This window comes from Lepus europaeus, chromosome 22 (genome assembly GCF_033115175.1).
Source record: "Lepus europaeus isolate LE1 chromosome 22, mLepTim1.pri, whole genome shotgun sequence".
Classification (NCBI taxonomy): domain Eukaryota; kingdom Metazoa; phylum Chordata; class Mammalia; order Lagomorpha; family Leporidae; genus Lepus; species Lepus europaeus.
Window position 1 is genome coordinate 822,292 of NC_084848.1, and position 132,061 is coordinate 954,352.

Below are 132,061 nucleotides of genomic sequence, written 5' to 3' on the forward strand. Positions count from 1 at the left end.
TGAGGCAGAGCTGCCTACGCCACAGGCCTCTGCCGCTGGCCCGAGGGGACACTTGCCCAAGGTGCCCGTGCCCAGCATCAGGATGCCCAAGGTGGGGCTCAAGGGCCCCAAGGTGGACGTCAGGGCTCCCAAAGTGGACGTGAAGGGATCCATGGGAGAAGTGGGAGCCCCAGATCTGGGAGTGTCGCTGCCCAGTGTGGACGTGGACATGCAGGCTCCTGACGTCACGATGGAGGCTGATCTGGACCTTGGAGAGAAGGCTGTGGCTGCCAGAGACAGCAAGTTCAGACTGCCCAGGGTAAAGATGCCCTCCTTTGGGGTGCCCACCTCCGGCAAGATCAAAGAGGCCTCAGTGGACATGACCACAGCAAAGGTCGAGGCAGACGTGGCCCTCACCCCTTTCCAGGGAGACCTGAAGACCGCTGACCTCAGCCTCCAGCTTCCCTCTGACCTGGGAGTCCAGCCTGCCCAGGGGGACGTGAGGCTCCCGGAGGCTCAGCTGCCGGACATGGAGCTGAGTGTACCACAGGCCTCTGCAGCTGGCCTGAGGGGACACCTGCCCAAGGTGCCCAGCATCAGGATGCCCAAGGTGGAGCTCCAGGGCCCCCAGGTGGACATCGAGGCTCCCAAGGTGGGAGTGAAGGGATCCATGGGAGAAGTGGGAGCCCCAGATCTGGGAGTGTCGCTGCCCAGTGTGGACGTGGACATGCAGGCTCCTGGTGCCCCGCTAGAGATGGACCTCTCCTTGGGAGACAAGGACGTGACCATCAAAGACGGAAAATTCAAGTTGCCCAAGCTCAAGATGCCCTCCTTTAGGACACCCACACCCGGGAAGACTGTGGAGGCCTCGGTGGATGTGGCTGCACCAAAGGTGGAGGGAGACGTGACCCTCGCCTCTTTCCATGGGGAACTGGAGACCACTGACCTCAGCATTGGGGTCCCCTCTTCTGACCTGGGAGTCCAGCCTGCCCAGGGGGACGCGAGGCTCCCGGAGGCTCAGCTGCCGGACATGGAGCTGAGTGTACCACAGGCCTCTGCCGCTGGCCCGAGGGGACACCTGCCCAAGGTGCCCAGCATCAGGATGCCCAAGGTGGAGCTCCAGGGCCCCCAGGTGGACATCAAGGCTCCCAAGGTGGGAGTGAAGGGATCCATGGGAGAAGTGGGAGCCCCAGATCTGGGAGTGTCGCTGCCCAGTGTGGACGTGGACATGCAGGCTCCTGGTGCCCAGCTGGAGATGGACCGTTCCCTGGGACACAAGGACGTGACCATCAAGGACAGCAAGTTCAAAATGCCTAAGTTCAAAATGCCCTCGTTTGGGACATCCACTCCTGGGAAGACTGTAGAAGCATCGTTGGACAAGACCGTGCTAATGGTGGAGGCCGACCTTAATCTCCTCTCTTTCCAGGGGGACCTGAGGACCACTGACCTCAGCATCCAGCTCCCTTCCTCTGACCCGGAGGTCCAGCCTGGCCAAATGAGTGTGATGCTCCCAGAGGGCCCACAGCCCGAGACAGAGCTGCCCCCACCACAGGCCTCGGAGGCTGGCCTGAAGGAACACCTGCCCAAGGTGCCCAGCATCAAGGCGCCCAAGGTGGAGCTCACGGGTTCCCAGGTGGACATCAGGAGCCCCAGTGAGGTGGCTGAGTGTGCCAAGGGTGAGGTGAGTGCTCCCGCAATGGAAGTATCGCTGCCATGCACAGACCTGGGCATCCGGGCTCCTGGTGTCAAGGGTACATCGTTGGGAGACAAGGAAGTGACAGTGAAAGACTCGAAGTTCAGGATGCCCAAGTTCAGGATGCCCTCCTTTGGGGCATCCACGCCTAGGGAGACTGTGGAGGCCTCGGTGGACGTGCCCACAACCACGGTGGAGGCAGCCGTGGCCCTGCCCCCTCACTGCGGGGACCTCAGGTCCACTGAGCTCAGCAGACGCCTGCCTTCTGCTGTCCAGCCTGGCCAGCTGTGTGTGGAGCCCCCAGAGGGGCAGCTCCCTGGGGCAGAGAGGTCTGAACAACCACAAGCCTCTGGTCTGAGGGGACCCCTGCCTGGGGCACAGATGCCCAGCATCAAGGTGCCCAGAGTGGACCTCAAGGGCCCCCAGGTGGCCATCATGGGCCTGGAAGTGGACATGAAAGGTGCCAAGGAGGAGGTGAGCACCCCTGATCTGGAGGCGTCCCTGCCCACTGCGGACGTGGGCATCCAGGCTCCTGGGGTCAAGGTGGAGACAGACCTGGCCCTGGGCCGCCTGTCCCCTCCTCCGCCGTCCTCCAGCCGTGGACCTGTCTCCTCGTCCTCTCTGGAAGGAAGCCTGGAATACATAGATGAGGCGCCCTCCGCCGCGGGGAGCCCTGGGGCCGGCGCCGGGGATTTCCAGGGCTCTGCCGCCCTCCCCGAGGCCCGCGTTTCGGTGCAGGCTGAGACCCAGGCGCTGGGGAGCGCTGCCCAGGACAGCGCCTCCGCTCCCGGGGGGAGCTCCGAGCGCCTCCCGGGCCCTGGCCACGGTCCCTTCCCTCCTGTCCCACCGAGTGCCTTGGCCACCTCCTCCGTTGTCCACACTGCCCAGGCTCCTGGGCAGGTACCCCAGCTGGCACTGCCCAGTGCTCCTTTAGCCAGTGTCGATGTCACTGGTGGCCACGTCTCCACTTCCCGTGAGCACGTCAGACTCACAGAATACCAGGTGACACTCCCCCCAGCCACCCTGGCCCCCCCACCTCCTCAAGATGTCGCTTTCGGGTCACAGGTCAGTGCCCCCTTTCCCAGCCTGGGAAGTTCTGCTGCCCCCCAGTGCCCAGGATGCGTCCCCACATCCCAAACTGCTGGCCTGCTGCCTGCAGCGCACGGTCGGGTGACTTTTCCTAAATTCCATAAACCGAAGTTTGGGTTTTCAACCCCCAAAGCCACAGTCCCCGAGGTGGAACTGCGTGCAGAGGTACATGCCCCAGCCTTGCCTGCTGGGGACCCCACGGGGGCCATGGGCGACGTGGCTGAGAAGGGTGGGCCGTCTTCTCTGCCGGGCTCTGAGCTGCGGTCCTCGGGTGTCTCTGCCTCCCTGGAGACAGCCACAAAGGCCCCCAAGGGAGCCCCATCCGAGGCCTCTGACCAGGAAGGCAAAGGGAGCCCCTTCAGAGCTCCCGGGTGGACGCTTCCGTCGCAGAGCCGGGCTCTGGGGCAAGATCGGGGGCCCACAGGGGACCCTGAGGGCAGCTGGGAGGACTCGGACGCAGAACACACGGACGCTCAGCCCAAGGGTCCGGGTTCCCACGTGGACACGCACGAGCATCGGCCCCCAGAGGTGCAAGGCGAGAAGAGCAGGCGTGGGCTTTCCACAGCCAAGGCTTCTGCGGGGCAGGCCGGCGTGGCCCTTCTGAGCCCTGCAGCCAAGGGTGGCGTTGGCGCCGCAGAAAGGGCCAGCAGCTCCGGCGCGAAGTCCGGCCCCTCGGGGGAAGGAGCTGTGAGCCGCCGTCTGCCCCAGGCCCGCTTTCCCAGTTTGGGCTTTGTCAGACTGGACCGCAGGTCCTCCAAGGCCACGGCGGAGGTGAGCCAGGCTGAAGCCAGGCTGCGTCTGCCCGCACACACTGCCACTGCTGGAAGTGGCATTGGAGGGCCCACTGAGGATGGGACAGCCCCCCCAGGGGAGGACCTGCCCCAGCCACCCTGTGGGAAACCAGATGCAGGCCTCCCTGGGGAGGACGCCCCCGCGGGAGCCACGCCAGTCAGTGCACAGGAAAGCTGGTTCAAAATGCCCAAGCTCCACGTGCCGGGCTCCAGGCACACCCGGTCCAAGGACAGAGGCGAGGCCGGAGAGCAGGAGGCACCTGGTGAGGAGGGGAGCCCCCTCTCCAGGCCTGAAGTGCAGGCAGGCGCAGCCCTGCAGCCCCCGGACACCAGGGCCGAGGCAGCCAAAGCATCCGAGGGCGTGTCCTCCGTGGGTGTCTGGCAGTGCCCACCTCATAGCACAGGTGTGACGCTGTCCGAGATCAGCACCCAGCCTGCCGAAGGCTCCCTGCCCCTCCAGGGGCTGGGCACGAGACCGTCGGGGAGACAGGCAGAGGCCCTGGTGGAGAGCTGGCCGTCCCCGCCCCAGGGCCCCGTTAGACTGACGGCATCGAGGACGGACGTGCCGGCCCAGGTCTCCATGGTGAGCACCGATCAGCTCTGGGAAGATTCCGTGCTGACCGTCCAGTTCCCTAAATTGAAGGGCCCGAGGTTCTCATTCCCTGCCCCTGGCTCGGAGGCCGACGTGTTCATCCCCGCGGTGCGGCAGGTGCGGGGCTCCGTGGCTGGGGCGGGCGAGGCTCTCTCTGAGGGGCGCCCAGGGCTCTGGGCGGCCAGCATCCTGCCCGCAGCCACTGAGGTTTTCGGGGAGCAGCCTGTGTGCCTTGACCCCTCCTCGGGACCGCCCCCAATTTCTCAGGTCAGGGTGCACTTCCAGAGGGTTCCAGCTGAGAGCCAGGACATCGTCCTCCGCCGTGGGGCATCCCCAGCGCCTGCTGACCCGGTGGAAACCGAGGCCATTTCCACTCAGATTGTGCGTGAATCAGAGATCCCCACGTCCCGGGTTCAGACACCTTCCTACGGGTTCTCCTTGTTAAAGGTGAAAATCCCAGAGCCCCGCTCGCGGGCCGCGTGCACGGTGCCCGGAGGCTCCGAGGAGCCCCCCGCGGGAGACTCCGGGGCCGCCCCGCCCGACTCCGCAGAACCCTCTGAGGTGGTGCCGCCCGGCGGCCACCCGCTGGGGCCGGCCGAGGATGAGGAGCCCGGCGGCCACCCGCTGGAGCCGGCCGAGGATGAGGAGCCCGGCGGCCACCCGCTGGAGCCGGCCGAGGATGAGGAGCCCGCCCAAGTTCTCGAGTTTCCCGCCGAGGAGGGCCGAGCGGCGGCCGGCACCGGTGCTGCACCGCAGAGGCCTGGAGGTCAGAAATCGGGCCTGTGGTTTTGGCTTCCACACATCGGCTTTTCCTCTTCTGCCGGCGAGGCGAGCGCCGCCTCCAAAGACCTCAGCCCGAGACCGGCTCCCGTTCAGACGCAGCCTGAGGCCGGGCCAGCCGCGCACCTGCTGGGGAGGCAGGAGAAGGCCAGCTGGTTCCGGTTTCCCAAACTGGGGTTCTCCGCCCCACCGGCCAAGAGCGGCCCCGGCGTGGAAGGCGGGGCGGGCCCCTCCGAGCCCACGAGCCAAGACGAAACCGTCGCCTTTTTTGACGCCAGAGAAAGTCTCTCCCCGGAAGAGAAGGAAGGAGCTGATGCAGCCGAGGCTGCCGGCGCTGGCCAGAAGGAGCTCACCAAGAATGCTGGCCGGGAACCCGCGCCCCCTACCCAGCGAGGGCCGGAGAAGGGAGAGGCCTGAGAGAGCCCTGCCCCCTCCCCGTCCCCTCCAGGCTGGGCCAGCACGTGCCCAGCTCCTCACAGCCAAGCCCCACAGGACGGGGCTTCAACCACCAAGGCCGCGCTCAAACTGCTGTGCCCCCGAGGGGGGCTGGGCGGCACGGGGAGGGTGGCTCTGGGCCTCGGCTGACCGTCCTGCGGGGAGCTTCAGACACTGCGCGGGGCCCCCTGCCAGCCACAGCGCCGTGGGCGGGATGAGCCAGCAGTGTCCGCCCCCTGTGTCCACCAGTCAGGTGCCCTATGCATGTGTCCATTGCAGACCAGTGTCCGACGGTGCCACTCATGTCCCTAGAGGCTCCAGACGCTGTGGCAGGTCCCTTGGTGTGCAATAAAGCAAGCGCTGTGTCCCCAGGGAAGGCTGCTGGGGGCTTTTGTTCCAGGTCAGAGTTCGTCACTGTCTCCCGAGTTGACCATAAATCAGGCCAGGGTGATCCTCAGCCTGCTCGTCCCGGACCCGCTGTCCCTGTGAGGCCCTGGGTCACAGCTGGAGGGGACAGAGGGGGCCCTTGGCCGTGGCGAGGGGCCTGTCCTCACACATCTCCTAGAGCCCACAGCAAGCAAATCCACGTGGGGCAGTGGAGTGCGGTCAAGGTGTCTCAGAGCCTTCTCAGCTGCCCAGATGCCCCCCGACCCCTCCTGACCCCCTCTGACCTCTCTGACGCCCCCCAACACCCTCTGATGTCCTGTGACCCTGCTGGTCACTCATGGGGACTGTGGGCCGGGGAGAAGGACAGGGCATGCCCTTCCCTGTGGCTGCCACCCATGTTAGGGGACATGGGAGCCTATGGACAGTGCATGCCGGTGGCCATGCCCCAGGGAGCGGGACGCGGGGTTGCACTTGAGGCTGGGTGGGGAGCAGAGCCGTGCGGGCCTGCCTGGCCCCGCAGAACTTGTGTCCCCTCTGCTCCTGGAGTCCCGGCATGGGACCTCAATGCTGGAGGCCCCCAGCCCCCTGCAGTTAGAATCTTTACCTCTGTAGGCGTGGCACAGGAGGTGCAGCTCAGGCAGGGCCCACCACGGCAGTGCCTGCCTGGGCCTCCAAGCCTTGTCCCCCTGGGTCTCTTTGAGGGCTCTGCTTTAGCGCGGGCCTTTGAGGCCACACTGAGGTGTGGGTCTTGGTCCCCGTCACAGCCCAGAGGATGGAACTTTCTGGAAGGCGCTGTCAGGTGTAAACGGCAGGGGAGTGCTGGGTGTAGCCAGAGAACAAAGCCCCACAGGCGAAGCTGGAGGCAGAGCGGGGGTGGCACTGGGCGTGTCCTGGCTGGTGCGGCCCCCACTGGGCTCCAGCTGGACTCGCTGCCCAGAAACTGCCTCCTGTCCCAGGAAAGCGTCTCCACACCCTCCCCAGGGGACCTCCACAGTGGGGAGGGTGCCGAGGAGTTGCTGCTGCTACAGACCATGCCCGGGGCGGGCGTCTGTCCTCCCATAGGACAGTGCCCCCCATGAGCTGCCCCAGCAGCACCTGCCAGGGGCTGTGGGCTGCAGGTCGGTGGACATCCTGGCCATGCGTGTTCTGGCCGTTGGGACACTGGTGGCGTCTGCCACAGGAGCTGTCCCTGCGAGCCAGGCCAGCCCTCTGTCTGAGCCTCTGCAGGAACCCTGGCCCCCTCAGGAGGCCACCTGATGGCCACAGCCTAGAGCTGGGCTGAGGTCCTAGACGACCCTTTCCTGGGAACCAGACCACACACAGGCACTGCCAGAGGCCCTCCCCCAGCCCCACAGGAAGGGCCTGACCCCTGCTCCCCCTTCCCCAAGGAGCTGGGTGCTCAGCTCTGGGTGGGGCATAGGAGTGGCTGACGCTGTCTGGCCCGGTGAGGAACCCATGAGGTAGCATGAGGCTCTTGGACACTGTCCCGGGCTGTGATCAGCCTGCAGGCAGCAGGTCTTGGGGGACTGTGTCCGTGAGGACGAGCCTGGGGAGAGCCAGGCAGGGCCCCAGCGTGGGAGCGGTGGCCCTGCTGGTGGCTGCCACCTCTCCCTGCTGCCCCAGGCTCCACCCTCGTTCCCCAGGCACACTTGCCCCTGAAGCTGAGCCAGGCAGCCGAGGTCTGGGGCTCCAGGACCCCAACAGCAGGGCTGGGAGATCCTCTCAGGGGCTCCCTGGCCGGACTGAAGCCACATCCCCGGGACCTGGGGGCACCTGCTTGGGGTGTACCTGGCTCCAAGTGAGAGGAGGGGCACTCGCCACAGGAGGCAGTGAGTCCTGAAGCTGCGCCCAGCACCTGCAGGTGGACAGGTGCTCTCCGCCCGGGGCAGCTGGAGGGGGCGGCGGAGAGGCAGAGGCAAGGGGCGGGGTCTGCATCCTGGAGGGGCTCAGCACCCTGCCACCTGCAGCGTGGTGAGCATGCCGTGACTCACTGTCCCCAGGTCCCCCTGCTCGGGGACGTGGGCCCGCCAGGGCTCCTGCAGCCAGGCCGTGCTTTCCGCACCCAACAGCTGGGGTCCTCGCCCCCCAGTCTCTCCCTGGCTGGCTCTGTGCTCTGTAGGCTGGCCCAGGGCCCCTGGGAGGCTGCCAGCTGCCCCATCCTCCGGCCCCAGTCCGCCATGGCAGCTTCTGTCTCCCGGGCTGTGGGGTGACGAGGAGCAGCTCAGCCCCTGGAACTGCCTCCCTCAATGCCCAGGCAGCCGGGCGCGCAGGCCCCCTCGGGTGCCCCCAGGCACCTGCCAGAGCCCTCGGAAGCCACTCACCTCGCCCAGGTCACGCCTGTGCTGGGTCGTCCTGCAGACCCCAGGGGGCTGAGCTGGCGTCTCCCCCTGCATCTCTGCGTGGGGGTGCGACTGCCAGCCAGGCCGTGTGTGGAAGTGGGAGCCGCAGGCCGGAACAGGCAGCTGGGACACCCGGCAGGGAAGTGGGGGGAAGGGCCCGCATTGCGGTCCTGGGCGGGGACCCTGACCCTGCATAAGGGACTTTGTACCCAGCTGGGGGCAGAGGGCACTCACTCCACCAGGAGCTGGGAGCCCAGCCCCGCTGGAGGCGCCACCCCCGCCCTGGCTGCCAGAGCCCTAGGCACCCACTGGTGCTGAACTCGGGGTCCAGGCCAGGCCGTGCCCATGCCTGGGGCATTGTGGCCACCAACCCCTGAGAAGGCCTCCCTCAGCCAGCGATGGGCAGGGGGCTCTGCTGTATGGGGTCTGGGGTCCTGTGTGTGAGCGGGTGCTGGGCCACGGGCAGCCAGCTGGCCCTGGCCTCTCGGTCATTCCTGGGCGGTCCTCCCCCGAGCTGAGCCAGGGCCTGTGTGGGACAGTGGCCCGGGGCGGCCAGGTCCCTGGTGGTGCCGGCCCTGGAGACCACAGCGAAAGGCTCAGTGTGGGGGTGCGGCACTCACCCATCGGGGAGCCCACCCCAGAGCTGAGCTGAGCTCAGGCAAGCCGAGAATGGCCGTGCCCCTGAAGCCCCCTGCACCCACGGAGGGACCCCAGGATCCCACCCCCAGCGGGGCAGCAGTGTGAGGTCTGGGCTGGGCCCAGGGAGCTCTTGAAAGGCGATCTCTGCCCCCCGCACCCCGTGGGTGAGGGGCCTCCTGCAACTCAGCAGGGCGGGGCACAGGGTGGCCACGCCCACCCCACCCCACCTCTGCAGCCAAGGACTCCCAGGCCCGGCACCACCTCTTGGCCCCCAGGGTTTGCTGGGGGCTCGGAGCAGGGAGAGACAGGGAGCTTCCATCCATGGGCTCACTCCCCACAGGGCTGCAACCGCCAGGGCTGGGCCAGGCCTAAGCCAGGTCTCCCACGTGGGTGCAGGGGCACGAGCACCTGGGCCATCCTCGGCTGCCTTCCCCGGCCACAGCAGGGAGCAGCCGGGAGTGGAACCCGCGCTCTGACACGGCGCCGGCGCCTGGGACGCTGACATCTACGCATGAGTGCATCACCGCCACACAGGCCCCGGTCCGGCTGAGTTGTAACAACACAGACGCCGACCCTGCCAAACCCGAACGGGAAGCCTGGAAAAGCCCCAGTCGGGGGACTCGAGCAGTGACCCCTGCAAAGCGCCCAGCACCGCTGGAACCTCTGAGCCCCGCCCTCCGTTGTCCCGCTTGGGCTCTCCATCGCCACCTGCTGTCCTGGGTCCGAGAACGGCAGGTTCAGTTTTGGCCCGGTGTTCCTGTGGGTGACGGCGGGGGGCGCACCGGCCCAGCGCCTGCGCCTGCCTCGTGGCTGCCTGCACCTGGCTTCAGGTTGCCCTTGAGCTGCGTGCCGGCCGTCTTCACACTGGGGTTGTGTTGTGGGCAGAATTAAAGTGAACTTTTTCTCCGGCACAATTTGAATTTCAGCCATTTTGGGGGGGAATTTTTTTCTGAAAAACTCCCTGGGAAAGGAGCTGTTCATTTTTGTGTGGGCGTGGTTCTTCCCAAGGGGCAGCCGTCCACGCACACGGCCCCAGCTCTACGCTGATGTCAGCCCCCCGAGCGACTCACCCACAGCCTCGTGCTGCCCTGCCTCTGGGGCACTTGGCCAGAGACCCTGGGGGTCTCCTCTGCCCGCCCCCAGCACCAGGCTGGTCCTGGCTCTGATCTCCCCACTCCTGCCCAGTCCTGGCTCCTCCTCCTCCTTGTCTTCCGCCATAGCAGCCCCTGTGACCTTGGCCTCCGTCACTCTGGTCAATAAGGAGGGGAAAACCCACACCCCTCAGGCGTCCTCCTGTGCCCAGCTCTGCCACACCTCCCCCTGCCACACCTCCCCCTGCCCGAGCAGAGGCCTCCAGCCACCTCCCGGCCTGCAGGCAGGTGTTCACCTCCACAGCCCCCAGGCACTGGGGTGTTTGTTCTGAGTGACTTGCAGGGTCCTGGGGAGCACTTCCTGGCCGAGGCTCTGTGGCCCAGATGGATCCCTCTCCAGCCACACCCACCTCCCTCCATGAAGGTGGCAGGTGAGGATGTCTGGCCCAGGTGCAGCCCAAGGGTGGGGCTCAGACGCCAAGTCCAGAGCTGGGAGGGCCCAGGAGGCGCCCACTGCCCTCCCGCACCCCCTCAGATGCTCCCCTAGGGGCCACTGACATCTTCAGTGTCGCAGCAGGTGGCTGCCATGTGCCCGCCTGCCCGTGGATGTGTCCATCCTCCATGGCACAGGAGTAGCCACCTGCCCGGCAAACAGTATACATCCTTTTTTTTTTTTTTTTCCAAAAGATTCATTTATTTGAAAGCCAGAGTGACAGAGAGAGACAGAAAGAGAGAGAACTCCCATTCCCAAATGGCCACAACAGAGGCTAGGCCAACCTTGAGCCAAGAGTCTGGAACTCCATCTGGGGCTCCCACATGGTGCAGGGGCCCACGCACTGGGGCCGTCGTCCACTGCTTTCCCAGGCCATGGCGGAGCTGGAGCAGAGGCAGAGCAGCCAGGACTGGACCCAGCGCTCCGACATGGACGCTGGCCCCCACGCCCTGCTTTTCCTGCTGTCTAGCCTTGGGCAAGAGGTGTAGGAGTCCCCAGCCCACGGCCTGAGACCACAGGCCCAGCAGCAGCCAGGGCCCTCAGCCGCCCCCAGCCCGCCCGTGGGGCTGCCAGGCCTGTCTCCGGGCTCCTGATTGGCCGGCCAGCCTGGAGCAAGCGCAGGACGGTTGGGATCAGGCCACTGCAGGCCCTGCAGCCTGAGGCCGCTGTCACTCCCTCGGCCTGACTCGCCCACTTGCGCCCAGGGCACTCGATGCAGTCTCCAGGGGAGCAGGTGCCGGGGGAGAAAGAGCAGGGGGTACCCAGGGCCCCCTCTGCCTGCTGTTGCACAGTATGCGGGCACTTTAAGGACTGTGCCTGGGCACCTCTGACGGCGGCCCCGCGGGAGACTGCCCGGCCGAGCGCAACCCCTGGTGGCAACGTTTGAGCTGTTCGGCTTTGGGGGAGGTCAAACTGGGAGGCCCCGGGCGCCCCACCCCCAGCCACAGGAGAGAAGCAAGGCCACGGCGAGGGAGGTGGGCGTGCTGCCGTGAGACAGAGAATGATTTATTAGAACAAACTCCATGACAAATCATATAAAATAACCGTTTTCTGAAGACGATCACAAGACCACCTGAGAACACATGTGTGAGGACAGCTCCCAGAAGCCCGCGGGGCGGCAGCCCAGAGCCGGGGTGGGGGCGGAAACAACCTGGGGGTGCGATTCGTGAACAGTGATTCCTGGGGTGGGACGGAAGTGAACGGCCACGGTGTCGGCGTGGGACATGCAGGATGGGCCGCGGCCAGCGCCTCCTCCGAACGGACAGCAGGCTCCCGGGGGCCTGGGGGCCCGGGCCACCCACCCCTACACACACACACTCACACACGTGAACACAGGCGGCTGGGGCGCAGGCGCACAGGACCCGCACACTGGACTCTATCAGCTCAATGTAAACAGGAGACACGGCGGCCGGGCCTGGACCGGTCCAGCACGCGTGGGGACGCCGTGGGGTGCGGGATCCCCACCCCGCCACAGCCAGCGAGCTCTTTGGCTTAGTGGCCCTGCCCGGCCACGCTCTGTTTACCTGGCCCATCCCCCGCTGAGTCCCGAGACAGCAGAACTGCCCCACCCCCGCCGCGTGCATGGGGGACGTCGCAGACGCACGGAATGCCCAGTGTCCAGGAGCAAGGGCGATGCCTGAGGGCGGGGGCAGGAATCCAGGCAGGAGGGAGCAGCGGTCACTCACCTGGCCACACCCAGGCCTGCAGCCGTGCGCACCTGCGGCTGTGGCCAGGCCCAGACTCAGGGCGCTCTCCTGGCTGGCCCCAATCATGGGATCGGCAGCTGTGTTGGCACCAAGGGTTTGGAGCAGGGGGGGCGTCTGCCCCCAGGTCTCCCTGGCCACTCGCCTGCCCCACTGGGGTGACAAGGGCAAGTGCCCTGCTGTCCCTGACAGCACAGGGACACGGCCCAGCCCTCACCGGCCAGGCTTTGGCACTGAATCACCCTCCAGCTCCGCCCCCCTCCTCGGCACACAGGGCCCCACGGGTGGAGGGCGGCGTCCCAGTCCCTGGGGCCCTGCAATGGCACAGATCCCTGCCCCCCCACAGTGGGGGGCAGGCCTGGGGGCGGGGCCAGGCAGTTGGGGCGGTGGTTGGGGCTCAGGGGGCCTGGGTGTGGGGGGCACCCCTCCTCCCAGAGGACACCTGCAGCCGGGCAGGTGGGCGGGGCAGGGCAGGTGGACAGGCAGGCACAGGACGCACACAGACAAGGAGGCCCCGCCGGGCCGGGGTCTAGATCAGGAACCTCTCGGCGTCCGGGAGGAAGGCGGGGTCTGGGAGGCCGGGCGGCCCGCAGCTGGCCCTCGGCGGGAAGGCCCTGGAGGACAGGCCCGGAAGCACGGTGTCCGCCGAGGACGGCGAAGACGGGCTCTGGGCAGGCGCACGGCCCCTCCCGAGCCCCAGCTGGGCTGAGCCGCCCGAGCCCCTGCTCCCCGTCAGCAGGTCCAGGTTCCCACTGGGGTCCACGATGGCGTTGATGACTGGGGGCGGGAGGCAGGGAGGGTCAGGCGAGCCCCGCTCGGTGCCCACCGCGGCCCTCGCCCGCCCGGCCGGGCCACACCCACCTTCCAGCTGCCTCTGCACCCGGCGCAGCTCCTTGAGGATGCAGCTGATTTCCTGCAAAGGCAGGGAGGTGGGCGGTGGTGCCGGTGCCGGTGCCGGTGCCGGTGCCGGTGCCAGTGCCGGTGCCGGGCCGAGCTTGGCCTGGCTCAGGACAGGGTCCGGGGCCGGCCCCGGGCTGCCCCGCCCTCCCAACCCTCCCAGGCCTGGCCCAGCCCTGCCCTCCGCAACCCTCCCTGGCCCGGCCCTGGCCGCCCCTCCCCAACCCTCCCCAGCCCCGCCTGCCCTTCCCCTGCCCCGCCCGTCCCTCCCCTCCCCTGCCTGATTGCCCACCTTGTTGGAGGTCTTCAGGATGGGCACCTCGTTCTCGGCGTCGATTCTGGCTTCCAGGTCCTCCCACGCCCTGCCCGTGTTCTGAAAGAGGATCCTGGGAGGGGTGGTGGTGACGGGGCCCAGGTGTCACTTGTGCCCACCCGGACGAGCCTCTCCCTGCCACCCCTCCTGGGCCCACGGGGCGAGCCGACGCTCACGGCACGCGAGGGGACTGCGGCCACCCACTCACTTCATCTTTTCAGCAAGGTGCTCCGTGTTCTCGCGGATGGCGTGTGACAGTTGGGACACTGGGTTCAGCATCAGGTTGTCAAAGATCACCTGGAAGGACCGGGTGTCACAGGGCCCCCGTCTCCCCAGGAGAGCCCCCCACTCCCGGCACCGCAGCGGCGGGGGCCGTGCCTCCTCACGGTTCCGAGGCCGCGGCCTGTTGGCCAGGGCGTCCTCCCGGCTGTCATTCATGTTCTGGTCCAGGTCCCGGGAGTTGGCGCAGCCAGGGGGCACCTTCTGGAAGTTCAGGCTGGCCTCCGGGATTCGCTGCACTAGCTGTGAGGGCGGGGGGGGGGGGGGCGCGTGAGGAGCCAGCGCCTCCCAGGCAGGTGTGAGCGCTCCCGGCCCGCTCTGGCTTGGGGCTCACCTCCTCGCGGGCAGAGATGGTGGAGGCCGGGGTGCTGGGCACGTTGCTGAGAGAAGGGCTGCGGGCAGGCGCCGAGGAGCCCAGGGAGTCTCCATCTGCGGCCACATCGTGAATCTCCCGGGCCAGGATGGCCACATCCTTCACCAGCGTCTGGCTCAGCCTGCGGCGGTGGGAGACAGCAGGTCCATGGGAGCCCCAGCACCGAGGCAGTGGGTGCAGCAGGCAGAGGGGCGGGGCCTGGGGTCTGTGACCTCCCCCCCGCAGTCCGGTCCCGGCCACGTCCAAACAGGGGCAACACGGGGACCGGCTGTGGCTCTGCATCAATCCTCCGGTGCCACAGGGGAGGGGCAGGGACTGGTGGGGCCGAGGAAGGTGGGCAGAGACCCAGGCCCCAGGTAGACCACCCCTCCTCCCCCCACCACGGCCAGCGTGGCATGGACGGGACTTAGCAACAGCAGGTGCGGGCAGCCACGGCCAGGGCTGAGCCGCGGTCACAACAGCAAAAACCCAGGGCTCCTGGCTCCAAGGGTCAGAGATGGGCAGACAGTGGGGCAGGTGCACCAGAGAGGCCAGGAGAGCCCAGATCCCCACCAGCTGTGCCATGGAGACCACACCCCCCAGGGGAGGGCCACCGGGCCTTCCCTGCCAGGTGCCTGGGGGCTCCCTTCGCCTCTCCTAGGTGGTGCAGCGACCCCCGCCCCCGCTTCCCCAGCCCGCTCTCTGCACAGGCGGTACCACCTGACCCCCCTCAGGCATCCTGGGGGCTCCCCCCGGCCCCTTCTCTTCACACCCCATGTCTGCCATGTGACCCCAGGCTGCCATGTTTCTGCTGACAACGCCTTTGCCTTGATGCCCCTGGGCTCCGTCTCTGCGTCCTGGGGGCCTCACGGGCTCCAGCTCAGACCCTCAGCAGCAACACCTGCAACGCGCCCAGGCCCTGGGGCTCCTGCGCAGGAGCCTTCCAGGCCCAGACACTGCAGCACCAAACCCCGCACTTCCCTGCGACCCCCACGCACCCCCTGGCCTGGAGACGGCCCCTCTGCACCATCAGGGGGCACCTCACTAATGAAAACCTCCTCAGCCCAAGGTCCTCCAGCTCTGGGGACGCTTCCAGCTGCCCATCAATTCTCAACCACTGACCCCTCCACCCACCCAGCCAGCCAGCCATCCGTCCATCACCCACCCATCCGTCCATCACCCAGCCACCCACCCATCCATCCACCCACCCATCCATCCACCCATCACCCACCCACCCACCAATCCAACCACCCATTCACCCACCCACCCAGCCACCCGTCCATCACCCACCCAGCCAGACAGCCATCCACCCATCACCCACCCACCCACCCACCCAGCCATCCGTCCATCACCCACCCACCCAGCCAGCCAGCCATCCACCCACCCATCCATCCACCCATCACCCACCCATCCACCCATCCAGCCACCCACCCACCCAGCCAGCCATCCGTCCATCCACCCACCCAGCCAGCCAGCCACCCACCCATCCATCCATCCAGCCATCCACCCACCCATCCACCCATCCATCCATCACCCACCCATCCACCCATCTGTCCATCCACCCACCCACCCAGCCAGCCAGCCATCCACCCACCCATCCATCCACCCATCACCCACCCATCCACCCATCCAGCCACCCACCCACCCAGCCAGCCATCCGTCCATCCACCCACCCAGCCATCCACCCACCCATCCATCCATCCACCCATCACCCACCCACCCATCCACCCATCCATCCATCACCCACCTATCCACCCATCCAGCCACCCACCCATCACCCACCCACCCACCCATCTGTCCATCCACCCACCCACCCAGCCAGCCATCCGTCCATCCACCCACCCAGCCATCCACCCACCCATCCAGCCACCCACCCATCCATCCACCCATCACCCACCCACCCACCAATCCAGCCACCCATTCACCCAGCCAGCCAGCCAGCCACCCATCTGTCCGTCTGTATGTCCACCCACCCAGCCAGCCAGCTACCCATCTGTCCGTCCGTCTGTCCACCCAGCCAGCCAGCCAGCCAGCCACCATACAAGCACTCGTGGCATCCGTCGGGGGCCGGGGGAGGAGAGTCCTTGGCGGCCCCTGCCTCCAGGGCGCTCACCTGGCTATCTCGGCGATTTCCGCCGTCTGCACGACAAAGCCGTAGGGGTCCGGCTCCTCGTCCTCATCTGTGTCCCGGGGGCCAGGAGTCTGGGCTCGAGCCCGGCTGGAGCTGACGGCCCGCGGGGTCTGCGTGGCTGTTGAGGCGTGGGAGCGTGTGTGTTTGGGGGAGCTGTGGTGGGAGCCGTACTCCTCCTCGGAGGTGGACGTGTGATCTGAGCCCTGCTGCCGGCGACGCGCGTCTTGCGTGTGTGAGTCGGTTTCAGAAGCAAGAACAGAAGAGAGCAGCGCTCAGCACCAGGCGCAGCCCGCAGGGTCCCTCTGGAGGAGGCCTGTGCCGGGCACGGGCTGTGCTGCCGCCACACCCATGCTGGGAGCCCGCTGTCAGCGGCACTGCACCGCCGAGGCCCAGGGCCAGCGAGCGGCGCGTGCGGGAGCGGCGGCTGGGCCCCCAGGCGGCACCTGCATTCCCGGGTGGGGCCGGACTCGGTGAGGGGAGGCAGGGCCTGCTGGACACGGAGAACGGGCACGGCTCCCCACCGGTCAGCCAAGGCTCAGGCAGGACACACGGGTGGTGGGGACGGGGCCCAGTCCAGCCTCCTGGCCTCCCCTGCTCAGAGCCCCACAGCAGCCTCAAAGCCGTGCTGGGGACCGGGAGAGGCCGTCGGCGGTGGCACAGTGGGTCTGCCGAGCAGGGTCCTCAGCCCACAGCCAGTTCGGCCCTCCCCCATTGTCCCTCCTGCTGGGAGCCCACCCCTTAGCACCCTTGCTCAGGCCTTGCCCCTCTGGGGCAGACCTGGCCTTGGCCCGCCCAGTGCACCCAGTGGGACGATGCTGGAGGCATGGCAGTGGCCAGCAGGGCAGGAGGTGCTCCCACAGCAGGGAGCCAGCAGCAAGCACCATGGCCTCAAACCAGTCCCCTCGGCAGGCGGCGAGGGTGGGCCGGGCCGGGGGCACCGTGTCGCCACCATGGGTAGGGGCGGCCCTGCAGGCCTCTCGTGGTATGCAGGGGCCCCCAAGTGTTAACGAGGCTCCCAGCAGACAGGGACAGGTGTCCCAGGGCGGGGCGGGGGCCCTCAGCCCATGGGCCTCCCCCACGAGCTGCGGGGGTCCCAGGACGAGCCCCATGGGGGACAGTGGCCGCCTGGGCCTGAGACACACGCAGGTGAGTCTGGACACGGCTGCCCAGCCTTGGGAGACGGGGTCTCCCCTCCTCCCCCGGGGCCCTTGCCCACCCCCCGCTGCCACTCTGGCACTCACTGGATGCGAATCTGGCACTGCCCGGGCGGGCCCTGCTGAAAGGCTGGCGGGGACTGGAGGTGGTCACGGCGGCGGCGGCCTTCCTGGCGGCGGCCCGCGCCTCGGCCATGGTGGGCTTGCGGCTGGTGCGGCCCAGCTCCACACTGCGGCCTGAGAAGCCGGAGCGGGCGGGCCCCGCCTCTGAGTCGCTGGGCCCCGTGAAGGAGCCTGCCCGCTTCCGGGGCATGGCCAGGATGTCCAGGCGCGACAGCTTCTTGGTCTGCTCGCCGGCTGGCCGGGCCGCAGGCTCAGGGTTGCCCGGGGCTCCACGTTCGCTGTCCGCGGCCTCCGTGTCCGAGGCCTCCCCGAGCCGGGCCCGCCTCAGCCGGGAGGCCCGCGTGGGCCGGGGCGTGGACAGGCTGTTGGAGCGGGTCAGCGGCTGCTGTGCCCTCTGGGCACTGGTGGAGCCACGGCTCTGCTCCTCCCGCGCCGCTGGTTTCCGGGGGGCGCCCGGCCGACCTGCCCCAGTGGCTTCGGGGGCCTCGTGGCTGGAGGTGCCCAGGTCTGAGCCAGGCGGCGGGGAGAGGCCAGGACCACGCTCCTCGTCTGGCCAGTCCAGGGATCCCCGGGGCCCGGGGCCACGCCGCACGGCCAGATGCCGCGCTGGCTCCCCATGGCCCAGGTCCGCGGGGCCTGGGGGACGAGGCTGCTTCTCCACGGGCCGCCCACGGGCACTGGCCCCCGAGTCCGGTGTGGCCGGCAGGGCCAGCGGCTTCTCCTTCTGCGGCCCCAGGGCTGGGGGGGTGGTGGGGCTGGGCCCGTTCTTGCCACTGAGCAGGCTGAGGGTGCTGGCCGTGTCCACGTCCGAGTCTCCGGACAGGGAATCCTCCGGGGGCCTGGGCGTGCCGCCTGCCTCGCCTCCCGAGGACTTGGAGAGCAGCCGGGCCTCCAGGGCGGCCAGCGCCGTCTCTGTCTCCTTGAGGATCAGCTGTGTGTCGTGGCTGTGGAAGTCCATGCGCGAGGCCCGGGTGGCGGCCAGGTCCTGCAGGAGGGGGTGGCTGGAGATGTGAGGGGGCTGGCCGGGGGCCGGCTCCTTGGTGGCTCTCTCCTGCTGGCCCAGGGTTGGGTTGGGGCCGTCGGGTTCCGGGGAGCGCCCGGTGCGCAGCTGGACCACCATCTTGCCACTGCTGCTGACGTAGAGGCCATCCCTGGCCAGGGCGCCCCCTACCTCCACAGGAGCCACCGGCGGTTTCCTGGGGAAGGTGGCGTCCACGTCCTGGTCCCCGATGAAGAAACTGGTGGGGGCCGGCTCCCTGGGCGCCCGCGGTGACCGTCGTCCGCGGCTCCAGGCCGGCCCCTCCTGGGGGCTTCGGCCTCTCTCCTCCCGCGGCTCCCTGCCCAGCTCGGGGCCCCGGCCACCGTCAGACCCGCTGGCGTCGCTGAGGCTGTCCGGGTCCAGGTCCTCCCGTGCCACGAGGTGACTGGTCTGCTCACCACCCAGCTCGGGCGGCCCAGGCCCGTTCTTCCTGGCGGTCTCGGGACCCACGGGGCTGTCCACCCTGTCGCCGGGCAGCTGAGGGAGCAGCCTCCGCGTGCGCACAGGCGGGGCCCCCTCAGGATCCCCAGCCCTGCGTCCAGGGCTGTCCTCTGCGGAGCACAAGGGCCGACCGTCAGAGGCCCGGGCACACAGGGTGAGGCCAGCTCACGGTCGGTGGCCCCAGGGCCCACCCTGCTCCACCCAGCGGCAGCACTGTCTCCACTTACCGGCCAGGCCTGCGTCCGAGTAGCTGTCAGCCAGGCTGGCCCAGCGGGACACCCACTTCTGAGCCCCAGGGGAGCCTGGCACCAGCAGGCCCTGCAGAGAGAGGGCAAGGATGTGTCCAGCTATGGCCCAGGGAGGGCAGTGGTGCTGCAGGACGGGGGCTGCTGGTGTGACCCGGGCCCCCAACACGGCCACTCTGGGCACCCCGACACCGCCCCCCCAGGTCCCCCCCGACACCGCCCCGACACTGCCCCTCCTGGGTCCCCGCCCCCCGACATCGCCCCTCCTGGCCCCGTGCCTGCTGCGCAGGTAGCCCTGCAGCACCAGCTGGGGGCCTCTAGGCCTGCGTGACTCTGGCTCCACCGCCCAGCGGGGCCAGCCTGCCCAGGCAGTCTCTCAGAGCCCATCCTCAGTATGTCCCGACCTCGGACACGCTCAGCCCCCCGCGGGGCAGCACATGCCATGGCTCAGCTCACCCACAGTACCTGACCCCGAGCCCTCCACGCCAGAGCCTGGCCCTCCCAGCAGTGAGCGTGCACCCGAGGGAAGGCCCAGCCCAGCCACAGCCTCCTCCCGCCCTGGCCACTCTGGGGGGGCCTCTGGATGGTACCTGGTGCTCTGCTGGGGGCGCCAAGCCCTGGGTCCGGGAGGCAAACTCCTGCAGCACGGCCATGCGCTGGGCCACAGCCCCGTCTCCAGGCTCTTCTCGGTCCCCTCTGATAACCGGGCGGAAGGTGGCCGAGGTCACCCTGGAGAGTTCAGGGGACTCAAACACCCCAAAGACCTGTGGCCGAGAGACACAGGGTCACTGGGCCATGGCTGGGACACACAGCCGGGTGTCTGGGCGGGACAGTGGCCAGGGCAGGAAGCGCGGCGTGCGGGAGCCGCCGCGAGCAGGGTCGGCCGCGGCCCGGGGCCACCTGGGCACCTGGTCGATCCTCTCGCGGGCCTCCTGCACCTCCCTGTCCTGCGCCTCGGTCTCGATGGTGTAGGTCCCAGCGTCGCTGAGGCTGTCATCCTCTTCCACCCTGCACGCCCCAGGGGGCGGCTGTGGGGCCGGGGGGGCCACGGGGCTGGGCCCCCGGGGTGTCAGGGCCGCGGGCAGGACCGGGGGGGCCTTGTCAGGGCCGGGCCGGGTGGCCGGGGCGCCGTCTGCCAGACACTGGGCCAGGAAGTCCTGAGCCAGGCGGGAGCGGCGCCCCACGCTGCCGAAGGTGCGGGCAGGGGTCCGGGGGGCAGGCGTGGGGCTCCCCAGCCGCTCCTCCGTCTTCTCCCGCTTGAGCGAGCTGGCCCTCTGCGGTCCTGTGGCGCCCCCTGCCGCCCGGTCCCGATCAGCTGGCCCCGGGCCACGGCGCCTGTCGGCTCTGGGGTCCCCGGGTGGGGTGTGGGTGAAGGACTGGGAGCGCTTCTTGCGGGGCGTGTCCTCGTCGAAGAACTCGATGACGAACGCCTGCTGGTTGCGCAGCAGCTCCTGGGGGTCCCGCCGGATCTGCCGCTGCAGCCGCACCTGCTCCCCGCCGGCCTCTGCCGGGGCCCCAGCTGCCACCGCCGCGGCCGCTTTGGCCAGGGGGTCCTCGGAGTCGCTCTGCGTGCCATCCTCGTGCTTGTGGCCTGGGGAGGGGCAGCCACCAGCCTGTGGCATGTGTGGGGGAGGGAGGGGGAGGGAGGGAGAGGGGCCCACCCCAGCCTGGGCCTGGCCCCTCCGGCCAAGAGCGCAACACGAGGGCGCTGGCCCCTCCCCCTGGCCAGGCAGGTGGTTCTGGGGAAGCTCACCGGGAAGTGAAGACCAAGCTGCCCAGGGCCCCTGGCTGGGGCTGAGCGCTGCCGGCTGCCTCCCTGCGCCGGGGCCTGGGGCCCAGGGCGGCCACTCACCCTGGAGGCTGCGGCTGTGGACGGGCAGGTCACTCTTGGTGCTGTGGCGGTCGTCGCTGGGCCCCGCCCGGCGCAGCAGGCTCGGGTCGTTCTGCACCAGCCAGTCGGCTACCTTGGTCTCCGCGGAGACCACCTCCACGGGCGCGGCCTCCCGGCCCGGCGGCCGGCGCTGGCGCAGGGAGAACTTGGTGACGTGGTCCTTGATCTTCACCTTGCCCGGGCTGCAGTCGTCAAACTCGATGGTGAAGGAGGCATGGCTCTGCACCACGGGGGCCGCGCCCGCGTCCGCCTCCGGGGACCGCGGCAGCGGCGCGGCCTCCTTCGTGGGGATCTCGAAGTAGCTGGGCTCGCGCCGGAACGAGCAGCTCTGGGGCTCGGCGGGCGCACGGAGGCCGGCCAACGTCCCGTCCGGCTCTGCTTCTGGCTGTGCGGGCTCCTTGGGACGCTCTGCGGAGACAGCGACCTCAGAACAGCCTCAGGGCCACCGCCCTCCACCACCCAGCCCTGCCGGGCCATGCCCAGGGCCGCGCCCACCCTGCGGTCCCACGCCCACCTCGGCAGGGCTCCTCCTGGCGCCGGCCCTCGGGCAGCGCACCGCCGTCGTCCTCTCCCCACCACGAGGGCTGCCCGTACAGGGGCGTGCGGTAGGCGGCCGCCTCTGTGGAGGGCAGAGACCCCCGGTCGCCATGGCCCCTGGTGCGGAATGCCGCTAGGCCCTGGCATCCCCTCCCCACTCAGCCCTGCCGCTGCCCAGGGCACTGGGAGCCACAGGTGCCTTGAGTCCTGGGGATACTCACCTGCCCCTCTCCCGCCTGGGCTCCCCTGGGGAGGCCGTGCTGGGGGGTTCTGTCCTGGGGCCCTGCAGCCCTCCCCGCCCGGCCCCCTGCCCTGGAACCTGCCCCACAGAGGCCGGGAGGGAGCAGGAGCCTGCACCAGGGTCCTGCCCCTTCCACGGCTCTGAAAATGCTTCAGGCCACACAAGGGCGACCACAGCTGCTGTGGCCCAAGCGGCCTCTGGATGGTCCGGCTCTTTGCATCGCTGGCAGAAGTTAAAATCACTTTCATGAGAAGCCAGTGTCCGGGCAGGGTGCTGGCTCCGATACCCAAGGCCCCTTCCGGACCCATGCGCCCCACCCCTGCTGGGCCCTGTGGCTCCAGGCCACCTGCCCAGGCGCAGGTTTCTGGGCTCATGGAGACTTCCTGAGGGGCCTCCCCAGGGCCCACGTTCTTGACCCAGTGCCACACCCCAGGGACGCTGGCGGGGGCAGGGTTGCCACTAGGTTGTTCCCCAGCTGCAGGCCTGCAGGCCTACTCCTGCTCCCTCTGCTGGGCCGGAGAGCTGGCCTGCCCAGCTGGCCGCACTGCCACAGGCTCGGAGACAGACAGCAGTGCCCACTGGGCAGGCCCTGTGGCCGGGGTGCCCACAGGGACGCACACCTTCCGGTTCCCAGCTGTCTCCTGCAGGCACCTGCAGGGGGGCAGCCCGTGGCTCCACTCCACGGACACGGGTTCTGAGCGTGGGAGCCAGGCTGTGGGCTGGGGCAGCCCTGGGACCTTCCCTGGCACGCGTGGGAGAGCCCTTCTTCCTGGAGCGTGTCACACCTGTGCCCCACACCCACTGGGCACTGCACCTCTCTTCAGCCCACCCAGACCTGGGCCGCTGCCCTCCGACCTGGCCTCAGCCCACCAGCACCCAGCCCCCAGGCTCCCACGGGCCTCACTGGGCATCTGTCCACAGCCAGGGGATCCTACATCTGTATCCGTCTGTGACCCGCGGGGACCACAGGGGTAGCCACGAGCTGGAGGGCCAGGGGCCTGGGGGCACAGGCATGTGTGCAGGGACCAGGTGTGCATGGATGGGGGTGTGACAGGGACATGGGACACGGGTGTGCATGGGCGGGGTGTGTACAGGGACACGGGACAACGGTGTGCACGGGTGGGGTGTGACAGGGACACGGGACACAGGTGTGCACGGGGGGGTGTGACAGGGACATGGGACAGGGGTGTGCACGGGGGGGTGTGACAGGGACATGGGACACGGGTGTGCACGGGGGGGTGTGACAGGGACATGGGACACGGGTGTGCATGGGCGGGGTGTGTACAGGGACATGGGACACGGGTGTGCACGGGTGGGGTGTGACAGGGACACGGGACACGGGTGTGCACGGGGGGGTGTGACAGGGACATGGGACACGGGTGTGCACGGGGGGGTGTGACAGGGACATGGGACACGGGTGTGCATGGGTGGGGTGTGACAGGGACATGGGACACGGGTGTGCACGGGCGGGGTGTGTACAGGGACATGGGACACGGGTGTGCACGGGGGGGTGTGACAGGGACATGGGACACAGGTGTGCACGGGGGGGTGTGACAGGGACATGGGACACAGGTGTGCACGGGGGGTGTGACAGGGACATGGGACACGGGTGTGCACGGGTGGGGTGTGTACAGGGACATGGGACACAGGTGTGCACGGGGGTGTGTGTACAGGGACATGGGACACAGGTGTGCACGGGGGGTGTGACAGGGACATGGGACACGGGTGTGCACGGGCGGGGTGTGACAGGGACATGGGACACGGGTGTGCACGGGGGTGTGTGACAGGGACATGGGACACAGGTGTGCACGGGGGGGTGTGACAGGGACATGGGACACAGGTGTGCACGGGTGTGTGTGACAGGGACATGGGACACAGGTGTGCACGGGCGGGGTGTGACAGGGACATGGGACACGGGTGTGCACGGGGGGGTGTGTACAGGGACATGGGACACGGGTGTGCACGGATGGGGTGTGTACAGGGACATGGGACAAGGGTGTGCACGGGTGGGGGTGCACACGGGACATGGGTGTGCGTAGGTGGGGTGTGCAGGGGTGTGGGGTGCAGATGGGTGAGGTTAGGTCTGTGGGTTGCTGTGAGCCCAGGAGGTGTGGCAGCCAATGAGGGTCCCACGGAGAGGGCAGGGCCTGGGTTCGTGGGGGCTGGCACAGAGCGGGGGAGGAGGGACACGCGGTGGGCAGGACCCCTGCTTCCCAGTGCCTACCTGCTCCTGGTCTCCGGTCCCCCTTCTCTGGCCTGGGGTTCGAGGACTCGCAGTAGAGCGGGTGCTCGGGCTGTGTCTCGCCCCGCGTGGGCGCCGAGCCCTGGACGCTCACCTGCAGCTGGCTGCTGTACTTCTCGTGCTGCGGGCAGGCAGCTGAGATGAGGGGCTGGCCCTGCAGTGGCTCCGCCCCACCAGGGATGGCTGGACCTCCCCTCCACCCAGAGGGCCTTGTGCGGGCCTCTCACTTGTCCTCGGGTCTCCCACGCGCCCCGGGAGCTGCCCTGCACAGGGTCGCACAGCCCGGGGCCCAGGCCCAGGCCTCCGGGGGCCTGGGAGGAGTCGTTGAGCCCTGTTTTGCAGGCCGGCCGGCCAGGCTGACTAGAGTCCCCCGGCCTGGACAGGGCACCCAGAGCCCGAGCAGTCGGCAGGGAGGGGCTGCGGGGAGGGGCTGCGGTGCGGGCCGGTGGGCACCAACCTTGAGCGCCTCCTCGGGCACGCGGTGCTGCACCCGCTCCAGCACGTACATGTTGGAATGTGGCCGCGTTAAGGAAAGCAGGAGTGGGGGTGGCTGGGGGGACACCGGGCCGAGGCTGGCGCTGGCTGGAGTCCACGCCCCGCGGCAAGCGCGCTGGCCCCAGGGCTGTGCCGGCGGCTGCAGGAGGGGCCCTGGCTTCCTGGAGTGGAGGCCTCCTCCCCCTCCCAGCCCGGGGAACCCCAGGTCCCCTGCAATCCGGGGGTGTGGGCGGAGCCAAGCCCAGGACCACGCCCCACTTCGCTAAGCCCCGCCCCACACAGGCCGGGCGAGGGTATCGTAGCCGAAGCGGACGACATCATTGAGCTTCAGCGTCACGTACTTCTGGTCGGGGATGCGCACGTCGTTCACAAATGTCTGCGGGGGGGAGACGCGGGCGGTGGGCGGCCCAGACACCCACCTCGGGGGCCGGGGGCCCAGGGGCTCAGCCGCGCCCCCGTCCCGGGCACCGTCCCAGGCACCATCCCGGGCAGCTCAGCGTCCACAGGCCTCAAGGACATCGCTGGCTCAGCCCCCGAGGGCTCTCCCTGCAGGCCCGGGCCCTGGCTGGGCTCAGGCTCCCATAGCTCTGTGACGCCACAGGCCCCAGAGGGTCCTGGCCCTGTGGCCCCCGGAACCCGCTCAAGGCCGGGTAGGAGGGGAGGGGGCTACTTCACCTGCCCGGTCACCCCCAGCTCAGACAAGGAGGCCTCACCCCCGACCCAGACAGGGTCCCCAGCCCTGGGCGCACAGGGAGCAGGCCCTGCGCCCAGCCCCAGCCCCGGGCGCACAGGGGAGCAGGCCCTGCGCCCATCCCCAGCCCTGGGCGCACAGGGGAACAGGCCCTGCGGTCCCCAGCCCCAGCCCAGGGCACACAGGGGAGCAGGCCCTGCGCCCAGCCCCAGCCCCGGGCGCACAGGGGAGCAGGCCCTGCGCCCAGCCCCAGCCCCGGGCGCACAGGGGAGCAGCCCTGCGGTCCCCAGCCCCGGGCACACAGGGGAGCAGGCCCTGCGCCCAGCCCCAGCCCCGGGCGCACAGGGGAGCAGGCCCTGCGGTCCCCAGCCCCAGCCCCGGGCGCACAGGGGAGCAGGCCCTGCGCCCAGCCCCAGCCCCGGGCACACAGGGGAGCAGCCCTGCGGTCCCCAGCCCCGGGCACACAGGGGAGCAGGCCCTGCGCCCAGCCCCAGCCCTGGGCGCCCAGGGGAGCAGGCCCTGCGGTCCCCAGCCCCGGGCACACAGGGGAGCAGGCCCTGCGCCCAGCCCCAGCCCCGGGCGCACAGGGGAGCAGGCCCTGCGCCCAGCCCCAGCCCCGGGCACACAGGGGAGCAGCCCTGCGGTCCCCAGCCCAGGGCACACAGGGGAGCAGGCCCTGCGCCCAGCCCCAGCCCCGGGCGCACAGGGGAGCAGGCCCTGCGCCCAGCCCCAGCCCCGGGCGCACAGGGGAGCAGCCCTGCGGTCCCCAGCGCACTCACCCCGTTGAGGCTGCCCAGGTCCTTCACCCAGTGCTCGTCCCTGTCCTGGTCATAGTTGATGACAGCGTGCTGCTTGTCCACGCTGCGGGACTGGAGTCGGACAGCACTCAGAAGCCCATCCCAGAGGACTGGGGCCCAGCCCAAAGACAGAGGCGCCTGCACGCCGCGCAGGGGTGAGGGCGCCCCCAGCACCCGCCACACGCAGCACTGGGGCTGGGTTCAGAGCGCCCGGCCACCAGAGCCGGCACCAGGTTCAGCCGGTGCCAGGGCCACTCTCCCCAGCGCCCCCTCCAGCCCCAGGCGCTCCTGGGTCAGCTGTGGGAGGGGCCAGCACAGGGACACGCCGTTCCCTCCCAAGGGCAGGCGGGGGCGGTCAGCGGCTTGGGCATGGCCTGGGGGGAGTGGAGGGGAGAAGCTCCCCCCACTCCCGGCCCAGCCCCCACGCCTGCCCCTGCGACACCTCCCACACCCCTGCCCACCCTTGAGCACCCTTGACGCCCACTTGCAGGCACACACGGACCCCCCCCCAGCGCATCTACCCCTGGCCATCAGCCTCCCCGGCCTGCCCAGGACCCAGCCCCTCACACCGTGGCTCACAGGTCGGCCTCGGCTGTCCAGGTGCCGGGCCCGTGGCCTTGCACGGTCTGACGGAAGGCTAAGCTGTCTCCATCAGACAGGTCCACCAGCACAGGCCCCGCGCGGCCCGCTCACCTGCAGCATGAGCTCACACTCATCCCGCCCCACGAAGATGAGCTCGCGCGGGAGCCGGTGCCGCGTGCCGCTGCTGCTCACCAGGAACCAGGAGGTGACGCTCATCTTGGCGCTGGCCAGGCCGGCCCGGCTCTGGGGGGAGGGGTGGGCACAGTGGGGCTGCCAGCCTGCCCCCGTGGCTTCCGGGAACATCAGGCTGCGGCCACACCAGGCCCCGGGAGCATCCGAGGGCCAGGCAGTGGCCTGCCTTCCCCCCCCGGCCACCATGGGCACCCACCACCAAGGCTGCAGGCCGGCTGGGGACCACACACATCCCCGGAGCAGCCCACCCGGGACACAAACCTGGGCCAGGGGATCCATGTTCCCCAGGCAGACGCTGTGGGGCTGGGCCCATGGCAGGGGCCCTGGGGGTGGGGCAGCAGGGACGGGCCTGCAGACAGAGGCCCCGAGCCCCTCCATGCCCACACGTCCCTGGATGGCCCTGCGTGAGACGAGCCGGGGGGTGGGACTTTGGTGCCTGCGCCCCCGGTGATATCACTCAAGCAGGGGTCTGGGTGACGGCCATGCCAGGGAGCACCGTGGCAGTGTGAGGCACAGTGGGCACAGCCCGAGTGACAGCCAGGGCCATGTCACAAGGCCACCCAGCCCACAAGCACAGACTGCACGCCATCGCCCTCACAGCCTCGCCGTGCACACACTCGCACACGCAGACACACGCGTGCTGGGAAACAGCAGAGCCAGGAAGGGGCCGGGCAGGGTGGTGGTGCTGGGAGGGGGAGGGGAGTCCCTGCAGGGCAGGGGGGCCCTGGAGACAGGGAGGGCCTGGGACCGCTCCCAGCTCTGCAGGGTCACCAGCGGACAGGTCCAGAGGCGAGGGCAACAGCCCAGGGCAGAGACGACAGTGGCCAGGCCCCGTGGGGGCAGAGCTGGCGGCGGGGGTGAGTGATGGCCACGGGGGACAGTTTAGACTTGGAAGTCAGGGGGCTTCGGGAAGGACTCCTGGTTCCAGCCAGGTCAGCTGGACAGGTGGGGCCAGGGCCGAGCTGGGGACGTTGCACAGGCCCGCACACACCTCCGGAAGTTTGGCACCGCCACCAGGCGCGAGGCCACACCCCGTCCGCTGCCGCGCCTTCCAGGTGGGCCGTGGTGACCAGCACCAGGCTCTGTGGATCCCTGGCACACCCTCCCCTGGGAAAGCCCCTGCCAGGAGGCAGCACCAGGGCCTGCCCCTCCTTGGGCTCTGGCCGGAGAGGCGGTGCCGGACACAGAGGGGGTGGGGCCTCAAAGCCTCTGCAGCCAAGGACTCTGCCCTCGGACCCCGGCATCCTGCACAGCCTCAGGTTCAGGGATCCAGGCTGCGAGGGCGCCATCGTCCTGAAACCCAGGCCTGCCGGGGTCTGGCACTCCGCAGTCACCTGTGCCAGCTGCTGGCGGCCGCAGGCCTGGGGAGTCCCACCCCCATGGGCTGGGCTCGCGGCACAGAAAGGCCAGGCCTCAGAGCCGGTCATGCGGCGGAGCCGGGCCGGGCCACCGCCTGCCGCCGCCAGCCCATCCCGAAAAGGGCTGGGAGCCGGGCTTCCCGCAGCCCGCGGCGGGGCCGGGAGCGAGGGTTAACGCCGCACCGCGTCCCCCAACCCCCCGCCGCGGTGCGGGAGACGGGCGGCGGCAGGACGGAGGAGAGGAGGAGGCAGGGACGCGGGCAGAAGGGAAACAGGGAGAGGAGGCGGCGGCCCGGGAGCAGAGGCCTGGGCGGGCGCGCCGGCCGGAGGGGGAGGGAGTGGCGCCTTCTGAATCAGCGCTCGCCGGGGCGGCCATGGCCGTGCGGGTGCCGGGCGCGGACCGGGCTCCCAGGCCCCGCCGCGTGGACGCGCGCCGGGCGGCCCCTCCCGGCCTGGCGCAGCCCCCGGGCCGCCTCCGCGCCGGCGGGGACCAGCCAGGCCAGGTGCGCCGGGCGCTGCCCGCCCCCGCGCCTTTGTCGGGGCCGGGCCGGTTCCCCGGGGAGCCCTCGCCGATCCCAGGGCGGCTCAGGGCGCGCAGGTGCGGGCGATGGCAGGCCGTGGCGAGAGCCGGCCCGGCGTGTCCTACCTGCCGCGCGGCCCCGGCTCCGTCCTCGGCTCCGTCCTGGCTTCTTCCCGGCTCGGCCCGGCCGAGCGCAGCGCGAAGCCGCCGCCTAGGACATGCCCGGCGCGCCCGCACGCTCACGGCAGCCCCGGCCGAGCCCACGGCGGAGCGGCCTCGCGCGGCGGGGCCCTGACGTCTGCAGCGGCCGCCCCGCCCCGCCGCGCACGCCCCGCCCCGCCCCGGCCCGGACACGCCCCCCGCCCCCCGGAAACCAGGTTGGGGCGCGGCGGCCGCCAGGTGAGCGCGTCCTCGGCGGCCCCGGCGCGCTGCGCCCCGCCCTCTGCCGACCCGAGACGCCCCCTCCCCACCCACTGCGCCCCGGCCAGGGACCCGAACGCCGCGCCAGGGCTGCGGGACCTGCCCCGCGGGGGGACGCCTCACCGGCTCTCGCCGCGCCCCGGGCCCCAAGGAGGGACGGAGGGTGCCGGAGGTCGGGCGAGCCCCAACGGCCGCCCAGCCCCGGGAGCCCCGGGCCAGGTTAGGGGCGCCCTTCCACCTGGACGCCCGCCGCGGGCCAGGCCTTGCCCGGGGGGCGGGGGGGGGGCTGGACCTCCGAGGGGCGCCCGGTGCCCGGTCAGTTCTCCCATCTGGGAGCCTAGGGGGAAAGGCAGGCCGGCTTCGCGGACGCCGATGGGGTCCTGGGGGCGGGGCGGCCGGAGGAGGGCGCCAGGCCGGGGAGACTGGGCTTTGTCCTGTGGGCAGCTGGAGCGCCGAGCGCTCGGGGCTGCTACAGTGCCCGCCTGCCCGGCCTGCACCTGGGCCCGCCGGCCACCATCTGCCACCGCCATCACCAGTCCCAGCCCAAGCTGGCGGTGAGGGCGCCGAGGGGCTGGCGCGCCCGCACGTGGGTAGAGGGCGGCCTGCACCTGCGCTGGGCGGGGGGGGGGGGGCTCTGCCGCGTCTGGGGAGCTCGGGTTGCCGGCGGACGGCGGAGGCCTGGTGACCAAGGCGTTTGGTCTCCATCCTAAGGACAGCGTGGCGCCGCAGGAGGCGATGCCGGCTGGGCCCTGCCCGAGTGAGGGTTTCCCGGTGAGGGCCCTGGGAGCGCAGGTGTGTGGACGGGAGGAACGCTGGGTGGGGACAGCAGACGCTGGGCGGCAGAGAGGAGGGACCTCGAGGGAGAGTGGGCCTCGGCTGCGGGCTGGGCGGGTCATCCTGCCTCCACGCCCTCCACTGGCCCCCCCCACCTGGCTCTGTGAGTTTAGGGAAAGCACGCCCCCCCCCTTCCTCCCTGCTGGCTGTGCCCACCCCGGGAAAGGAGGCTTCGTTCCAATTGTCTTCACTGCCCGTGCAGGCTCCTCCCAGAACCCTGATTCCCGCTCTGTGGCGTGGAGGGGAAGGTGGTGATGTTGCCCCAGGTTCTGCGTCACTGGGCTGCGGGCGCCCGGAGAGATGGGGGGCTCCAGCCCATGGGCCGCTCCCCAAGTGCCCACGACAGCCAGGGCTGGGCCAAGCCAAGAGCCAGAACCTCGACCTGGGCTCTACCTGGGGGCGTGGCAGGGGCCCAAGCACGTGGGCCGTCACCTGCTGCCTCCCAGGCTGTGCATCAGTGGGAGCTGGATCGGAGGTGGAGGAGCCCGAACTTGAGCACAGGCTGTCAGACACAGGGTGCCATGTCCCCGGTGAGCTCTGGGAGCTGCCCCGTGAGCAGCTGCGCCCAGTCTGAGGAGAGAAGGCGCACGGGAAGTAGCTGGAGGCATGAGTGGACAGGCCTCCCAGGAGACAGGCAGGGTCCCCAGGCCCATGGAGACTGCAGCCACACAGAGCAAGGCGGCGGCCACTCGGCAGGGGGTGGCCCAGCGCTTCTGCGTCCCCAGCATCGCAGGAGCCCCCGTCCACGGGAGGGGAGCGCACCTGGGCCCTGGGGGGAAGCCAGCAGGTGTCACAGGGCCTCAGCCTCCCTGGGACAGGAGTGTGACAGGAGGTGCTGGGCCGGAGCCTGGGTGTGGGAGGAGCAGGCGTCCTGAGGCCGCCGGTGGTGGGGACGCTCCGTGTGGACCCCTGACGTGGCTGGAACGGCGAATCCTGGGCGCTGTCCCCACCCTGGGGCCGACCTCGGTGTGGGGCAGCTGAGCAGACACGGCGCAGAGCCACCTGTGACGCAAGGAGAGGGGCTGGGGCCTGCCGCCCCTCCGAGCGCGCTGAGCGTGGGCCGGAGCCGTGAGTGCGGGAACGCCGCGCGAGGGTCGTGCTCCTGCCGTGGGACGCCCCCGTCCTTGGAGTCCCGCTCAGCGATGCGCCTGGGAGGCAGCAGGGGTCGCTGTAGCCCCAGGTCCCCTGCGCTGTTCTCTCCACCTGTGAAATGATGGAATAAATCAAGATTTAGAAATTACAAATGGCAGCAGTGTACCCGGACAACAGGCTGAGGATGGAGGGGTGAGCCCCCGACTGGGAACAGACCGAACCCTGTGGCCTGCGGGGAGCTGTGTGGGGCTGGAGCGGCAGGGCGCGGTGGCTGGGCACTCCTCACGGGAGGGGGCACGGCAGGGGTCGGGCGGTTGGGGGACTGGGGGGCTGCACCTCCTGGACAAGTTACAGAAGCAGCCGGGGGGGTGCCCACAGGACGGGGGACCAGGGACCAAGACGCCCCAGGGCGGGCAGGGGCCGGTGTTTAGCTTGGGCTGGAGGCCCAGGGTGTGGGCGTCCTTTCTGGGGTCAGGCAGAGCCCTGGGGTCAGTGGACAAGAGGAGAGCGGGCAGCCGCGGGGCGCAGAGCCTCCCCTCCCCCACAGAGCTGTCCCCTTGAGATCCCCAGACTGTGCAGCCTTCAGGAGGGGCCGGGGCTGGCACTGGGGCCACCACTGGAGGCAACAGCTCCTGACCAGCTCTGCTGTGCTGGCCAGCCTGGCACATGCGCGGTGTCCTCTGGGAGCCTCTGTGCCCCCTCTGGCCGCCGGCCTCAGCACAGGGTGAGACCTGGTGTACCTGCTGCGGGCGGGAGGGGCGGGGACGGTGGAGGCAGAGGTCCCCACGGGGGGGGGGGGGTCGTGAAGAATGTGGCCTTGGGTCCACAGCTGAGGGTCGCCTGGAGGGCTGCAGGCAGCAGCTGGGTGCGGGGCTGGGGTGGCCTGTGCAGGGCTGGGGTGGCCTCCCTCGGGGATCAGGCGCCCGTGGCCCCCACTTGTGAGGCACCGTGAGGGCGCCTGTTGGGAGCAGGAGCCGCCTCGCCTGCCCAGCCACAGCGCGTGACCCACACCCATGGCGGGAAGGAATGCTCCCGCCCCCAGGGCTGCCCCCATCCTCCCGGAATGGGCCCGAGGCGGGGTGAGCTTGTGACCGGATTGTGGCTGAGATCTCCGGGCGGGGGTGCTGCTGGGAAGCACGAGAGCGGGCGAGGTATGCAAGACATGCTGTGTCTCCACTCACTCACTGCCTTTGCTGGGTGAAGACGTGACGCTCGGTGCTGTAGCAGCTATCCTGTGGCCAAGAGGATAAGCCCAGGGGCAGAGTAGAGAGGCCAGTCCAGATCTTGGCTCTAGCCCAGTGCCCACAAACTTGTTATTCTTGTTGAGTGACATGAGCCAGCAAAGGATCCTGCCTGCGCAGCTCCCCCAGCCCTGTGCCTGTAACCCTGGAAGTCAGTGTGTGTGGAAGCAGCCCACTCCCGAGGCAGGGGTCGCCCCGCCCCCAGTGGGGGTGGCGGCCTGGAGGAGGCGTCCCTGGCGCCCGAGCCGGGGTCTCTACAGTGTTAAGCTGTGGCCTGAGACGCCAGCATCCACATCACAGCGCCAGGCTGATCCCTGGCTGCTCCACTTCCCACCCGGCTCCCTGCCGATGCGCCTGGGAGAGCGGTGGAGCCCCTGGTCCACGTGGGAGACCCCGAGGAAGCCCCGGGCCCAGCTGCGGCCCTCGCAGGCATGGGGGGGTGGACCAGAGGAAGGAAGTTCCCCCTGTGTGCATCTCGCTGCCTTTCAAATAAGAAAATAAGTAAAAGCTGGCCTTCCACCCCTGTCCTCTCCTCCTGGGGGAACTTGCCAGTGCGTCGGTGCCGGGCCCAGAGGCCAAGCGGAATTTGGCGGCGCCGACCTTCCGGTGCCCTCCTGGGCCTGGCACAGGTGCCGGTGCCGGAGCCACGGCCCAGGCCTCGGCGCTGCTGTCCCGCCAAGCGCTGCCGGCAGCTGAGCGGTCAGCGGGAAGCAGGGTGCAGGGCCGGCAGGGGAGCCGCCGGGGCTCGGGCACGGGGTGGGGGCTGGAAAGAAGCCATCCCCACGGCGGAGCCCCTGCCGACTGTGCCGCCGTCACGGGGGCCCTGGGCGGGAGCAGACGGCGCGGAGACCACGGGTGACCTGGCCTAAGTGAAGGGAGGGCAGGAGGTGGAGACGCCCGCCCGGGAGCCGCGGTTCCAGCCTCCTGCTGTGGGAGCGGGGCTGGGCTCCAGCCAAGGGGGGGGCGCAGACCAGCAGACAGGACCCCCCCATCTCTGCCTCTCAGAGAAAACTGAAATTAAGAACTCCTTCAGCTGCTTGCCCTAGGCTGGAGGTTGCACAAATTCTCTTAAAAATCAGCAGGTGGGGGCCGGTGGGTACCCTGGGCACCGGTTCTAGTCCTGCCACGCTCCCCGCTGTGGCCTGGGAAAGCAGAAGATGGCCCAGGACCTTGGGCCCCTGCACCCGCGTGGGAGACCTGGAAGAGGCTCCTGGCTCCTGGCTTCGGATCGGCTCAGCTCCGGCCATTGTGGCCATTTGGGGAGTGAACCAGCGGATGGAAGACCTTTCTCTCTCGCTCTCGCTCTCGCTCTAACTCTGCCTTTCAAATCAGCAAAATAAATCTTTAAAACCTTCAGCAGGTGGTGTGTGAAGCATGCTGGGAGGTCTGACAGAGTCCCGGAGGGAGAGCAGGAGAGCGCGGGCGGCCACAGCTCCAGGCTGACAGGGAACCCGGGGGACTCGCGATGAGGCCGACAGGAGGAACCCACGCAGAGGAGCGGCTCAGCAGGGTCTGAACACCACAGCCCAGCGTCTGCACTGGCCAGGGGGAACACCACGACCCAGCGTCTACACTGGCCAGGGGGAACACCACAGACTGTGAGAGCATCTACACTGGCTGGGGGACACCACAGCCCAGCATCTGCACTGGCCAGGGGGACACCACGACCCAGCGTCTGCACTGGCCAGGGGGAACACCACGACCCAGCGTCTACACTGGCCAGGGGGAACACCACAGACTGCGAGAGTGTCTACACTGGCTGGGGTGGACACCACAGCCCAGCGTCTACACTGGCCAGGGGGACACCACAGACTCTGAGAGCGTCTACACTGGCCGGGTGGACACCACAGTCCAGCGTCTACACTGGCCAGGGGGACACCATGACCCAGCATCTACACTGGCCAGGGGGACACCACGACCCAGCGTCTACACTGGCTGGGGGGACACCACGACCCAGCATCTGCACTGGCCAGGGGGAACACCACAGACTGTGAGAGTGTCTACACTGGCTGGAGTGGACATCACAGCCCAGCATCTACACTGGCCAGGGGGACACCACAGTCCAGCGTCTACACTGGCCGGGAGGAACACCACAACCCAGCATCTACACTGGCTGGGGAGTACACCACAACCCAGTGTCTACACTGGCCAGAGGGACACCACAGCCCAGCGTCTACACTGGCCAAGGGGAACACCACAGACTGAGAGCATCTACACTGGCTGGGGGACACCACAGCCCAGCATCTGCACTGGCCAGGGGGACACCACGGACTCTGAGAGCGTCTACACTGGCCGGGGGACACCACAGCCCAGCGTCTACACTGCCGGGGGACGGAGGCACTATTCCCAGTGCTGACAGGAGAGCCCACAGGTGGACTTGCTGCAGCCTCGCCCGCGCTGGCCCTGGGCAGCAGCGACGGCCCGGCCTCTTCACCTCCCGTTCTGTGCTCCTGTCCTGAGCGGCCCCCAAAACACAAACACGCCTGCAGGTGTGCGGGCCCTGGCCTCTGGCTCCGCTGGGCTCCGCGCTCTGCCCACCTCCCCTGCCCTCCCCGCGGACCCCACAGGCTGCCCCGCCCCCTTTTGCGCACAGCCAAGGCAGGGAACCAGGGGCTGGGAGCAGACGGGCCCGGTGTTGGTTCTGTCCGAGGGGCAGCGGAGGCCTGGACAGGCCATCAGCCCCCAGCGCCCCCAGTGCAGCTCTGCCCCCGGGAGCGGGCTGGGCAGGTGCTGTGCAGCCACGTGGCCTCTGTGACTGGGCCCAGCCCTGACATGAGGGAGACAGTGGTGGCGTGGCCGGTGCTGGGGGCAGGGGTGGGCAGGCCGCCACAGGCCTCTGTCCACCAGGCCCAGCCCCAGGCAGCGGCCAAACCGGCTCCCAGGGGAGGGCGGATGGGGGGACTTTGCAGCATGGGGAGCGGGGGTGGGGCTGCGGCCAGGCTGTGCCATGCGGCCCCCTCCCCCGCGCGAGCCCCTCTCCTCCTGAGTTCCAGGGTCCAGGCCAGCGGCCATGGCTCGGATCTGAAGAGGCAGCTTCCGGAATCCCAGCAATGCAGCCGCCCTTATCAGCAGCCCGGCCCTGGCCTGGCTCAGAGCTCCTTGCCTGGGCGGGCAGGTGCAGGAGGCCCCCGGGGGGCCCCGAGGCCAGCGCCCCAGGAGCTGAGCCGTGGTTGGGTTGAACCCACGGCACAGGCAGCTTCCCTAAGCCAGGCCCCACTGCCTCGGCACTCGGAGCTGCGTGTGCCCGGCGGTGCCTGAACTCCCCCCCCCCCCACCGCGAACATCCAGGCAACTCAGGACAGCAGGGGAGGCAGGCGGGGACAGGAAGAAGGACCATGGGGACAGACAGGGCCTTTGGCCGGCCCACCTCCAGAGGAGGGGGAGGGATGAGGGCCAGGGCTCCAGTTTAGCCTCCCTCGAGTTCTAGGGCGGAGAGGGCTGGGCCCCGGGAAGGCGGCGTCCTGCCCAGGCCAGAGACGGGCACTGCAGTGAGTGAGGGCGGCTGCGTGCCTGCCCGTGGGTGCCCTGAGTGGCTGCACGTGTGCCCAGTGTGGTCGCCTGACTCCTCCACCGGGCCTCTTGGGAGGACTTGGGCTTGGGGGCTCACACCCGCTCCAGCCTCCAGGGACCGGTACGCAAACCCTGCCCTGGGAGGGAGCAGCCGGCGTGGCCAGCAGGGCCCAGCAATGGCAGCTGAGGGCCGGGGCTCTGCTGGCTGGCGCGGCACGGGCAGCTCTGCCTATCCCGGCCCCTCCTCGTGGGGACGCAGCACGTGGGAGAAGAGGCGGAAACCTCCGGAACAGTTTGTCTCGAAGATGAGGCGACCACAGAGCGCCCTCTTCCTTCCCCCACTTCAGTCCCCCAGTGCCCACAGCAGCCAGGCCCGGCCAGGAGCGCCATCGGGTCTCCCAGGACCCAAGCACTTGGGCCACCACCGCTGCCTCCCGGGGTGCGCAGAGGCAGCAGAGCCGGGACTTGAACCCGGCACTCGGCTGTGGGGGCGTCGGAAGCAGCATCGAGCAGCCTCCAGCTCGGCACATGGGGAGAGTGGGGGCGGCTGACGCCTCCCCCAGGCCGCCACCTGCCTGGAGCCCCAGGGAGGGGGGTAGGTGGCTGCTTCTTGTCCTGGCCTGCAGGCGTGGGCCAAGCCCCTCCTGGCGTGGACATCGCGTGTCCACCTGAAGCCCAGGGCGGCCCGACCTGCCCGGGCTGGCCCTGCTCCCGCAGCGGCGGCTCTGGAATGTGCCGGCAGACCTGAGTCACCATGAAGACTTCTCCCAGGGCTCCCAGCATCGGCTGGTGACAAAGCCAGTCACACACCAGGTCCTGCCGGTCCCCGTCTGGACGCCCAGAGCGGACCAATCCAGCGACAGAGACCTAGGGAGCAGGGACGGTGACAGCTGCGTGGTTCTGGGCACTCCACACACCGCCACGCGCTGCCCGTTGCGCTGGACGCTCCCTGCCGGCTGTCACAGGAGCCTGGTGTCCTGCGCGCCCGGCCCACAGGCTCCAGGCGGGGACAGCTGTGGGTTTTCACTCCCAGGAAACACGGGAAGAACGGCCCCATACCCGACGGACGGACACTCGAGGCCGCCCCCGGGCCAGTCGTGGCCAGGGCTGGGGTCCCACGGACCCGGGCGCGGCTTCCGGGTTGCGCTCCCGCCGCGAAACCGGCACGGACGCGGCGGGCAGAGGCCTCCTCTGTAGGGGCCCTCAGCTCTCCCCCACTGCCCGGGCGGCGCCGCGTCACAGCGGGTCGGCGCGGGATCCGTCGTGCGCTGCCGGGAGCGCGCGCGACGTGAATCCGAGAGGCTGCTTCTGCCTGGAATTTTCCACGCACCGTTTCGTGTCGTGACCCGCGGGTATAACCACGGGCACCTCGGCCACCCGCAGCCCCTCCTGCCCAGCGGAAGGAGCCGGGGCCGGGGTCTCCGCCTTCTGCGCCCGCGCCCTCGGTGCAGGGCTGGGCGGGAACTCAGCAGGCCCGGGGAGCGGGTCCCGCCGGTGCGGCCGCGAGCGCGGTGCTGCGTGGCGCCGCCAGGTGGCGCGCGTTGGCGGGGCCGCCACCCGGTTCGCCGGGTCCCTAAAGCGAGAGGGCAGGCTGGTCGCGGAGTGGCCCGAGGATCCCTTGGACCCCTGGCCCCCCGACCGCGGCTGTCCCAGTGACCCGCCTGTACCATGCTTGTCTCTGAGCCATCTCCGTTCGTCGGGGTGCGCGCCCCTGTCCGACCCCATCTTGCAGTCTGTAATCACACCTCAGCGGGGGGCCGCTGTGTTTGCACTTCCCAAAGCTCCAGTTACTGTAAAAAAGATTTATTTGAAAGGCAGAGAGAGAATGAGAGTAAATCTTCCATCTGCTGGTTCACTCCTCAAATGGTGACAACGGCCAGGGCTGGGCCAGGCTGCAGCCAGGAGCCAGGAGCTTCCTCTGGGTCTCCCGCATGCGTGCAGGGGCCCAAGCACTTGGGCCATCTTCTACTGCCTCCCCAGGCCATAGCAGGGAGCTGGATCGGAAGAGAAGCAGCTGGGGCTTGAACCGGTGCCCTTAGGGGATGCCAGCATCACAGGCGGTGGTTTAACCTGTTATACCTCAACGCTGTCCCCTACAGCTGCTCTAAAATACCTGCCCAGTACCCAGCTTAAGCCCCCTACCCCCGCTAATGCCTGGCCGCTGGCCATACCTGTGACTCAGTGGCTCCAAGCAGGGGCGCGGTGTGGTCTCGCTCGCTGCAGGACCTGGGGCCCAGAAGGTGGACAGCAGGTCTGCCTCTGGGCCAACCTTGCACCTGTGCCCCCTGCTGTCTTGGTCCTGGGGGGGGGCAGGAAGAGCCCATCCTAGGGGCAATGTCCCCACCCTCGTTCTGGCCCAGGCTCCTTCCCCTGCAACTTGGTGCTCTCCATCTCAGGACGGTCATCGACTTCAGCTGGACCCTCCGTTCCACAAACCCCTGGGGGGCAGTCCCTGCCCCCGAGCCACCCGGCTCCTTGCTCGGGCCCTGATGCAGGCAGCAGCTTCTCCCTGGGACCCCGCGCCTGACGCTGGGCTCCGGGCTCCAGGACAGCCGGGGGCTGCGCTCAGCACCAGCCGTGGCAGCAGGGCTCACGCATCCCCGGTGTTTGGGGGTGGTCCTCACGCATCACAGATTTAATCCTCACCTCTGAGCCCCGTGCCTGAGCCGCGGCACCCAGGCAGCACCGACGGCCAGGACCATCGAGTCTCAGCTCCATCACAGCCACAACGTCCACGGGGCCTGAGTCACAAAATGCCACTCCCTGCTGGGCCTCGATTGGGGGTGCCACAGGGCAGGAGGGGAGCCTTGCACATTCCCGGCAGGGCCGGCCCAGGGCTCAGCCCGCCTGTGGTCGGAGCGACACTGAGCACGGAGCCCGGCTGGAGCCGGTGCAGCAGGCACAGGAGCTCCACTCCCCCCGCGGGGTCCGTGAGCCACAGCCTGGTGCCCGCAGGAGGAACACGGAACGTGGAACACGGAACACGGTGGGGGGGGAGGGCTCCGGTGGGCAAGCTGGTGCCACTGCCCCAGAGAGGCGGCCGCGCCCGGGGGTGGCCAGGGAAGGCGAGGGCAAGGGCCCAAGGTCCAGACAGTGCTGCCCGGTGCTGCGTCGCCTGGGGAGACGGGAGCGGAGGAGTCCGTGTCCCCCGGCCTGAGCCACTCTGAGGCCCCTGCAGCTCAGAGCCCGGCCCCTCCCCTCCAGACGGAGCCCTGGGGCTGGAGGACGTCCTTCTGGCTCCACCCCCCGGACATCGCTGCTGCGGGTGTGGGGCGGTGGGCAGAGGGGACGTCCAGGCTGGCACTGTCCTCGGGGCACTGTGCGGTGCGTGAGGTGGCACGGAAGAGAAAGCTGAAGAGGGGTGGCCCTCAGGGGAGCCCCGCGTGGCCTGGTCCTGCTTGGCCGTGGCCATGCCGTGTCGTCAGCCGGCGGGGGGCCGGCGGGAGGTGGCCGCCCCGGCCTTGCCCACCCCGCGCCCCTGTGCCCGCAGCCCCCTCTCCACAGCCTGGGCTCCAGGCAGCCTGAGACTCATGGGCATGCTCACACCTCCACTGGCTGCGCCGAGCTCGGCTGGGTCCCTCCCACGGCCTTCCCTGCCAGGGGCCGCGGACGTGAGGGACCCAGAGGCTTCGGGGTCTCCCAGTGGCTGTCCGGAAGGGCTCCCGGGGCCTCCCCATCCTGCTGTGTGCCGGCCCCTGCCTGCGTCCTGCACCTCAGTCCAGCCCCTGGCAGGACAGGACGCTGGGGAGCTGTCCCCACCCCAGCACCACGGCCCTGCCCGCTACGCCATCAGGCCCCGGGGAACGGACCCTGGCGTCTGCCCAGCGGCACGGCCGCCTGCAGGGACGGCAAGTCCAGCGCTGCCCTGATGCAGGGACATCCCCTGTGTCCACAGCACAGCGGGTGACTGCGGTTGGAGTCGCCACGGCTGGCCACGGACACCGGGGCTCCAGTGGCCGAGGACCCCGCCTTGCCCTGCCCTTGCCTGTACAGGCGCTGGCTGGGGGTCGTCTTTAGCGCTCTCCAGAATGTGGGAACCCAGACGGAATCCTGCAGGGCCACGGGCCTCCCTGTGCACAGGGGCGGGGGGTGGGGGTCTCCATTGCTCTGCTAATTTCCTGGGCGCTGGATCCTGTCCTGGCTGCTCCACTTCCAATCCAGCTCCCTGGTGATGCACCTGGGAGAGCAGCGGAGGACGGCCCAGGTGCTCGGGCCCCTGCACCCACGTGGGAGACCTGGGTGGAGCTCCTGACTTTGGCCTGGCCCAGCCTTGGCCGTTGCGGCCATTTGGGGAGTGAACCAGCAGATGGAAGACCTCTCTCTGTAAATCTGACTTTCGAATATATATATATATATATATATATATATATATATATATATTTTAAACGATTCTATCTGCTGGTTCACTCCCCAGATGGTTGCAACAGCTGGAGCTGGGCTGATGCAAAGCCAGGATCCAGAAGCCAGCACTGCAGACAGCGGCTTCACCCACTGCACCACAGCACCGACCCCAAATAAATCTTTAAGCAAACAAAACTCCCTGAGCCTGGTCCTGTAGGGCCACCAGAATCCACGCATCCCGCAGCACCAGCCTCTACAGTCTGTCGGGTGGAGGAGGGACAGGACCACTGCTGGCCGGCCTCGGGCCACGCGGCCGGACGCCGGGGTCCCGGGCGGCCAGGGCCGCCCCGCCTCCTCCCCGCCAGCCCCCATCCTCGGCCGGCGTCCTTCAGCCCTGCCTCCCTGGGGAGGGGGCGGCCTGAGGGGGCCCTGCACTGGAGGATGAACAGAGAGCGGCACCTGCCCACGTCATCCCGAGGAGCAGGAGGCGGGGAGAGACCTCCTCCCACCCCCTCCGACCTGGGGGCTCTGCAGTCTCCTCCCTCAGTGACCCCACACCGATTCCGCTGGGGAGGGGGTGCTTGACAGCGAGGCCAGCCCTGGGGGACCCCGCTGCTCCTGACCACACCCGGGAGGACCCCGTGTGTGAAGAAGCTCACGGGGCCTGGGGGTCAGGACTTCCGCCGCCATGCAGAGGGCACACACGGACCCCGCCGGCCAAGGGCTCGTGGGGCGGCCGGGAGCGAGGCCCAGACCCCGGCGGGACCACCCCACACCTGCTGGACAATACCAGCGGCTGCAGACCCTGTGGCCTGGCCTGCACCTCCCGGGCCCAGGTGCACACGGCCCCGCCCGCCCCTCCAGGAGCCCCAGGGCCGGCCGCTGCCCCCGACAGTGGCCTGCACGGCGAGGCACTCCTCAGCCTACCTAGCAAGGAAAGGGGTTCACATCAGGTGGGCCCAGGCCTCAGCCAGTGGTGGGCGGGGCAGTGTGGGGCCGGCCCCCCAGGAGCCAGGGCAGGAGGTGGAGCCGCCCAGCCTCTCCCCAGACGGCCCCCAGGCCCAGCTCCCAGACACCAGGACTGGCCCAGAGCCCCGCCCTGCGGACTGTGGCCAGCTCGTGCTCTTCCTCCTGCCGCCGGATCCGCTGTAGTGCTGGGGCTGTGGCGTCCTGGGCCGCAGGGTGACCCCAGGTGCACGACCCTGCGGGCTCCCGCGCGGCGCTGGCGGAGGAGGGAGGGGGCCGCTGGACGCAAGGGCTCCTGGGGCACTGTCCGGTGGGGGCTGAGGCCTGGTCACAGGCCTGTCAACTGTCACGGGCGACGGGCCCCCCTCGCGGCCGCCCCAGAAGCAGGGGGCCTCTGGGGGTCTCCGGAGGACAGGGGACCACGGGGGTCAGCAGGGCGAGAGGCCGCCTGGGCTTCCCGACCAGGGCCCCACACTGCCAGGCCGGCCCCAGCGCACAGCAGCGGTCCCCAGTCTCTCCACGCGCACAGACGTGGGCGCCGGCCCGCGCGTGACGGGACTGCGGGACCGCGGGCGGCCACGGGCAGGCCCGGCTCAGCAAGCGGAACCTCGCTTCCCCGCCGCCCTCGCTTCCGGGGGCGACGCCCGGCGCGACACCGCTCGCGGCGCTCCCGGGGAACAGAGTGCGCGTGCGCGGGGCGGTGCGCACGCGCGTCGGCGGCCAGCGGCGCACGCGGTGTCCGGCGTCTCGGGTCGGGCTCGGCCGCCGTGGTCTCTAGCACCTCGGGGAACCTCGGGGGTCTCCCCGGTGGCGGGAAGGACCGGGGGTCATGGTGGAGAACGACGAGGGGCCGGGAGGAGGAGCAGGGGCCCCGGGGTCGGGCGGGATCCGCAGGGCCCCGGCGAGAACCAGGCGTGCGGGCGCCGCCGGGGTCCGGGGAGCCCCCGGGGGCAGCGGGGCCTGCAGAGCCCCAGGTGGCGGCCGCGGCCCCCGGCCCCTCGGGCTCGGCGGGAGCTGAGGGAGCAGCAGCCGCGGCGCGGGGAGGCGGGCGTCTCCCGAGCCGGGCCCTGTTAGGCGCGGGTCGGCAGAAACAGCAGAGGAGGCTCCGCGGGCAGCGGGCACCTGCGGCGGGGGGCGCGGAGGCCGGCCGGCCGTGGGGCCCGGGCGCCTCAGCAGTTGAGCTGTGCTGGTGCACGCCCGGCCCGGCGGGAACCGCGTGCGCCGGCATCCAGACTGGCGGCGTCGCCTCCGGGGGCTCCGTGTGCAGTGCGGCCGCCGCAGCGCTGGCGAGGCCTCCCCGGCTCCCCAGGGAAATCGCTGGGCGGTCACCCTGCAGGCGCCTTGGAGTGAGGGCGCGGGACACTGTCCTCGCTCCTCTGTGGGTGCCGGGCTAAAACAAACGAGCAGCCGTGGTCACCGAAGGCGGCCGGGCCCACGGGGGTTTCAGTCTTTTAATGAGGATTAACGCGACAGGGAGCGCGAGGTTGGCCGGGCTGAGGAGCCTCGCTGGCCGGCACGGACCAGGGGCAAGGAAGAGGCGGGAAACGTTTGACGGGCCGCTGCGGCCCTCACCCTCCAGCTGGGCCCCCCAAGCAACATCCGGAAGTGAACAGGAAAATGCACGTTTGTGGGGGGGGGGGGATCTCCCTGTGAGCATGGCCGTGCCGGGGGGAACAGGTCTGCCGTGGGGAACACGGCCGTGCCGGGGGGAACATGGCCATGCGGGGGAGGGGGGGAACATGGCCATGCCGGGGGGAACTTGGCCGTGCTGGGGGGAACACAGCCCTGCCGGGGGGGACACGGCCGTGCGGGGGGGAACATGTCTGCCATGGGGAACACGGCCGTGCTGGGGGGAGCACAGCCCTGCCGGGGGGAACACGGCCGTGCCGGGGGGAACAGGTCTGCCGTGGGGAACACGGCCCTGCGGGGGGGAACAGGTCTGCCGTGGGGAACACGGCCCTGCCGGGGGGAACAGGTCTGCCGTGGGGAACACGGCCCTGCCGGGGGGAACAGGTCTGCCGTGGGGAACACGGCCCTGCCGGGGGGAACATGTCTGCGGGGGGGAACATGGCCGTGCCGGGGGGGAACGTGGCCGTGCTGGGGGCAGCACAGCCCTGCCGGGGGGAACACGGCTGTGCCGGGGGGAACTTGGCCATGCCGGGGGGAACACGGCCATGCCGGGGGAGCATGGCCCTGCGTCGGGCTTCACCCAGAACCTGACGCTGCTTTCCGGGGACGGCCCCACGCCGTCCGTCCACACTGAGCCCCTTTGACTTTTTGTCTGCTGAGCTGCTGCCCGCCGCGGGCGCTCGGGCGTCCCCGGGGTCTGGCTGGGGTGAGCGTGCTCTGAGCACAGATTCTGGCGTTCCTGGTGCTCTGAGCAGGTCTCCGTGTACAGGATGTGTTCCCAGGACTGCCGGCTCCAGGTGCCTCTGGACTCTGCTGGGCCGGCATGCCATGGTCCCAAAGCCTCCCCGGTACAGTGCATCTGAGCTGGGAGCGCCGTGTCCCCCCAGTGCGTGGAAACTGCCCCGTGTGGTCTCTGGGCGTGAGAGCAATGGGGTTTATGTGAGGCGCAGTCTCCCATGGGTCTGGTGTCCCCACAAGAGGGGACCCGGCTACACGGTGCCCTCGTGGCGCCCGAGCCTGGACTCCGCCTTCAGAGCCGGGGAGTGGCGGCTGCCCGCCTTGGCATTCCTGTGGTGCTGAGGCGACGCCCCCATCCTCCCACGTGGCTCACAGGTGGTGTGTGATGCACACTCCCCGACAGGCGCAAGTTAACAGGAAGCCTTGAAAACTGGCCGTGCCTGTGCAACATGGCTGTCCAGAGGCGCCGGGCCGGCCACCTCCCTCGCTGGTCAGCCCCCTCTGGTTTCCGCCCCCATTCTCTGTCCTTGCTTCCAGATGCCCGGTCGTGGGCAGGAGCCTGCACGGAGACTCGGTCAGCTGGTGGCGGCCCCTCTGCAGTGGGACCACTGTGCAGCGCGGCCCCAGGCTCTGGCCGAAGACGCAGCGTCCATCCGTCGGCCAGCACACGAGGCTCCCGGTCCTCTTTCCTGGGGAGACCCCGTCACGGCTCCTGTGTGTCGCGTGTTTGTTTACGTGTTCATTTGAGAGGCAGAGATCCCCGAGGCCACTGCCCGCGTGCCCTCAACTGCTGGGGCCGGGCGTCTGCCACATGGGCGGCAGGGGCCCCACACCGGAGCTCTCGCTGCTGCCCCCAGGATCTCACTGGAGGGAGCTGGAGTCGCGGCTGCCCCACACGCAGGCCTCACGGGAGCCAGGGCCGGTGCTGGGCGCAGGGCTCGCAGCCACTAGGCTGTCGGCTTTCCCTTGCTCCCCGTGCTGTCCCACCTCGCATTTGTTTTTTTGCCCTGAGTCCACCCGTTCCCCCGAGGGCCTGGCCAGCAGCCTTGTGGTGACCAGGCTCGTGGACTCACCTACGCCCCTCCTACCGCGTCCATCGGGCTGTGAGCTGCGCGGAGCTTGACGGCCAAAGTGGGCAGAAACTCAAGAGTGGGTGAGCAGCCAAGGCTGTGCCACAGCACCGCCAGCCCGCATCGGGCCACCCAGCACAAAGCCAGCCGCATCCCACACGAGCCACTGTCCAAGCCCTGGCTGCTCCACTTCCTGTCCAGCTCCCTGCTTCTGCACCCAGGAAAGCCTTGGGAGATGGGCCCCTGCCGCCTGTGCGGGAGCTCCAGGCTCCCCGGCCATTCAGCCCTTTGGGGAGTGGACCAGCAGATCGAAGAGCAATCTCCGCCTCTCCCCTCCTCCCCCGGCCCCGTCACTTGGCACCCCACGCTGGAGCACATGGGCTCGGTTCCTGGCTCCAGCTGCCTGCCGGTGCAGCCCCTGGAGGCCGTGTTGGTGGCCTGGGCCCCTGCTCCCCAGGGGGCGAGCTGCACGAGTCCCCAGCTCCCAGCTTCCGCCTGGCCCAGCCCGGCTGCCGTGGGCGTTTGGGGAGTGAACTGGTGGATGCGAGACCTCTGTGCCATGTCTGCCTCTTGAATACATTTGTAGAAATGGGCCGGCGCAGGCCGCCCGCGAGTGGAGGAGGGAGGGGGTGGGGCTGCCTGAGAGTGTGGAGAAACCAAACAACGACCACGGAGGAGGTGCTGGACCAGGCCAGGGGGTAGCAGCAGCCGTGGGCGAGCACGACTGAGGAGCGGCTGTCCCTGGTGACCACCAGCTGGTACCGGCTGCACACCCAGGAGTGGTGCTGGGGAGGGACTAGGGGCACCTGGAGCGAGGGCCCTCAGCAAATGAGGGGCGACCCCGGGTGCCAGGAGCCCCATGGCAGGGAAGAGGAGAAGAGACGGTGGTGTGTCAGGGACAGGGAACGTCGAGGTGATGGCGGCGGGGTGTCCCCCACCGTCCTTCCTGGACACTACCGGGGGACAGCCAGGCCCAGAGTGCAGAGACGTGCGGAGGGCAGGCACGCACGAGGGGGCCTCTGCCCACCATGTGCATCCCCGGGCTGCCCCCAGGACCCAGGGCACGCTGGGCCATGTGTGTGAACACGCAGATGCCAGCTTCACGCCAGCTGCGGGCAGCGTCCTCGGCCCTCAGGGCGCCCGCGGGTGGGCATGCCCAGCACTGTGCGCGTCCCCCACCCACGCTGGAGCCCAGCCCCCAGGACCTGTGTTCACAGAGCGGCCGGTCCTCACGGGAAGCAGGGCCCAGGGCTCGGGCAGGTGCAGAGGGCGGCCCTGAGCACTGGCTCAGGACACAGGCCCGGCAAAGGGCAGGGCCCTCCTTCAGGGTCCAGTTCGGGGAGGGGGACCCTGGCTCCCATCCACCCACTGCCCTGAGGGCCACCTGTTGCACAGGCCTGGGGCTGGGTAGGGGGGGATGCCGGACCCACCTCACGCCTGCCCTGTGCTGCTCCTCCCGCCCAGTGCAGGCCAGCCCTGGGGGGACCGAGCCAGGCCAGGCGGCAGCAGTGACCACCGCAGCCCCGAGAGCTGCCCCCTGGGCTCGCTCTGGGCTCCTGTGGCTGGAGGGGTGGGCTCCATGTGCACTGCACGCAGTGGCAGGGCCACTTGTGGCTGGCTGAGCCCCTCCCCCCTCGGCGGGGCCGTGGAGTCGGAGGGGAGCTCCGAGGCTGTGAGGACTAGGGGGGCCGTGGAGGTCACCTGGGCTCCATGGAGGTCACCTGGGCACCATGGAGGTCACCTGAGCGCCGTGGAGGTCACCTGGGCGCCGTGGAGGTCACCAGGGCACCGTGGAGGTCACCTGAGCACCGTGGAGGTCACCTGGGTGCCGTGGAGATCACCTGGGTGCCATGGAGGGCACCTGAGCACCGTGGAGGTCACCTGGGCGCCGTGGAGATCACCTGGGCGCCATGGAGGGCACCTGCCCCCGCCCTCTGTGCCACGTGCCAGGGCCTGCTTCCTTCCTTCTGGGGCTTGGGGACTGCAGGGGGAGGCTGCGGCTGGGGAGCTGTGGGGTGCGTGGAGAGCAGCGCCCGGCGGGGGGGTGCCGGGCAAGCCAGGGCTGGGGACAGGGGTGCGTGGAGAGCAGCGCCCGGGGTGGGGGTGCCGGGTGAGCCAGGGCTGGGGACAGGGGTGCGTGGAGAGCAGCGCCCGGGGCCGGCCAAGCCAGGTCATCCTCCATGAAGATCAGCCAGGAGGTGAGGGTGGTGGGGTGGTGGGGGTGGAGGGGGTGGAGCTGGAGGGGTGGGGGTGGAGGTGGGGGGGAGGGGGTGGCCGTGCTTCTGTGGGGTGGGGCAGTGGTGATGATGACGATGGTGTGGACAGCACAGGGTCTGGATTGTTTGGTGAATGAAGGATGGGGGGAGAGGAAGCAGGGGGAGACCCCCGGGGAAGCCAGGGTCACTGTCACATCTGCCTGCTCTGCTGAGTGCTGGACACAATGCACATGGCACGCGGAGAACCCCCAGGGCCCCCAGCCCCGTGGGCAGTCGGAGGCAGGGCCCCCAGCTCTCCGCGGGCTGTGGCAGGTGCAGGCCCCTGAGTCCGTACGTCACAGCCCACATTCTGCTACAGACTGGGCACAGGGATAAATAAGGACATCAGGTGCCACCCAGGTGTGGCCGGACCCCCGCCACTGTGCCACTGCCGGTCTCAGGAGACAGCCCAGGCTGTGGGGGCTGATCTGGGGGCTCTGCCACCTGCACAGCCCGAGAAGCTGGGTCTGGTGACCAGGTGGCGAGGCAGGCTGACCCACAGCCAGGGCACACTGCAGGGCTGGGCAGCGCGTCCACAGCGTCCCCACGGGGGGAGCGCTGGGCTCACACCACTTCTGGTAATAGGGAGCCGCTGACCCCGGGACCAGCGCTCTGCAAATGCTCACAGGAGACCCCTGCAGGCCCCCAGACCCAGGCTGACCGCGGCCCAGCCACAGCCTGGGACGCCTGCAGCTCCGCTCCAGCAGGGGCTGCCGTTCCCCGAACCTTCTGCCCCGTCCGTGGATGCTCAGAGCCGTCCCGGACCTGGCACCGGGCAGAGCGGCAGCGGAATGCGTGGGCCCCGGCCAATGCACAGCACTGGGGGAGGCTGGGTCTGCACCCCCGTTCCCAGATTCCCACTTTCTCTGTCACGGGCACTGCCCAGGCGGTGTCCCCCGCCCTGTGACACCCACCCCCGGCTGCTCGGCCTCCGGGTGGGTCTCTGCTGAAGCCACGCCTCCTGGGATTCCATCTGTGCCCCATGGCCCCTGCTGGCACTGCCTCCACCCAGCCCTAGGGGAAGGGGCTCTGCTGACACCGACGGGAGCGGCCCACTCCCTCGAAGCGCCCGCTGAGGGAGGAACAGCAACAGCAACAGCCTTCCCCACCGGAGAGCCCACTTCCCAGCTCTGGTCAGGCTCAGCAGGGTGCCAGCAGGTGGTCAGACAGCCCCGGGGACCGTGGTGGGCGCTCCGGCGCCAGGCTGGAGGGGCGTGGCGGGGAGGCGAGCTGGGAGGAAGGCAGGGGCAGCTGGCTTCACGGGGAGCCCCCCCCCCGCCCCAGGGCCCTCCCCTGCCCAGACCTGCACGGGACGCCTCACGCCAGCAGGGACTTGAGCAGGCCGTGGTGGAACTTGCGCACGTGGCGGTACAGGTCCCCTGACTGCGTGAAGCGGCGCTGGCACCAGCGGCAGGCGTGCGGCTTCTCCCGCGTGTGCACCACGGCGTGCCGGCTCAGGTTGTGCGAGTACTGGAAGCTCTTGCCGCACTGCACACACGTGTAGGGCTTCTCGCCCGAGTGCGTCCGCTCGTGCCGCTTCAGCGTGTAGGCACAGGAGAAGGTCTTGCTGCACAGCGGGCACGTGGGCGCCGCGCCGTCGGGCGAGAGCCGGGCGCGGGCGCCCTGCCGCTCCTGGAAGTGAGCGCTGAGGTGCAGCTGCAGCACCTGGGCGCCCGGGAGCAGCTTGCTGCACAGCGGGCAGAGGCACAGGTGCCCGCTGGGCGCCGGCTCCAGCTCCTGACTGTCAGTGCCACCAGCGGCGGGCGGCCCCTGGGCTGCAGGACCAGGTGGCCGCGGGGGGCTGGGGGGCTTCCCGGGGCTGCTCCTGTCCTGTTCTGGCCTCGAGGTGTGCTGGTCCTTCACCGGTCCTGGCTGGGCCCCCGGCTGCCTCCGGCTGCAGAAGTCCCTCTGCAGGGCCCGCGGCGAGTGGGCGGCCTTCAGCGACAGGTCCAGCGCCCCATCGGCCGGCCAGGGAGGCGGCCCGGATGCTGGCGGAGGGAGGGGGGACTCGAGCCTAAGCCGCGGCGGCAGCGCAGCCTTCTGGGCGACCGGGCAGAGGTTGGCGGTCCAGGTGGGCTGAGGGCGTGGTGGTCGGCGGGCCGGCTCCGCGCCTGGGCCCGGCTCCCTCTCCCTGTCCCGCAGCCGGCCTCTGCATACCGAGACGACGTCGTGCATGTGCAGGTAGCTGGCGGCGGCCAGCACGTCCTGGACGGGCAGGCAGCGCAGGTCCAGGCGGCCCTCGTACATGAAGTCCAGCAGGCGGCCGAAGGCGGGCGCCGTGACGATGGCGCCGTCCAGCCGCACCGTGTCGCGGCCGCCCGCGGGCCGGTCGCGGTAGAAGAGGTGGAAGTAGACGCTGCACGCGGCCAGCACGGCGCGGTGCGCGGGGAAGCGCGCGTCGCCCACCAGCACGGTGCAGTCGCACAGGAAGCCCCGCTCGCGCTGCTGCCTCAGGCGGCCCAGCAGCCGCGCGCCGTGCCCCGGGAACTCCATGCCGCCCGCATCGCCCGCGCGCGCCCGCCCCGAGCAGGAACGACTCGGCCGAGCGCAGCCGGCGCCCGCCCCGGCCCCCGCGCTGCTCTCCCGCAGCCGCGCGCCGCCGCCCCGACGCCGGAGCCGCCGCCGCCGCCGCGGCATTTATGGCAGCGCGGCCGGGGAGCGGAGCGGAGCGGGCCGGGGGCGGGGCGGGCGGGCGGAGCCGGGAGCCGCCCCGCGCTCACCTCGCTGCCCAGCGCCTCTCCGGCCGCCCCGCGGCGGCCCCGGTGCGCGCCGAGCCGGGCGCGCTCCCACCGGCCGGCCCCGCCCCGCAGGCAGCCAAACTCGGGGCCGCGGCTGGGGCTGGAGGGGGCGGGTCGGGCGACTTCCCGGAGCCGCCGGCGGGGGTGCTGGTGTGGGAGGGGACTCTCCTATACTTCCCACCCCGTCCCCGCGAGTCTGCGAGCGCACGGCTGCGGCTGCGGAGGGGCCTGGGTCCAGGGCCGGGGGGCTCGGGTCCGGGGGGTTGGGAGGGACCCGCGGTGAGGGTCCCTTCAGTGTCAGTGTGACTGACGCCTGCTTCCAAACACTCTGGGGTGCGCGCGGGAGCCCCCCACTCTCCAGCTGACCTGACAGGGACAGGGATGGGGCTCGTAAAGACCCAGCCCGGGGAGGCTGGGAGGAGAGGAGGGTGGCTGGAGGGGCCGGGGTCGCCCCTGAGGACCCGGTGTCCAGGGAGAAGGGACCGGCGCTGGGTGTTCTGGGATCCAGCAGGTGGAGGGCACCTGGACCCCTGCTCCCGTGGCTCTCCAGCAGCCCTGTGGGCCAGCAGCTGGTCTGGGACGCTTTGTGGACAAGTCTAGCTGGTGGGACCCCCACCCAGGACACAGTGTGGGGAGGGGGCTGGGCAGGGCTAGGAGGGATGGCCCCTGCCAGGTGTGTCACTGGGGTGTCTGCTGGCGGAGGGGGAGCCCCAGCCCCGCCCTCAGACTCCTGAGGAGATGGAGAGCCCAGGGGTTGCCAGTGGCCCTGGAGCCCAGGGAGGAAGGGAGGGAGGGAGGGGGGGAGGGAGCCACGTTGTCATCCTAAACATGTGTCCCTCGTGCGTCTGAAGCTCAAACATGGCCGAGGCCTGCGTGGTTGCTGCTAGCTGGCGCCTGCAGCTTGGAGCCCAGGTCACCGGCCCTTGCCCGGGGCCTCGGAGGGCAGCCCAGGCCCCCGGCCCAGCAGGGAGAGCTGAGTTCAGAGGCCACGGTGCCCTCCAGCCCTGTCCCCCCGACCTTGAACACCGCTCAGGAGCAGGGGAGGGGCACATATCTCGGGAGCTTCTATGAGAATGGCTGCACGCCTGGTCACTTTCTGGAAGGTTCTTCCCCGAGAGCCCGCCCCGCCCCTCTGCTGTTGCCTCCGCTGGGGCAGCGCCTGAGCCAGGCGGCCATTGCTGACCACCCTCTGGGGCTGCGGTCAGTGTGTTCTGCTCCAGCCGGGCCAGCTCGAGGCGGGGGCTCTGTTGTCTCCCTCGTGTCCCTGGGCGGTCAGTGTGGACTGAGCATTGCCCACGGCGCCCACTGCCCCCGATCCACCTCCTCCAGGGCAGTCGCCACGCCACCAGGTCTGCTGGCAGCCAGCACCTGCCCCCGCCCCACAGGGGGGCTCGAGCCTTGGGGAGCTGGCAGAGGTTGGGGGCAGGGAGCGGGGGTTGGACCTGGAAGGCTGCGCCCAGCGAGGGGTGGGCCAGGCGCAGGGGTACAACGGGACAGCGGCTCACCGGGCCTCTCCCGTGGGGTCTGGGTTCGAGTCCCCACTCCCCTGCTGCCCTGAGGAGGCCACTCCAGGAAGCTCAGGATTAGCCCCGGGAGCTGGCTGGCCTGTGGCCCCAGGGTGCCCTCCAGGGTCTGCGTGGGGTGACCAGAGGCCAGCCCAGAGCCACAGCCGGTGGCAGCCGTGGTGCAGGCTGGGCCCCTCCAGAAGCGAGCGGCCATCTGGCTGGAGCCGCCCTGAGGCCCCGCCCTGCAGCTGCTGCTGAGACCGTGGCGCCCGGTGGCCCTCGTCCTGCCCACGGCAGCTGCAGAAGGGGACAGGGCAGGCGGCGGCCCCCGGGGCCTGGGGAGCAGTTTTTGTTGGAAACATCTGGCCACGGGGCACTTCAGCAGGCCCAGCAGTGTGGCCAGGGGCTGGGAGAGGAGGGGCCTGGGGGCAGCCGGGGGCACCTGCGGGAGCCGGAGCGGAGCCCAGGGCAGAGTGGAGGCAGCTGGAGGGGGCAGACCCCACTGGCCGGTGCCCCCTGGCTCCCTGCCTCCTCCCTGGGGGTGGGCATGAGGCACCCTTCCTGGCAGAGCAAGGGGCAGGCTGGACTGTCCCAGAGGGGCCCCGGGGGACCACGGTGAGGTCGCGCCGCGTGGGTGAGGGACAGACATCACCCACCTGGCGGGAGCAGCACAGACCAGCTACGCCTCGACTCTGCTCCCTTGAGGCCGCCTCACCTGGGGCCACACAGTCCCAGCAGGAGGTGGTGCTGGGGGGGAGGACTGGAGACACCTGCTAGGGAGCCAGTGGCCCCAGCAAGGCAGTGCTGGGCCCAGCCAGCCCTGGAGCTGTTCCTGGTTGCACCTGCCTGGGTGCGCACCTCCCAGCCCAGAGCCGACCTCTGACCCTGAATGAAAAACAAAAAAATGACACCCCCCCAACTCACCAATCAGCTCTGGGCCTCTGGGGAGGGGCGGGGCGCGGAGAGAGGCAGGGCTGGGAGTCTGTGGGGGAAGGGGCTGGCTCTGCGCGCCGGCGCAGGGCTCCGGGAGGCCTCAGGCTCCGTGACCGTGGCCTGCGCCCCCGCAATGCAGTGCCGTGGGGAGGCCCGCTCGGGCTCCGCCAGCACAGCCTTCCCCTCAGTGTCCCCTGGGTGTCCGCGCCGGGCTCAGCGCCGGGCAGCCCCGCGCCCCCTTCCTTTCCCTTCCGCACTGCCCCGCACCGCCCCCAGCGGCCACGAGTGGGGCCTTTAGGACTGTCCCCTGGCCCCCACGGCGGACGCAGGTGTCCCCGAGACCCGCATCGGTCGTGGGCCTGTTCCAGTGGGGTCCGCCAGAGCGCGGCCGAGAAGCGCCCGGTGCCTTTGCCAAGAGGGAAACTGAGGCCAGAGGATGCGGCCCCGGACAGCCTGCCGGGCGGAGGCCCCGTTAGCGGGCCCGGCCCCCGCCCCAGGCCGCCCCGCCCTCGCCGTCGGCCGCGCGGCGGGGGCGCCCGGGGCGGCGGAGGCGGATGTGGGCGGGGGCGGGCGCGGGGCGGGGAGAGGGCGGGCCGGCGGCGGCGGCACCGAGCGCGGCGGGCGGCCGGCCCAGCGCAGCCAGCGCGGCCCGAGCGCGGGAGCGGGCGCCGAGCACCGAGCGGCCGCGGGCACCGCGTGCGCGGCGGGCGCGGGCACCGGACCGGCACCAGGCGGCGGCGCGAGTCCGGCCCGAGCAGCGGCCGCCGCGGCCTCCCGCCGGCCCCGCCCAGCGCCGGCCCGCGGGGATGCAGAGCGGCGGGCGCCGGAGGCCGCGGCCCGGCTAGGCCCCGCGCGCGCGGACGAGGCGGCCCGGTGAGTCCCGCCGCCGCCGGCCGCAGCCCCGCGGCCGAGCGCTTTGTTCCCGGCGGGCCGGCGCGGGCCGCGGCCTCCGGCGTGGAGGGCGGGGGCAGGAAGTGGCCGAGCGAGGCCTGGGCGTGGAGGGCGCGGAGCGGGCGGTCGCGCGGGAGGCGCCCCGGCCGGCGGCCGGGTGCGGGCCGGCGGCCCCGGCCTCCTCGTGACCTTGGGGAGGCCTGGGCCCGGAGAAGGGGCGCCGCAGGGCCCGGGGCCGTGGGCAGTTGGCCAGCGAGGCAGCCGGGCCGAGGCTGTGCTCCGAGGGGAGGGAGAGGGTCGCGGACCACCGGCCTTCAAGTTCTTAAGGGGTGGGGTCGGGGGAGGCCTGGGACAGAAAGTTGTGGGCGGTGGCTCGGTGCCCAGGCTCCCCATCAGGGGCCTGGTGCCTCCCGGCCGGGCTGCTTCCTGTTTGGAGTGGGCTGTGGAGGTGCTGCCAGCGTCCAGAGGCAGGGCCCGGGTGTGGCCAGGGCGCCCGGTCAGCTGGGGGTCCCGGGACAGCTGGCGAGCTTGGCCCCGGCTGGCCTGGCCCCAGACGGCTGCTCTTGCCTGTGCTGAGCCCCCCACCCGAGTGCAGGGCCTGGTGCCCCCCCCCCCCCCCCCCCGGAGAACACAGCAGGGGCCGGGAGGCCCGGTCTCCAGCAGCTGGGACTGGAGGAGCCATGGCGGCCACAGTGGGCCCTTGCGGTGGGAAGTGGGGTCCCCGTGCCGGCTTCTGTGTGGGCTACCCCACTCTGCGTGCTCTCAGTGACGGCCAGCAGCAGGCCTTGGGCGGAGGCTGGGGGGCTGTTCAGGTCTTTGAGTCCAGCCCTCTGCCTCGGCCACGCCCACGAGGTCGCAGCGCCCCGGGCCTTGAGGTGTCTTCCCCCAGGCACGCTCACTTCCCTGCGGCCCTGGGCCTCTTCCTGGTGTGGCCTGGACACGGGCTGTGGGGCCTCGGCACAGCACAGCGTGGCCCTAAAGGGCCAGAGAAGTGGCCTGGCAGGAGAGCCCCCAGTGGGCCGCGTCCTCGGCCGTCCTGGGGGGGCGGTTCTGCCTGGCCTGAGGCCCCCAGGGCCGTGCTCCCGGCAGGCCTGTGCAGATGCTTGTGCCTGGGGTGCCCAGAGCCCGGGAGCTGGGAGCTGGGCATTGAGGGTTGTCTAGGAGTTCACCTGTGGGGCGCCAGGGCAGCCACCTCGTGAACGTGGGGACTGTGGCTCTGTCACTGCCTTACGCCGGGGGTGCGCCCCAGCAGGAGTGTGTCCCCAGCGCCCGGTGTGCGGCCTGGCACAGCCGAGATGCCTGGTACATGGCTGGAGAATGCTGCGGGGCGGGGGGGGGCTCCTCCTGGGGAGGTTTCCCTGTCGCCTGAGCTGCACTGCTGGGGTGGGGCCAGAGCGCTGAGAGGCTGAGACCCCCACCCCGGGGATGGGAGAGCGAGCTTTGAACACAGGCTGGGGCCCAGGGCACACGGGAGGGGACCCCTAGGGCCGGGGCATGGGGGGCTCACACCTCACACGCTTGCTTCTTCCAGAGCCTCGGGCCGGGCCAGCTGGGGCCAGGAGAGCCGTCTGCGCTGACGGCGAGCGCGGCCGGAGCGGGGCACTATGAACGCCGTGAGCATCGTGAAGGAGGGCTGGCTGCACAAGCGAGGTCCGTGTGTGAGCTGCGCGGGGCGGGGCGGGGCACGGGGGTCCCCCACAGCTGCCAGCCCCTCCCAGCTTTCCTGGAAGGCGAGGGCGGTGCAGGGCCCCCCACGCTGCCTGCCCGGGGCAGTGCCCAGGGGCTCCTTGGCCTGCTGGGAGGGGGGCTGGTGCGGGTGCGGCTGCAGAACTGGGCCCCCCTGCCCCGCCTGGGCGCTCAGAGCCCTCCCGTTGGGGAGCTCTCCCGCAGGGGACCCCAGACCCACAGAGAGGCCGCCCAGGGCCCACGAGGTGGACGGCAGTCCCCACAGAGCAGGCCCAGGCCCAGGCCCCGGGGAGGCAAGGAAAGAACCCAGACGGGAGGCCCGGGCTGAGGCTGCGCCCTGCTATTTTCAGGGTAGCGGGCGCCGGGCGGCAGGGGCGGACCACAGGCCCACCGGGAACCCCTTGCCTGTCTTCCTGCCAAGGCCCCCACCCCGCAGTGCCACCCCGGGCGTCCCACCTCCCCAGCCAGCCCCTCTCCAAGCCTGGGCTGCCGTCTGGTCCCTGGGACTTGGGTGTCTCAGTCCTCGGCCCCGGGGTGGCACTGGCCAGCTGGGCTCGGGCCGCAGTGTCCCCCATGGTTGTGCCTCTGCCAGGGGCTGGGTGGGGCGGCCAGCGGGGCAGCCGGAGAGAGGGCTTGAACCTCACCCTGTCCATCAGTCAACTGCCCGGGCCTCCGTTTCCCTATCTGTGTTTCCGGGGATCAGGGTGGGGCTCGTGGGGTGTGTGGGCCGGGGTCCGGCCAGCCCGGCAGCCTCCCGGGCCTGCCCGCAGCCAGCCAGTGAGGCTGCAGTGGAGGCCACCCTCCTGCTTTCACAGGTGGACATGGCACCCTGGCCTGCCCTCAGAGGTGCCCCCTCGCCCCTGGCCCCTCGGGGCCCCTGTTGTGGCACTCGGCACCGGCAGCACTGGTCTTGGCTGTAGCCCTTCGCCTTGCCCGGCTGAGGCCAGCAGGGCCGTGTGGGGCTGACCCTCCCAGCCTGTACGTGCTCGGGCCTGGCTCTGGGCGGGGAGGGGATGCCCCAGTGACTCCCCACCCCTCTGTGTGGCCCGGGGGTGGCATGGGCCTGGCCCTATGCCCCGTGTCTACCCTTCCGCACCCTGGGTCCTGCCCAGGGCCTGGAGCTCCTTGCTTGTTGGCTGAGCCATGACTGCTGTGGCCTCTGGGGGCTGTGGGTGCAGCCCCCAGCGCAGGAGGGGCCCGGGTCCTAGGTGTGCTCTGGGCTGAGGTGCTGGGGCCCGCTTGGCTCTGCGTGGACCCAGTGTGGCTTCCCTTCTGGACTGAGTTTCAGAGTCATGGGGGCTCCCCTGGTTTTGAAGGTTGGCTGTTTGTTGTTTTATTTTATTGCTTTATTTTTTTAAAAAACATTTATTTATTTATTTGAAAGGCAGAGTTAGAGAGAAAGAGAGAGAGAGAGAGCTTCTATCCGCTGGTTCACTCGTCAAATGGCTGCAGTGGCTGGCGCTGTGCGGATCTGAAGCCAGGAGCCAGGAGCTTCTTCCAGGTCTCCCATGCGGGTGCAGGGGCCCAAGGACTTGGGCATCGTCCACTGCTTTCCCAGGCCACAGCAGAGAGCTGGATGGGAAGTGGAGCAGCCGGGACTAGAACTGGCGCCGCTATGGGATGCCGGCGCTGCAGGCAGCAGCTTTTCCCGCCACAGCGCCAGCCCTGTTATTTTTAAACATTTGTTAGGAAGAGCGGGGCAGAGCTCACCCCCCAGTGCCCACGATGGCGGAGCTGGGATTTCAGTCCAGGTCTCCCGCGTGAGTGCAGGGACCCGGTCCCCTGAGCTGCCACTGCTGCCTTCCCGGGGTTGAACTCGGGGCTCCCGTGTGGGATGTGAGCGTCTTAACCACGAGGCCAACTCGCCCTAGGTCAACAGTTTCTAAATAACCAGCCCTGGGCCGGGGCGTGAGTCTGGCTGGACATGGCCTGGAGCCTGGGTTTCAGACGCCACAGGCTTCTATGCAGCTGTCTGGGGCTGGGGTCCTCCCCCAGAGCCTGGCCCACCCCTGCCTGCGTGCTCCGGTGCTGCTGGGCCCCAGCCATGCTTACGGCTGTCCCCAGTGTCCCCTGATGCAGGACAGCCTGGGGCATCTCCTGGGGGAAGCTGGCCCGTGGGTGGTGTGGGCTCCACAGTCCCCTGCCCGGGCACACACGTGCATGTCCCAGCCCGTTTAACGTGACCCACGGGAGCCACACACCTGGGCCCTGGAGCTCACACAGGGCACAGTCTCAGGCATATTCTAGGTCTGCCGTGTGCCTGCCCTGCCCGTTCTTCCACCGACTCCGGTGCTGCAGGCCCTGGCACTGGGTCCTCCCCGCCCCGAGGTGCTCTCCGCTGCGGGCCTGACCCCGAGGCCCCTCCTACCTCCTTCAGTTGCTGTGTGCAGGTGCAGGCTGCTGCAGTGGGGAGAGGGTCCCAGACACTGTCCAGGGGCCTGGGGGCGGGGGCTGTGTGGGTGGAGGTGGGGCTGCCCGTGCCTCCGTGTCCCTGGCTGGCAGGTGAGAGTCTGCAGGTGCCCTGTCGTGGCTGTGCTTCCTGTGGGCAGCAGTGTGGGGCAGTGCCTGGGAACGGGGGAGGGAGGAGGTTGTGTGCAGAGGATGCCCAGAGGGAGGGCCGAGGGGGCGTGGACCGCGTGGCAGCCATGGGTCGTGGTGCGAGGCTGTGGCCGGCTTGGCTGGCTGGTGTCAGGCCCAACTTCCTGTTCTATGAGTGCGTTCAGTTCTCCCTCCAAAAACAAACAACAAAAGAGGAAGCTGGGGCGGGGGTGGGGCTCACGCCTGGCCCCTGCCCTGGACTCCCGGGGCTGCTGGCCGCTGAGGGGCAGTGCTCCGGCCTGTGTCCTGCTCACTGGTTCCGTATGGACCGTCTGGGGGGCAGGAGTCCAGGGAGGAGAAGGCAGTGGGGACATAGCCCTGGGACCCCTAAGCTGCTGGGGGCCAGGGCGGTCTCTGCTGCCCCAGGGGGGAGAGGGGCAGGGTGTGAGTGGGACAGTCCCTTGCCACGCCCAGCCTCTGCCCCCCCACCCAGGGGCCTGGCCAGTTGCACGAGGCCAGTTCCTGGAAGTGCTGTGGGAGGGTGTGCAGAGGGAACAGGTGCGGCCGGCCAGGCCTCCCGGGACAGCTCCCAGGGCTGTCGCTCCACTCACTCCACGTGGCTGAGAGAGGCTCTGGCTGGGCTGGACCCTCCCTGGCCCCCGGGAAGCTCCTGGGAGCTGTGCGCCCACCTGGCACCCAGCAGGGGGTGCTCCCTGTTACCCTGCCTCGGGTGTGGGTCCTCGGAACTCAGGTGTGGGACTCAGGACTGGATTCTCAGCCCCCTGCCCGAGTCCCAGGTACCCCCAAGGCTTCAGCTGCATCAGGGCAGGTGCTCAGCACAGGGTCTCTTGGGCCCGGCAGGGGGCTGTGGGTGCATGGTGGGCCCCAGTGTGGGGTATGGAGTGAGGCTTCGGGCTGGGCAGGGCCACCACCTGCCCCAAGTATGGCTCTAGCTTGGGAGGCAAGACCCCGCCTTGGTGCCCCTGGGGAGGCCGCCCTCGGGGCAGGCTGCTGGCTGGTGCTGGGGCTAGTGAGGACCCGTGTCTGAGGGAGGCCACTCCGTGCCAGCTGCTTGGACCCCATCTCTCTGCTTGCTTGGGGCTGTCTGTACTCTTGGCCTGGGACCCAGGCCAGGAGGTATCCCCTGGGGATGTTCTGGAAGCCCCCAGCATGGCCAGGGCAGCAGCCCCTCCCCAGGAACGGACAGACGGGGTCAGCTGGTTGTCCGGCAGACCTGGGCTCACTCCCCTGGCCGGCCTGACCAGGTTGGGTCCCTCTCGTGGGAAGGCTCGGCTGGGCTGTCGCTGTTGTCACAAGCCAATGAGTGGCCTGGGCTGGGCCGTGCTGGCTTCAGGCTGCAGCGAGGCCAGTGCATGTCAGGGAGGGTCGTGGGCAGGTGACCAGGAGGCCTGCCCCAGGGAGAAGATGGGAGCCACGGAGCGGGCAGCCCAGGGGCCTCACCTTCTCGTGACGCAGGTGAGGTGATGGGACACTCCGGGGCACCAGAGGTTCAGTGATGGATGAGGCTGAGGTGGGGTGGGTGTCCAGGCGAGGGGGGCGGAACCCGCGGCCCCCAGCACCTCCACAAGGTGGTACTCGGCTCTGTCCTCTCCTGCGTCCGAGTGTCCTCTGGTCAACTCCGCCTGCCCTGCCTGCCTGGTGGGGGGCTTCCCGGGAGGGTGGGGCAGGCCCGAGCTGGCAGAGGTGGGCCTGGCACTGCCAGCCCCTGCCGGGCCGGAGTGGCCACCGCTCACCCTCCCCTGAGGACCTGGGCTGGGAGCGCAGCGCTGGGCAGCTGCCCGTGGGGCTGGTGGCCTTGGTCAGACTGGCCCGGCGCCTGCTGTGGTGAGGGGGCACAGGGACCCCCCGCAGGCAGTGGTGGCCACCAGCAGGCCCTTTGCTCAATGTGCCGGAGAAGGTGAACCGCGCGGCAGCTGTCGGCGGAATGGATGTGTTGGCGGCGGGGGACCGCAGGCCTGCTGGGGCTCACTTCGCTGTGCAGAAACAGCTCAGTGCCGCCTGGCACCCCGCCAGCCTGCACCCGCCACCACGCAAAGTGCCAGCCCAGCAGTTTGCTGGGGACCGGGAGCGTCCAGAGGATGTGTGTGGAGGTGGGAACGCGGCTCCAGCCCGTCAGAGCCGGGCGGCGTGGACCTCGAGACTCTGCCCCCGGCCACGTGGGTGCTGGCTGTGAGCTCGCGCAGGCCCATCCTGTCCCCAGGCATTGTGTGGTGTCCCCTAGGCCAGAGCTCACCCAGCCCCGCCTATCCTACTGAGGGCAGCCACCCCCTTCTCCCTGTCCCGGGCATGGTGGCCTGAGCCTGGACAGGACCTGGGGCTCCGTGCAGCACCTCAGGGGCCACCATTGTGCTCCCAGCCCAGGGCTGGGTTTCAGGCTGTCCTGCAGGTGGACTGGCCAGCAGTGGGGCATGAGCGGGTCCCACCCGGGCATCCACACCTCCTGATGGCAGCGCCTGGCTGGACCTGCCTAGAGGGGAGCTAAGCCTGCTGGGGAGGCAGGCCCTGGTTTGTGCCAGGCACCGTGCAGGTCACAGGTCTGAAGTGGGTGGGTGGGGTGGGAGGTACTGAGGAGACCCTGGGCCTGGGTGCCAGCCACTCCCTGCCAGAGGCCCAGGCCCCTCTGGACCTCGGGGTGGGCAGGTGCCAGTCTGCAGATGTGCGGTGGCCGCCGCCTCTACCTGTCCCAGCCTCTGCCCCCACCCTGGCAGGGCCGGGGGTCTCAGGTCCACGTTGCCTGGGCTGAACTTAAAATGAAGGCCGCAGCCCAGGCACGGCTAGCACTGAGGGTCCCCACGGGCCTGCCTGGCTGGACACAGAGGGAGAGGCGTCCCTCGGCCTGCTCCTGGCCCCTGTGGAGGGGTCTGTGTGCTGAGGGCAGCCTCCTCACTGACACTGGGGGTGGGGGCCCCATGTGTGCCGTGTGGCGCAGGACTGAGATGGATTTCTGGGGCGCGTGCGGGTACTCATCAGTCTCCCCGCTCGCTCAGCGTCCTGGGGAGCGGCAGCTGGTGGGATGGCAGGCACTCCATCAGGGGCCGACAGCTCCAGACTGGCGTGCAGGCGGGTGGGCACGGTGCCGGGCGGCCCGGGATGGTGGGGGGGCTGTGCAGCCCCCGGAGCCCCTGCCTGCCCCCACTTGCAGCAGAGGGGGTGCCTGGGGGTGGGGCCTGGAGCCTCTTCCCTGAGGGTCAGCCTTTGCTACTGCCAGAGGCCCCAGTGGCCACAGGAGCTGCTGGGGCTGGACCTGTGATGGTGGGGTGGGGGCTGCTGTGGATGAGCGGGGCCAGAACCTTGCCCTTCCCTCAAAGGAGCCCCTGCTGCACCTGAGCAACTGCCCCCGCGTTGTGGGGTGGGGGCTGTTAGCTGGCCTGCGCCCCTGTGCACCTGGGGGGCGTGGCCTCACTCCACTGCTCTGGCCCTGCTGGTGGGCTCGCTGGGATCAGGCCCACCCCAGGCCAGGCACAGTAAGCACCCAGGGGTGCTTAGAGAGGGCTGTCTCTTCTAGTCAGAGGGGGCCCCTTAGAGCCCTGGGCCGTGGAGGGGGGTGGCTGGGGTGCAGGTCCCAACCCGGACCAGGGTGCAGAGTGGCAGCTGCCGGGCACCTGGGGAGGGAGAGGGGAACTGCCCTGGCCCCTGTGATCTGAGTGCCTTGCCCAGGGGACGCATGCTGACCCGTGTCCTCTGAGCTCCCCTGGGGGTGGCCTGTCCCTGGTCGTCCCCAGCTCTCAGCCCACAGTGAAGCAGCTGCCTAATTAGCAACTTCCCTGTCGTTCAGACTCTGTGCTCGGCAAAATGTAAATGAGGCGTGCTCGGGTGTCAGAGTGAAAAATGGCACGGCGCAGCTCCACGGAGCATCTGCCGTGTCCCCGAGCGCCGGTGCCTGTCTGTGGCCGAGGCTGTGGTACTGGGGGAATCGGCCCGCGTGCTTGGACCAGGGGCTGTCCCAGGGTGGGTGGCAGCTCTGCCCTTGGCCCCAGGACTGTGCTGCTGGCCCCTCCTTGCCAGGTGCCAGGCTCTGTCTTCTTGGCTGGAGGCCGGCTCAGGCCAGCAGCCACACCCTGGAGCCTTGGTGCCTGAGCTGGGCACTGGCTGACCTACTGCCTCCCCCTCCAGGAAGGCCAGGCAGGTGGACCAGGCCTCTTCTCCGTGTCCCAGGTGTGCAGGTGGGGCTGGCTCCTCTCCGGCACAGCGAGCCTGCCTTCCCATCCCCCACCCTCTGCCTGGCGTAGCTGGCCAGCGACCTGGGCAGGGGCCCTCACTGCCTGTGTCCCTGTAGGGGAGTACATCAAAACCTGGCGGCCACGCTACTTCCTCCTCAAGACTGATGGCACCTTCATCGGCTACAAGGAGCGGCCACAGGATGTGGACCAGCGCGAGTCCCCACTCAACAACTTCTCTGTGGCACGTAAGTGTCCCCTCGGCCACTCCGGGTTGGATGTGGGGGGCGGTGCCTGGAGTGGTCCGTGCCCTCTGGGACTGGGGGCCAGCCCTGGCTGGCGGGGGCCTCGGCCAGGTTGCATGACTGTCCTTTGGAGCTGTTCCCTGAGCCTCCTGCCCAGAGGGGACAGCTCAGGCTATAGGGAGCCTCCAGGCTTTCCCATTGGGGTCCTAGGTGGGGAGGGCTGCCGGTCCCAGGCCCCTGCATACATCCCCTCCCAGCTGTGGGGGGGGGCACCCTCAAAGCTGGCCAGGTGCCACTTCTTCCCCTGGCTGGCTGCCCAGGTGTCTCTACCCACAAGGCTGGGGCTGGCCTGGGACAGCTGGGGGTGATGGGCCTGCCAGCCATGGGCCTCTGGGTTCTGCCACAGGCTGTGGCCCTGGATTCTGCCCCTCCCTCTCCTTGGCCAGCACCCTGGGGTCCTCTGGCCCCTGGCCTTCAAGGGCCACCCAGGTTCTGGTTTGGGGGCTCCAGGGAGATCTGGCACAGGTGGCTGCCCCAGGCTCGACCTGGGCGCCTCCCTGCCTGTGGGCGTCCCACGTGGGGATGGGCTGCAGCACTGGCTGCTGGGTCGTCCCTCTCCGGGGCCCCCTCTGTGCTAGAGGAGGGGCCTGGCTGTGGGGATTCCCGTGAGCCCCAGATGCCACCTTCCCCGGCCTCAGGCCCAGCTTCCTGGGTCGCAGGCCACCAAGGAGGCGCAGGCCAATTCCCTGGAAGCCTTGGTATGCCCGCTGCGGGGGTGAGGCAGGAGGGGCCTCTGCAGAGGAGCCCATGGGGGCAGCACCGGCCGGGGGTGGGTGCGCTGCCTGGCCAGGGCGAGAGCCAGCTTGTGTGTGCAGAGGGCCTGTGTCCAGGGGCTCTGCCTGTGGGAGGACCGAGAGAGCTTCCTGCCCGCACAGACACAGGCCACCTCCTGCCAGGCTGGGCCCCAGGCCCCCTCGAGGCCCCTCGCCTGGCAGACCACACCCTTGCTTGCTCAGACCCGGCCCTCACCGTTGCCAGGGCGCTGGTGCTGGGATGCACAGGCTGGGAGCCTCCAGCCACACGCTCCCTGGCTGTGGGCGTGCGTGCTGCAGGCACACATGTGGCAGGCATGTGTGTTCCAGGTATATGTACTGTAGGTGTGCATGCTCCAGGCGTGTGCCCTCCAGGCGAGTGCACTATAGGTGTGCGTGTTCCAGGCGAGTGCACCGTAGGTGTGCGTGTTCCAGGTATATGTACTGTAGGTGTGCATGCTCCAGGCGTGTGCCCTCCAGGCGAGTGCACTATAGGTGTGCGTGTTCCAGGCGTGTGTACTGTAGGTGTGCGTGTTCCAGGCGAGTGCACCGTAGGTGTGCGTGTTCCAGGCGAGTGCACCGTAGGTGTGCGTGTTCCAGGCGAGTGTACCGTAGGTGTGCGTGTTCCAGGCGTGTGCACCGTAGGTGTGCGTGTTCCAGGCGTGTGCACCGTAGGTGTGCGTGTTCCAGGCTTGTGCACCGTAGGTGTGCGTGTTCCAGGCGAGTGCACCGTAGGTGTGCGTGTTCCAGGCGAGTGTACCGTAGGTTTGCGTGTTCCAGGCGTGTGCACCGTAGGTGTGTGTGTTCCAGGCGTGTGCACCGTAGGTGTGCGTGTTCCAGGCGTGTGTACCGTAGGTGCGTGTTCCAGGCGTGTGCACCGTAGGTGTGCGTGTTCCAGGCGAGTGCACCGTAGGTGTGCGTGTTCCAGGCGAGTGTACCATAGGTGTGCGTGTTCCAGGCGTGTGCACCGTAGGTGTGCGTGTTCCAGGCGTGTGCACCGTAGGTGTGCGTGTTCCAGGCGTGTGCACCGTAGGTGTGTGTGTTCCAGGTGTGCTGCAGCTGTGGCTCTGGAAACAGCAAGGCGTTCTCGCCCCTCCTTGGTCCTGGCCACCCCTTGCCCTCCAAGGCCTTGGAAGGTGGCAGTGACCTGCCTGGCCCCAGCCCCAGCCTCGTGGGTAGGGACACCTGGGCAGCCAGGCAGGGGAAGAAGTGGCACTTGGTCAGCTTTGAGGGGATATGCGCAGGGGCCTGGGGCCAGCAGCCCCCCCACCCAGGGCCCCCATGGGAGAGGCTGGAGGCTCCCTGGAGCCCGAGCTGGAGGAGGGGCCCTGGGTAGCCTGGGGCTCAGATGCTTAGGGAGGGACCGAGGAGGGGGGGCTCACTCCTCCAGAGCAGAATGTTCAAACTGGAGTGGGGAGGGAAACTGAGGCCTGGAGGAGGGGAGGAATGGGGCCTCCGGGGGCCCAGCAGGGGCGGGAGCTGATGGGCACCCCTGGCCCTGCCCCCAGAATGCCAGCTGATGAAGACGGAGCGGCCGCGGCCCAACACCTTCATCATCCGCTGCCTGCAGTGGACCACGGTCATCGAGCGCACCTTCCACGTGGAGACCCCTGAGGAGCGGTACGCACGCCGCCGCCCGGGGAAGCTGGGGCATGCCCCCCCGCCGCGTGCCTCCGGCAGCTGTGACCGCCTGGCCTCCCCTGACCCCTACAGGGAGGAGTGGACGACTGCCATCCAGACGGTGGCCGACGGGCTCAAGAAGCAGGAGGAGGACACGATGGACTTCCGGTCAGGGTCTCCCAGCGACAGCTCGGGGGCCGAGGAGATGGAGGTGTCCCTGGCCAAGCCCAAGCATCGTGTGGTGAGGCCTGGCTCTTCCCGGTGCTGGACTGGAAGCCCCAGCGCCCCTACCCCGCACGCCTGCTCTCCACGGCTCTCCGTGCCGCTGACCCCGCCCTGCCCAACCCGCAGACCATGAACGAGTTCGAGTACCTGAAGCTGCTGGGCAAGGGCACCTTTGGGAAGGTGATCCTGGTGAAGGAGAAGGCCACGGGCCGCTACTACGCCATGAAGATCCTGAAGAAAGAGGTCATCGTGGCCAAGGTGGGCGGGGCCGGCGGGCCGGGGGCGAGGCGGGCGGGCCGGGGGCGGGGCCGGGCCGCTGCGTGCTCACCCGCCCGCCTTGCAGGACGAGGTAGCGCACACGCTCACGGAGAACCGCGTGCTGCAGAACTCCAGGCACCCCTTCCTCACCGTGAGTGCGGCCCCGGCGCGGGCGGGGCGGGGGCAGCGGCGTCCTGTCCTGGTCCTGCCGAGGCCAGTCCTTGGGGCCAGACCCTCGCCAGGACGTCCGGGGATGTGGGGGTTGGGGGGAACTTCCGGGGGGCTCCGGCGCCTTCCCACGCCGCCTTGGCGCTGCCCCCGCAGGCCCTCAAGTACTCTTTCCAGACGCACGACCGCCTCTGCTTCGTCATGGAGTACGCCAACGGGGGCGAGGTAGGGCCGGGGGCGGGCCGGGCCCTGGGGCGGGGCGGGGCGGGCCCTGGGCGGGGCGGGCGCCTCAGCCTCCGCCCCTGCAGCTCTTCTTCCACCTGTCCCGCGAGCGCGTCTTCTCCGAGGAGCGGGCCCGCTTCTACGGCGCCGAGATCGTGTCGGCGCTGGACTACCTGCACTCGGAGAAGAACGTGGTGTACCGCGACCTCAAGGTGCGCCCCGCGGGCCAGCGGGGGGCGGGCCGGGCCGGGCGCCGCTGACCGCCCCTCCCCGCGCAGCTGGAGAACCTCATGCTGGACAAGGACGGGCACATCAGGATCACGGACTTCGGGCTGTGCAAGGAGGGCATCAAGGACGGTGCCACCATGAAGACCTTCTGCGGGACGCCCGAGTACCTGGCCCCTGAGGTGCTGCCCGGCCGTGCGCCAGTGCTGGGGCGCTGGACCCCGCGGCCACCCCAACCTGGCCACACTGGGACCCCAGTCCGTCCCTGTGTGCACCTCCTGACCCCCGGGCATGCTGTGACCCCACGTCCGTCCCCTGACCTGGGCACACTGGGACCCCACGTCCATCCCCCGACCTGGGCATTCAGTGACCCCGTGTCCACCCCTGACCTGGGCACGCTGTGACCCCACGTCCTCTCCACCCCGCGTAGGTGCTGGAGGACAACGACTACGGCCGGGCGGTGGACTGGTGGGGGCTGGGCGTGGTCATGTACGAGATGATGTGCGGCCGCCTGCCCTTCTACAACCAGGACCACGAGAAGCTGTTCGAGCTCATCCTCATGGAGGAGATCCGCTTCCCGCGCACGCTGGGCCCCGAGGCCAAGGCCCTGCTCGCCGGGCTGCTCAAGAAAGACCCCAAGCAGAGGTGAGGCCGCCCTGGGCTCAGCGGCCCTGGGCTCGGCTGTGCGGCGGCGGGTGAGGGGGCAGCCCTGGCCTGAGCCCTGAGCCCTGGGCCCGCTTCCCCCCCCAGGCTCGGCGGGGGCTCCGAGGACGCCAAGGAGATCATGCGGCACCGCTTCTTCTCCGGCATCGTGTGGCAGGACGTGTACGAGAAGAAGGTGCGGCCTGTGGGGTACTTGCCACACGACAGGCAGCCCAGCTCGAACAGGGACAAGGGCAGCGCCTCCTGCGCGAGTCCCCGCCCACCTGTGTGCAGGGCCTGTGTCCATCTGCCCCTCGCCTCCCGTCTCCGGTCACGCAAGGCCAGCGGGGCTGGGTCTGCCCTCGGCTCGGACCCTGTGCCGACCCCACCACCCCCAGCCCTGCTGTCCGGGGGCGTGGGGGCCCTGAGGGGTTGTGTGGTGGCGGCTCACCTCACGTCACCCCAGGCCTGCGTGCTCTCCGGTCCTCTGCCGGCCAGCTCAGTGGCGTGGTCCGAGACAGGGTGGGCTCACCTCATCCGCTTGGCCCACAGCCCCCTCCCTCCGGCCCTTCCCAGTTCAAAAGGAAAGGGCAGCAGACGCAAGACGGGGGGACTGACGCGTCCGCCTGGGCTGCAGCGCCCTGCGCCGCCCGCAGGGGCCCGTGGGCACCGCTCTGCTCTTTGGCGGGGGCGCCCAGCGCCCGGGGTCGGCCCCAGCAGGTTTTGGGAGCCATGAGGAGCTGGGTTCACTAGGTCCGCGTGTCCCAGGGGCACAGCCCAGGCCGATGACTGCCCCGCCCCACCCGCAGCTGAGCCCGCCCTTCAAGCCTCAAGTCACCTCGGAGACGGACACCAGGTATTTCGACGAGGAGTTCACGGCCCAGATGATCACCATCACGCCGCCCGACCAAGGTGAGGCTGCACCACCCACACACGTGTGCTGAGGGCTGGGTCTCCACCTCCAGGTGTGGGCCCTGCCTCAGTGTCCCCAGCAGTGCCAGTGCCCTGTCCCTGCCCCGCAGATGACAGCATGGAGTGCGTGGACAGCGAGCGCAGGCCGCACTTCCCCCAGTTCTCCTACTCGGCCAGCGGCACGGCCTGAGTGGCCACTGGGGGAGGACGGAGCCTAGCCGTGACTGCAGAGGCCCTCCTGTCCAGCTGTGAGCAGCGGGAGCCACGCTGTCCCTCCCAGTGCACGGAGGGGAGCTGTCCTGCGGTCCTTAATTTATTTCATCCAGTTGCTGCACAAGGCCAGGGCCCGCAGGGAAGCCCCAGGCCCTGCCCCCACCAGCGGGACAGCAGTGCCTGGAGGACTGCCCTGGGTGGGGTCTGGGGAGGGCGGGCCTTGCAACAGGAAGGGGTGTGGCCTGTTGCCCACATCCCTGCCCCCTCCTGTCAGGGGGCTCCCGGGCCGTCCACCGGCGTCCCCTCCTCACAACTCCAGATGCTTCTGTCCCCGGCTGCGCCCGGCCCCCACCCTCGCCCCTCAGGGCCAGATGCTGGCCCCGTGCCACGTGTTTTTAACCTTCAACCTTAGTATTTTTACTATGAAATACGAACAGTCCCTCCAAATTCTTCAATAAAACTGCTTTTCAAGTTGTTGGTGGCATCTGCTGGGCGGTGGGGGAGCCCCGTCCCAGGGCAGACGCTCCCCCCACCCCGGGGGAGGGATCGAGACGCTGGCCTGCCCTGTCGTGAGTCCAGCTCACCGGCTTCCCCTTAGCCTGAGGGTGCCGCCTAGGCGGCATGGCCACCTCCACCTGCAGCCCCAGCTGCTGTCCCCTGGGCACAGCACCTGGCCACAGCCAAGCAGGAGGCCCTGGGGGGTGACCTGCTACAGGTCAGATAGCACCGGACAGAGCAGGGGGGGGGGGGGTCGAGGCTGCCCTCAGTCAAGAGCCGCTCAGCCCACAGGACGCGCTGCTGGCGACACCTGGTGGCCACCCAATGCCATCAGCACTGGAGCGCTTGTGGGCCCAGCACTGGCAGGTGGGCAAGGACAGGGGCTGGCTCTGCCCTCAGGCGTGCCAGGACACGGGGCACTGCCCACGTCCACTGGAGGCAGTGCCTGCTTCACAGCAGAGAGGCCCTCAGCTTTCCTGGAACACACACACGTGACGCACGACACACATGACAGACGTGACAAGCCACACACATCACACACAACCACACCATGCACACGCTGGAGCACGCCCCAGGCCAGGGCACCCAGACTGCACACCCAGGAGACCCCACGCCCTCTGTCCCGCCCCGGGGGGCAGCACAGCGTCTGGTGGTGGCTGCGTGGTGTGGGTGCTGGGTCAGGTGGGGGCGGCCAGACGGTGCGAGCCGCTCCTGCTGAGGGGCCTCTGGACATATCCAGTCTGGGAGGGGGCGACCTCAAGGGAATGCACGTGGGACGGAGGCCTGAGGCTGCCACGGCCTCCTGGCTGTCTCAGGTGCCCGGGGCTGGCACGGAGTGAACACCTGTAGAAGCTCCTGGGGAGAGGGGCAGGCGCACGGACCCCCCCAGCCCACGCCAGCACGGAGCCCCTGGGGCTGGGGGCCCTGGCGGCGGCTCCTGCACCTCTCACTGCCCCCGCACAGCCCCAGCCCACACACTTCACGAGGACGGTTAGCACAAACATAAAGGGGTTCATTCGCTTCTGTCTCAGAGTACAAAACAGCATACAAAAGCCCCCCACCCCCACCCTGTTCTTCGGTGTGAACGCAGGCGCCGGCACAACGCCCCCACGGTCCTCAGGCTTCGAGCATGGCACAGCCGGGGCACAGCGCCTTCTCGTCCACGTCACCGAAGCTGCAGCGCCACGGGGAGCAAGAGGCAGGGGTTAGGGACAGGCAGCCCCCGTGTGAAGTCCCTGGAGCGAGCCCAGTCCCACGCGGAGGAAGGCTGGGGAGGGCGGCCTCAGGCCCAACTCGGACTGGACTACAGCCCGGGCTCCACACCTTGGCACTGGCTGCGGCACAGCTGACTGCCCATGGGCGGCCTGACCTGGGGTTCCCACAGAAACCCCCAGAAGCCCTGGCGGGGCTCACGGCACCACGGCTTCTGTCTAGGACGGTTTCTTCTGGGTAAAGGTCAGAAGACCTCCACGTCACCGACACACTGGCCCCCAGAGAGCCAGTGACACACAGCCCAGGCCAGGCCGGGTCACAGGTGCCCCTGCCTGGGAGCTGCCACAGCACAGTGGGACAGGTTTGGTCAAACCAGAGCTGCAGGGGAATCGTGCTGCCCACCGCTCATGGGCGCCCTGCCTTGTCCCGGCCTCTGGCCTGGTTTCTCAGCCTGGCTGTGCCAGTCTGGCTTGGGGCTCGCAGCAAGTTTATCTGTGAAACGGGGCAGCGCCCACCTCCTGGGCAGTACCTGGATATCTCAACCTCAGTTCTAGGGGCATCTGGGGAAGAGGAAGCAGAAAGAGGCTGGGAGGAAGCTGGTGTACGGGTCCCTCAAGGGTGCCGGCCACAGGGCTGCAGGAGGGCTCCCCCCGCCCGTGCTCAGTGCCTGCCCAGCAAGATGGCCTCTGCGGGTCAGAGCCGGAGGAGGTGGGCTGGGCTGGTGGGGACGGAGGAGGAGCCTGCCTGTGCCAGCCCAGCCCCGGCTTTGAAGGCACAACTTGCTCCACTCGGTGTCAGGCCCAGGAACCGGCCAGGCACCAGGGCGTCACCCCGCCTCTGCCTTGCCACACAGATCCTAACGCTGCTGGGAGAAGTAGCTCATGGCAGCTCTGCGGCGTGGACGTGGGTGAGTGACAGGCAGGGCACGGCCCCGAGGGTGCGGCTGTCTCCCCCGGCACACCAGCAGAGAACTGGAGCCAGCTGCGTGCAGAGGCACACGCACGCACGCAGGCTGAGCAGAAGCCCCTGATGAAAGAAGCCCAGGCTCCTGGCTTTGGCCTGGCCCAGCCCTGGCCATGGTGGCCGCTCGCTCTCTCTAACTCTGCCTTTCAAATAAACGCATCTTTTTAAAAGACCTCCTGAGACGTGCATTTCCTTCGCTAGTCCTCCACAACAAGCTGTCGTCCAGGGCGGCGCCGCCCACCCCGCCCGGCCCCAGGCTCCCCGGCATGCATGGCGGACACTTACTCCACGAGGCCACACAGGGCGCAGGCCACGGCACCGCAGCCCCAGCAGGTGCGCACACAGCGCTCACACAGAGCCCGCTCGCACTGGCTGCACGCCGCCTTGCCATCCACGGCACGCACACACGACGAGCAGGCGACGGGTGCTGCCCTGCACGGGTCTGTAGAGGGAACGGCAGGGGTCAGTCCCGGAGGGAGGCTGGGAGGGACTGGGGGCTGAGGCTCCCATGTCCCGGCCCACCTGAGGGCGGAGGGCTCCAACCCCGCCCCTGGCCCCTTCTCCTACTGGATCCTTTGACAACCACTGAGCCATGTCCTAGAGGGAGCCCAGTGCAGGAGGACGGGCTCCCCTCCGTGCCCCGGCTCAGGGTGGCCTGCCCCTCCACCGGCTACCAGAGGCTTGGGAGGCCTGGAGACCTGTGAGTGAGCAGGGTGGACCTCGCGTCTGTGTATCTCACAGAGGGCCAGTGAACAGACGGAGCGGGCTCCTCTGTCTGCTGTTCCACTCCCCAAGTGCTCACACACCCAGGCAGGGCCAGGCCGAAGTCAGGAGCTGGGACTCCGTCTGGGTCTCCCACATCCCTGGCAGTGACCCAAGCTCTTGAGCCACCACCCGCTGGATCACAGGAGAGGGCAACGGGAGGGGCGGGACGCGGTGTCCAGGCAGTGGCTGCCCAAGCCTGCACTTTGCACAGTGACACAGGTGACCTCTGAGGGCTGGGCCCCACCCGCACGCGGGCCTGAAACTGAGAAGCCCCCTGACCAGGCCTGGCGGTCAGTGGGGTCAGACCTCCCGTGATGGCTTTCCCAGGCTCTGGGCTGGGCGCCCGCGGGCGGGGCAGGGGCAGCCCAGACCATGTGGTCCTGTGTCACCACTGCTGGCCCTCAGTGCCACAGTCCGCAGTGCTGCCGGTGCCACTCACCGGCTCCGGGGGCCTGGGCCCGGCTCCTGACCAGACGGCCATCCGGTCCGATCAGCATCTGTCCCCGTGCAGGCCGAGGGGCCCCAGTGGGGCGGGGCTGTGGGGACTCTGGCAGGTGAACAACGGCACAGCCTTCATCCCACGTGCGGTCCATGTAGGCCTGGGCTCCGTGGAAGAGGAGTTGCCTGGTCCTCTCTGGAAAGACAAAGCATCCCACGTGTCCACCTGTGTAGAGCGCCCCGGCACAGCCACACCCCACGCGTGTCCACCTGTGCAGAGCCACACCTCACATGTCCACCTGTGCAGAGCCACACCTCACATGTCCACTTGTGCAGTGTGCAGAGAGAGCCCCAGCACAGCCACACCCCACGTGGTCACCTGCCCAGAGCCACACCCCACGCGTGTCCACCTGTGCGCAGCCACACCCCACGCATGTACACCTGTGCAGAGCCACACCTCACTGTCCACCTGTGCAGTGTGCAGAGAGAGCCCCAGCACAGCCACACCCCACGTGGTCACCTGCCCAGAGCCACACCCCACGCGTGTGCACCTGTGTGCAGCCACACCCCACGTGGTCACCTGTGCAGCCTGCACAGACCCGGCACAGCCAGCTCACCCTCCAGCCTCCCCGGGACCCCACCGCCACCCAGCAGCCCCCGCCCACGCTGGACCCGGGAACCCCACTGTGCTGGCGCAGGCTCCCTCTCCCGAGCTTCTCCCCAGCTCTCCCGTCTGCGCCCGAGGCTCAGAGCTGGGCCCACAGCCCGGGCCGTGCACAGCCCCTGCACAGCTGGCTCCTGAGCCCTGTGTCCTCTGTGGGCCTCCGGCAGCTACTGCCGAGGAGCTGAAGAGCCCCCCGGGCTCCTTCACAAAGGGGAAGCGGGCGGTTCCCACGGAGCAGCCACGGGCAATGCAGGCAGCGGCTGAGGGCCCAGCGCACCTGCGCCCCTCCCCCATGCACAGCGGAATAGGGCGGGGTCTCGCGATAAGGCCACTCCTGGACCCCGGCAGGGGCAGGTGCCTGCCCACTGTCTCGCTCTTTCCCTGCTGGGTGCTGACCCTGCACGTCCTTGCAGAGGGCACACACGGCCGTTCAGCCAACCTGCTGAGTGTCACTCGCCCCGGCTGTTTGCCACCCGCGCCACGGAAGCTGGGCGAGGCGCGCAAGGGGGCCAGGGTCTCTCGAGGCGGCTGCTCGCTCCCAGCCCCCGGGCCCCGCTCCAGCTGCCCCACAGGTGCAAAGCTTGTGTCCCCACCCCAGCCAAGGCAGGCCCTGCGGCACCGGGGCCCTCACGAAGCCACTCCTCCTGCGCCCCGGCTGACCCCGCTCAGGCCGCGCGCCCCCCACCAGGCGGCCCTGCCCACCTCTGGGCCCTCTGGCAGGCAGGGTGCGTCCATGAGCACCTGCGGCTCACCCTGTCCCGCAACGTCCCACTCCTCGCCCTGTCCCGGGGCCTTCGGGGCAGAGCCCGGGCATCCCCGCAGGGCACAACCCTGCGGACACGCCCGCGGGAGGGGCGGCCGCACGACCGGGCTGCGCGGAGCAGGTGGACGCACACTGACCCCAACCCCGGCCGTGGACGGCTCGCTCCCCGCGGCCTCCCAGCTCCCGGGGCGCCGGGTCCGCACGCAGGCCCGCTCAGCCGCCGCCCAGCGCGGACGCGGCGGCCCACTCGGCTCCAGGCCGTCACGCGATTCCCGTCAGCACCCGCCCGAAACTCACCGAAGATTCCCCGCGAGTAGCGCTCGGCGCACACGCCGCGGCCCAGCTCCCTCGGGCCCACGCGCACCTTGAGCTGCAGCGGGGCCGCGTCCGCGAACGGACAGCTCCGCTTGGGCATGGCCACGGGGCTGCAGGACGCAGCTCCGCCGCGCCCGCGCGTTTGGCGCGGTCCGTGATGTCACAACCGCGCGCCCCCACCGGGGCCAGGCCAGGGGCGCGGCAAAGGCGCGGCACGGGATAGGCCAAGGGAGAACACGGGGGCGGGACTCGTGAGAGACGCGGCGCTCATAGGCCAGAGCCAGGTCGGGGGCGGGCCTCTTGCGGCGAGGAGCGGGACTCCGCGGGGCGGGAAAGGCCTCGGACGAGGAGGGGCCGTGGGGCGGGACTTGTGGCTCTGGGGCGGGACCCGTGAGAATTGCGGCACAGGATAGGCCGGGAGCCACGCTGGGGGCGGGGCTCTGTCCGGGCGAGGGGCGGGATAGGCCCGGGCTAGCTTGGGGCGGGAAGGGCTGGAGGGCTCAGGGTTTCTGATTTGGACCCTCGTGCGGGAGAGACGGCTTGTATTTCCTCGTTTACGTCGTTAAACATTTTCATTAGCTTATTCGAAAGGCAGACTGGCGGACACAGCGCTCTCCTCAGCGGGGCGGCGGGGACCCTAGCGCCTGAGCCGCGGGTGCTCGGGAGCCGGCGCCGGGGCTCGACCTGGCCTGGCGTCGGGCCGTGGGCGCCGGGCTCCCGAGGGGCGGCGACCCCCGCCCGGCTCCGCTGAGCCCGGCCATGCTTCGCCCAGCGCTCGGCAGAGCCGCGGGACCTCGGGGCCAGGGAGGCCCGCCGGCCCCGCACGGGACCCCAAGTGCTGACCGGGGCCCTCCCGCACGCGTGCTTCCGGCACGTGAACTGGGGGCGGGGGGGGGGACTACGGCCTGTGGGGGGGGGGCCGCACCTGTGTGTGTGGGGGGGACTGCAGCCTTTTGGGGGGGACTGCACCTGTGTGTGTGGGGGGGACTGCAGCCTGTGGGGGGGACTACAGCCTGTGGGGGGACTGCACCTGTGAGGGGGGGACTGCACCTGTGTGTGTGGGGGGGACTGCAGCCTGTGGGGGGGACTACAGCCTGTGGGGGGACTGCACCTGTGTGTGGGGGGGACCGCACCTGTGTGTGGGGGGGGGACTGCAGCCTGTGGGGGGGACTGCACCTGTGTGTGGGGGGGGACTGCACCTGTGTGGGGGGGGGGACTGCAGCCTGTGGGGGGGACTACAGCCTGTGGGGGGACTGCACCTGTGTGTGGGGGGGGACTGCAGCCTGTGGGGGGGACTGCACCTGTGTGTGTGGGGAACTGCAGCCTGTGGGGGGGACTACAGCCTGTGGGGGCGGAGACTGCACCTGTGAGGGGGGGACTGCAGCCTGTGGGGGGACTACAGCCTGTGGGGGTGGACTGCAGCCTGTGGGGGGGGGACTACAGCCTGGGGGGGTACTGCAGCCTGTGGGGGGGACTACAGCCTGTGGGGGGACTGCAGCCTGTGGGGGGAGACTGCAGCAGGTGGGGGTGACTGCAGCCTGGGGGGGGACTACAGCCTGTGGGGGGACTGCAGCCTGTGGGGGGAGACTGCAGCAGGTGGGGGTGACTGCAGCCTGTGGGGGGACTGCAGCCTGTGGGGGGACTACAGCCTGTGGGGGGACTGCAGCCTGTGGGGGGACTGCAGCAGGTGGGGGTGACTGCAGCCTGGGGGGGGACTACAGCCTGTGGGGGGACTGCAGCCTGTGGGGGGAGACTGCAGCAGGTGGGGGTGACTGCAGCCTGTGGGGGGACTGCAGCCTGGGGGGGGACTACAGCCTGTGGGGGGACTACAGCCTGTGGGGGGACTGCAGCCTGTGGGGGGAGACTGCAGCAGGTGGGGGTGACTGCAGCCTGTGGGGGGACTGCAGCCTGTGGGGGAACTACAGCCTGTGGGGGGACTGCAGCCTGTGGGGGGACTGCAGCCTGTGGGGGGACTACAGCCTGTGGGGGGACTGCAGCCTGTGGGGGGAGACTGCAGCCTGTGGGGGGACTACAGCCTGTGGGGGGACTGCAGCCTGTGGGGGGAGACTGCAGCAGGTGGGGGAGACTGCAGCCTGTGGGGGGACTGCAGCCTGTGGGGGGACTGCAGCCTGTGGGGGGGACTGCAGCAGGTGGGGGGGGCTGCAGCAGGTGAACGGGGAGGGGGGATCACAGCGGGTGACCTGAGGGGTTGCACAGCTTGGGCACACCTGGTGCCAAGCCCTGTGTTCAGAACTCTGGTCTCAGTGGGGGACACAGAGCCTGCCCTTCCCCCGGGGGAGGGGAGCCCTGGACCACGGTGCCGCTGGCAACGAGCAGCATCATCTGCCCTCGGAAACCTGCACGTTGGTGCGGGAGGGGCTGGCCTGAGGCGCCGGCATCCCACATGGGTGCCGGTTCTAGTCCCGGCTGCTCCTCTTCCCATCCAGCTCTCTGCTATGGCCTGGGAAAGCAGTGGAAGATGGCCCAAGTCCTTGGGCCCCTGCACCCACGTGGGAGACCTGGAGGAGGCTCCTGGCTTCGGATTGGCCCAGCTCCGGCCGTTGCGGCCATCTGGGGAGTGAACCAGCGGAGGGAAGACCTCTCTGTCTCTACCTCTCTCTGTAACTCTGCCTGTCAAATAAATAAAATAAACCTTAAAAAAAAAAAAAAGAGCAGTGTGGGGCTGGCGTGGGGGAGCAGCAGGCTCTGCCACCACCTGGGGGTTCTGCACCCCATGTGGGCGCCGGTTCCAGCCCGGCTGCTCCTCCCGCCCAGCCCCTGCCGTCAGCTGGGAAGGCAGGGGTGGTGTCTCAAGGGCCAGGGCCCTGCACCCACGCGGGAGACCTGGAGGAGCTCCCGGCTCCTGGCCTGGCCTGGCCCGGCCCAGCCCTGGGAACCAGCGGATGGAAGACATCGCAGAGCGTCTTCAGACTGAAGCATGGCTGAGCAGCCGCGAGGTGAGGTGAGCCCAGCAGGAGGGCTGGAGCGGCCGGCACCGTGGGCTCGCCGTGACGGGGGTGCTGGGGTCATTCACTGTCTGACTTTAAGCCGGGGAAATGGAAGTGAAGCTGTGTGTCCGGTGCCGCTGGCAGACACCCCAGGGGGCCCGGCCGCCACCCCCCTGGGTGACCTCGGGTCTTCCTGTCGCTGTTCCCGAAGCTTCTCCGTGCCATCTCCTCCGTTGCGTGTCTGTGTGGGCACAGCCCTTGGGCGTCCCCCTGGGAGGGGTGCTGGGCTGTCCCTGGGGTCACGCCATGGGCCGCGGGGCAGGGGGCAGCCGCACAGACTGTGCCTGTGGGCGTGGCCATCAGGTGGGCCGGCCGCCTGGAGGGCCGAAGTGAGAAAGTTGAACTTGGGCTCACCACGGACCAGAGAACTCACGGCAGTGACCGGGTCAGCAGTGCCGCCCAGTGGCAGGACACAGCCCCGAGGCTCAGCCGCCCTGCTCTCCCCTCCCCTCGGTGTCTCACGCTCGGCAGGCCGTGACCCGCCCCCCGCCCGCCCCCCTCCACGCCCAGAATGGCTGCCTCGGCGGCGTCCTGGGAGCCGGACAGCTGGTCAGATGCCCGCGTTTTCCCGTCTCCCTTCAAACCCTCAAGGCCGCTCTCAGCCCCGTCTGGAAAGGTTGCCAGGAGTGCCCGAGTCCCGTGGCCCTGGACGCCGTCCCAGGAGGCAGCAGCCTCTCAGGGCACGGCCGGCCACCGGGTCCCTGGGAGGGAGCCGAGTTGGCCTCCACGGGGAGAGCTGCTGGACAGCGCCCACAGGCCTGGCCCACGCCCTGTGCGACTCTGAGGGGGGCTCCGGCCCCAGGGCAGCCACGGCCAGCTCAGGTGTGACACAGGAGGAAGCGCCAGGTGGCCACAGGAAGGGCCTGAGCCCTGGACCACCGGGACGCCAGGGTGTCTTGTTCAGGGTTAGTTTGGGGAGCTCTGGGCTTGGCTGATACCCGGGTTCTGGTCATGGGGAGCCAGCGCCGACCAAGTGGACACACGCAGGAGCGCCGCCCCGCTCGGCGGCCCCGAGCCGTTTATTAGGTAGAGCACAGCTGCGCCGGTGTGGCGAGCTCGGCGGCCATCTGACGCAGCAGACTCTGGAACGTGGCCACGGCGCCGTCTGCAGGCAGGCCCAGAACAGCTGGATCATGGACTCCCGGGATTGGCCACGGCGCCGTCTGCAGGCAGGCCTAGAACAGCTGGATCATGGACTCCCGGGATTGGCCACGGCGCCGTCTGCAGGCAGGCCTAGAACAGCTGGATCATGGACTCCCGGGATTTGCCCACGCCGACCCACTTGACTGCAAGGGCAGAGGGGACCTCGTGACCCCGTGGGCCGGCGCTGCCTCCCTCCCAGCGTGCCCCTGGGTAAGCGCAGTGGCGCCGCTGCCGCAGGCGGGGGAGGGACCATGTACAGGGGTTCCCTCTGTCACGGGGCCCTTCCCGCAACTCCCACGCGTGCCACAGCGTGTGGGTGCCCGAGCCCTTTCCCCAGCGTCTGGCTGCAGCCCATGCTGTGGGTCACCTGTGGGTGACTCGGCCCTGGCGACGCTGGGACGCCCTGGGAGCTGTGCTGGCTGCGTGGCCCCGGGGAGGGAGGACAGGGAGGCCGGGCCGTCCACAGCCGGCACAGGCACCGTGCCCCAGCGTTTCCGCCTGAGGTCGGTTGGCGTCATGGGCATGGGGCCTGCGCCTCTCCCCACGCCCTTCCCTGTGTTGTGATCGAGCCACAAGTCTCACTCTGCACTCTGAGCTGTGGCCCTTGCTGGCAAGGTCCCTGGAGGCCCCTTAGGGCACTGCCCCGGCGACCTTCCTGGGACGGCACCCGTGCCCGGCCCTGGCTCCTGGCCTCTCGCCCGACTCCGCGCTGGTCTCTGTGGGGAGCCCAGGGTACCAGGAGGGGCGGCTGGGCAGGGTCAGGGCACCCACCGGCCACTCCCACGTGGTTCTCCACGAACCGCACGTAGTTCTGGGCCTGCGGGGGCAGGTCCTCCCACTTCCTGGCGCCCGTGGTGTCCGTCTTCCAGCCAGGAAGCGTTTCGTACTCGACCTCTACTTTCTGTAGGATCTCCTGGTTGGCTGGGGGGACATAAGGACATGGGCAGATGTCTGTGTCGCTGCAGGAAGCACTTGTGCCCCCCGGTCCAGGGCCGCCTACCCAGGAGGGCAGGCGTGAGGACAGCGGCCCTGGTTCCTCTAGCAGGGGACTCTCCCGACTGTCCCGCTGGAGCCCCGGGTGACGGAGCCGAGGCCCCCCCTGGAAATCCGGGAGACTCCGGAATCCAGAGCAGCCGGGGTTCAGCATCAGCGTCCCCTCCCTGCAGGGCGCACGGGAGGTGCCAGCCGACCTCACGGACAGAAAGCGTGGAAGGAGGGCTGGAGCCTGGGAGCCGGCCAGTGTCTGCCCCAGGCCCAGGAGGGGGCCCAGCAAGCCTCAGTGGGGCGCCCCTCAAGGTCAGGGGTCAGCGGCTCGGCCTCAGCCACTGGGACGCAGGGGTCAGGACCCCGGCACGGGCTCGAGGGGCACGTGCAGACAGATGGAGGAGAGCAGCCGCTTCTCCAGGGACAGCAGCAGGAGCCCCGGGAAGCAGGCACCTGAGCCCAGGGCCCAGTGCTGGGCACCGCATGTGGGAGGAGTCCAGCCCAGCCGGCTGGGAGGCGCCTGAGCCCCAGCTGAACCCCCCAGGAGAGCCCCAGGCTGCGAAGGGTGGGCGTCCAGGACCGAGGCTTGCTCTTTGCCCGGCCGGCCCCGAGTGGTCCCCGGCTCGTCCCACCCACCTGGGAAGTAGGGGATCCTCTTCCCATTGAGCTTGTAGGCCACGCCCACTTTGATCTCCCCCAAGACGTCCAGGATGTCCAGCTTGGTGAGGGCCAGCCTGTGCGGAACCAGAGACAAACACGGCATCAGCCCGGCGCCGCCCGTGCTCGCCTCTGTGGCTCACGGCGTGCAGAGGAGGGTGACACGGATGGGTGTGGCGTGGCCACGTCCCCTCCCTGTGCCCTGCCGGCCCTGAGGACATGGGGAGGCCAGGGGTCCTCACTGCCTTTTCCGTGTCTCCTCCCTCCTGTGTTTGCTCCGTGCCGGGCGGCAGAGACCTCAGCGGGGGCTTGGGGAGAAGCCGTGTGAGCCTGGTGGGACCGCGCAGCTCACGGCCCTGCCCCGGCTTCCCCGAGCCGGCAGGGTGCAGGGAACCCACCTGACAGCTGCCTTTCTCTCGAGGCCGCTCTGAGCAGCCCCGACCGGACCACGTCCACCTGCGGGGGCCCCGGGGCTCTGCTGCCCCTCCTGCCTCCCAAGGGCTGTTGACCCGGCCCGCACCCCTCCCGCACTGCCGTGTCCTGGGGCCACCTTGCCCGAAGGTCTCGGAACATCTTGGGGGGGGGGGTTCCTGTTCTGAGCTGAGGTGGCTCCTGGACTCTGGGGGGAGTTGGGCGTGGCCTCCTGCCCAGGGCTGGCTCCCGCATGTCCGCTCGGGCACCTCGCTGTGGGCGGGGCCGTGCTGCGCCGGCTCCTGCGGTGTCAGACGGACGTGCCGAGGGGCTGCTTACGCGGTGAAGCCGTTCACCATGTGGGCGTATCTCAGGATCATGAGGTCCAGCCAGCCGCAGCGCCTCTTCCTGCCCGTGGTCACTCCCCACTCGCGGCCGCGGGTCTGCAGCAGGTCTCCGGTTTCCTGGAGGAGGACAGCGGGGACGGTCCCTGGGCGAGCCTCGGTGCCAGCAGTTCCCCCACGTCTCCCCCTCCCTCCCAGCCCAGGGGAGTCCTCGGAGCTGCTCTCCTGTCGGCCCCACACCCCATTGAGGTCCACGCACAAAGGGCCTTGCTGTCCGGTGGGCTCCGGGCTGGCAAGTGCCCCCACACCCAGAAACCAAGCCCTGTGAGCATGGGGGCTCAGGCAGCCCCGGCCACTGCCTGCCTGGTGCAGGCTCCACCCTGCTGGCTCCCCTCCCCACTCAGGCACAAGAACCAGGCACCTGCCCAGCTGAGGGTCACTGGGGGCCTCTCCGTGTCCAGGACAGCCACCCCAGGCTGGGGAGGGGGCGTCCCGTGTCCAGGATGGCCCCCAGGCTGGGGAGGGCCAGGCTGGGCTGTGTGTTTAGCTTCAGTCTTGGCTCAGCTGGACAGGGCCTCCCAGATGGGACAAAGGTGGCCTGACTGCCCAGGGAATGGCTGCATGGACACACGGGGATCAGCTTGCGGAGCCAGGGTGCTGCCTGGACTCCCTGCCCGCAAGAGGGCCAGGCACTCACGTTGATCTGCTCGGTGGGGAAGGCCCCGATGCCCACGCGGGTGGTGTACGCCTTCACCACGCCATACACGTCGCCGATGTTCTGGGGAGGGATGCCCAGGCCGGTGCACACGCCACCCACGGTGCAGTTGGAGGAGGTCACGAAGGGGTAGGTCCCTGCAGGACGCACCAGGACGCACTGTATCCAGTGACACAGGAGGGCTCCACCCCTTGTGCGTCCCCTCATGGGGGCGTGGGGGCCGTCAGGGGGTGTGGCCTGCGGGGGGCTCACTCCAGAGTCGGGCGAGGAAGGCAGGGGAGGGCTGCCCCTGGCTGGGAGTGGGGTGGCCGGGTGTCGTGGGGCTGGGGAGGAGACACAGAGACGGAGGGAGCCTCCCACCCTCAGGCCGGCCCTTCGCCCACTCCTCTCCCTGTCAGGTTTGGAAAGCTGGGGACACAGGTGCAGCCGGCAGGGCTAAGGGACGGGCAGCGCACCGAAGTCGATGTCCAGCAGGGCAGCGTTGGCGCCTTCCACGAGGATCTTCTTGGGAGGGCCATGGAGAGCCTCGTACATGAAGTAGACCCCATCCCGGACCATGGGTCGGACGCGCTCGGCCAAGCCCTGGGGCCAGGTGTGGTGTGAGGTCCCGGCAGCCGGCAGGCTGAGGCCCCTTTTCCCCACCTGCTGCCCCCAGGCCTCACCTTGAGCCTCCTGAGCTGACCTTCGACGTCTATCTCGAGAGCAGGGAACATGGACTGGTGCTGCTGGGCCAGGTTCTTAAATCTGCAGAGGGGAGCCACCTGTGAGCCCCCACGGCCCCCTGCGACAGCCCCGCCCCCGCCGGGACGGCCCGGGTACCTGGCAGAAAACTCGTCGAAGTCAGACAGGAGGTCGCAGACGCGGAGGCCGGTCCGGGCGGCCTTGGAAGAGTAGGTGGGTCCGATTCCCTTCTTGGTGGTGCCGATGCTGCGGGTGGGAGTGAGCACCCGTCACCGCCACTGCCCCGCTCCTGGCGCAGCCCCTCAAGCCCAGGGCCCACCCTAGGAAGCCAGGGCTGGGATAGGTGAGCCCAAAGCGCCTCCAGCAGCAGGAGCCTGGGAGCCTGGGCTTCCGGCCCAGCCGTGCGCAGCACAGCCTCGGCCGCCCCATAGGCGCAGAGCACAGGCGCCAGGCATCCGGGCACCCTGCTTGCCCTGGCTGGGCGCGAGGCTCGCCACGGCCACCCGTGTCTAGCTGGGTGTGTGTGAAGAAGGGCCTGGGCATGAGCACGCGTGTCAGTGTGCGTTTGATTCAGTGTGTAGACATGTGAGTGTACATCCGTGTAGTGTGAGCACACCCGGGAGTGTGCCCCTGTGAGAGCATGAATGTGTCCTGTGTGACCACACCCGGGAGTGTGCCCCTGCGAGAGCATGAATGTGTCCTGTGTGAACACACCCGGGAGTGTGCCCCTGCAAGAGCATGAATGTGTCCTGTGTGAGCGTTTACCCGGGAGTGTGCCCCTGTGAGAGCATGAATGTGTCCTGTGTGAGCGTTCACCCGGGAGTGTGCCCCTGTGAGAGCATGAATGTGTCCTGTGTGAGCGTTCACCCGGGAGTGTGCCCCTGTGAGAGCATGAATGTGTCCCTGTGTGAGCACACCCGGGAGTGTGCCCCTGTGAGAGCATGAATGTGTCCTGTGTGCGCGTTCACCCAGGAGTGTGCCCCTGCAAGAGCATGAATGTGTCCTGTGTGAGCACCACCGGGAGTGTGCCCCTGTGAGAGCATGAATGTGTCCTGTGTGAGCGTTCACCCGGGAGTGTGCCCCTGCGAGAGCATGAATGTGTCCTGTGTGAGCACACCCGGGAGTGTGCCCCTGCGAGAGCATGAATGTGTCCTGTGTGAGCACACCCGGGAGTGTGCCCCTGTGAGAGCATGAATGTGTCCTGTGTGAGCGTTCACCCGGGAGTGTGCCCCTGTGAGAGCATGAATGTGTCCTGTGTGAGCGTTCACCCGGGAGTGTGCCCCTGCGAGAGCATGAATGTGTCCTGTGTGAGCACACCCGGGAGTGTGCCCCTGTGAGAGCATGAATGTGTCCTGTGTGAGCGTTCACCCGGGAGTGTGCCCCTGTGAGAGCATGAATGTGTCCTGTGTGCGCGTTCACCCGGGAGTGTGCCCCTGTGAGAGCATGAATGTGTCCTGTGTGAGCGTTCACCCGGGAGTGTGCCCCTGTGAGAGCATGAATGTGTCCTGTGTGCGCGTTCACCCGGGAGTGTGCCCCTGTGAGAGCATGAATGTGTCCTATGTGCGCGTTCACCCGGGAGTGTGCCCCTGCAAGAGCATGAATGTGTCCTGTGTGAGCGTTCACCCGGGAGTGTGCCCCTGTGAGAGCATGAATGTGTCCTGTGTGAGCGTTCACCCGGGAGTGTGCCCCTGTGAGAGCATGAATGTGTCCTGTGTGAGCGTTCACCCGGGAGTGTGCCCCTGTGAGAGCATGAATGTGTCCCTGTGTGAGCACACCCGGGAGTGTGCCCCTGTGAGAGCATGAATGTGTCCTGTGTGCGCGTTCACCCAGGAGTGTGCCCCTGTGAGAGCATGAATGTGTCCTGTGTGAGCGTTCACCCGGGAGTGTGCCCCTGTGAGAGCATGAATGTGTCCTGTGTGAGCGTTCACCCGGGAGTGTGCCCCTGCGAGAGCATGAATGTGTCCTGTGTGAGCACACCCGGGAGTGTGCCCCTGTGAGAGCATGAATGTGTCCTGTGTGAGCGTTCACCCGGGAGTGTGCCCCTGTGAGAGCATGAATGTGTCCTGTGTGAGCGTTCACCCGGGAGTGTGCCCCTGCAAGAGCATGAATGTGTCCTGTGTGAGCACACCCGGGAGTGTGCCCCTGTGAGAGCATGAATGTGTCCTGTGTGAGCACACCCGGGAGTGTCCCCTGTGAGAGCATGAATGTGTCCTGTGTGAGCGTTCACCCGGGAGTGTGCCCCTGTGAGAGCATGAATGTGTCCTGTGTGAGCACACCCGGGAGTGTGCTCCTGTGAGAGCATGAATGTGTCCTATGTGCGCGTTCACCCGGGAGTGTGCCCCTGTGAGAGCATGAATGTGTCCTGTGTGAGCACACCCGGGAGTGTGCCCCTGTGAGAGCATGAATGTGTCCTGTGTGTGCGTTCACCCGGGAGTGTGCCCCTGTGAGAGCATGAATGTGTCCTGTGTGAGCACACCCGGGAGTGTGCCCCTGTGAGAGCATGAATGTGTCCTGTGTGAGCACACCCGGGAGTGTGCCCCTGTGAGAGCATGAATGTGTCCTGTGTGAGCGTTCACCCGGGAGTGTGCCCCTGTGAGAGCATGAATGTGTCCTGTGTGAGCACACCCGGGAGTGTGCCCCTGTGAGAGCATGAATGTGTCCTGTGTGAGCACACCCGGGAGTGTGCCCCTGTGAGAGCATGAATGTGTCCTGTGTGAGCGTTCACCCGGGAGTGTGCCCCTGTGAGAGCATGAATGTGTCCTGTGTGCGCGTTCACCCGGGAGTGTGCCCCTGTGAGAGCATGAATGTGTCCTATGTGCGCGTTCACCCGGGAGTGTGCCCCTGTGAGAGCATGAATGTGTCCTGTGTGAGCGTTCACCCGGGAGTGTGCCCCTGTGAGAGCATGAATGTGTCCTGTGTGCGCGTTCACCCGGGAGTGTGCCCCTGTGAGAGCATGAATGTGTCCTGTGTGAGCGTTCACCCGGGAGTGTGCCCCTGCAAGAGCATGAATGTGTCCTGTGTGAGCACACCCGGGAGTGTGCCCCTGCGAGAGCATGAATGTGTCCTGTGTGAGCGTTCACCCGGGAGTGTGCCCCTGCGAGAGCATGAATGTGTCCTGTGTGAGCACACCCGGGAGTGTGCCCCTGCGAGAGCATGAATGTGTCCTGTGTGAGCACACCCGGGAGTGTGCCACTGCGAGAGCATGAATGTGTCCTGTGTGAGCGTTCACCCGGGAGTGTGCCCCTGTGAGAGCATGAATGTGTCCTGTGTGAGCACACCCAGGAGTGTGCCCCTGCGAGAGCATGAATGTGTCCTGTGTGAGCGTTCACCCGGGAGTGTGCCCCTGTGAGAGCATGAATGTGTCCTGTGTGAGCACACCCGGGAGTGTGCCCCTGTGAGAGCATGAATGTGTCCTGTGTGAGCGTTCACCCGGGAGTGTGCCCCTGTGAGAGCATGAATGTGTCCTGTGTGAGCACACCCGGGAGTGTGCCCCTGCGAGAGCATGAATGTGTCCTGTGTGAGCACACCCGGGAGTGTGCCCCTGTGAGAGCATGAATGTGTCCTGTGTGAGCGTTCACCCGGGAGTGTGCACCTGCGAGCGTCCACCTGTGTGTGTGTTTGCACTGTGGGTGAGCGGCAGGCAGTCGACTCTCCAAGGCAGGACCTGCCCACTCCTGTGTCCCCAGCTCATCAAACTCTAATAAACATCCTTGGAAGGCAAGTGCGGGACTGTAGGGTGTAGGGGCTGGGACCGCTCCGTGAGGGACCCGGTAGGCAGGGCTACTGGAGCCGCCTTGGGGATCTCCCTGTGGCCTGTGCATGGCCAGGGCTGGCCTTGGCTCCCAGCAGCCTTGGTGGGCACGGCAGGTGCACAGGGCTCCCGCAGGCCTCGGGGATGTGAGTGGCAGTGGCAGCGTGAGTGGCGGGCAGCGAGGGCAGCCCGGGACCCCGGTGTGGGGGTCGACCGTCCCCCACCCCCCGGCGCCAGGCCGCTGACACTCACTTCTTGCCCTCCTGCGCCTGGCGCTGCACTTCCTGGAGCCCGTCGACCGCCTGGTGGAAGTCGAACACTGGGCACAGGAGAGAGGCGGAGGCCGGGGGCTGAGCCGGCTCCCGGGGATGAGGGAGGGTCCCAGGCTGCCATGCCCAGGCTCCCTGGGTCTCCCAGATCCCAAGTAGGGCAGTAGCCCCCCCACCCCCAGACAGGAGCCCTGGGCAGGGCTGAGGGACAGGACAAGGGGCTGGGGGCTCCAGGGCTGGGCCGTGCAGTCCACAGTGCGGCGCCCACGCCACGTGCTCACCGAGGTGCGCCCGGTCGGAGATGATCAGCCTCCTCTCCCAGTCCTTCAGGCCTGCGGGACACGGGCAGTGGCTCTGTCTCCCCAGCTGCGCTCACGCTGGCACGGGCTGAAGGGGCCCCTCCCCTCGCAGCTCCTGGACCCCTCCCCAGGCCCCGTGCCAGGCACTGCCCAGCGGAAGCACGGAGGCAGCAGCTGCCCGGCTCGCTGCTCGCCCACAGGAGACACCCACGGGAGACGCCCACGGGAAAAGCCCCGGCTGGGACAGGTCCACGGGGACCCAGGCCCACCTTTCTTCTCGTTCTTCTCTGCCTCCTCAAACAGGTCTGGTAAGTGCACCACCACCCCGTTGCCTGCAACACGACACAGGAGACGGGGTCACGCCATGCACACCTGAACACGCGTGTCTCACACGACAAAGGAGGCAGGGTCACGCCGTGCACGCCCGAACACGCGTGTCTCACACGACACAGGAGACGGGGTCACGCCGTGCATGCCCGAACACACGTCTCACACAACACACGACATGGGGTCACACTGCACACATGTGAACACGCGTGTCTGGGTGCTCGGAATGGGCCTGCTGTGTACATGGCAGCAGAACCCACAGGGAGCCAGCAGCCACTGACAGCTGACAGCTTGCGGCCGGGGAAGCAGCAGAGGAGGCTCAGGGCCGGGGCCCTGCATGTGGAGACCAGGACGGAGCGCCTGGCTCCGCTCTGGCTGTCGCGGCCGTTTGGGGAGTGAACCAGTGGATGGAAGTGCCCTCCCTCCCTGCCTCCCTCCCTCTCTCTGTCTCTCAAAGAAATAAATCCATCTTTAGAGAAGGAGGGAAGGGAATGCACACTGCAGGCCCTGAGCGTGGGGCACTGACGTGAGCCGGGCGCGGCAGGACAGGCCCTGTGGGCCCCCGCTCCTGACCAAGCGGCCTCTAGGGCGGCCTCCTGGCTGCAGTCCAGCCCTGCCCCAGGCGTTCTGGGCACGGGGGAGCGAGCCATGGCCCCCCCAGGAACAACTTAGGTCGATGGCTGCCAGGGATGGGGAACCTGGAGGGGGAGGGGTGGCACAGCAGGTGCGCTCCTGGGCATCACCAAAGGAGCTGCACACCGGAGCCTGGATGCTCCCAGCAGCCGCCCTCAGAGACGGACCCGGCCGAGAGGGGCTCCCTGGCCGCTGCGCAGACCACCGGCAGGGACGGCTCGAGTGCCCGCCTGTGAGCTGTCCCGGGCCAGCCTCCCGCCCTGGCTCCACAGCCTGGCCAGCCTCCAGGGAGCTTAGGGCGGTCAGCAGCCCGCTTCCCCCAGTGCAGTCGGGAGGTCCCCTCTGCGGACCCCCCTCCAGGCAGCTTTGGCCCCAGGACCCGCTCGTGGCTCCGCCCCTGCTTTCCTGTGGGCGGTACCAGAACGTGGAGGAGACCCAGAGGTCGTTGTGGCCGAGGGAGGGGGCTGTGGGGTCAGGGAGGGGGGGTGCGGAGTGGGGTGGGGGTTGGAGGTGCAGGGCTGGGGGGTGCGGGGTGGGTGGTGTCGGGGGTGTGGGACCGAGGAGGGACGGTGCGTGGCGGCCACGTGGCGTCTGTCCTTTGTAAGCCACGGCACGCAGTGGGAGGGGCGGGTGGGGGGTTGGTGGTGCGGGCCGCTTGCTCTTCGCACCTAAAATCGCCCCAGCAAACCCTACTTAGAAACGCCAAGGCAAACACGGGACTCCTCACGTTTCGCCACCATTAAAACTTGGATCAAAACAAAACCCGGACCAGCCAGAAAGCACGGGCTGAGCGCAGGGGGTCCGCCCGGGCAGGCGCCCAGGGTTGCGGGGTGCTGGGAGCCTCACGGCGCATGCGCACCTCATGCACAAGGGAGGCGTCGCCGCGGGGGACCCGGGAGCCTCGGGAGACGCAGCCCCGGCCCTCGGGAACCCAGTGACACCCAGCCCGCCTTCCCCGCCCTCTGAGGCCCAGAGGCCACGCCCCAGGGCGGAGCCTGGTCCGGGGACAGGGGACAACAGTGCAGGTGGACAGAGCCAGCGAGTGCCGGGGTCACCTAAATGCCACATGTCCCGAAATAACCGGGTGGCCGGCGGGGGTGTCGCAAGCCCTGCGGCTGGGAGCCCAGCACCTCCTGCCCCTTGCTGCCTGAGGCCTCTGGGGCGCTGCCCCCGCCGACTGCCCAGCCCAGCTCTGGACGCTGCTCCTGGCCCAAGGCTCCTGCGGCGCAGCTGGGAGCAGCCGGGAACAGGCAGGCGGCCACCTGGCTGGCCAGGCCTCCCCACCACACCCCGAGGACCAGACGGGGTCTGTGCCCAGCCCCTGACCGTGCGGCCTCTGCGTCACTGCTCACGTCCAGCAGGCTGGACCCTGTGCCATAGCCTCCACCTCCTGACAGCGGTGGGGTGGCCTCAGCCGGGTCACAGTGTGGGCTCAGCCGGGTCACAGCGTGGTCTAGGCCGTGTCAGCGTGGGCTCAGCCATGTTAGCGTGGGCTCAGCATGTCACAGCGTGGCCTCGGCCATGTCAGCGTGGCCTCGGCCATGTCAGAGTGGGCTCCCTGCAGTAGTGGAAGGAGCTGGAAGGAGCAGACACCAAGGAGCCAGGCCTGGGTCTCAGTGAGGGGAGGGGCCCGGCACTGAGCCTGCAGGGTCTGGGGGCCGTGGGGGGAGGGGGCAGGAAAGCACGGCCATTCATCCCAGGGCCTGGGCTCCACAGGCACATGGACACTGGGACACCCCCCCCCCACATGCTCACGCACACTCACTGGGGGCACACACACGCACACACACGCACACACACACACGGGGTCTGGGTGCTCAGCGCAGCCTCCTGCGTCCCCAGAGCCCTGGGGAGACGCTGGCTGTGGGGGGCTGCCCAAGCTCTGCACACTGCTGAGGACAAGCCCACAGGCCTGGGTGTCCACGAGGCCCTCGCCGCACTGCCCAGGCCGCGGTCCAGGGCCCTGCGCGGGGAGTGTGGCCGGGGGCCGGGCCGGCACTCACCGATGAAGGACACGGCCTTGGGGTTGATGATGCCGCTGGGCAGCAGGTGGAAGTCGTACTCCTTGCCGTCCACCACCACGGTGTGGCCGGCATTGTTGCCACCCTGGGAACAGAAACCTGGCTGAGCTGGGGCGCCCACGTGCCGAGAGCCCTGGACAGGGCTGGCCCGCGAGGGGCCCGCGTGGCGCCCAGCCTTACTCAGGGCCATTGCGTCCCCACAGTGCTGTGGGAGTCCCCAGCGCGGTCCAGTGCTCAGTGTGGGCAGTCTGCTCCTGTGGCTGGCGCTGATGCGGGCCTGGGTAACTGCCTGGCTCTGCCACCGGGCACGGCAGGGCCGGGGACTGGAGCCGAGGGCTTGGGCAGGCCTGGTCCAAGCCCTCCAGGAGGCGGCACGGTGCCAGCTCAGCGGGGTTCCCGCCTCTGAGGCAGGGACGGGGTCCCGTCCCCTCAGAAAGCTCACTCTTGGTGCCACGGCTCGAGAAGTTCCCTGAGGGCTGGTGTAGGCGTGAGAGCATGGAGGCTGTGGCCTGGGTGCCACCAAGCCCTCGTGCCCCGGCCGGGGGGTCCAGGCACCCAACGGGCGCCTCCGGCCCTGCCTGCCCTGGGGCTGCGGGGGGAGGGGTGCGGGGGCCCTTCCCTGGGCACTGCCAGCCTGCTGCCCACCTGCCACCCCATGGCCGTCACCCCCAGCCAGGCCCCACACGAGCCACAGGTGTCTGTGCCACCCCCAGGGACCCACATGGGCCGGGCCAAGGCCCCGGGCGCCTGATGGTCCAGGCTGCAGGAGGGCTGCTGACCCTCCTCCCTCCCTGAGGCTGCGTGGCCCTGTGTCCCCGCTGTGGCCCCAGTCCCCAGGCTGCCCTGCTGGGCAGGGGCAGCCGCTGACACCCAGCGCCATGGCCAGTCTGTGGCCTCGGGCTCCAGTCCCAGCCCAGCTCCCTGCAACACCAGACGCAGGCCTGGCCCCAAAGCTTCGCCTCGGCTGCTGCCCGGCACACCCCGTTTCCTCTGCCTTGCCCGGGGGCAGGGGCTGCAGTGCTGAGGGGCCTCAGCCCCTGGCCGTCCCACAAGGCCCCACAGGAAGGTCGCCCACGCCCCTCCCCTCAGGGCTGTCCGTCGTAGGAGGACCTGCCACTCACGCTGCATTGGTACAAGGTTCCCAGGCCCCCCAGCTTCTCCTCGGGATCTGGGGGCACCCCCGACAGGAAGCCCAGGGGCAGAGAGGGGGTGGGCACCAGAGATCCCCAGGGGCCTCCCTTCACACAGGCAGGCCTCACCCAGGCCCAGCCGTGACCTCTGCCAGAACTGCCGCCACACACGGGAGGGTCTGTCCAGGTGCACCCCGGAGTCAGGGTTCACGGCACTGCCAGGCCCCAGAGGGGCCTCCCCAGCTCAATGCGGACCCAGCAGGGAGCCACAGGATCCCGTGCGGTTATGGCAACTCCACCCCGCCCACCTCCGCCCCAGGGACCCCTGTGGGCGGAGCTAGACGTGGGTGAGCAGACAGCGTGGCCTGGGGCGGCTGCCCCTGGGGTTAGACCGGGAGCAGGAAGAGGCCAGCGGGCCCTGAGCACGGGGCAGGTGGGCTGCTGGGGGGGGGGGGGGCAGGGTGTGTGGGAGAGCCTCACAGGGTGAGGAACAGTGACAGGAGAGTGACAGGGGTTGGGTAGGAGCTGCCAGCAGTCCTTGGCGGGCAGTCGGGGCGAGGTCTCCGTGGACACTGCAGGGAGCCTGAGCTCGGGGGTGGGGGGCGTGGGCAGCAGGGCTTGGGGGAGCACTGCCTGTCGCCCATGGACTCCCACACCCCAGGCTGGCCAGCGTCCAGGACCCAAGCGCCGCGGCTGGGGCCAGAGGGGTCCCGATGCCCTGGGGCCCCGCTCTCCTCTCCGGGTGCCCAGGGCCGGCACCAGCTCAGCGGCCCCAGTACACAGAGACAGCCAGAGCCCTCCCAGCAGACACAGGCGCCTGGACACAGGCGGGGCGCCTGCCAGCAGCTGTCACATGACCTAGGCCTGGGCCGCAGGCCACGCTCAGGGGACAGGAACCAGCCCGACACACCGCCTGGTGCCGATCTGCAGGGGCGCCCAGCAGCTCCGTGGAGTTCAGGTGACAGCCCCTGGAGGTGACAGTCCCTGAGAGACCCCAGTCTTTCTTCCCATGGTCCAGTGAGGTCTCAGGGTGTCCAGCCACACAGGGGTGGCTGGTGGGGTGGGGACAAGACCCCCCACTTCCTTTAGCCTCAACCTGGGGGTTCACAAGGGCAGTCGGGCACCAGGGACCACCCAGGGTGGGCGCAGTATGGGTTGCTGACCTCAGAGAGTGGGGGCCGCCAGCCCACCCAGGCAGCTGTGGCCCGAGCTGGGGGTCACCCTGCAGGGCTCCCCTCTGTGGCGGAACCTTGCTCAGGCCTGGGCACAGCTCATGGATGCTCCCTGCCACCTGGCTGCCACGCCCAGCCCGAAGTGGTCAAGGCCACACCCACTCAGGCCTCAGACTCAGCCCTGACCCTTGCTCTGTCCCTCCCTCCCTGGGCCAGGGGCCTAGGGCTGGAAGCAGGGAGCCCCTCCCTGGATGGCCCTCCTCACAGAGGCCGAGCGACGAGGACACGCAAGACCCCCACCCCACTTCCGGCTGGCCAGCTGCCCGGGCAGCGCTTGTGCCCACCACCCACTGCCCGGGGGCGGAGCCCTGGCCGATGCCCTTGCTGGGCGCGGGGCGTCCTTTGTGGGGCTTCACTCACCATCTGGCGGGGGACCACACCCCGGCAGGTGCAGTGCCGGGCATCCTGGACACACTGCTGCCCCTCTCCCGTCCAGAGCGCTTCCCACAGACTCCTGGGAGAGCCACGGACGGCCTCTCCAGGCATGGCGCTGCCACCAAAGGCAAGGCAGGACACGGCAATGGCTGGCACCACCACCACCCGGCTGGACACCAGGCCCAGCGGAGCTGTGAGTTCCCTCGGAAACCAGGAGAGCCCCCAGGACAGCGAGTGTCCAACCACGCCGGTCGTGGGGGCTGGGGGGAGCGGGGAGTGGGCCCACAGTGCCGCAGCAGGGGCGGCCAGCAGAGGGGCCGAGCGGCCGGAACAGGGGAGGAGGCCCGGGCAGCTCCAGGAGGCGGGAGGGACAGCTCTCGCCTGTCCATCTGAGAGCAGGCCGTGCTGCCTGGAGGGGAACAGCGGGGTCCGGAGGAAGGCGAGAAGGGTGCAGGCACCCCGCCACACTCCGCAGACCGAGAGCTGCCCCCGGCCGAGGCTGCGGTGAGAAAGGGCTGTCCGGGTGCTGGGCAGGCAGGCAGAGCCCAGACCAGGACAAGCGCTCCAGCCGCTCTGCCCGTGCCTCGGCCCTGCCCCCAGCCCTGCATCCAGGCGGCACCCCACTTCTGCTGTCTTCAGCACCCTGCGAGGCAGCCCCCCCCGCCTGCCAGCCTGAGACAGGTGGGACACAGAGAAGCCTGGAGGCCCCGTGCCAGGGGCGACATGTGAGGGGAGCCGGGGTCCCCGGGGCCAACGGGCAGGAAACTCACAGAGGGCGGTCCCAGCCCAGAGGGAGGGGTGTGGCGCGATGGCCCGGGGTGGACTGGCGGTCCTGGCCCGGAGCTCCTGTGGTGGGCGTGTGGCATCCACCAGGGCCCGGAGCTGCCAGCTACTCTCCTCCTCCAAGACCCTGGGCCTCAGTTTCCCCCGCTGGGCCGGCAGGAGGACCCCCGCCCTGGCCTGTCTGCAGTGGGGAGCGGTGCCCGGGGCGCTGCCCTGGGTGGCAGAGCAGGGAGGGCCCGGTGCCGACTGTTTCACAGCTGGACCAGAGCCCCTGGTCACTGCGGGGCAGGCAGTGGGCGGCCACGAGGCCATGACCAGAGCCGCCGGGTCGAGGGAGGCCTGGGCACTGGGCCCACTGCCTTGGCACTGGGGCGTCCCCAGGGAGGGGCGCTGCACCCGGTGGACACACGCCCCGGCCAAGGAGCAGGAGCAGAGCCCATGGGAGCAGGAGGGGCCCCGGCGAGCCGGGCAGGCTTGTTGGCTGTGCCCAGGGCAGAGAGGGGGTGGGAGACCCCCACCCAGGGCAGGAGGAACTTGGCAGTAAGATCCTCTGGGGGTTGCTCTCAGCTCAGGATTGTGCGGGAGCCCCCACTTCACTGTGGCAGGGGCTGGGGGGCGTGTGAGCCCCGGAGTGGCCGGCTCTGTGCCGAAGCCCCTGGAGCGAGCGGTCAGGGCCGGCGCCAGGCACAGCAGCCTGCATCCGGCAGAGGCCAGGCCTCCTCACCGGCACCGCTGGCCGCTGGCACACTAGCCGCCGGCCCAGGCTCCGCCCTCTCCCAGGCCGGCCTGCACCCTCCAGAAAGGTGGCCGCCGCCCAGTGAGGCCTTCCCCCCGCCCCGCCCGGCCGCCCCGCCCCCGGGATCGGGGTCCCCACCTCGGCGCCCGGCATTCACAGCTCTGCCCGGGGTCGGCGCTGGAGCCGGGGCGGCGTGGCCCCGGGGGGAGGGCCCGGGCGGCCCGCACCTGGCAGCGGCTGACGATGTCGGCGTCCGTGGCCAGCAGGTCCACCACCTTGCCTTTGCCCTCGTCTCCCCACTGCGCGCCCAGCACCACGGTCACGCGTGTGCCGGGCGCCGCCGCCTCCTGCTGCGACCGCCCTCGCTTGACGCCGCCCGCGCCCGGGGGTCGCTCGTGGGTCGCTCGCGGCGCCGACATCGCGCTCCGCTCGTCGGCTGCGCGGGGCCGCCCCAGGGTCCGCGCCATTAAAAGGCCCGGCGGGGAGGGGCGGGCCAGGGGCGGGCCCGGCAGGCGCGGTGACGCGCGGTGACCTCAGGCCGACCGCTCCCGCCCGCCGCGCCCCGGGGCCGCCGAGTGGCCGCGGGCGCCCCCGGGAGGCCGGCGCGTGCTTGGGGGCCGGAAGTCTCGCCAGACCTTCGGAGGCAGGGGTCGTGCCCCACCGCAGGGTCCACGCGCGCTGGGGGACGCACCTGCTCCGCGGCGAGCCCCGCGTGCCGGGGAGGACGCGCGCGCCCTCTGGTGGCCGCGCATGGGTGCGCCGCGCCCCGCCTCCGCCCGCCGAGAGAGCAACTGGCCCCAGCGCTGTCCAGCGCCCCCTGCCCTAAGACCCCGGTTCTGGGTCGTGGAACCCGTTTTGCTGGGCCACCTGCCGTCAGCACGTCTCGCAGGGGTGTGCGCTTCCGTCCGGACCCAGGCTCCCCGGGGGCCCACGGCTGACCTTCCTGGGCCAGGAGGTGGGCACAGGTCGGGACGGGGAGGATGGGCCGGCTGCGTCCTGCTCTTGCCTGTCCCCTGGGGGCTGCTGCTGCAGCATCCAGGCCAGTGACAAGACAGGAGACCAGACACCGCCGGCCACAGGCGGCCGTGGACGTGGCTGCTCACAGCAGGGGTCGCCCGAGAGGGGAGGCTCAAGAGGCCCCTCCTTGACTCTCCTCGGGGGGTGCCCGGCCCTGTCCCCAGCCTGGGCAGAGGGGCTGGGCCCCCACCGGCAGCTGCCCCTCTGCTGGGCCCTAACCACAGGGGGGTCACACTCTGCCCAGTCCCTGCTGCACGCCGTGGTGAGGGTGACCGCTGGGTGGGGGCGGGGGGCCTGGTGTGAGGTGCCAGGCCTTGGCGGAGGGGCGGGCTGTCCTGTGGGCTGGGCAGGCGAGGCAGGCGGATGTGGCAGGAGCAGCCAGGAGGCTCCCGGGGGGTTTGCAGCAGGGGCATCCATGAGAGCTGCACACTCCAGGCAGGGCTGCAACCCCGGGCCCCTGGGGGTGCCAGGGACCAGGGCAGGGAGGTCACTGGCTCTGAGCCCTTCCCAGGGAGACCCGGGGCTCCAGGACGCGCCGGGAAGAGGGGGAATCCCTGGACAGTCCACCGTGGGGTGCAGACTGGCCATGAGGGCCAGGCCGGCAGCCCTATGAATAGCTCAGGCCAGGACCTGGGGGGGGGACATGCTTCTAAAAACGGTGCCACGGGCAGCGGGCCCAGCAGTCACATGGCCTGGCCTGAATTAGAACAGCCCTGCCCCCCACCCCGGGGCCTGGGCACGGAGGCAGCACCACAGCCCAGAGGGGCTGACCGGGCTCTGCTGTGGTCTCCACCGGTGGGGGCCGCACCTCGTAGGGGCTTGGGTGGACACGGACAGGCCGACATACACAGCTGCCTGTGGGGCTCCTCCCAGCAGAGGGGCAGGGCCCAGGGCACCAGGCCGTGGGGCAGGGCCTCACCTGCCAGGCGTGAGTGGCGTATAGGTAGCCCAGGGCCCTTAGCCCTTCACTTGGGTGGGGGTGGGGTATGTGAGTGGGAGGAGCTGAGCTATTTTTTAAAGATTTATTTATTTACTTGAAAGAGTTACACAGAGAAGAGAGAAGAGGGAGAGAGAGGGAGAGAGAGAGAGAGAGAGAGGGAGAGAGAGAGAGAGAGAGAGGGAGAGAGAGGTCTTCCATCTGCTGGTTCACTGCCTAATTGGCTGCAACCGCCAGAGCTGTGCGGACAGCCTCTTCTGTCTCCCATGCGGGCGGAGGGGCCCAGGGACTTGGGCCGTCTCCCACTGCTTTCCCAGGCCATAGTAGAGAGCTGGATTGGAAGTGGAGCAGCCGGGACTCGAACCGGCGTCCATATGGGAGGCCGGCACTGTGGGCGGTGGCTTTACCCGCTGTGCCACAGCGCCGGCCTCAGCTACTCTTTTATGTATTTATTCACTCGATAGAGACAAGAGGCCGGTGCCGTGGCTCAACAGGCTAATCCTCCGTCTGCGGCGCCAGCACATCGGGTTCTAGTCCCGGTCGGGGAGCCGGATTCTGTCCCGGTTGCCCCTCTTCCAGGCCAGCTCTCTGCTGTGGCTAGGGAGTGCAGTGGAGGATGGCCCAAGTGCTTGGGCCCTGCACCCCATGGGAAACCAGAAGCACCTGGCTCCTGGCTTCAGATCAGTGCGGTGCACTGGCCACAGCGCGCTGGCTGTGGCGGCCATTGGAGGGTGAACCAACGGTAAAGGAAGACCTTTCTCTCTGTCTCTCTCTCACTGTCCACTCTGCCTGTCAAAAAAAAAAAAAAAAAAAAAGAGAGAGACAAGCAAGCGCCGCTCACTGGCTCCATCAGTGCTCACACAGCTGTGGCTGGGCCGAGGCGGGCACTCAGTCCAGGTCTCCGCGGGGGCGGCAGGGGGCCAGGGCACTGCCTCCTGGGGCTCGAGTCGAGGCGGGAGCCAGAGGTGGGGGCTGGACCCAGCAGTGTGGCGGGGCTGTGGCGTCCCCGCCGCCCAGCCGACGTCCACCTGCTGCTGAGCTATTTTTAGCTTAACGGGGACAGAGATCGGAGATCGGTGCTGCTGCCTGGGAAGCCAGTGTGGCAGTCTTGTGAGAGGTTAACAGCAACTCGGCCCCGGACCCCGCCGAGCCTCGCCGGGACCCTGCGTCCCTACAGCCGCGGCCTGCCAGGCACCCATGCCGGGGAGGGGCACTGGGCAGGGGCGGAGCACAGCTACCTAGGGGGGCAGACACCGGGCGGCCTGGGCAGCAGGTGCAGACTCCATGGGTCCTGGTGGCCAGGTGCTGGGGGGAGGGGCAGGCCTGCTTTATCCCCACCTCCTGAGGGCTCCAGGGGCAGCCCCCGGCCAGGGTGGGGGGGCCAGGGACCTCAAAGCTGGGGAGGAGGAAGCTGAGCGCACAGGGCCTCGCGCCCGCCCCGCCCCCGCTACTTCAGGATCCGGGGAGAAGCCGGCAGACTCCCGGCTGGGGGGGGGCAGGAGCTCGAGAGCGGGCAGTGGGTGGAGGTGCTGGCCGACAGTGGCCGCAGCACTCTCACCCCGCCCCCCCGCCTGCTCTGCCAGACACAGGATGACAAGGGAGACGCGTGGGTGCCTCAGGTCAGGAGGGTCAAGGACCCTGGGCATCCAATCCAGACCAGGAGTGGCCGGCCGCGCAGGGACCAACCCCACCCCCCCAACATCCAGCTCTGGGCGGGCGCCTCCCACACCAGCCCCTCCTGCATGCGTCGCCCCTCCCCCCCAACTCCCACAGCCGACACACAGCAGTCAGGCAGGGCCAGGCTTGTCTTTATTGGTCTCACTGCTGGCACACACCGGAGGAAGGAGCCGGGGCAGGGGCTGGGTGGGTAGTGGCAGGAGGGGCCTGCTGGGGTGCAGGCCCTGGCTGGGTAAGGCACGGACTTGGGGTTCCCTGGAGTCTCGCTCACTTGGCTCTGGGCTTGGGCCTGGGTCCTGTGGGGAGAGGAAGACGCCCTGGTCAGCGGCAGTCTCCGTGGGGCCCCGCCCCTTCCTCACTGCTGCCCGGTGGGCTGAGCCTGCGGCCCAGTCCACTCGGACCCCAGGACCTTTCTCCGGACATGGCAGGCTGGCTCCATCCCTGCAGGGCTCGGTGCCCTGAGCCTGGGTGCCCCCTGCCGGACGGGGAGCCCCTGTGGCCTCCCCAGGGGTCTCAGACGTGCCCTGGCCTCAGCCCCCACCTCCTGGGGCTCCCCAGTCTCCAGGCCTTGCCCTTGTGGGTCCTTTCCCAACTCCCAGAGCCAGCAGGGGCCCCGAGTCGGCCTTGTCCGCACCCCCAGCCACCCTGCTGGAGTTCAGCCAGTGCTGGGAGGGGATGGGGCGCGGGACGCAGCGCCGCCCCCACCGCGGGAACTGAGGGCTGCCAGCCCAGGGCTGCAGGAGCCAGCCTGGCAGCTGTCCATCAACACTCAGGGGAGCACCAGCCTCCACCCCAGGATCACAGCCCAGACAGGCGGGGGAGGAGGGGGCACTGGGTGGGGGCGAGGGCCCCCTGCAAAACCCAGGGACAAACCCGTCCCAAGCCCCTCCCTGGAGCTCTGGGGAGGGCGCGGGATCCCTGCTCCCAACTCGGTCTGGGCCTGTCAGGGAAGGGCGGCACCAGGGGCCCAGGGGAATGAGGAGAGGCGGGTGACACAGGCCCGGCTGTGGACACCGGCAGGTTTCCGGGGACCCGTGGCAGGGTCTCCTGTTGGATTCGAGTTTTCCCAGACAAAAGCTCGCTTGGGCGAGGGGAGGGAGCACCAAGCAGGCGCAGCAGAGCCGCCAGGAGGCTGGCGGATGGAGGTCCCGCGGGGCCTGGAGACCGCCCGTCCGCTGAGGGGCGCCAGCCCTGCAGCACAGCCGCAGGGAAGCTGTGGGGCCTCCCGGCCCTGTGTCCACACTGAGGCTTTGGCCGCTGGGCCTGCCCTGCCCCCCCCAGTGGGGACCCTGCGGCGGTCCCCACTCCTCACAGCCTCCTGGGACTCCCCTGGGCCCAGCTGGGGACGGAGTGGAGGGAGGCGGCGTCCCCGTCACCAGGCAGGGTCCGGAAAGCGTTAGCAGGGACACAGTTAGGGCTGGGACGCACACAGGCGCAACCTCAGGCTGTCCTGTGGGCCGGCTGCCGGGAGGCCTCTAGGGGCCGCCCTGGCCCTGACCTTGACCGCCCAGCCCCGTCCACCTGCCCTCTGCCTGCAGCCAGCGCTGAGGTTGCGTCTGCGGTGGCACGTGCCGGCCGCCCGACCGCCTGCGGGCGAGGGCCCACCACCGACAGGACAGGCGTGGCCGCGGCCAGGAGGGCTGCGCAGAAGCCGGGTCAGCGTCCAGCGGGCGGCCGCACCTACCTTACTGCAGTACACACAGCCTTCGTGCCTGACTGTCACCATCGGGGGCGACCTCTGCTTCCAACAGAAAACCCAGGGTGACTCGCACGGGGGCCTCGGGGGGGGGGGCGGGGACTCAGGAGGGGCCCCGAGCCGCCTCCCGGGGGGCGCCACGAGCCCGCCCGGGGCCCAGAGCCCGAGTTACCTTCCTGGCCCCTGCAGGGCCGCTGCTTCCTCCGCCGGCCCGAGCCCTTGGCGGCTCGGCCCCGCGCCCGGGGCAGGGTGCCGGACCCCGAGGAGTCCGAGAGAGACTTGTCCAGGGACGTGTCCAGCGCGGACTCCGGGGCCGTGTCCTCCTCATCCCCCAGGCGGCTGGAGCCATGGCCGTGAGCAGCTGGGTCCCGGGGCGCCTCGCCCGTGCTGTCGGCCTCCACCTGGTGGGCGCCACCCAGGCCTGCAGGGTCCTCCTGCTCCCGCCTGGGACTCTCGGCTCCAGGGGGCTTCTCGCAGGAGAACTTGATGGGCTTGAGGGCTTGGTCGTCCCCCAGAGTCACTGGCCAGGCCCCCGTGGAGGGCAGGGGGCTCGGGGCGTCCTCGCTGGCCAGGAAATCGCTGGCGTCCTCATACCAGGAGGAGCGCCTCTCCGGGGGCTGGGGGCCGCCCTCCTCCGGGGCCTGGGGGCCAGGGTGCAAGGCGTCCACCAGGTCCCAGTCAGGAGGCTCGGCGCAGGCGCGGCTGGGTGCCGGGTCGGGGGCAGCTGCTGGGGGTGGGGGGCTGTGTTAGGGTTGGGACCTGGGGCCTCCTCCCTCAGACTCAGCTGCTACCGGGGCCTCCCTGTGCTCCGTCCTCTGACCAGTGGCCTCGGTGTCTCTGGGGGTGGCTGCCCATGGGGACACGCCGCCCAGCCCCACTGCCCCAGGCAGCCGCCAAGGGCCGGGAGCCCCTCCTGAGGGCCTGCTGTCACTCCCACCCCTCAACCACCCAAGCCCCCATCTCTCCTGGCCACCTGAGATGCCCCAGGGGAGGAGGGGGCACAGGGCTTTCCTGAAAAGTTGGGAGGGCTTCCTGGAGGAGGCGGTGGGCAGAGTGTGGGGAGGGAAGGAGAGCAGGTGGTGCGACTCACCGGGCTCCACAGTCTTTGGGGTGTCTAGGGGGTCCTGGTCCCCGCGGCCGCGGTGCGTCTTCCGCAGCCGGAAGCCCTTCCTGATGTCGGCCAGCAGGGCGTCGATGACACACACCTCCTCCTGCCGCGCGGGCCCCCTCCTGGCTGAGAGCAGGCGCTCAGGGAGCCCCTCGGGGGAACCGCACCCACCCGGATGACCTGGGGCCACTGCTGGTCGCGGGGAGGAGCCTTGGCTGCCCCGCCCCACCCCTTACCTGGCTTCCCCCCACTCCCGTGGCTGTCCCGCCCCCAGCTCGACAAGGGGAGGAGCCTGTGGCGGCCCCGCCCCTCACCTGGCTGCCCCGCCCCGCTCCGCAGCTTCCGCGCCTCCTCCTTGGCCAGCTGCTCCTTGCGCGCCTTGTTCTCCTGCGGGGCACACGGAGCTGGGTGAGGGCCGCGCGGCGGGGCTGCCCCGGCCGGCCCAGCCCGAGCCCCACCTTCAGGGCGCGCAGGAAGAGGTCCCGGAAGGCTCTCATGGTGCTGAAGGTGTCCTCCAGGGACAGCTGCTGGGGGTCTTCGCACAGGTACTCGGCCAGCTCCTGCCGCCGCCGCTCCACGGCCTCAAACAGCTCCTCCAGCGCCCGGGAGGCCGCGATGCTGGCCTGCGGCGGGGGCCGCGGTCACACACCCACGGCCGTCCCAGTGCCACAGCCCCGGGGACCCTCCCACGGGAACCACCTTCAAGAGAGGGCAGCCGGCCAAGTCCCTGCGGAAGCCCCTGCCCGCCCCACCCAGCGGCCCCACCCCCGCCCCCACCCGGCGGCCCCACCCCCGCCCTGCGGCCCCGCCCCCACCCAGTGGCCCCATCCCCGCCCTGCGGCCCACCCCTGCGACCCCGCTCCAGCCCCACGGCCCGGCCCCAGCCCCAGCCCCAGCGGCTCCTCCCCAGTGCCCCCACCAGCCCCGCCCCAGCCCCGCGGCCCCGCCCACCCGGCAGCCCCGCCCCCGCCCTGCGGCCCGCCCCCACCCGGTGGCCCCACCCCCGCCCTGCGGCCCAGCCCCTGCGACCCCGCTCCAGCCCCGCGGCCCGGCCCCAGTCCCAGCCCCAGCGGCTCCTCCCCAGTGCCCCCACCAGCCCCGCCCCAGCCCCGGGGGCCCCGCCCACCCGGCAGCCCGGCCCCTTGCCTGCAGGCGCTGGGCGTACAGCTCCTGCACCTCGGGCAGCGAGGCCGACACCTTGCGCTCGGCCTCCAGGAGCTTCTTCAGGTTGGCGCTGGCCTCGGAGCGGAGGATCTCCAGGTTGATCCTGAGGGCAGGAGGGCCAGGACCGGGCAGGGGCTGGCTGACGTCCAGCCTGGCTGGGCCGGCGCGGGACGAGGCCGATCCCTGCAGGCCGCCGGGAGCCTCGGCGCGGCCGGAGTGACCGCCCCTGCCCCCAGCTGCCCTGCCCAGCCCCCAACCCCAAGGCCAGCAGCTCTAGGAGCCCGGGAAGGGCCTGTGCCGGCAGGGGCGGGGCCTGGCTGCCCTCCCACAGCTCCCCCGCCCCTTGTGTGACCCGGGAGGGCGGCCCGGGGCCTCTCGCCCAAGCCACAGTGGACACCGTGGTACGCGTGAGCCCCTGCATCAGAGCAAAGCTCAGGCTCCCTCCTGGACTGGGCTGCTGGGCGCCAGGGACCCGGAGAGGACCAGAGGTGGGGGCCCCAGGGGCTGGCAGGAGCTACTACCCCGCGGCCCGGGAGGGCAGCTCCAGGTCCTGCGGCAGCTGCAGGAGGTCCGGCTGGGTCTTTTCCACTTCCTGCAATGGGACGCGGGCAGTGAGATCCTGCCCGGCCACTCCACCCCTGCCTGGCACCATCTCGCCCCTGCCCCAGCCCCCTGCCCGGCCCCGTCCCACCTCCGCCCCTGCCCGGCCCAGCCCCGCCCCCTGCCCGGCCCCGCCCACCTCCGCCCCTGCCCGGCCCCGCCCCACCTCCGCCCCTGCCCGGCCCCGCCCCGCCTCAGCCCCTGGCTGGCCCAGCCCCGCCCCTGCCCCCGCCCCCTGGCTGGCCCAGCCCCGCCCCCGCCCCTGCCCGGCCCCACCCCCTGGCCGGACCCGCCCCTGCCCGCCCCTGGCCCCCGCCCTCTGGCTGGCCCAGCCCGGCCCAGCCCCGCCCCCACCCACCCCGCCCCACCTCCAGCACGTGGTGCAGCAGCGTGACACGGCCCTGCAGGGACTTGGTCTCCGTGAGCTTCAGCAGCGTGCTGATCTTGAAGCCGTCCGCGTCCCCCGTGTGGCTGCCCTGCGAGGGACGCGCGCGTGTGGGGCCCCGCCCGCCGCCCGCCAGGCCCCGCCCCCGGGCCGCCCACTCACGTAGTTGAGGAAGTTCCCGATCTGGAGGATCAGCCGGCAGAAGGCGGGCAGCTGGGGGCTGGTGAGCAGGCCTGCGGGCGGGGGAGGCTGCCTGACCCGGCGCCCGCAGGCACAGCCGGCCCGGAGCGCGCCACCCACCCCGCCCCGCCCTGCCGGCAGCACCAAGGAACCTTCTAGAACACACAGCCACAGTTCTCGGCTAACCCTCCCGACCCCGGCCCCGAGGGGGGTGGACATCCCTGCCGTGTCCCCGGCAGAAGTGGCGTGGCAAGTCCCTGATGAGTGTCAAGATGGTGTGAACACGTGTGCACGCATGACTGCACACGTACATGTGTGTGCAGATATGTGCACAGGTGACTGCGTGCCTCACACAGCGAGGGGCGGGGTCAGCTGTCAGATCCCCCCCGGGGGCCCCACTCACTCTCGCAGGCGTCCAGCACCAGCTGGGCCTTGGGCCGCACCATGTCCAGCCCGATGGCTGTGCTCTCGCCTAGCAGCATGCACTCCACCCGCAGCTGGTAGCTGGAACAGCAGGGCAGGGGTCAGGCGGGGGCGCTGTCGGGGGGCTCTGGCTGGGCTGGGCTGGGCAGGGGCCATCGTGGCCACCCCCAGGACGGAGCTGGGACGCAGGCAGGAGCCTGGAGGACCCAACTCAGCTGCAGCCAGGGGGGCCTGGGGGCTCAGCCAGGGGGGCCTGGGGGCTCAGCCGGGGGGCCTGGGGGGCTCAGCTGGGGGGCCTGGGGGCTCAGCTGGGGGGGCCTGGGGGCTCAGCCGGGGGGCCTGGGGGCTCAGCCAGGGGGCCTGGGGGGCTCAGCCGGGGGGCCTGGGGGCTCAGCCGGGGGGCCTGGGGGGCTCAGCCGGGGGGCCTGGGGGGCTCAGCTGGGGGGGCCTGGGGGCTCAGCCGGGGGCCTGGGGGGCTCAGCTGGGGGGCCTGGGGGCTCAGCCAGGGGGGGCCTGGGGGGCTCAGCCGGGGGGCCTGGGGGGCTCAGCCGGGGGGCCTGGGGGCTCAGCCGGGGGGCCTGGGGGGCTCAGCCGGGGGGCCTGGGGGCTCAGCTGGGGGGGCCTGGGGGCTCAGCCGGGGGGCCTGGGGGCTCAGCTGGGGGGCCTGGGGGGCTCAGCCAGGGGGTCTGGGGGGCTCAGCCGGGGGGCCTGGGGGCTCAGCCAGGGGGCCTGGCAGCTTGGGGAGCCTGGGGGCCTGGCTCTTCGTAGGGAAGGGCTGGGGTGGGCGGATGACTCTGGAGACATCATCTCCTGGCTGCTGGAGCCCCAGCCTGCTCCACGCCCCGGTCCAGCCACTGGCCTGGGCTCTCCTCTGCCCGAGCCGGGTGCTCACCAGGGGACATCCAGCAGCAACAGGTAGAACTGGTCGGCGCTGGCCAGCCTGGCTCGGTCCTCAGCAAACGCCCGCAGGTTCTCAATCTGCAGGGGCGTGGCCGAGTGTGGCGATCCCGCTGCCCGCAGCTGCCCGCCCTCCTGCCCCACTGCAGCCCAGGCACAGCTCCGTGGGGCTGGCAGCGCAGGGCAGGGCTGCAGGGAGCGGGGGCTCCCTGGCCTCCTTCCCCCGGCCCCCTGCTGGCCACGGGGACCCAGAGGGGCCGCACCCACCTCGTGCTTCTCCGGGAGCAGCTTCAGGAGCTGTCTGAGCACCTCCGTGTCAAACCTGCTGGTGTCTCCGGCACGGATCATGGCCACCACCTCCTCGTTGGAGCTGCAGGGGCGCGAGGGTGCGGGAGCGTTGAGTGTCCCCCCGGCTCCCAGGCACCTGGCCGGGTCTTCACACACCCACGAGGCACCCAGGCGGAACTGGTCAGCACAGAACGAGCCACGGTCCCAGGCCACACAGTGGCCGTGGCTCAGGGCCAAGCTGCACTCTCTCCGCCCTGGTGCCCGTGAGCCCCCTGGAGGGACCAGTGCCCCACAGCTGCAGTGAGGAGGCCCTGGGACGGGACCCGGCCTCTGCCTTTCGGTGGCCTGGGAGGAGGTCCCGGTCCATCCTGGCCTTGGCCTCCGGGAGGCTGGACTGGTGGTCTCTAGGCTGTTGGAACCCAGCCCTGTGCCCTGCCCAGGGCGGCCAGCAGGGGGCACTGTGGCCCCACACTCACCACTTAAACTGCTTCAGGAAGATGTTGAGGTTCAGGCTCTTCCTGGAGTCCAGAAAAGTGACCTGCAGAAGCCCGGAGAGGCTGGCATGGGCGAGGCGAGGTGGCAGCCCGTCCTGCTCGCCCGCCCCGGCCCCGGCCCCCACCTCCTTGGGCTCCTTCCTGGCCGGGGCGGCTGCCGGCTCCTTGGGCTTGTCCACAGGGAAGGAGAAGAGCCGCTCGAGGCTGCCGAAGTCGGGCTCCAGGGCCGCACTGTCCGGGCCGCTCAGGGCCGCCCACATGGAGTTGCGCTCTGTGGGCGGGGGGCAGGCTGCCCAGGCGTGTCCTCCCGGGGCCTGGGGCCCAGCACCCAGCAGGCCCCGAGGCCATGCCAGGCCCAGTGCCTGTGTCTGCCTGGCAGCTGCCCCCCCCCAGCCGTGGCCTCCCCAGAGCAGCTCCAGGCCCCCCACCTCAAAGGGAGGCCACTGGGGGCGGGGCCTCACCTCGGGCCACGCTGGACGGCAGCTTCTGCCAATTCAGCTTCTTCATGCGCAGCGTGGGGGGGTTCACGCGCCGGTGGCTGGGGACGCGGGCAGAGCCCAGGCCATGGTCCACCTGGGACACGACGACCTCCTCCACCCCATCTGTTCCAGGGGGACCAGGCAGCGGGGGTGGGGGTGGGGGGCCCCCGCCTGTACCAGGCAGTGGGGGTGGGGGCGGGCAGCCCATGACTGGGAGAGGGGGTGGGGGAGGGGGCACTGGGGGGCACATGGCCCCCTGACCTGGGAGAGGGGGTGGGGGAGGGGGCACTGGGGGGCACGTGGCCCCCTGGCCTGGGAGAGGGGGTGGGGGAGGGGGCACTGGGGGGCACGTGGCCCCCTGGCCTGGGAGAGGGGGTGGGGGAGGGGGCACTGGGGGGCACGTGGCCCCCTGGCCTGGGAGAGGGGGTGGGGGAGGGGGCACTGGGGGGCACGAGGCCCCCTGGCCTGGGAGAGGAGGTGGTGGCACAGTGGCAAGGCTGGGGAGGGGGAGCGGGGTTGTGGCTGTCGGCTGTGGAGCCATCAGGTCCCTGGCGCTCGGGGTGCTGACCACATGTGGGCAGCTGGGGGCTGCTGCTGGCTGCTGAGCCCCCAGGTCGGCCGTGGACGCAGCAGTGGCCCGGGGGGAGCTGCCCGGCGGGCTCAGGTTTGCCTGGACGCTCTTATGGGCCTGGCTCAGGGGACCCAGCCGAGGCCGCCCCTTGGTGGACAGCAGCCTCTCCACCAGCTCCTCCAAGGTGCTTTCCTGGGCTGCAGGGGAGGCGGGTCGAGGTCACGGTCGAGGTCGAGGGTGAGCCTCAGCACGGGGAGACCAGCAGGGAGCCCCCGCCCGCTCACCGTCACTGGCCAGGAGCACTGCCCGGTTCACCAGGCCCTCCAGGGCCTCCCAGAGCAGCTGGCTGGCGCGGTGCGAGGGCTCTAGATGCAGGAGGCCCTGCAGTATGGACAGCAGCTGGGTGGACGCCGGGGAGCAGCTCACCTGGGTGGGGCGGACGAGGGTGCAGGTCAGCTGTGCGCCCCACCCCCCCACACCTCGCGGGAGCCCCGGGGGATTTGGGGCAGCCCTGTGCGTTGTGGGAGACCACAGCCGGCCGGCGGGGGCCCAGACCGGCCCAGCCAGCTCCGCGGCTCTGCAGCGGCTCTGTCTGGGGCAGTGCGGCCCAGCACCCCCGCCGCGCCCTCTCTGTGCCGCCCCCGCGCCTGGCGGGGTCTCGGCCCAGGCCCACCTTGTGGAACAGGCGCGCGAACACCTCCTGGTGGCTGCTCATGTCCACGCCGCCGGAGATGCGCAGTAGCTCCTCCTCGTCCTCGGCCTTGGCCTCCTCGAAGGCCTCCAGCTGGATCAGCAGGTCCTCGTCCTCCAGGTCCCTGGGGGCGGGGCGCGCACCTGCTGCTCCCACCAGGCCCACCCCGCGCAGCGGCTGGGTGGCGGGGACCCAGGTCCGAGCCCACTGGCCCCTGGACAGCTCCACACAGGCCCCGGGGTGGCACAGGATGGATGGCCAGGCCCTCCCAGCGCCAGCCTTGGGCGCGGGGGCCCAGGCCGAGCGGGTTCCCGGTGGGTTTGACAGATGGACGGCAGGGCAGCGGCGACTCAACGAGGGTCAGCATCGTCGCCACACACCCTGCCCCGCACCCGGCACCCTGGCCTCTGCGGGCAGCCAGCCGGGGCCCAGGCGGAAGCCACCTCCCCACCACACTGTGCGGTGCCGCTGGGGCACAGGGGAAGGGGCCTGGGTGGGCACTCACCGCAGCCGGGTCAGGACGTCCAGAAGCTGCAGCCCTGGGAAGGGACAGACAGGGCCCAGGGGTCACTGGCACCCTGCCGCTCCGTCCCAGCACCCACAGCGCCCGGCCCATGGGGCAGGAGGGGACAGCCTGGACACATGCATGCTCACTAGATGGCCACTGCAGGGGGCCAGGCACCTGCCTCCCGCCAGGGCTTCCGAGGCCCGTGTCCACTGCACAGGCAGGCGGCTGTCCTCCGGGGCCCTGGGGGTGTGGCAGCGGGGGGGGGTTACCGATGAACTCGCTGCGCAGCTGGGTGCGGGCGCGGAGGTCCTCGGGGCCCAGGATGATGGCGTTGACCACGCTGAGCAGCGTCACCACGTACGGGACGTTGTCACTGTCCGACAGCTCGTTCATGATGACGCTGAAGCGGTACTGGTGGCTGCACACGGCCTGCGGCATGGGCGGGGTCAGCGTGTGCCCTCCTGCACGGAGGCCCCGTGCCGGCCAGGCCCCGGGCCGGGCTGCCCACCTTGTAGTGGTCCAGGGCGTCCAGGGCCAGCGCGTGGCCCTCGGGCGAGTAGATGCAGAGCGCGGCCAGCAGCTCGAACACCTGCTTCTTGACCATCACGTTGGAGGTGTCCAGGGCTGCCGGGGGGCGCGGTGCAGGCACAAGTCTCAGGGCCCGGCTCTGCCTTCGCCCCTGCAGGTGCATGGCCACCCCTCCTGGCCCCTGGTTCTGGGGGACCCCGCTGGCCTGGGCCCAGGTGTGCTCCGAACTCAGCACTAACTGTGGCAGACAGCCCGGGACGCCCCCGGCCCCCAGGACCCCTGCCGCCATTCACAAAGGCACAGCCAGGCCCAGGCTGCGGTCTGCCTGGCCCACGCCAGCACCCCTTCCCCGGGCCCTTACTGGCACAGGGGAGGCCACCCCTGGCCCCAGGAGCCATGTGGGCACCTGCCCACTCTCATGAGCTTGTCACCCTGGACCCCCCCCCCCCAACTTGGCCCTCTGAGAGCTCAGGCATCAACTGGCGGGCAAGGGTGTGTCCCAAGGGGTAGGGACTAACTGTGGGTATGCCTGGGAGACTTCCTGGAGGAGGTGGCCATGAGCAGGAACACAAGGAATACACAGGACTTTGGCATCAACAGAGGCCAGAGCAGGGGAGGGGAGGTGGGGGGCGGGGCTTGGATAAGGCCAGCCAGGTGGGGTAAGGTAGAATGCGGGTCTGTAGCAGGTGCAGGCCAGATGCGAAGGGTGTGGAGCTGGGCAGACAGTGGGTGGGAGCTGTTCAGGTGAGCGCGGACCCTGGAGGGCAGGGGCCAGCACCAGGCTAGGGGAGGCCCGGGCAGGTCACAGACGGGGGGCAGAGGGTGCCACTGAGGCGCTGCTGCCGAGCTGGGGGCACCAACCCTGCTCCCCAGGGACCAACCCTGTCCCCCGAGGACTGACCCTGCTCCCCAGGGCACCAACCTACTCTCAGGGTAAAACCCTGACCCCCTAGGACCAATCCTGCTCCCTAGGGTACCAACCCTGCTCCTAGGACACTGACCCTGCCCCGCCAGGCACCGACCCTGCCCCAGGGATCAACCCTGTTTCCCTGGGCACTGCCCCAGCACCCTGGGCACCAACCCTGCCCCTGGAGCTCCACTGGCTGGCCGGCCGACTCTCTGGGCCCCGCGTCCTCACCCTGGGACAGCCGCTCCCGGCCCCCGTCCTCACCCTGGGACAGCCGCTCCCGGCCCCGTCCTCACCCCGGGACAGCCGCTCCCGGCCCCCGTCCTCACCCCGGGACAGCCGCTCCCGGCCCCCGTCCTCACCGCGGGGCAGCCGCTCCCGGCCCCATCCTCACCCCGGGACAGCCGCTCCCGGCCCCGTCCTCACCTCGGGACAGCTGCTCCCGGCCCCGTCCTCACCCCGGGACAGCCGCTCCCGGGCCCCCATCCTCACCCTGGGACAGTTGGCGCACGTAGGCCTGGTTGCTGAGGATGTACTGCAGGCCGGGCGGGGAGTTCATGACGGCTCGCACGCAGCTGACGCAGGTGAGCTGCAGCAGTGCGTCCGAGATGCGCGCGACGCCACGGCCCGACAGCCGCGCCAGCGCCTCCAGCAGCAGGTCCAGGCCGCTCTGCTCCAGGAACTGCACCATCCAGCCGCCATCGCTGCTCTCCAGGCGCTTCCGCAGGCCCGAGTAGTTGGCCACCGAGGGCACCTGCAGCAGCCGGATGCACAGCTCGGGGCCGGCGTTCTCCAGGTTGGCCTCGGTCGGGTCGGAGTCCTGTGGCCCCAGGCGCTCCTTGAGCGCCGCCCACTTGCGCTGGGCGCCGTCCTTCACCGACATCCTGCCGAGCTGCGGGGCCGGGGTGGGTGCAACGGTCAGTCCACTGCAGGGCCAGGCGGCCAGGGCCCCAGCAGCGAGCAGAGGCGGCAACTGCCCCGGGTCCCTCCACTGTGCTTGAGGACCCCTGCGCTCAGAGCCACGACGGGATGGGCTGGGTCAGAAACCCGAGTTGGACTCAGACACGGAGACACGCGTGCACCTGCACACACCCTGACATGGACACACACACGTGCACCTGCACACACCCTGACACGGACACACACACGTGCACCTGCACACACCCTGACAGGGAGACACACGTGCACCTGCACACACCCTGACACGGACACACACACGTGCACCTGCACACACCCTGACAGGGAGACACACGTGCACCTGCATGCACCATGGACTGACATGGAGACACGCGTGCACCTACACACACCCTGAAAGGGGGAGACAAGGTGCACCTGCACACACCCTGGACAGACGTGGAGACACACGTGAACCAAACAAACCCTGACACGGACACGGAGACACACGCGTGTACCTGCACACACCCTGAACAGACGTGGAGACACACGTGAACCTACACACACCCTGGACACGGACACGGAGACACACGTGCACCTACACACACCCTGACATGGACATGGAGACACACACACATTTGCACACACCCTGGACTGACGAGGAGACACACATGCACCTCACACACCCTGGACACAGACAGGGAGACACACACACATTTGCACACACCCTGGACTCGGACACGGAGACACACGCGTGTACCTGCACACACCCGGACGCAGATGGGCTGGGAGAGGCCCAGGAGGGGCTGCCAGGGGATGTGCAGAGGCCCCTATCTCACCCACGGCCACTTCCCGGGCTGCCCACAGCATCAGGAGTGTGGCTGGCAGGGCCGGAAGCGAGGGTGGCCATGTGATGGGACAGCCGGCATCCCCAAGTGGGGGATGGCCCCTCGAGGCCTGGGTCTTCTGGGCATGGGGGGGACTGAGACAATGGGGTGTAACTGGGGCTGGGGTCTGATGCAACCCAGGAGCACCCAGGGCGCGGGGCGGAATGTTCTTCACCTGCCTTTCCCTAGAGCAGGAACCAGGCCAGGCCGACTGAGCCCTGGGCCGCCCCCCATCCCCGTCCAGCTAAGGCTGCAGCCCCTGGGGACTGCCCAGGCCCCTCCCACCAAGTGCAGCTGGGACCTTAAATTTAGCTCTGAGAACCCGGCAGGAAAGAGCAGGAAGAAGGCACTGGGGGCAGGGCTGGGCAGGGACGAGGCTCCCCCACACCCACAGGGAGGTGGCAGCCCCCAATCACCCCCAGAACCAGGGAGCCGTGGGCGCTCAGTGTGGAGGTCTCGCTCGCTTGGGCCGATCAGCTGAGACCCCTGGGCGGCATGGCCACAGGGGGCCGGGGGCCTGAGGCTGCTGGGTCCCCAGTGCTCACTGTCCTCACCCCGGGGCCGTGTCCTGCAGCACCCATGCCACGGCCTGCTGGCCCCTCATCCCCTGCCCTACGTGTGGACCCAGCCTGGGCCTGGCAGCGGACTCCGGCCACGCCTGTGTCCTGTCTGAGCCTCCTCCCGCCTGCAGGCTGGGATGGGGTGCAGGGGAGGGGGTGGAAGCCCAGAGCCCCCCTCGAGCCCCATGCACGCCCCAGCTGCCCACTCACCCAGACATGCAGGACCCTCTGGCCGCCTCTGCCCACCCACGTCGGGCCCTGTGACCGGCTGCTCATCGCGGCTGCCTGTGCGCTGCCTGGCTGCGGCCCAGGCCCCGGCCCCTCCAGGGCAGCCCGAGGTCCCCAAAGCCCCTCTCAGCCGTGGCCGAGGCTCTCAGCACCACGAAGAGCTGGGCTGAGCCCTCTGCCCACCCCACCTGGTCAGGGAGGCACAGCCCTCCTTCAGCCTTCCAGCACTGGCCCTCCTTCCCAGCCCTGCCCGCCTCTCTTGGCCAGAGTCCCTGTGCCCTTGGCACGGCTGAGTGGACGCAGCACGAACTCTCCCAGGCCAAGCCTCTGGCGTCCATGGTGTCCGGTCTGGCTGAGAGCCCGGGGCCCCTCTGTGCAGACCCCGACGGGCTCAGGCCTCAGTAGCGCCCCTCCTGGCTCTGCCCTGTGCACCCCCAGGCCCTGGAGCTACGGCGGGCCTGAAACCCCACAACTAAAGGGCCAGGAGGGCAGAGCAGGAGCCACTCTCCACCCCCCGTGACGTCCAGCACCAGGGTCATCTCCCAGGCCGCACCAGGCGAGCCAGCAATGGCCACCCAGGTGCAGAGCAGTCCACCCCGAAACGGCCAGCACAGGGGTGGGCGGCACATCTGTCCCCTCACCGGGTACCCGGAGCCCTCCCTGAGGTCATGACCTGCCCCCTGGCCCGTACCCCTTGCCACAGGGGCGGCCGGCACCTGGGGGAGCTCAGGGGCGCCAGGTGTTGGGGGGCACACGAGCTGTGTCCAGAGCAGGTGACTGCCCGGGAAGCCTGCCCAGTGGGCTCCCACTCCAGGGCCGGGCCAGAGCGCATGGCCAGGGCGCAGGCTCCCTCCAACGCCCTGCCCTGGCCTGCGGTTATGGTGGACGCCGGGGTGGGGCTGCAGGGATAATCCCGGGCTCCAAGGCCAGCACTGGGGCGTGGCCCAGTTCTCTGTGCCCTGTGGCGAGGGGCGTGGCCACTCGAGGGGCGTGGCCACCGTGCAGGAATTTGCAGGGAGCGCCTGCCGGCCCAGCAGGAAGCCACCATCAGGGCTCCCAGGGCTCAGGCCCGACCCCCACCTTGAGCACCCCCCCAGCAGCTAGGGAACTACAGCGCGGCCTCTGTGGGAGACCCAGGCTGGGGGGGCTCCCCCGACAATGTGTGGTCTCCACTAAGAGTCCCCCAAGACTGGGGCCTGCCTGCCCTGGGCACTCCCCAGCCCCTGCCCCCTGCATCGGTGTCAGCCAGCCTGGCGCCCACACGCCAGGGCTGCTGGCTGACTCACCGGGCAGGGAGGCCGCCGCCCACCCGGTGGTCACATGTGTAGCTGAGCGAGGAGGGGGAGCAGGGACAAAGCTGGCCCTCAGCAGGCCGCAGGCCGCTCAGCAGCGGGCTGGGCAGACGGAGCAGCACGGCACCGCGGCTGCACCCACTCAGCGGTGCAGGGGGTGCCGTGGGGTCCAGACTCCAGCGCGAGCACCCAGCTCTGCAACCAGCGTGTGGAGCGGCCATGCAGTCCCTGGACCTAGCATCCCCGTCCACAAGTGAGGGTAACAGGCTCCTAGGGGTCGGTCGCCGAGGGCCTCCGCATGGCCTGCGCAGCTCTGGGCCCCAGGCCCCGTGACCTGTCCCGGGCCCAATCAGGGCTGCCCCAGGCTCGGGCCCCCACGCCTGTGCCCCCAGCCCTGCAGTGTCGGCAGGCGCAGGTGCAGGTGGCCCCGGAGAGCCGTGGCCTGCAGGAGGAAGCCGGCTTCATGGGCCCCGCTGCATCTGGGCAGGGGCTCCCAGCCAGCAGCGGGGGCGGGGCAGGAAGGAGGGAGGGAGTCTTCCACGGGGAAGGCAGGGAGCGGGATTCCGGAACCCAGGCAGGGGCTCCGCTGGGTATTTTTAGTTCCTCCAAGCCCAAATTTTCCACTGCCTGGCAACGCGTGGGTCTGCACAAGCACACGTGTCCCGGCACACGCCGGGGTCTGCACAAGCACACGTGTGCCCCGGCACACGCCGGGGTCTGCACAAGCACACGTGTGCCCCGGCACACGCCGGGGTCTGCACAAGCACACGTGTCCCGGCACACGCCGGTGTCTGCACAAGCACACGTGTGTCCCGGCACACGCTGGGGTCTGCACAAGCACACGTGTGTCCCGGCACACGCCGGGGTCTGCACAAGCACACGTGTCCTGGCACACGCCGGTGTCTGCACAAGCACACGTGTGTCCCGGCACATGCCGGGGTCTGCACAAGCACACGTGTGTCCCGGCACACGCCGGTGTCTGCACAAGCACACGTGTGTCCCGGCACACGCCGGGGTCTGCACAAGCACACGTGTCCCGGCACACGCCGGGGTCTGCACAAGCACACGTGTGTCCTGGTACACGCTGGGGTCAGGGGTGACTCAGCTCCTGTGGCCCCCACACTCTTCCCTCCCACCCAGAATCTCTGCTCCCTCGAACCCTCAGCTCATCACCTCCCCCCTCCCCACAGGTTCACCCAGGCAGGGGTCCTGTGCACTGGGGCCCTTGGGAGAGGTGGAGTCTCCACCCCTGCCCACAGGCCTGGAGCACCAGGGCCAGCGTCCTCACTCTCCCCTGCCACCTGCAGCCCCTGCATCTGGGGGCCTCACCGGAACTCCCCTGGTGACCAGGAGGGCACAGGACCACTGCGTGTCCAGCACAGGACGGAGGGGGCCTCGTGTGCCGTGCTCTCTGTATCGTCCAGTTAAAAACACAAACACAGGTGGGGCAGCAGGAGTGGGGTGAGGGATGCCAGCATCCCACGTGGGTGCCGGTTCAAGTCCTGGCTGCTCCACTTCCGATCCAGCTCCCTGCTATGGCCTGGGAAGGCAGGGGAGCATGACCCGCGTGCTTGGGCCCCTGCACCCACGTGAGAGACCTGGAAGAAGCTCCTGGCTTCAGCCTGGCCCAGCCCTGGCCGTTGAGGTCATTTGGGGAGTGACCCAGCAGATGGAGACCTCTCCCCCTCTCTCTGCCTCTCAAGTAAACCAGAACAAAACTGCAAAGCTGGGAGGCTGAGCTCCCGCCCGCTCTAGAACCGGGACCAGGAAGTGCCTGCTCCCTGGGAAGGGTCTGCGGGCTGTGTCTGGTCTGTGAAGGGAGGACAGGAAGGGCGGAGGCACCGGGCAGGAAGGCAGCTGCGGCGCCGGCTCCCTCCGCGGCAGCGCACCGAGAGCTTGGCCCAGGCTTGCTCCCTGCAGTCGGGGGTCTCGGGGGCACCGCCGGGAACACTGCCGCCAGCTGCAGCCCATCGGGCGCTCCCGGTGGCCGAGGCGGGCGGCTCGGGCAGCAGTCGTGTCTGAGTGACGCGCGGCCGGCAGGGCGGGGCACGAACCTGGGCTGCTCAGCCCGGGCCACCGTTTCGCCTGCAGGGGCCCTGCTGGACGAGGATGGCAGGTGGCCAGTGAGGGGCTCTTCTCCCGCAGCAGGTGGGTCCCTCCAGGGGCTCCATCGGGGCCAGGCAGGGAGGGAAACGCACTAGGGGCCCAGCTCACCCGGGATGCCTGTGCCCGGGACACCCCCCGAAGGCCCTGCCATCCTCAGCAGAGGCCTCCCCCCAACCTGCCTGCTGCGCTGAGCGGGGCCTTGGGGTGTCCGGTCCCTCCCTGTCCACGGGCCAGGCCCTCGGTCCCTGCCGCCCGCCCACATCCCAGCCCCAGAAGAGAACAAAGACAGACTGACAGTGGGGGAGGGCCCGAGGCCGCACACCCAGCACGGCCAGGCACGGCTGCCAGGGCCGGCCGGGAGCTGCCCCAACTCTGGGGGAGACCAGCTCTGCCGCCGACAGCCCCCAGAGCCCCTGGCCTCGTCCTCAAACAGGCACAGGCAGGTCAGTGCCAGCCCCACGGCCAGCTGCTACCCGAGGAGGCCAGTCTGGGGGCACCCAGAGTGGCTGAGCCCCAGGCCCACCCTTCTCCCTGGCCGCCACTGCACCCGCGTGAGGCTGGGATGGCGCCGGGCCGGGTGACGGGTGTCCGGCACCCCTTGGCCGCCCGCCCCCAGGCGGCCGGCACCAGGAGCCCATCAGGTCTGACCGGGTGAACAGGATCCTCAGGTGGCCGCAGCAAAGTGGGGGTGCAGGGCACCCCAAGGCCACGCCCGCTCTGGACCCCTCACCTGGGAAGTGGCTGGGATGCCCCCCGCCCCTGAGCTGCCCACCCCCTCACCTCCGAGGTGACCTCGTGGAGGCAACCCCCAACCTCTGCCGCCCCCCAGCCAGGGGCTCTGAGGGTGGCTGTCCCCAGGCTGCCGACATCTGCCTGGGCAACAAGCAGCAGCCGGCGAGGAGCAGCCGAGGGCCTCCTGGCTCCTGGGCGCGGGCGGCAGTGCCGAGCTGTGCTTGGAGCAGGGACGGGCACACAGATGGGGGGGCAGGCTGCACTCAGGCCACACCCCAGGGCCCCAGCATGCATCGGGAGGCTGAGGCCACCGAGGCGCAGCCCCCTCACACGGCGGGCCAGGGCCAGGCCATCCCCCTCCCCTATCCAGCAAGGGCCAGCATCCGGCTGGACACGGTGCAGGCCTGGGTCCAGCCTCGGCCCACAGTGGCCTCAGGGCTTAGAAGAGCTGCAGAAGCCACCATGCGTGGTGCGGGCTTGGCTGGGATGCCCGGCACCCCGCCCAGGCCCCCGTGCTGCGTCAGCCCAGGGGTGGGCCCTGATGCCAGGCCTCGGTGGCACCGTCTGCAGAATGGGGAGCAGAGTGCCTGCCTCCACCTCCCCACGTGCTCCTGGCTGGCCTCCCCTCCCTGCGAGCCCTGGCCAGCCTGGAGGGGGCGGGCAGGCACCACGGAGGCCGCCCCACGCCCTGGGTGCTGAGGCTGGGCCCTCCTCCCTGGAGTGAGGCTGCCAGGGGGCAGCCCCACGCTCAGACCCTGCCTGCCCCTTCCTTCCCGCCTGGCTCCCCTGCTGTCCCCAGCGGTGACTCCCAGGCCTGGTTCTGCTGGGCCCCTGTGGGCAGCCCACAGAGCTACCTGGCTTCCACCTCCCCTGCTGGCCTTGGCTCCCCTGGACACGCCACCGCCCACTGTCCCGAGGCAGAGGTGGACACAGCTGCCCGCCAGGCACCCACTGGACACGCTGCTGAGCGAGAACCAAGCTGGGGAGGGGGCCGGGGCAGAGCAGTTAGACCACGGAGATCTCTCAGTACCAGAGGCGGGGCCACAGCAGAGAGCAGCCCTCACCCATAGAGCCGGGCGGCTGGCTGGGGCTCGGCGCCCACAGGCACCCCCCCTGCCCTGCAGGGAGCCAGTAGGGGACAGCTGCACTCAGAGCACGGGAGCCCCAGGCTGGCGGAGGGAGGGGAGCGCCTTCTCCCCAGGGACAGCCCCTGGCCGAGGTCAGCTCCAGCCTGACCTGGGGGTGGGGCGGTGGGAGGTCTCAGGCCTGCTACGTCCACTCCGGGGAGGCCCTCTGCCCTGGCTGGTACCCGGGGCCGTGGGATGTTCCCCATGCGGGTGGCTCAGGGAGCCCCAGGTGTCAGCCACTGCCCAGGGAGCCGGGTCTCGCCCTGGTCCCACTGCCAGCCGAGGCTGTAACAGGCAAGGGAACTTCCCAGCGGTAGCCCCTGGGTGTCCTGACCTCTGGCCTCTGAGTCCTGGCGGGTCCAGCGGGGCTGGTCCAGCCGGGTGGTGCAGCCCAGTGGTCACACTCAAAACCTGACACACAGTAGCCTCAGGGCCTGCGCAGCTGGGACGGCGTGTGCCACGCTCCCCAGGGTGCCAGGAAGGTGACAGTCGGCTGGGGGGGCCCCACCCCACCCAAGCGGAACTGAGAGAAGCCGCGCCTCGACCGCCGGCGTGGGCAGGGAAAAGCGCAGCTGGGGCGGTGCAGGCGCCGCGGACCGAAGTTAAAGTTGATTTTCCCAACCGAGGCTGACTCACGGTCAGGACGCCCGCGGGGCGGGGAAGCCTGCAGGCGGGGTGGGGCGGCCACGCCACGGCCCCGGGCCAGGAGCGCTGGGCGCGCCCCGCGCCGACCACCCGGGCCAGGAGCGGCGGCGGCGCTGCGCTTCCAGCCGAGCGCGCCCGGGGGTCCCCGGCGCCGCCCCGAGCTGCGCCCCCCGGACCTCAGCGCGCCGCGCTACTCCTGGTCTCGGCTTCCCCGGAACTTACCGAGTGCGGGCGGCCCGAGGCGGGGCCGGGCAGGGCAGCGGCTGCGGGCGCCCGCGCGGGCGTTGCGCGGCGGGGACCGGGCTCCGGGCGGGCTGGTGCGCGGCGCGGGGCGGGCTCCGGCGGGAGGAAGAGGAGGCGCCGCCCCGCCCGCCGCGGCCACGTGAGGAGCGGGCGCGGTCTGGGCCGGGGGTGGTCGCCGGGGAGGCCCCGCCCCGCCGCCACCTCGCGGGTTCGCCCCCGCGCCTGGGAACGCCGGGCCGGCTCCCCGGGGCTCGTGGGGCGGGATCTGCAGCCAGCGCCCGGTGGGCGGTGGGCGGTGAGGACGCGCGGCCCCGCGCCGGGAGGAGGGCCGAGGCGCACCAGGCTGCCAGGGAGGGACAGCCCTGACCGCTCTCTGCCTCCAGCCGCCCGCGGGCCAATCCAGGGGACCCAGCTGGCCGTGCTGGGCGGTCAGGGCTTGGGATGCTGCCTGGGAGAGGTCCCACCTGCTCCAGGGGACTCGGACAGGGAGGTGGCTGCTGGCCTGTAACCAGGGTCAGGGAGGTGGCTGCTGGCCTGTAACCCGGGTCACAGTGCAGTGGGCCTGGGGCTTGGATGCCGGGGCAGCTCAGGCCGAGGAACACAGCCGCTGGCCTGAGGGTGCAGGAGCCCGGGTTTCCCCAAGGGCTGTGTGGATGGTGCAGAGCCGGGGGCCTTGAGCCCCTCCCAGAGCCAGGGGGGAGGGGGCTGCTGTGCGGATGCTCCAGGTGCCCACCTACCCTGCCCCCGCTGCTGTGTGGGGACAAGGCCCACCCTTCCTGTCTGTGAGTGTCCACTCCCTGGGCCATGTCCCCTGCCCAGCCCCAGTGGCCAAGCCCCGGAAGTCTCCTTGGCAGGGCCCCAGCGCAGGAGCAGCCCCTGGCGGTCAGCCAGCGGCCGTGGAGGGCCTGGAGTGGCGTCTGTGCCCGGGGAGCCACCACGCTGCCTCTCGCCTGCCTGGGACGCGACGGCCACTTCTGGTACACAGGCGCCTCTGCCTGGACGGCCGGCTGGGCCCAGGCGTTTGGCTGTGGCCCTGTGGCCAGTGGGGTGTGTTGGTGACCCTGGGATGGAGCGGAAGGGTGGACCACCCTGGAGCAGGGCTTGGTACTGGGCACCTTCCCTGCAGCAGGGAGGTGGGAGGACCCCAGCCCTCAGGGCCGGCCCCGGGGTTCTGTCCGCTGTGCTCCTGTCTGGCCCCCATGCACCTGCAGCCGCCCCTCTGAGCTGTCCCCACTCAGGCGGAAACAGGGTGAATTTGGGCCAGTGGAGTCTCAGGGAGTGTTGGGGGCACCACAGGCAGAGTGGGGGTGACAGGGGCCTGTGTGTGTACACGCGTGTGAACATGTGTGCACGTGTGTGAGTGGACGTGTCTGCGGAGAATGATGGCAGGGTCAGAGGTCGGGCAGGGTGGGGTGTGAATGCTGGACTTGGGCCTGGGGCTTGGATCCACCCTGCCCCGGTCAGCCGGGCACTGGAGTCTTGGCAGGTCTCGGCTTCAGGGGGCCCCGCCGGCCTCCCCAGACCTCCCCCCCAACCCCCAGGAGCCCTCTGCCCCTTCCCAGCTGTGCCGCCTGCCCCCAGGGCACACAGCAGGCCCCTCTGGCACAGGAATTTCTGGAAGGCAGCTCCTGTCCTGGGGCCCGGTCTGTACACGCTCTGGACAGAGGCTCCCGGGACAGGGACACGTGTGCACACGTGGGCAGCGGCACACCTGGGCTAGGCTCACGGGCCCCTACCTGTGGATGTGAGGGGTGGGCAGAGAGCTGGCACGGCCTCTTGTTGGGACGTGGAGCACAGACGGGGTGAGGGGGTGCAGGCTGTGGGGGCTGCCGGCAGCCGTGGGTGTTCCGCAGAGAAAAGTCTCCCAGCCCAGGCGCCACCGTGCAAAACCAGGACAGCCCAGGCAGCTCCCAGAATGCTTTGCGTCTCTCTCCTCCTGAAACCTTTTCCCTTTTAGCATCCTGCTGGGGTGCCCCGAGGCAGCCTCTGACGCATGTCAGGAATGAAGTCAGCAGGAACACACACGCCTCCACTCTCACCGCTCACCCACCGTGCACCCAACCCCCCGAGCACGCACCCACCCACCCATGCATGCTCTCATGCAAGGCACCATGCCTTGCACCTGTCCACTATGCACCCAGACACCCAACCAACCATGCACCCATACACCCATGCAGGCACTCACCCACCATGCCCCCTCCCACCGTGCACCCACCATGCTCCCACCCACCATGCACCCACTGCCATGCACCCATCCACCCATGCAGGCACCCACCCTCCCACCATGCACCCACCATGCACCCACCATGAACCCACCCACCATCTCCCACCATGCACCCACAACACTCCCTCCCACCATGAGCCCCCATGCCCCCTCCCACCATGCAGCCCCGCATGCCCCCTCCCGCTGGGACGGCTCCTGGGGAGGTGGTGCAGTGATGAATTGCACCCGGTGTGTTCTCAGGGAGGCGCAGGTGACGCCTGGGGTTCCTTGCCAGCGGCTTTCAGTGACACCGAAGCCGTGCAGGTCTGAGGGCCACACAGGTGCTCACGAAAGGGACAGGGCACTGATGTCCTGGCCCAGCCGGGTTTGGACTCCACCCCCTTGTGGTGTCCCTGCCAGCCCCCCTGCCAGTAGCCACGCTGGCCACTGAGGACAGCCCTCCCCGCCCCCACTCCCAGGAGGAGGGCCCAGGCCCTGGGACACAGGCGGGAAGCTGGGAGTGTGGCCCGGCTGGAGGAGGCAGGGGGTCTGTGGTGTGTGCTTGGGCTGAGAGTAGCTGCCAGGTAGCCCGGAGGGGCCCCTGGGGGCCACCAGCCCCAGCCCCAGCCCTGCTGACTGCCACCCCGGGGGGCCTGTCCTCCAGTGTTGGCTGTCTTCTGCTCCTTAATGGCAGTTGGGTCTACGGCTCTCTGGGGGGGGTCTGAGGGCCCTGCGGGGGGGGCGTCTGAGGGCCCTGCGGGGGGGGGACGTGGGGGGGCATCTGAGGGCCCTGCAGGGGGGGCGTCTGAGGGCCCTGCGGGGGGGGACGTGGGGGGGCATCTGAGGGCCCTGCGGGGGGGGGCGTCTGAGGGCCCTGCGGGGGGGGACGTGGGGGGCGTCTGAGGGCCCTGCGGGGGGGGATGTGGGGGGGTCTGAGGGCCCTGCGGGGGGGGACGTGGGGGGCGTCTGAGGGCCCTGCGGGGGGGGACGTGGGGGAGCGTCTGAGGGCCCTGCGGGTGGGGGACGTGGGGGGGCGTCTGAGGGCCCTGCGGGGGGGGACGTGGGGGGGTCTGAGGGCCCTGCGGGGGGGGACGTGGGGGGCGTCTGAGGGCCCTGCGGGGGGGGGCATCTGAGGGCCCTGCGGGGGGGGACGTGGGGGGGCATCTGAGGGCCCTGCGGGGGGGGGCGTCTGAGGGCCCTGCGGGGGGGGACGTGGGGGGCGTCTGAGGGCCCTGCGGGGGGGGATGTGGGGGGGTCTGAGGGCCCTGCGGGGGGGGGACGTGGGGGGCGTCTGAGGGCCCTGCGGGGGGGGACGTGGGGGAGCGTCTGAGGGCCCTGCGGGTGGGGGACGTGGGGGGGCGTCTGAGGGCCCTGCGGGGGGGGACGTGGGGGGGTCTGAGGGCCCTGCGGGGGGGGACGTGGGGGGCGTCTGAGGGCCCTGCGGGGGGGGGCATCTGAGGGCCCTGCGGGGGGGGGGGACGTCTGGGGGGGCCAGGCCAGCCCGGCACAGAGCAGGTGTGTCCGCGCTCCTTCCCGAGCCCTGCGGCCCAGGATCTGCTGAGGCAGGGGGCGTGGACCGTTCCTCTCCTTTGCTCTAAGTCCCTCGGCTACGGGGGGGGGCGGGGGGGCTGGCTGAGGCAGCCAGGGAATGTCAGGGTGGGGGGCCTGCTCCCAGGGGCAGTCCTGCACTCGGGTCCCCGAGACCCCTCCCTCGGGGAGGACCTTTCCCTCCAGGCTGGGCCCCCAGGGCCACGGCGTGTCCAGACAGTGGAGGTGCGCACCTGTGTGCGCCAGCCGGCAGCAGCTTAACCAGACGAGCCAGGCCTGGGGTGGCCTCTCCACAGCTGGCCCTAGACTCACCGGGGGGCACATGGTGACCAGGGCCACTGTCTCCAGTGACAGGGACGTCCCGGGGCGTGGGTGAGGGCTGGGTGTACAACACCAACTTCTGCATTGAGTCCAGAGATTCCCGCCTGTCATGGTGTTTGGGGGCTCCTGGACGCCTGTCATGGCGGGGGAGGGGCTCCTGGATGCCTGTCATGGTGGGGGAGGGGCTCCTGGATGCCTGTCATGATGGGGAGGGGCTCCTGGACTCCTGTCATGGTGTGGGGGCTCCTGGATGCCTGTCATGGTGGGGGAGGGGCTATGGACGCCTGTCATGGTGGGGGAGGGGCTCCTGGATGCCTGTCATGATGGGGAGGGGCTCCTGGACTCCTGTCATGGTGTGGGGGCTCCTGGACGCCTGTCATGGTGGGGGAGGGGCTCCTGGATGCCTGTCATGATGGGGAGGGGCTCCTGGACTCCTGTCATGGTGTGGGGGCTCCTGGACTCCTGTCATGGTGTGGGGGCTCCTGGATGCCTGTCATGGCGGGGGAGGGGCTCCTGGATGCCTGTCATGGTGTGTGGGGGCTCCTGGACGCGTCACAGTCCCCCCACCGCCCTGCTTGCCTCTCCTCGCAGGTGCCCTGCGCCCCCGGCTTCCGCCTGCCGTGCTGGCCCCGGGCCTGCTCGGGGCGGGAGCGGGTGCTGAGTGACTCACCTGCTGGCCTGCCTGGATTTCCGGGGGAGGAGGGGGGGTCTGCAGCCTGGAGCCCTCCCCATCCCTGTCTCTGGGGGTTCTCAGCTGGCCTTGGTCCAGCCCAACCCACCCCAGTGGCTTTGTGGGCTGAATTCCCCCTGGGGGGCGGCTCTGTCTAGCTCAGTCCCTGCCAGGGGTCCCCCCTGGCCCCAGCAAACAGCCTGGGCCTTTCCCGGCTCCCGAGGCACCGGCCCCTCCCAGCAGTGGCCAGCGTTTGGGGGTGGAGTGGGCGGGGCCCCGGGACTCGGTGGGGTGTGGTCCCCGCCCAGTACAGCCCTGGCCTGGGGGCTGCGGCAGCCCCGTGGTCAGCACGTGAACACTGTGGCTGCCGGGCCCTTCTGGGTCCAGGCTCTGCTCCCAGGAGCTGTGTGGCCTTGGGGGCGGTGAGGACAGTCCCACCTGGGGCTGCCACAGTCACCTAGAGCCGTGGGGGAAGCCTCTGGACAGAGCCGGCTGCACTGGCCAGGGGAGGAGGCCACGTGGTGGCCGGGCCAGTGGCTGGGCTGCCGCCCGGGGCTGGGGCAGCGGGGCCTCCTTTGGGGGGGCTCACTGAGGGGAGGGAGGGTGGAATCCCGGGAAGGGGTTGCTTCACTCCAAGAAGGGGTGGGGTCGGATGGGAGCCCCCCGGTTACTGAACGACCTGCCTGGGAAGGGGCGGAGTGGACAGGGAGAGGCAGGGAGGCCGGGCAGGCGAGGGCAGGACCTCCGGCCAGGGGCTTCGGGCCGTGTGTGAACCGGTGATGTGAGCAGGAGTGAGCGTGCATCTCCGTGTGAGCGGGGCGGGGGCGTCCCCTCGGGAGGGCAGCACGGGCCGCCTCCGGTTCCTGCCGTGGGAGGTGCCAGTGTCGGGGGTCCTGGACGGAGGCGAGGCCTGTGGGGACCCCGGCTCCTCCCCTGTCCCGGTCTCAGCCCCTGGGAGCCGGGCCGGCTGGGCCGCCTGCTCCAGAGTGAGGCCCTGGGGTCCAGGCCTGAAGGGACCAGAGCCACTGAGCTGGGCGGGCACAGGACACTGGGGCTTTGTTTGCCTCTGTCCTTGCAGGCCTGGCCTTGCCCACTGGGCCACGCCCGAGAGACGGCAGTGGGCGGGCCCTGCCCCGAGGCAGCCCTCAGCCTGGCAGGCACACAGCATGGCACACACACATACACACACACCCATACACACACAGCTGGCACTCAGCACGGCACACACACACACACATACAGCTGGCGCTCAGCACGGCACACACACACACAGCTGGTACTCAGCACGGCACACACACACACACACACATACAGCTGGCGCTCAGCACAGCACACACACACACAGCTGGCGCTCAGCACAGCACACACACACAGTTGGCACTCAGCACGGCACACACACACACATATACACACACACAGCTGGCGCTCAGCACAGCACACACACACACAGCTGGCGCTCAGCACGGCACACACACACACAGTTGGCACTCAGCACGGCACACACACACATACACACACACATACAGCTGGCGCTCAGCACGGCATACACACACACACATACAGCTGGCGCTCAGCACGGCACACACACACATACACACACATACAGCTGGCGCTCAGCACGGCATACACACACACACATACAGCTGGCGCTCAGCACGGCACACACACATACACACACATACAGCTGGCACTCAGCACAGCACACACACACACACATACAGCTGGCGCTCAGCACGGCACACACACATACACACACATACAGCTGGCGCTCAGCACGGCACACACACATACACACACATACAGCTGGCGCTCAGCACGGCACACACACACACAGCTGGTGCTTAGAACAGCGCACACACACAGTTGGTGCTCAGCACAGCACGGCACACACACACACAGTTGACGCTCAGCATGGCACACACACACAGGTGTTGGGTACGGAGTGTACACAGTCGGCGCTCAGCATGGCACACACACAGGTGTTGGGTACGGAGTGTACACAGTTGACGCTCAGCATGGCACACACACACAGGTGTTGGGTACGGAGTGTACACAGTCGGCGCTCAGCACGGCACACACACACCCATACACACACATACAGCTGGCGCTCAGCACGGCATACACACACACATACACACACATACAGCTGGCGCTCAGCACAGCACACACACACACAGTTGGCACTCAGCACAGCACACACACACAGTTGGCACTCAGCACGGCACACACACACACAGTTGGCACTCAGCACGGCACACACACACACAGTCGGCGCTCAGCATGGCACACACACACAGGTGTTGGGTATGGGGTGTACACAGTCGGCGCTCAGCATGGCACACACACACAGGTGCTGGGTACGGAGTGTACACAGTCGGCGCTCAGCCTGCGAGGCAGCTGCTGAGGGGGCTGCCTGGCTTGCTCCGCCCCCGCAGCTCTGCCAGCAGTGGCCTGGTCTCTTGCTGGCCCACAGGTGACCTTGGCTGGCACGGGCCACGCCCCAGGGCTCCGCCCCTCAGCGCCCTGTCCCCAGGCCAGCCCCAGGTGCAGACACGGAGGCTGTCAGGGCTGCAGGCGGACAAGGCTCTGGGGACCTCCAGGGCCGAGGGGTAAGACCTGGACATGAGCACTGGCGCCCGGAGGCCCGGTCACTCCCTGGGCTCCGAGTCTGCAGCTGCCACCCAGGGCCTGGGGCAGAGGCTGGGGGAGGAGGGGGAGGGGGCAGCTCCTTATTTCTGGGGGACAGAGGGACTCTGCAACAGTGAGGCGCCCAGGCCTGGGGAGGGCTCCACGGGGGAGGCAGGGCAGGGGACAGGAGCCGCAGAGGCCACACTGACACTTGCACAGAGGGTGGGCGCCGGGCCCAGCTGGCCAGGGCCAAGGGACAGGGAGGGGGAGGGGAGACCCTCGGGCTCCTGCCAGTGACCAAGGGGAGGTTCCCGGGGTCCCAGCCTGAGCTGAGAGGGTCTCTGGGCTTCAGCTGAAGGGTTTGAGAAGGAGGTCTGTCCCTGGGAGGGGCGGGGTTAGGGTGCAGGGGGATTCCTGGGCTGGATTCCTGGGTTGGGTGAGGTTAGGGTGCAGGGGGACCCTGGGAAGGGTGGGGTTAGGGTGCAGGGGGATTCCTGGGTTGGGTGAGGTTAGGGTGCAGGGGACCCTGGGAAGGGTGGGGTTAGGGTGCAGGGGGATTCCTGGGTTGGGTGAGGTTAGGGTGCAGGGGACCCTGGGAAGGGTGGGGTTAGGGTGCAGGGAGGCCCTGGGAGGGGCTGGCAGCTGTCAATCAGCCTCCTGCAGCATCACCACGGCCCCGCCTCCCTCCTGAAGCTTCTGTTTCTCCCACCTCCCTCTCAGGCCTCCCAGGTCTGTGCACCTTGACCTCGGGGCCAGGGTGGCCCCTTGAGGCCACAGGCCCCACACTGGTGTCCAGAGAAGCAGAGCTCTGCCCACCCCTCCGCTTGCTCCCCTCCCTCTGAGTGGATCAGTGGGGCGGGAGGGGCCGTGGGGCTCCGTCTTCCCGGGGTGTTGTGCTGGGTACCCACCTGATGGAGGAGAGGCGGGGCCGTGGGCCGTGGGACTCGCTGCTTCCCAAGGCTCAGGAATCCCTTGAAATCCAGCTCCAGAGGGACGCAGGCACTGCGGGTGCCATGGTGTAGACGCCATGTGGCGCCACAGAGCTTCGCCATGTGCCACGCACAGCTGGCAGCCACGGGGTGCCGCTGGGGCCCGAACACCCCACACCGCGGGCGCCAGGTGCAGGTCCTGGCCCCACTCCCAGCTGATGCACCGGGGAGGCAGCAGGTGCCAGCCCAGGAGCTGGGTCCCTGAGCCCCGGGGGGAGACCCTGGGTGGTCCCAGCTCCCCGCTTTGTCCCGGCCAATGCAAGCGTCTGGGGAGTGAGTGAGGGGCTGGGCGCTCTCCCCGTCTCAAATAACCCCGATGGGAAAACGTGGTCTGGCTCCTGGAACCAGGGGACGCGCAGGCAGCGGAGCCAACCCGGCTCCTCTGGCGCAGCGGCAGGCACGGCTCCATCAGATTCCTTGCGGTGACACCAGGGACCTGGTGGGTGGGTTCCAGACCTCGTCACCCAGGCCCACGGGACACTGACCACTTCCCACCTCCAAGCCCGGCCCCGGACAGCACAGAGCGGCCCCGCAGGTGCCTCTGGCTGGGCCTGGCAGCCTTTGCAGCTGCAGGGTCACCTCGGGTCACCTGGCGAGAAGGACAGAGGGCCTTTGTACCAGGGCCGCCATCGGCCCTGCAGCGAGGGGTATGTGTGTGGGGGGGAGTGGCCACACTCCAGGGAGCCCCGGGACACAGCCCTGCCCTTCTGAGACCTGAGCCGCTGGCCTAGCGCCTGCCGGGCCTCAGCACCCAGCTCAGCCTTCAGGGGAGGCAGAGCCTGGGACTCAGCCACTGTGGGCCCCCAGGGCCGGCCAGGGCCTGCAGAGTGTCCCGTGGGGCCTGGCCCTGCCCCGCACCGGCGCCCCTGCGTCCAGCCCGCCCTGTGGCTCTGCGGGGCTCTCAGCCTCGGGCGTTCCAAGGCCCCACGTCTCCTCCACCGCGAGCAGGAGGCCAGGGGCCGGTCCTCGGCTGGGGCGGCTGCAGAGGGGCCTCCACCGGGGCCCGGGACCCCTGGGCCCTGAGAGACCACTCACAGACCCAGGCCACCAGCGCCGGGTTAGAGCTGTGGTCCATTTGTTGCTGTGACCTCACTCCTTAGGGCCAGCGACCCCTCAGCTGGGACAGCGACAGCCCCGCCTGGCCTGGCCATGCGTGTGCACATGCGTGTTCAGGTGCGTGTCAGCATGCGCCATCCCCCGCCGTCTCCACACCTCCTCCCCCTGCAGGCGCCGAATCTGCCCAGGCCACACGTGGTCACTACAGGCAGCTGAGCCGTGTGCTCCAGGGGCACCGCTGTGTGGGAGAGCAGTAGAAGATGGCCCAAGTCCTTGGGCCCCTGCACCCACGTGGGAGCCCCGGAGGAAGCTCCAGGCTCCTGGCTTCGGATTGGCCCAGCTCTGGTCATGGTGATTTGGGGAGTGACTCAACGGATGGAGGGCCCGTCTGTCTGTCTGTCTGTCTGTCTCTGTCTAAGCACATGTGTACAAGCCACGGTTACAGCGAACACTCGTGAAAATAAACACGCTGACCATCACGCTCCTGCCAGCTGACCCGGCGACGGGATTCTCGCTGTTGGTGGACGTCACGGGACACCTGTGGGCAGTCAGGTGCCGGCACCGGGGAAAAGCCGAGCTCTCGGTATGGGGACGCCAGGGGCCAGGAGCAGGAGCAGGGGTCTCCCGGGGCTCAGCACAGGGAAGGCGGCGCCGCCGAGGTCCTGGCCGCCCCAATCTCAGCCGCTGACCGCGAGGAGCCCCTGCAGCACCCCCACCTCGACAAAGGGGGGCCTTCGGAGGGGGTGCCGCGGGGACCCGCCTAGGCCAGGCCCGGAGCAGGCTCCCGGTGGTGTGCCCGCAGGCTCCACCGACGCGCCTGGGCGGGGGTCCGCAGGCCGGCCAGCGCCCACCATCCCCAGCCGTCATCCGGCTTGCTCCGCGCTGGCTGGTCCAGGGGTGGGCTGGAGCACCCGCTCCCTCCCTCCCGCCCACTCCGCGCGCCCGACAGTGCGTGAGGGGTCCCACGGCTCTGCCGCTGGAGGAGGGGGCGGGTGCTGGGGCCCCGCCGATCCTGGTGGCCGGTGCCGGAGCCCCGCGCCCGGCATCAGGGCTGTGGGCGGGCAGGGCGCGCCCTCTGGCGGTGAGAGGCGGCATCACCCTCCTTTGTCGGGCGGGCGGGGGTTGGGATGGGTGGGGTCCTCAAGGCGGGACCGCCCACCGACGCCTTCCAGGGAGGGGGTCCCCGAGAGAATGGAGCCTAAGAAAGGCGGGAGCGGTGCTGGCGGGAGAGACAGGAGCCGCAGGGGATCGGTGCGCGCCTCCGGGAGTCTGCTGGGTCCGAGCCTGGGGGTCCTTGGGGTTAGGATGGGGTCTTCCAGGCCACGGGAACCAAGGCCCCAGGGCAGCAGCGGCTCTGGCAGGGTGAGCAGGTGCGGTCTTAGGTGAGCAGCGCGGGGCAGGGTCTGGACCCCTCGCACCGTGACGGTGATGGAGTCGCTGATGGCCATGTGGCCCCTACAGCGTGGGAGCTGGACACCACAGGCCACATCACAGGTAATCACATACGTGTGTCACAGGCACCCACACACACGTATGCAGCGTCACAAGCACCCACACACGCGTGCGCCATCACAGGTATCCACGTGTGTACCGTCACAGGCACCCACACATGTGTGCTGTCACAGGCACCCACACACACGTGTGCCATCACAGGCAACCACACACGTGTGCCATCACAGGTACCCACACGCGTGTGCCATCACAGGCACCCACACATGTGTGCTGTCACAGGCACCACACGAGGGCACCGTCACAGGCACCCACACACATGTGCCATCACAGGTACCCACACGCGTGTGCCATCACAGGCAACCACACACGTGTGCCATCACAGGTACCCACACACATGTGCCATCACAGGCACCCACACGAGGGCACCGTCACAGGTACCCACACACATGTGCCATCACAGGTACCCACACGTATGCACCATCACAGGCACCCACACGAGGGCACCGTCACAGGTACCCACACGCGTGTGCCATCGCCGTGCCTCAGTGAACATGAGAGGAGCCCAGTGCAGAGAGAGCGCGAGTGAATGCCGCACACACGGCTCCAGCCGCGGCCAGCTGCCCACTAGAGGGCGGAGGAGGGGCCGCACCGCTGACCAGTGCGCCGGCCGCTGTGCGAGTGGGGGATTCTCCCAAGTGGCGGCAGAGGTGGAGACCCCGTGGCAGCAGCGGGGGTGGACCCGCGGGCTGGGTGGACCCGGCCAGCTGCCGCTGCCCCTGGCCGGGGGGCCCGCGAGAGGGGCCGAGGCCTGGGCTGGCGCCGGCTGGTGACACCGCACCTGCTCTGTTCCCACGGAAGGTGCCGTGGGGGGGGTGTGCACACGTCCCCTGTCTTCCTCCCCAGGCTGCGCGGTCAGCTCCGGCCCTGCCTCCCCGAAGTGGAGCGGGGTCTGGGCGGCCCCGGCCTGCACCTGCACGGGGGGGGGGGGGGGGGGGGGCACCGGCCCTCGGGAAGGCGGAGCCGGCGTGCGCGGACGGCAGCGGGGGCAGACGCGGCGTCCACCCGCGTGATGGACCGTCTGCCGCGCCAGGAGGGCGGGGGGCGCGGCTCCGGCTCGGAGTCCCCGCGCCGTTCTCTCGCCCACCCCCTCGCGTGCCCGCTCCTGTCGCTCCGGTGGCTGCCGGGCCTCCCGCGGGGCCCCTCGCCGCCTTTGCAGCCCCTTCTCCGCGTGCCGGGGGCGGCGGTCAGGAAGCGCGAGGTGGCCTCTGGGCGCGGCCCGGCCTGGGAAGCCTGCATCGCACTTCCGAGCGGTCTCCCGCAGTTAGGGAACAAACGCCCCGCGCGACCCCGAGCCGGGCGCCCCCGACCCGGGCCGAGGAGGTGCCGGCGCCGGCCACACGGGGGCGCCGGGCCGTGGGGGTCAGCACCCAGGATGGCGCCCCGGGGTGTTTCCTGGGGACGGTGGTCGCCTGCTGGAGCCCGGGAGGACCGAGGTGGTGCCCCGTCGGTGGGCGGCTCGCGGCCAGGACTAGGTCCGGCGTGGAATCCGTGGCTGCAGACCGGGCCTGCGGGGGCATCAGTGAAGGGTGGGGGCTGGAGGGGGCAGGGCCACAACCCGGCAGGGCCTCATCAATATTAATCCCAATTAAACATTATTAGCAGGAGATGGCTTCTCCTCCCGTCCGGAACCTGTTAGAAGCTGGGGCTGGTGGTGCCGGGAGGGGTCTCTGGGGAGGGGCTGCAGCTAGCATCCTGGCCACAGCATCGGTCCGGGCAGGGTCACCGCGGAAGCCCAGTCCTGGGCCCTCGGCAGATGCAGTCAGGGACAGGTGACTTTTGGCCACGCGGTGGCCCCCTGGCAGCCGTGCCCTCCAGGGGCCGTGGCGTGGACTTAGGGGGCCGACAGCTGCTGCCTCTCTCTGAGCTCCTGGCTGGGACCCCAGGGTGTCCGTGTCCGTGCACAGTGGCCACCAGTGGGCCTCGCAGCCCTGTCTGGACGCTGTTGCTGCCACGGCCCCTGCCCTTGACCTTTGGCTGAAGTCTAACCCGTCGGCAGCAGACTGCAGGGTGCTCGTGGTCCAGGCTGACCCTGTGTTGCCCTGTGTGTCCCCTCCGGCGGCCACTGTCTGCTGTCCTGCCCGTGTGTCCCCTCCGGCGGCCACTGTCTGCTGTCCTGCCCGTGTGTCTCCTCCGGCGGCCACCGTCTGTGCTGTCCTGCCCGTGTGTCCCCTCCGGCGGCCACCGTCTGCTGTCCTGCCCATGTGTCCCCTCCGGCGGCCACCGTCTGCTGTCCTGCCCGTGTGTCCCCTCCGGCGGCCACCGTCTGTGCTGTCCTGCCCGTGTGTCCCCTCCGGCGGCCACTGTCTGTGCTGTCCTGCCCGTGTGTCTCCTCCGGCGGCCACTGTCTGCTGTCCTGCCCGTGTGTCTCCTCCGGCGGCCACCGTCTGCTGTCCTGCCCGTGTGTCCCCTCCGGCGGCCACCGTCTGTGCTGTCCTGCCCGTGTGTCTCCTCCGGCGGCCACCGCCTGTGCTGTCCTGCCCGTGTGTCCCCTCCGGCGGCCACCGTCTGCTGTCCTGCCCGTGTGTCCCCTCCGGCGGCCACCGTCTGTGCTGTCCTGCCCGTGTGTCTCCTCCGGCGGCCACCGCCTGTGCTGTCCTGCCCGTGTGTCCCCTCCGGCGGCCACCGTCTGCTGTCCTGCCCGTGTGTCCCCTCCGGCGGCCACCGTCTGTGCTGTCCTGCCCGTGTGTCCCCTCCGGCGGCCACCGTCTGCTGTCCTGCCCGTGTGTCCCCTCCGGTGGCCACCGTCTGTGCTGTCCTGCCCGTGTGTCCCCTCCGGCGGCCACCGTCTGCTGTCCTGCCCGTGTGTCCCCTCCGGCGGCCACCGTCTGCTGTCCTGCCCGTGTGTCCCCTCCGGTGGCCACCGTCTGTGCTGTCCTGCCCGTGTGTCCCCTCCGGCGGCCACCGTCTGCTGTCCTGCCCGTGTGTCCCCTCCGGCGGCCACCGTCTGTGCTGTCCTGCCCGTGTGTCTCCTCCGGCGGTCACCGTCTGCTGTCCTGCCCGTGTGTCCCCTCCGGCGGCCACTGTCTGCTGTCCTGCCCGTGTGTCCCCTCCGGCGGCCACCGTCTGCTGTCCTGCCCGTGTGTCCCCTCCAGCGGCCACTGTGCCACCCGCTGGAGCTGCGGAGCCCCGCTCTTTTTTCCCGAGCTGGGAGAGGGGCCGCGGGGACTTTTGTGTGAGCTTGGCGTCCGAGAACAGACAGGGGCCGAGGCCGGCGCCGGCTTTTTTTTCTTTAATATTTATTTGAGAGGCAGAGTTACAGAGCGAGGGAGAGACACAGGAGAGGTCTGCCATCCACTGGCCCACTCCCCAGAGGCCACAGTGGCCTCAATGGCCAGGGCTGGGCCAGCATGGAGCCTGGAACTTCTTCCCAGTCTCCCACATGGGTGCAGGGGCCGAAACACTTGAACCATCTTCTGGGAGCTGTATCGGAAGTGGAGCAGCCGGGACTCGAACCTGCGCCAAGTGAGATGTGGCCCTGCAGGCCAGGGCTTTACCCCGCTGCGCCCCAGCGCCGGCCGTCAATCCCCATTTCAGCCAGCTTCTCACTTCCTGCTGCTTTTGCCCGTGGCGTTCTTGGGCCTTCGTCTCACACAGCCTGGATTTCATCCCCAGACGCACCTGGTGTTCAGCCAACTCACTTGGAAGTTGAAGGGTTTTACTGTTCAGTTAAAATTCCGATGGTTACATTTGGAAGACAGACACACACACACACACACACACGGAGACGGGGGGAGATCTTTGCTCCCCAGATCCCAGTCAGCTCAGTGCAGGTCTCCCTGTGGGTGGCAGGGGCCGGAGTACCTGAGCCCTCACTGCTGCCCCCCCCCCCCCGGGGCGCTGGAGCAGGAAGCTGGGGTGGGGAGTGGAGCTGGAGCCCCAGGGCGCGTGGGCGTCCCAGGCTGCAGGCCGCTCACCCTCGGGTCTGACTTCTGCGTTAATCCCCACAGACTGGCTTCCTCCTGCTGCCGCTGAGAGCCTGGGTGGTTTGCGGGACCCCTGTCCCCGCCGCTCCCCCTTCTCCCAGGGTCGCGCAGCCCGGTTCCCTGCTGGGATTCTTGCGGGGGTGGCGGGGGAGGGGGCTGTGTGCACCCCAGGGCCCCTTATTCCTCCCTGCCTTGGGCTCCATGAGCACCTGCAGGGCCCAGGGGGCGAGGCCAGGTGGGGTGGGGTGCAGTGCGTCCCCGACGGCTGGAAGCCCCGTCCACTGCTCAGCGTCGCTCAAGCTCTCCCCAGGTCTTCGCTGTCTGTGGGCTCCGGATGGAGCCAGACGGGTCAGCTCTGACCACAGGACCAGCGCTCCCCCCCAACCCGCGCTGGGCAGAGGACCTGGCTCTTACCAAAGGGGGACTGAGGGAGGAATGTGGGGGGCGGGGCCGCAGGCTTGGTGGGAGGAAGGTCTGTGGGGTGAGGGCGAAGCCGGCCCGGTCTGCGGTCTGCGGGAGGCTGGCCACAAAGGTGGAAGCCTAACCAGCAGCTCTGAGTGTGGCCATTTGCATAAATATTGTCTGCAGAAGCAATTAGCAGCCCATCTGCATGTAGCCCAATCTCAGTGTGCCGGCACGAGCCTGGGTCCCGAGCCAGGAGGCCTCCCCCCCAGGCCCTGCCCCCGGCTCCTGGCCATGCTGCCTCCCGGCCTGTGGCACTGACAACCCTCCTGCCCGCGGGCGTGCCCGCGTCTGGCGCCAGCTGTCACACTGGGTTGACGGCTGTAGGCAGCCCATAAACAAGTCATAGACAAGTCAAGGTCAGTCTTGGCTTGTGGAATTCCTGGGAGGAAAAGAAGTCACCTATTCCCATGCTCCAGGAGAATGATCAAACAAGAACACTCCGCTAAAATTAACTATGTTATGATTGTGTTGCAGAAGCCTGATAAGTTGCTTGCCTGTGTTGTTCACGTCTGTGTTGCCTTGAGCTGCAGCTGGTTATGTATAAAATATCACTGAGATGCTGGAATAAACGAGCCTTGATCAGACTTTTGTCTTGGCTCCATTCTCTGCGCCCGTGTCCCTCTTTTCATTCCCACTCCCTCCTTCAGGTTCCGTTCGACAGGTGCGGCTGGCCTGCATCAGACGGCTGTGGCTGTCGCTGGGTTGACGGCACCTTAGCCCACGGAGCTCACCAGTGCTTGAGGGGGCGGGGTCAGGACTTCACACAGGTTCTGGTGGGGGCGGGGCACAGGGAGCCCTCAGCCCCTCGCCCAGAGGGGTTTGCAGGAGGAGGGCTGGCTCCCTGTGCCTGGGGTGGCAGAGAGGGAGGAACACACCCCAAGGCGCCCCAGAACCTGAAGGTCACGCCCTGGCAGTGGGGGGTGCTGCGGGGGAGGGGGAGGGTCCAGCCCCAGGCAGGACCTCCCTGGTGAGGGAAGCAGGAAGTGCCCCCCCCTCGGCCCTGCCCTGCACCCTGTGTCCCTGGGTGGCCCAGGTGGGCCCGGGGTTCCCCTACAGGGAACCGGAAGCAAAGCTGAGGACTCGGCCAACCCTGACTGGCTGTGCAGGTGCAGCAAGGGGCCGGGGGCTGAGGACGGCGGAAGCTTCTAGAAGCTGCAGAAGGGCAGGAGGCAGATTCCGGCCGGAAGCCTCTGGGGCCCAGCCCTGTGCTGGAGCCTCTAAGTCTGCCTTGCCCACAGCGGGGGCTCGGGTGGGCACCGCTGGACTTGCTGAGGGGCGGCGTGCAGAGGCCCGGGTCCCAGGTCTACACGGGGTCCTAGACCCCCGCCCCGGACAGAGCCGCGCAGGGCTCTCCGCAAAGTCTTTGAGTCCCGCTTTGCCAGCCCTGCACTCTCAGGTGTCGCCCTCACGGCCCCCACCGCCGCCCCTCCGCCTGGGCCCTGAGCCGCCCCGTGCCTGCCCCTCGCTCCCTTGTGCCCGGTTTCCCGGAACTCTCTCACCTGCCTCCCCACACAGCCCTGACCAGGTGTTTCTGCTGATGCCCGTCGCCTGCAGAAGTGGATTCCAGAATTTTCCGTGGCCTGGAGTCCCTGCCGTAGGGACTAACTGCCAGGCCCGGCGCGGGCGCGGTGGCTTCTCTGGCCCGGGGCCGGGGGGCTCAGTGCCCCTGGAACCCTGCCCCCTGCATGGTGTGGGGGATCCCCATCCCACGGTGAAGACCCTCGGAG

General features: G+C 69.7%; 8 protein-coding genes across 11 annotated transcripts in view; 2 read left to right on the top strand and 6 right to left on the bottom strand.

Moving 5' to 3' along the window:
- AHNAK2 (AHNAK nucleoprotein 2) overlaps window positions 1-5,726 on the top strand; it is a 13,730-nt gene extending 8,004 nt beyond the window's left edge. The window contains exon 6 of the mRNA XM_062181867.1: window positions 1-5,726. This exon is cut by the window's left edge and continues 5,402 nt beyond it. Coding sequence (XP_062037851.1) covers window positions 1-5,341 — 5,341 coding nt within the window. The 3' untranslated portion in view covers window positions 5,342-5,726.
- Window positions 5,727-11,274: 5,548 nt separating this feature from the next.
- On the bottom strand, window positions 11,275-28,773 carry CEP170B (centrosomal protein 170B). Of its 2 annotated transcripts, XM_062181380.1 has the most exons (20): window positions 28,658-28,773; window positions 26,573-26,704; window positions 25,862-25,951; window positions 24,687-24,767; window positions 24,354-24,410; window positions 23,879-24,017; window positions 21,391-21,495; window positions 20,838-21,284; window positions 19,894-20,576; window positions 19,576-19,749; window positions 18,968-19,058; window positions 18,432-18,850; window positions 17,225-18,245; window positions 15,966-16,206; window positions 13,835-13,994; window positions 13,600-13,743; window positions 13,430-13,518; window positions 13,201-13,294; window positions 12,873-12,924; window positions 11,275-12,788 (listed from the first exon to the last, which is right to left on the bottom strand). In XM_062181380.1, the coding sequence occupies exons 2-20, from the start codon at window positions 26,675-26,677 to the stop codon at window positions 12,541-12,543; spliced, it is 4,440 nt and encodes a 1,479-aa protein (XP_062037364.1). In that variant the 5' UTR covers window positions 26,678-26,704; window positions 28,658-28,773; the 3' UTR covers window positions 11,275-12,540. The 2 variants fall into 2 exon arrangements, with proteins under 2 accessions (XP_062037364.1, XP_062037363.1); XM_062181379.1 differs by having other exon boundaries at window positions 17,225-18,850.
- Window positions 28,774-47,944: 19,171 nt separating this feature from the next.
- ZBTB42 (zinc finger and BTB domain containing 42) lies at window positions 47,945-49,120 on the bottom strand. The gene has a single exon (XM_062181868.1). It carries the CDS (start codon window positions 49,118-49,120, stop codon window positions 47,945-47,947), a length of 1,176 nt encoding a protein of 391 aa, XP_062037852.1.
- A 5,105-nt stretch (window positions 49,121-54,225) lies between these two features.
- Window positions 54,226-67,113, top strand: AKT1 (AKT serine/threonine kinase 1). Its single transcript, XM_062181282.1, has 13 exons — window positions 54,226-54,344; window positions 61,216-61,344; window positions 63,662-63,773; window positions 63,867-64,014; window positions 64,125-64,256; window positions 64,342-64,407; window positions 64,581-64,649; window positions 64,733-64,858; window positions 64,925-65,053; window positions 65,302-65,516; window positions 65,622-65,709; window positions 66,323-66,425; window positions 66,536-67,113. Exons 1-13 carry the CDS (start codon window positions 54,299-54,301, stop codon window positions 66,613-66,615), a joined length of 1,443 nt encoding a protein of 480 aa, XP_062037266.1. The 5' UTR covers window positions 54,226-54,298; the 3' UTR covers window positions 66,616-67,113.
- Window positions 56,624-59,128, bottom strand: LOC133751557 (trithorax group protein osa-like). Its single transcript, XM_062181668.1, has 3 exons — window positions 59,038-59,128; window positions 58,380-58,894; window positions 56,624-57,109 (listed from the first exon to the last, which is right to left on the bottom strand). The coding sequence occupies exons 1-3, from the start codon at window positions 59,126-59,128 to the stop codon at window positions 56,624-56,626; spliced, it is 1,092 nt and encodes a 363-aa protein (XP_062037652.1).
- Window positions 67,114-68,068: 955 nt separating the features above from the next.
- On the bottom strand, window positions 68,069-72,398 carry SIVA1 (SIVA1 apoptosis inducing factor). Its single transcript, XM_062181287.1, has 4 exons — window positions 72,239-72,398; window positions 70,516-70,710; window positions 69,597-69,753; window positions 68,069-68,310 (listed from the first exon to the last, which is right to left on the bottom strand). The coding sequence occupies exons 1-4, from the start codon at window positions 72,354-72,356 to the stop codon at window positions 68,253-68,255; spliced, it is 528 nt and encodes a 175-aa protein (XP_062037271.1). The 5' UTR covers window positions 72,357-72,398; the 3' UTR covers window positions 68,069-68,252.
- Window positions 72,399-76,255: 3,857 nt separating this feature from the next.
- Window positions 76,256-92,184, bottom strand: ADSS1 (adenylosuccinate synthase 1). Its single transcript, XM_062181186.1, has 13 exons — window positions 91,983-92,184; window positions 87,482-87,584; window positions 84,788-84,850; window positions 84,501-84,551; window positions 84,203-84,269; window positions 80,338-80,445; window positions 80,181-80,262; window positions 79,974-80,100; window positions 79,501-79,655; window positions 78,799-78,923; window positions 78,028-78,125; window positions 77,179-77,328; window positions 76,256-76,550 (listed from the first exon to the last, which is right to left on the bottom strand). Exons 1-13 carry the CDS (start codon window positions 92,172-92,174, stop codon window positions 76,498-76,500), a joined length of 1,374 nt encoding a protein of 457 aa, XP_062037170.1. The 5' UTR covers window positions 92,175-92,184; the 3' UTR covers window positions 76,256-76,497.
- Window positions 92,185-95,502: 3,318 nt separating this feature from the next.
- INF2 (inverted formin 2) lies at window positions 95,503-115,044 on the bottom strand. Of its 3 annotated transcripts, none has more exons than XM_062181360.1 (23): window positions 114,999-115,044; window positions 106,798-107,197; window positions 105,379-105,494; window positions 105,140-105,299; window positions 104,868-104,901; window positions 104,345-104,486; window positions 103,956-104,097; window positions 103,083-103,868; window positions 102,747-102,892; window positions 102,604-102,665; window positions 102,107-102,209; window positions 101,835-101,920; window positions 100,923-101,023; window positions 100,502-100,572; window positions 100,323-100,430; window positions 99,876-99,946; window positions 99,337-99,457; window positions 98,649-98,813; window positions 98,505-98,577; window positions 98,173-98,316; window positions 97,255-97,806; window positions 97,071-97,124; window positions 95,503-95,682 (listed from the first exon to the last, which is right to left on the bottom strand). In XM_062181360.1, the coding sequence occupies exons 2-22, from the start codon at window positions 107,186-107,188 to the stop codon at window positions 97,072-97,074; spliced, it is 3,627 nt and encodes a 1,208-aa protein (XP_062037344.1). In that variant the 5' UTR covers window positions 107,189-107,197; window positions 114,999-115,044; the 3' UTR covers window positions 95,503-95,682; window position 97,071. The 3 variants fall into 3 exon arrangements, with proteins under 3 accessions (XP_062037344.1, XP_062037343.1, XP_062037345.1); XM_062181359.1 differs by having other exon boundaries at window positions 97,255-97,809; XM_062181361.1 differs by lacking the exon at window positions 97,071-97,124 and having other exon boundaries at window positions 97,255-97,809.
- Between the last annotated feature and the right edge of the window lie 17,017 nt (window positions 115,045-132,061).

Excerpts from the sequence above, each read along its gene's own strand:
- SIVA1 (XM_062181287.1), bottom strand. The coding sequence starts at position 72,356 with ATGCCCAAGCGGAGCTGTCCGTTCGCGGACGCGGCCCCGCTGCAGCTC. Across the intron at positions 70,711-72,238 it reads CTACTCGCGGGGAATCTTCG|AGAGGACCAGGCAACTCCTC; the intron begins GTGAGTTTCGGG and ends TTGTCTTTCCAG. Across the intron at positions 69,754-70,515 it reads GGCCCAGGCCCCCGGAGCCG|ACCCGTGCAGGGCAGCACCC; the intron begins GTGAGTGGCACC and ends TTCCCTCTACAG.
- ZBTB42 (XM_062181868.1), bottom strand. The coding sequence starts at position 49,120 with ATGGAGTTCCCGGGGCACGGCGCGCGGCTGCTGGGCCGCCTGAGGCAG.
- AKT1 (XM_062181282.1), top strand. The coding sequence starts at position 54,299 with ATGAACGCCGTGAGCATCGTGAAGGAGGGCTGGCTGCACAAGCGAG. Across the intron at positions 64,408-64,580 it reads CCAGGCACCCCTTCCTCACC|GCCCTCAAGTACTCTTTCCA; the intron begins GTGAGTGCGGCC and ends CTGCCCCCGCAG. Across the intron at positions 65,054-65,301 it reads CCGAGTACCTGGCCCCTGAG|GTGCTGGAGGACAACGACTA; the intron begins GTGCTGCCCGGC and ends CACCCCGCGTAG.
- CEP170B (XM_062181379.1), bottom strand. The coding sequence starts at position 26,677 with ATGAGCGTCACCTCCTGGTTCCTGGTGAGCAGCAGCGGCACGCGGCAC. Across the intron at positions 21,285-21,390 it reads CCAGGAGGAGCCCTGCCGAG|AGCGTCCCAAGGAGCCCGCA; the intron begins GTGGGCGTGGGA and ends CTGTCTCCGCAG. Across the intron at positions 19,750-19,893 it reads CCCGCGAGAGGATCGACCAG|GTCTTTGGGGTGTTTGAGTC; the intron begins GTGCCCAGGTGG and ends TCTCGGCCACAG.
- ADSS1 (XM_062181186.1), bottom strand. The coding sequence starts at position 92,174 with ATGTCGGCGCCGCGAGCGACCCACGAGCGACCCCCGGGCGCGGGCGGC. Across the intron at positions 84,552-84,787 it reads AGAGAAGAACGAGAAGAAAG|GCCTGAAGGACTGGGAGAGG; the intron begins GTGGGCCTGGGT and ends CGTGTCCCGCAG. Across the intron at positions 78,924-79,500 it reads TCCCCACCGAGCAGATCAAC|GAAACCGGAGACCTGCTGCA; the intron begins GTGAGTGCCTGG and ends GTCCTCCTCCAG.
- LOC133751557 (XM_062181668.1), bottom strand. The coding sequence starts at position 59,128 with ATGGGCCTGCGCGAGCTCACAGCCAGCACCCACGTGGCCGGGGGCAGA. Across the intron at positions 58,895-59,037 it reads CTCTGACGGGCTGGAGCCGC|GCCTGCGGTCCCCCGCCGCC; the intron begins GTTCCCACCTCC and ends GAGCCCCAGCAG. Across the intron at positions 57,110-58,379 it reads CTCACCTGCGTCACGAGAAG|GGAGAACTGAACGCACTCAT; the intron begins GTGAGGCCCCTG and ends TTGTTTTTGGAG.
- INF2 (XM_062181359.1), bottom strand. The coding sequence starts at position 107,188 with ATGTCGGTGAAGGACGGCGCCCAGCGCAAGTGGGCGGCGCTCAAGGAG. Across the intron at positions 102,210-102,603 it reads TTCCTGAAGCAGTTTAAGTG|CTCCAACGAGGAGGTGGTGG; the intron begins GTGAGTGTGGGG and ends GCGCCCCTGCAG. Across the intron at positions 97,810-98,172 it reads CCCAAAGACTGTGGAGCCCG|CAGCTGCCCCCGACCCGGCA; the intron begins GTGAGTCGCACC and ends CCCCACCCCCAG.